Here is a 144,179-nt window from a genome sequence, read left to right on the forward strand (position 1 = left end):
ATATAAGCAATTCTGCAATGGAGTGACACATTTAAATAACTTAAAGAAAAAAAACCCGTCAGATGAGAATTCTATAACTTGCGAAAATGTCTTCCATAAACAAAGAAGAAATAAAGAGACTTTTTTTAGACCAACATAAAGTGAAACAGGTTTGAAGACTGCTGCACTAAAGATTCTCCTAATGACCAAACTCAAACTTAGCCGGACTTCTAACTAGGTTAACATCAGTCATTACACTAAGGTCTATCAGCAGGAAACTTCTAGAAATATTATGTAAAATTCTTTAGGAAGAGGAATATGACATCAGACAGAAATTTAGATCTACCAAAAGAAATGAGAAATATTGGAGAGACAATAAATTAAGGTGCTATAGATCTTAATTTTTCTTATTTTTAATTTTTTCTAAAAGATCACTGTTTTCTAAAATAATGGAAATTTATTGCTAATTTATAGCATATGTAAAAAATAAAAATGGGATAACAGTAGCAGAAAGGCAAGGAGAGAGGAATTAGGTAAATATATTTATAAGTATCTTAAAATACACATGAACTGGTAAAATGATGTTTGGAAGCAGAATATGTTTAATTTAAGATATATATTGAAAAACTTGGGCAACCCACCAAAACATTTTTAAAAAGCAGCATAAATAAGAAGTTGATAGTGGGTTTAAAGATAGGATAATAAAAACATTAGTTAACCAAAGAAAACACAAAGAGGAAAAAATAACAACAAACAAATGTTAAAAATGGAAAATAAATATCAAAACAGCAAATTTTAGTCCAGCATAGATAGGTTGAAAGTAAAGGATGGAAAAAAAATGTATCACATTAAAATTAAACAAAAGAAGATATAATAGCTACGTGAATGAAAGACAAGGTTGACAACAGAGCCAGGAATATTATCAGGGACAAAGAGAGTGTCACATGGTGAAGAGGGATCAGTAGTCCAAAAAGACCCAGCCCTGTGTTCACCTCTAATAACAGAACTTCAAGATACACAAGGGATACAAATGGATAGAAATGCAAAGAAAAATAGATAAACCTATCCTTATAGTTGGAGGCTGGAACATTTCTCTCACGATCAATAAACAGACAGGAAGTCAGCAAAGATACAAATTTTAACTACATCTTCAAGAAACGTGACACACCAACATTCATAGAGCACTCTGCCCCAAAGCACGCGTACATTGTTTTCCAGCACACACAGACCATTCACCAAGACAGAACATACATTGGCCCATGAAACCCACCATCAAAAGAACAGAAACTAGGATTCAATAACATAAATCTATCTAGAAGTTCCCCTAATGTTTAGAAATTTAACTTCCAAGTAACCCACAAGCAAAGAGTAAGTCCCAAGGAAGTTTGAAAAAATGCATTAATCTGAATGAAAATAAGAATACAAATAACCCCAAATTTGTGGAATGTAACTTTCACAGTGCATACAGGGAAATAGGTAGGACTTCAGCATTCAGTGCTTACAGCAGAAGGGAGGAAAGTGCTTAAATCAGTCAACTAGGCTTCGAGCTTAAGAACATGGAGAAGAAAGGCAAACTAGACCCTAAACAGCAAAAGGAAGAAAATTGTAAAAATATGAGCAGAAGCCAATAATATTAAAGGACAAAAGCAATGATAAAAAAGGCAATGAAAGCAAAAGTTACTTCTTAAAAAGATCAATAAAATTGGTAAACATCTAGCCAGGCTGACCCAGGCATAAAGAAGGAAAGTACAAATGACCTCCATTAGGAACAAAAGAGGGGCCGTCACTATGAAACCCAAAGACACTAAGAGAATAAGGGAAGCTTTTGAATTTGATAGCATCCTACTTACCGATTCTCGGTTTTACTTGTTTTGCTTTAGGGGTCTTGTTAAGGAAGTCAGTGCTGGTGTCTATATGTTGGAGGGTAGACCCTACGTTTTCTTCTAGCAGTTGCAGTTTCTGGTCTAATTCCTAGGTCTTTCATACATTTTGAGTTGACTTTGCCCAGAGTGATTGATAGGGATTTAGTGCCATTCTTCTACAAATAGATACTCAGTTTTCCCAGCATCTGTTAAGACAGCTGTCTCTAATCCACCTTACGTTTTTGGCACCCTTGTCAAAGATGAGATGACCGTATCTGTGTGGGTTTATTTCTGTTTCTTCTGTTCTATTCCACTGGTCTTCATGTCTGTTTGGGGACAGTACCCTGCTGTTTTTGTTACTGTAGCTCTGTAGTATAATTTGAGCTCAGATATTGTGATGCCTTCAGACATTTTCTTCTTACTCAAGATACCTTTGGCTATTCTGGGTCTTTTATTCTTCTGTATGAATTTTAAGACTGTTTCATCTAGTTCTGTGAAGAATGTCATTGGAATTTTGACGGGGATTTCATTAAATCTCTACATCGTTTTTGGAAATATGACTGTTTTGGCGATATTAAGTCTGCCTATCCAAGAACATGGGAGGTCTTTCCATCTTTTGATGTCTTCTTCAATTTCTTTCTTCGGTGTTCTACAATTTTCATTGTAGAGGTCTTTAACCTCCTTGCTTAGATTTATTCTCAGGGTTTTCTGTTTGTGTGTTTGAGGCTGTTGTGAATGCATAGCAAATAATTAAGAGAGAAAAATCTCCACCAGTTACTCTTTGTACAGAAGGTTAATAACCAGAATATATAAAGAACTCAAAAACATTGAACACAGAAACTAAATAATCCAACCAGTAAAGGGTCAAATGAACTATACAGACGTGTCTTGAAATGTGAATGGCCAACAACTACATGAAAAAAAATGTTCAATGTCATTAGCAATCAGGGAAATGCAAATCAAAACTACGGTGAGATTTTTATCTCACCCCAGGTAGAATGGCAACCATCAAGAATACAAATAATAAGAAATGGAGATGAGGATGTAGGGAGAAAGGAACACTTACACATTGTTGGTGGGACTGCAAACTATCACAACCACTGTGGGAATAAGTACAGAGAGTTCTCAAAACAAAACCACCATGTGATTCAGTCATTCCACTCCTCAAAATAACTAAAATAAGCACACTATAGTGAAACATACATTCCAATGTCCCTCAGTACGATTCACATAAGTTAAATTATGAAACCATCCTAGGCATCTGTCAACAGATGGACGAATGGATAAAGACAATGTGGTATGTGTACACAATGGAGTTCTACTCAACCACGAAGAAGACTTTTTCCCCAGGGACATAAAACTGTTTCTGCACTTTAAAACCAACCAATGAATACCACATTAATAAACAGAGGGAAAAAAAACACACATGACCTTCTCAAGATTCAGAAAAGTCATTCGACAGCATTCAGCACTGATTCATGATTATTAAAAAAGAAAAACCTAAGCAAAACTCTGATCCAATCAGGATTAGAAGGACATCTCTATTTTGCCTGATAAAAGACATCCTCAAAACACTCATAGCTAACATCAGCTGTAATCTGGATAAGTGTCTCCCAAAGACCTAAGTGCTGAGATGACCCGCCTGTGGTACTGTGGGGAGTTGTCAGGACTTTGGTGGAGGCACTAATGGAAGGAAGTTAGGTCACTGAGAGAGTGCCCTTGAAGGGGATATAGGGAGCCCAAGAATGTTCTTTCTCTCTTTTGCCTCCTTGCTTCCAGCTTTGCTCTACAATGTCCCTGCCATGATATGCTGCCTCACCACAGGCTAAAAGCAGCAGCAGCAACTGACCATGGACTGAAACTTCTGAAACCATGATCCAAAATAAACATTTCATCTTTCTAAGTTGATTGTCTCAATGCATTTTGTTATAGTTACAGAAAGCTGACTGACATCATACCTAATGTTGAAAGAGTACATAGTTTTTCTCAAAGTTGAGGAACAAGGCAAGAGTGTTTTTTCTCATCACTCCAATTCAAAGTTATACTTGAGGTGTTTGCCAGCACAAGTATACAAGACAGCAAAACTTGGAGTAGAGAGATTGCAAAGGTAGAAATAAAACTATCTCTATCCATAGATAACATGATTTTATACATAGAAAATCCCAAGAAATTTACAGAAATACTTCTAGGCTAACAAGTAAGATTAGTTAGATCACAGGGTAAAATATCAAAAGAAGTCAATCTTATTTCTTTCTATACACTATACAGTCAATCTTATTTCTTTTCTATACACTAACAGTGAACTACTAGAATTCAAAATCCAAAAAATTGTACCATTCTCCATAGCAATTTGATAATGAAATACTCCAATATAAAATGTGTGCAGTATCTATGTGTTAAAAGTTATAAATTGTTGACGAAAGAAATCAAAGACCAAAATAAAGAGATATTCAGGATTCATGGATTAGAAGACTCAATATTACATGAATTACCTCCTAATTTGGTCTATGGATTCAACATAAAATCAATTTTTAAAAACTCAACAGTTTTTTATATATATATCAGCAAGCTAATTATAAAATTTGTATAAAAAAGAAAACAAACTAGGATGGCAAAAATAATTTTGAAAAAGAACAAGGAGGACTTACTACCTGATTTTAAGACTTCCATAGCTGCAAAATCCAGACAGCGTGGTGTTAGTGAAGGAGAGAAACATAGATCAATGGCAGAGTTAAAATTTAACCCACATCAATACAGTGAACTGATTTTTGACAAAGATGCAAAAACAACTGAATTCAATGGAGAAAGGACAGTCTTTTAAACAAATGTTGCTGCAACAAATAGACATTCCCATGCAAAACAATAAAATAAGTTGAACCTCAAATCACATCTCACTCATATACTTAACTATAAAATCTAAACCTGTGAATTTCTGGAAAACAGAAAAGAAAATCTATGTGACTTTGGCTTTGATTTGTACATTATAAAAGACACTGTTAAGATAATGAAGGTAGAAGGCACAGATGAAGAAAAAATAATTGCAAATCATACTTTTGTCAAAAAACTTATAACCAGAATATTAATTTTAACATAACTCCCCATAATCAAAAATAAGAACCCTAAAAAGTTGGGCACCATGGCACACACCTCCAATACTAGCTCCTCAGGAGGAACAGGCAGGAGGATTGCAAGTTCAAGGCTAATCTAGGCAACTTAGTGAGAACTCGTCCCAAAATAAAATAAATTTTAAAAGCCTGTATAAAAATTCATTAACATCATTTTCATTAGGGAAATGCAAATTAAACTACAATCACACACCTATTAGACTAGCAACAAGCACACACACAGAAAAAGAAAATCAAATTCAACTATACCAATTGCTGATGTAGACGGGAAGCAACTGTAACAATCCATCATATGTGCTAAAAATGCACAAAATGATACAACCTTGAATGGCCAGTTTCTTACATAATTAAACATACATATGACATGGAAATCCCACTCCCAGATAGGTGCCCAAGAGAAAGGGAACTTTTTTGTATTAATCTGTTTTCTGTTACTATAATAAAATACCCAAGACAGGAAAATTATAAAGAAAAGAAAATATATTATTTAGCTCACAATTGGGGCAGTAGAAAGTTCAAACAGCGTAGCTCCAACTCTGGTGAGAGGACCCTGGCTGTATCGCCTGATGGTAGATGTCATCATTATAGGAGCACTTGCCGATAGAAGAGATCCAAGATATGAAGCCAGAGCACAGAGCAGGGTCGGGGTTGAAACCTCCCAATGAGCCCCACCTCTCAGAATCCCACTACCTCTCAACATCACAGTACTAATGACCAAGTTCCCAGCACCGAACCTTTGGGCCACATACTCTGTGTTTGTTAGCTTTCCAACACTGTGACAAAAATACCTGAGATCCAGCAAAAACTGTGAATTTTATTTTATTTTACATGACTAGGGTAATGATGTTCATCTCATTCCACCGTCTTTCCTACCCCCAAGCTCCGTCCCCTCCCCTCCGTCCCCTCCCCTCCCCCCCCTTTGCCCTATTCCTCCCATGCTCCTGCTCCCAACCCTACTTTGAATCAGTCTCCTTATATCAGAGAAAACATTCAGCATTTGGTTTTTGGGGGATTGGCTAACTTCACTTAGAATTATCTTCTCCAGCTCCATCCATTTACCTGCAAATGCCATGATGTTATTCTCTTTTATTGCTGAGTAACATTCTACTGTGTGTATGTACCCACATTTTCTTTATCCATTCATCTACTGAAGGGCATCTAGGTTGGTTCCACAGTTTAGCTATTGTGAATTGCAGCAGCTCCTCTTAAAAAGGGAAGGCACTCCCAAATTGGCCACAGTTCTCACTGTTCTCTCCTGGCCCACTTCCCTCACTCAGGCTCTTCATGCTATTTTTATTTAAAATAGGAAATACATATTTTGGTCTTTGTCCAATTTCCTGGCCCACAGCTCCTGAAAATCCCTGAAGTGACAATTGTCATTTGGTATGCTAATGGGATGACTGATGGGGAGAGGGAGGCTTCTGGACAGTCTGAGGATAGGGGCTGGTGCCAGGGGAACCATCGCGTGAGAGAGGATGGGGACCTCCAGCCTTACCCCCAAGGCAGGGAGAAGGACTGACGGGGGGTTGATCACTAATGGCCCATGACATAATAATGGATCATACCTGCGTAATGAAGTCTCCATTAAAAACCCAAAGGACCAGGTTTGGACTACACATGGAGGTGCCCAGGAGTGGTTTTCTAGAGAGTGCGGAAGCCCTCTTCCCATGCATCTTGCACATGTCCTTCTCCATCTGGCTCTTTGTCCTGTGATATCTTCATAATAAGCTGTCAATGGAAGTGTCCCCCTGCATGCTAGAGGTGTTCTGGCAAATAGCAAAACCTCAGAGAGGGTTGTGAGAACCTCCCATCTGTATCCAAGTTGGACAGAACTTGCAGATGACCTGGGGACCTATGGCTTCCGATGGCATTAGTTGGGGCAGCTTTGTGGGAATACGTCCTCAACCTGGTGGGTCCAAGCTACCTCCAGTTAGTGTCAACACTGAATCAAACTGTGGGGCATCTGGTCTTGGACAATTGCTCAGTATGGGGGGAAAATCCCCACATACCCAGCCAAAGCAGTGTTCCATGTTGAATGAGGACGGTGGCGAGACCATCAGGGACAATGGGCAGATGCATTCCTCAGGCCTTAACACAGCATTCACCCCAATACGGCACCCATTCTTCCATTGACCCTCACCCAAACCTCAGAAACCATCATTAAAACTAGGATGCCGGGGCTGGGGCTGTGGTAGAGCACTTGCCTAGCACGTGGGAGGCACTGAGTTCAATACTCAGCACCACATAAAAAAATAAATAAATAAAATGAAGGTATTGTGTCCATCTACAACTAAAAGAAAGTTAACAACAATGACAACAAACAAACAAACAAACTAGGATGCCTTTGCCATAATGGCTCTGAGGACAAACTAGATCAAAGAAACCATCGGGGGACCACCACAGAGGGCTGCTGGCCAACTCCCAGGGCCCTCACCTGTTACTCACAGGGATGTGTTTTCTCCCACCCCCATCTATGCATTCTCCCACCAGCTGCAGGGATTCATAAGAATGGGCCCCCTTTCTTGGCTGGGGGGGGGGCACTGACACATTCTGTGTCTCCCCTTTCACTTAAGCGGATGCCCCAAGAAGGCCTTGCCTGTGTTTGAATTCCTCTGGGTCTAGTCTCATTTCCGCCACTTCTGGACCCAAGAACCTGGATCTGCTAGCCGTTGCACAGAAGGAAAAACAACTCGTCCCTCCTGCTGTGTACCTCTGTAGGCATTTAAGTTTGAGACTTGCTTTTGCAAACAGTAACTGCAGCGCCTGTGCCTTCAAAAAAGATCTAGGTCTTGCCTTGTTCAGAAAACCTTTTCTGCATTATTAAGAACTTCACTGATCACAAGCGGCAGAAGTCCAGCTCAGTCCAGCTGGAATCAGTGCAGAAATGAATTGCACAAGCCTGGGGTGCAGATGGCTCAGGAGCAGACACCCCAATCTCAGCAGCTTTCGCTCTCCTTCATTCATTCATTCTCTCTCATGTCTCCATTTTCTGGAGTTGTTTGTCCTTAAAAGGTTGGAAGAAAGACTACAGGTAGCTCTGAAGGTGTCCTTTTACAGCCTTATTAACAGCAGACAAGACTGCTCAGCCCACACCCCCCTGAGGACCATCCTAGGCAGAGGGTAGCATCCTTAGTGAGGTACCAGTCCAGGGAGGGCACGGTAATCTCCAATCACCCTCAGCACCATATGGCTGTGGATGAGGAAAGAGGGTAGCCCCAAGCAGGCACACTGCTCTGAACTAATTAAAGAATACATTTTTATTACATTTGTTTGTCGGTTTGAGCCATGAACTCCTATATCTTTAAGAATAGTTATTGTGTCCTTTATCTTTGTATCTGGCCCAATATGACATCTGGAAGAAAAGATCTTTTAAAATATATATTCTAAAAGAGATGTTAGATAAAGCTTAAGTTGTCATAGTCATGCACTCCAGAGTTCTTAATAATGCAATAATAATTTCAATAAAATCTGAAGAGAGCAGTCACAGAGCCACGCGCAGGGTGCTATGAGATTTCTGTGGAGGTTTGCCTAACCCTGTCGGAAGGGTCAGAAAAGGTTTTCTGAAAAAGACAAGCTCCAGATCTTTTTTGAAGGCACAGGCGCTGCAGTTACTATTTGCGAAAGCAAGTCTCAAACTTAAATGCCAACAGAGGTGCATAGCAGGAGGGACGAGTTGTTTTTCCTTCTGTATAATGGCTAGCATTTCCTAGGATATGAATGCAGTCTTTCTTTTTCTTTCTTTCCTTCCTTCCTCCCTCCCAAGCAGGAGGCTTCCTTACATTCCAAACCATATTTGGTCTTTGGTCATACATTCCTGTGTCGGTTCGGTTTCTGCAAGCTTGGCCAGCCGTGTTGGTCACATTTTGCCTGGCTTCCACATCCCTTTAACATCCTTCTCTAATCTGTTGGGTGCCACCCAAATCTACCTGACTCTTTGGACTCCGTCCCTCTCTGGACTTTGCTGTGAAGCTTCCAGTGGACTTGATCCCTCCAGCGGACTTGGCAGGAGATGAGACTGCATCAGAGGGAAGGTGAAGAAAGGCTGAGGTCTTTCTTTCCAGACTCTCCTGTCTCGTGTGTCCAGTAGTGGCTCAGTCCCTCCCAGGGGACAGCAGCTCCTCCGTAGCTCTGGATCTCCCTTGGCTCCAATCCATTCAGACCCCAGGAAAGTAACTGCTTCCTTCTTGTCACCAGTCTCTGGGAGCTTCGCCCTTATTTATATTCTCAGCAGGTGATCCCTTCACTTAATCCCAAATCTGGAACAAATGGGGTGATTGTGTTGTTGCCAAGAACTGACCTGAACTACCCACCTGACCTTAGCAGGTGCGGACTCCCCACTGGGACACTCCTCTAATTCAATGCCTCTTCCTGTCCGCTGGGCACTGGGGTCCCCTGGGGACCTATAGCATCCACGGCTGCCTGGGCTCCACTGCCAGGATTTCTGATGTAATTGGTCCATGGAGAGGCCACAATCTCTCCAGGTCGTTCTATTGTGCAACCAAAGTGAGAAGCCTTGCTTCTGGCTCACATCTCTCCCATACGGAGAGGGGATTCTAATACATAGTGGGAACGCAACTGCATATAACCCCGTTTTATTTTATATAGCTACAAATTATTGCAATCTCTGGTTTACAGTGACATTGTTTTCAAATTTTCCATTCATGAAAGCATTTTTTTAAACAAAATAGAACAAGTTCAAACACATTTACCTAAGTTTTCTCAAGAGGTTTCTAGAAAACACAGAGTCTCTCTCTCTCTCTCTCTCTCTCTCTCTCTCTCTCTCTCTCTTTATATATATATACACACACACACACACATATATATATGTGTGTGTATAATACATTAGTGTGTATATATGTATATATATTTTAAATAAAATACATATAAATGTATTTTATAGGGTGAGTTGAGGGGTTAAGTTTTGCAGGAGGGTAAAAAGAAAATTAAGGAGCCATGGGAGGATATCATAAGAGAAAATATTTCTGAATCACTGTGTCAAAAACTATTCTCTTTGAAATATAATCATAGAGGTATTAGTAGTAGGCAATGAGTTCACATGAGCTGCATGGCTGATCCAATCTTTCCAATCTTCTCTGAGAAGGAACCCCTTTAAAGCAATCATTCACAACTTCTGGCACATTAAAATAAGCATCAGCCACTGGCCTCAGGAGAACTTTTGAGATGTCCACTGTTTAAAATGCCTTCCCCATGTAGCAGGTTTTTCAACAGCACCACACCCTCCTACTTTGAAACAAGTTTTTAAACACTCGTTTGTTAGCGGTGATTAGACTTATTTAATATTTTTAGAGAACTTATACAACCAAGGCTTCCTTCTCATTTTGAGTGTTCCAGGAATATCTCATCTAAACAAATATTGCATTGGTCAGCTGGTGCTCCATTAACTTCTATGGCATGAAACCAAAAGCATTTATTTCCCATTGTCTGTGGGTCCAGCCTGGGGTGGCTTTCCTCCACTTGTCTCATCCTCCTCCTGGGACCTGCTGGCAGCCCAGGTATGTGTGCTAACAACCATTGGCCAAAGAAAGTCATGTGGCCAGGATCACAACTGAAGGCTGGAGAAATACACTGTATCTTTATGAGGAAGGAATACAAGGTTACAGAGCCAGGGGTAGGGATACAGAGAGATGAATTGAATAGGGACAGTAATTCAATTTACCACAATACCTCAAGCAAAAATATGTCAGTGTGCACCCCAATCCTGTATGTATGGTAAAGAGAATTTCTGGCTCTAGATTGGCCAGTTGCTGTTGAGTTCTAGAACCCCACATATAGGATGGCTTTCTAAATCCCAATGATGGCAATCCTCACCCACTGGCGGGGAGCCTCAGGACAAAGGGGCTGCTGGCTTTTCTCAGCTCTCCTCCCTGAAAGCACCAAAACCATCTTCCAAGGAGTAATATTTCGAGAGGAGGAGAGAATGAGAATGGTGGAGCCCAGGATTTTTAGGGCAGTGAAGTTATCCCACGTCGTGCTACAGTTGTAGATATCATGGCACCGTGACTTTGTGAAGACTCATAGAACTTTATAGCACAAATAGTGAACATCAATGTATGAGAATTAAAAACAAATCCTCTAGGTGATCAGGGATCACTTGGATGTGGAGGTTGGTGGTCAGCTGAAGATGCATGCACAGACATGTGTCCCCAACGGCTAATTTGGAATTCCTCTCAAAGCTTTGTCCCCAGAGATGGAAAGAGGGTTAGTGCAAAACCAAGTCATGTTCACGGGTGATCCACAACTTGACTCAACAGAAATCTAGTAAACATTCTAGAATACAGCAAGTAGAATACAAGGCCCATGACCTCAGGAATATGAAGGCACCCAGGCCCCGACTGAACTCCTGTCTTCTTGACCTTCTTTTGTATAACAGTCCCTCTGTCTCTTGTTCCTGACCGACTCACTAGACTTCAGCCACTCTGCCTTCTGCAGGTTTCTAGGACATTTCAAGGTCTTTCCTATTTCAATGCACTTCCTTGTTGCTCCCCAAGCCTTGAAAGCTGTTGCCTCATCTCCACCTAGCTAACTCTTCCTCCCCATGAAGCCTCGGCTTATAGGATTTCTTCTCAGTAGGAGCCTCCCAAGAGGCTGCTACTTGAAGATAAGCTCTGTGCATTTTCCCATCACCTAAAACATTTACTGGCACACAGTAGGTATTAAATAAATATTCATGTAATGTTTAAGATTCTGATGGAATATGTGGACCTCTGATTTAACGTGGATGCTATGAAGACAGTTGGGAAGTCCTACACCACACATACTAAGAGAGAATCCATGCAAAGTTCTTGGGTGGCTACTGCTACAGTCCTAACCCTAAGAAAGACATAAAAGCAGCTTTATGCTCAGGTGCTGGAAATTCTATCTCCCAATTCATATTTTGACAATATTTGGAGGAGGGGCCTTCAGGAGGTAATCAGGGTTAAATGAAGTTATGAGGGTGGAGGTCCCATGATGGCTTTAGTGCCTACATAAGAAGAGATATAAGGACCCAAGCTAGTATATTCCTCTGGTTTCTCCATGTGATGCCCTCTGCCATGATATGACACAATAAGAAAGCCTTCACTATATGCACCTTGGACTTCCCAGCCTCCAGGTTGTGAGAAATAAATCTCTCTCCTTTATACATTCCCCATCTTGGTTATGTTGGCGTAGCAGCAGAACACAGTTTAGGACACAGGGACTGGGCGTATCTGAAGCTGCAAATTCTCCAGAGATTTGGAGTGGGTGAAGGCTTTCCTTCAACCCTGGTGCTGTGCTGCAGCCATCAGTTCCAAGCCATGCAAGAGAGGTGTCTGCTGGATCCCAGGCAGTGATCTCAGATTAGCAAATTCTGGCAGGCCTCACGTGGGCAGATATGGGACGACCCCTTCTACAGGGTCACAGCTACCCACTTGCTGCTGGAGGATCTGTCCAAGGCTGGTGACCCTAGAAAACCTGGTGGAGGATGAAATCATGAGATAAACTTCTCCCACTCTGTGCAGCTTAGAGAGCTGTTCATCCGCTACTTGGAAGAAGCAGAATGGAACTCTTACCTGCATGTCAGCAAGTTAAGGGAACTCTTCTCTCTAAGCCCGGCTCTTTTGCAGCTCACTCACTAAGCCAAAGCCAGCCATTCTTCCCCAGAGGCTAATTTTCTCTGACCAGAGAGACCACAATAGACCGACCTTCCGTGAGAGCAAGGACAAGCCACGCTACCATTTCTGGGTACTCCATAAGTTGATGGAGAAGACAAGAGCCACTGTCAGAAACATGGCTGCAATTAGGGAAGAGTCAATGGAGAAGGCAAAGAATAAAGTCATTTCAACAAACTATAATAACTCAAAAGGGATTCAAGTACAGAGAAAAAGAAGACTTTCTGAAATTCAAGCTCCATAAAACACGATACCCTGGATCAGCTGCTGCTGAGAATCAAATTGATGCTTTGAGTGAACAAAAGGAAGAAATGTCATACAAAAAAAAAAAAAAACACTTAAAAAATGGAATCTGTAAACAAAAAGAAAATCTGAGAGCCTCTGATGTGATTGTTGATTCAGGAAAGAAACATGGAAAGAGACAGAGGGAAGAAAATTAATAATAAAAACAGGTGAGATAAAATTTCCCAAAGCTAGAGAAAGATCTCAGATAAACATGAACATCAAAAAACGATGGACATATTATCCAAAGTACATGTACAAAGACATGAATTGGCGTGAACATACTTTATATACAACCAGAGATATGAAAATTGTCCTCTGTATGTGTAACAAGAATTGTAATGCATTCTGCTATCATGTATTTAAAAACTAAAATCAATTTTTAAAAAAACACTGAAATGCTACAATGGAAAGAGAAAAATCATAAACTTTTTGGGAAAAAGAAAACAGGCCACTTATAGCAGTAATACAATAAAACTTACAAATCATATTTTCAACCAGAAGAAAATTAACACAGTGACTGAGAACACTGAGAAAATAAGAAAAAGTCCTGCTCATTCTATAGCTAACCAAGACATCATGTAGAGAAAAAGAACATGTTTGACAAGTAGGTTTAAGAGTATTGCCCACCTTGTAACCCATCAGAGGAGGTACATAGAAAACATTCTAACCAAGGAGAGTGAATCAGAATATGGAGCTCGACACAGAAAAACTGGGGAAGCAGAAAACCATGACAGTAACGAATAACTAGACAACATGGGTAATGTGGCTAAAATCTATCATAGGTTTTAAGCAGAAAAATAACTCTTTAATAAAACAAAATTCCACACTCTCTCAGCGTGCAAAACTATGTATGCCTGTGCACGGGTGTGCATGTGTGTTTGTGCACATGCGCACGTGTGCGTGTGTGAGCATTTACATGCAGACGATGGAGTGGGAGGACAAAATTAAATGGGAAAACAAAACTTCTCTTCTCGGTAAGCAAGGGTGGGAGGAGCGGGGAAGTAAAAGGCACTGGTAACATAGGGATTATGTGATTTTTATATATTGGTGGAAGAATCCAAATTTAATAATGACTATATGTGTTAAAGACTATAAGTATAAAGAAAAATAATATATTTTAAAAATTCACACTAGAGGGGGAAAAATGAAATTAGGAAAAATAAAACATGAGAACAAAGAATAAGGAACAAAAAATAGTATAAAAAACATAAAACCCAGTACGTAAAACATCACAATCACTGTGTACTAACTTCGTCAAAAGAATGATTTTCATATCAATTATGATACAAAACTTAGGCTTAAAATATTGCTATAAATACACTGAAGCAAAGTTACAAAGAAAGACTGGAAAGTAAAGGGGGTTCAAGAGGTACTAAGCAAATGCAAAGGTTAAAAAAAAACAGTATGAATGGCAACATTTTAATATCAGGTAAAATGCAATTCAAACCCAAAAACATTAACCAGGTTAAAGAAGACAGGGAAAAACTTAATCAGCAAAGAAGCCCTGTGTAAGACATAAACCTCAATAGAATAAACAATGTAGCTGTAATACATATAAAATAAAAATCCCAGAAATACAAGGAGAAATTGACAAAATTATTTATTGTGGAAAGTTTCTAATATTAATATTTTTCTTTCAAAATTTGACAGTTCAAGTATACAATTAAGGCAAAGATATAAAATATTTGAAAGGTACAACAAATTAAGATTTTCCCTTATATTCATGTAACACAAAAATTAATCATATATTGGATGAATGGCATTGAAGAAAACTTTGATAAACTTCCCAAAGCAGAAGCATTTATTTTACTCCATTCAAAAAATAAATCAACAATCAGAATATTTTTTTAAATCTTCTAGTTATTGGGAAGTTAATAAATCTGTTCCACACAAATCGTGGTTCAAAGAGGAAATCAAAATTGAAAACAAAAAATTAAGATCCAAAGGGAAAAGACAAGACATTATATCAAAATCTATCAGATACAGCTAAAGCTATGTGCAGAGGGAAATTTGAAGCCTTAAATGACTTTATTATTAAAAAACAAAACAAATCCACAGGCTCAGAACCATCACAATGCATTTGGAGTCATATGTATCCATTTTTTGCTGATTTTTCTAGGTAGGCCCCATCGCTTCCACTGATTTTCTGGTGTTCTTCACTGAGCAATTTCCCTCTTTCATTTCTTTCTTGATGCCACAGTGAGAATGGATAAAGTGATCAAGAATTTCTCTGTCTGAAAAATCACAAAGAAGAAAATCCGGATGAAAATTTCATGCAAGTATTTAAATGCTAAATAGAAAAATTCTAGGAAGGAGGCGAATATCTGATAATAGTAGTAGATTTGCAAATTTGATGGCAAATCAAAAGAATCAAAGGATAATTATTGTTTAATACCTAAAGAAGTACAGATGCATAATCGTTAAGAAGAGTAAATTTAATATTCAAGGTATTGGGAGGTTTATTGGGAAGATTTTAGAACGGAACAGAGGTAAGTCTCAGTGCTGTGCTGGCCAGTGTTAACAAGCCACTAACCTCTCCCCTTCTCCATTCCCTCATCTTGGAACACAGCCCACAGCACGTACCTTACCCTCCCGTAGGGATGGATTAAGGATGTGTGTGAGGCACCTAGATGATGCCTGGCCCATCAAAGACATCTAAGAGCCCTACCCTTTATCCTGGCTGGACGGTAATAAACAATGGTGATAAACAATTGAGACTTACACCTAGACTTTCACAGGAGCTAGCCTGTTTCTCTATCCACCAAAGCTGGTGTGTTTTGTTATTCTTGAGAGATGACTGTTGAACCCTGGGAATGTCCTTCAGCTCCCTGACTCCCACTTCCTCATCTATGAAATGGAGGAGAGTCTTGTATGGTTCTGAACATCTGTGATTCCCTAATTTTAATTTCATGTCTTGTCAGCAATACAGAGTGGAGCTGTGAAATTTGGTTCACTTCTAGAAATTGTCATGTGTGCAGCCAAAGCCAAAAAGAAGAAGAGTGCAAGTGATAACGTGTGAAGCTCAATGTTTACATCATCCTGCTCAAGGTCACAAAAGCCAGCGGGAGTCCCTAGATCCCTAAGGACTAGGGACTGTGTGTGTGTGTGTGTGTGTGTGTGTGTGTGTGCGTGCGTGCATGCAGGTGCACGCACACATATGCATGTGTTTTCTCTCCAACAATATTTGCATTTATTTCTCTTTGCAGTCTCATGTTTAATTTTGAACAGCTTCTACCCTTCCCCATACTTTTTTGATGCCAGGACTTTTCCATTGAGGTTCCCTTTCTATAAAAAGTAATGCACTGATCTTCCATGTACAGTTGGATCAACTGATACTTACACACTTATATGCCACACCCACATGAAAATGTCAACTATCCCACCATCCCAGAAGATCCTCTCTGTTTCTTCCCAGTCAACAGCTTACACCTCAAGACTGCTGCTGTTCTGATTTCTTTTAATCAAGACAAGATTTGCCTGTTGTAGACCTTCCTTTCCATCAGTGAAATCACATAGGTGGTGTTTTGTGTCTGGCTTCTTTCATTCGGCATGTTTTTATGGCTCATACATTTTGTTGTATACATCAGTAATTTGTTCCTTTTTATTCTCACTATGTTAATATGTCATAATTGATCTATCAATTTTCCTGCTGATGGGGATTTGAGTCTAGTATCCAGTTTGGGGGTACTGAGAATAAAGGGGTTATAAACATTTTCATATGAGTCTTTTTTGTGGACTTGCGCTTTCTTTTCTCTAAGGTAAATATACAGAAGAGGAATTTTTGAGTCATGAAAGAGTCATATGTTCAACACTGCCTGATCTGTTTCCAAAGTGATTATACTATTTGATATTCCCCCAAAGTCTGGGAGTTCTGATTGCTCCATGATTGCTCCATGTCATCCACAACTGCTATCATCAATTCTTTTCAGTTTAAGCACTGTCTCTAGTTTTAAACTTTATAGTAAAGATTTTATTTTAAAATAAGCAAAAGAAAAATTCCCTCTTTCCAATACCAAAGATATGCACACAAGATGAATCAAGTATGGCATGCATTAGTGAAAAGGATGAGATTGTGTAAAATACAATGTCAACTTAAGTTGACAACTACCCCCAAAGACTGCCAATTGTAACTCAAGGGCTACTCATGTTTATTATGTACAGATGCGGGTTTGTGTCTTCATGGTTTTATCAATGCTGTTCCCTTTGCTAGGAAGGGCCTTGCCCCTTCTCATTGTGCATCTAGATTCATCTCTTCTGAGTAGCTTTTCCTCATTCCCTGAACCCCTGTGTGCACTCTCAGGGTTAAGAGTACCCCACATGGGCTTCCCATATAACCAAAGGCAGCCTACAGCCTACAATACTAAAACTACACATCTGTCTCTCACACCAGACAACAAGCTTCCCAATAAGAGGGTTTATTTTTCACTCATCATTTATCTTTATATCAAATGAACATTATAGGTTTTCAATTAATAAAGTTTGTTGAGAGATTAAATAAATGCATTTTGGTAGCACTGGAGTTTAAAGCCAGGGCCTCACACCTGCTCTACCACTGAGCTACATCCTCAGCCCAATAAGTTCTTAATTACTGGAAGTCATCCATGACCCATGCATAAACTGAGTGATGTTGAAACCATTAGGCAGGGAAGCCTGGTATTGGGAACTCCCAGTCAGAATCCACTGGCTTGAGAACGCCCAATCCATGTGGTACCCTGTTCTAGCTCATCATTAAAGTTCTACTTAGCTATGGAGATGGGACTGACCCGTTAGAGCCACACAGACTCCCAGAGATGGAGAGATGGGAATGGCTTGCCAAAATGCCATTCAACCTGTTTACTGAAGGACTCCCACCGTACCAAGAAGCAAGCACGGAACCAAGACTCTTCCCGCTGAAACTTTATCCCTGCCTTCGATGTACTCCCCACTTAAACAAAGAATTGGGGCCTTTTTCATTTATTCAGTCCTAGCTCCCATCAGGACTGGAAGACCCATCAGAGGCTCCCCTTTTTATATCTAATTTCTGGCTTTGTTTTTATTTCTTACTGATTATTTCAGACTTTTTATTTTCCCAGGCAGCTCATACCTCCTGGGTAAGAACCTACCCTGCTGGGGTTGCTGGTCACCTTGTTATAATTAATACTACCAAGAAATACCTTCTTGACAGCCCTAGTCACAGGAGTTTGTGTTGGAAAAAAAGATGGGGAAGGAGTAGTAGCTTAAAAATTTCATAGAAAACCAGACTTCAGAGAAATTTATCTTTAAAAAAAATTTTTTTGGTGGTGCTGGGGATTGAACCCAGGGCCTTGTGCATGTGGGGCAAGCACCAAGTACTCTACCAACTGAGCTATGTCTCCAGCCCCAGATATTTTTTCTTTTAAGTGGGAAAAAATAGGTAGATTACAGAATCTTTACCAATGGATAACAGACACCCAAAGAGAGTAATAAGCTTTTGGGTGGTCTGAATCAGACCTAGGGATTAAAACAATTTGGAAAACAGACTGGTCACTAAACAGATCTAATCCAATCTCTTCAAGTCACAAATGAACTGTGGAGGATTCCTTATCAAAAATGCTTAAGACCAGATGTGTTTCATAATTCTGATTTTAAAAAAATTTAGAATGTATTTGTATAAATACAATGAAATATCTTGGGGATGGGACCCAAGTATAAACATGATATTCACCTGTGCTTCCTATACACCTTATCCACATAGCCCACAGGTAATTTTATACAATATTTTTGGTGCACCTGGGCTTTAAGTGCAGCCCATCCCATGAAGCCAGGTGTGGAGTTTTCCACCTGTGGCATCCACCTCCGTGCTCACAAAGCTTTGGATTTCAGATTTTTGGATGAAGGATGCTCAACTTGTACCAAATGTGGCCACAGAGTTAATGGGAATAGAAGGTTCATTTCCCTTAGCCGCTTTCTCCTCCTCTCTCCTTCCCCAGTATCTTTCATCTTCCTGGAGTCTTCCCTATCTGTCCTCACGTTTCCTTCTCTCCAGACCATTCTCCACCCTGTCTCAGGCCTTTACTGAAGGTGAAGGCTGGTCTTTCCACCCTTTGTCTCTCTCTCAAAATATTCCTGTTCTGGGTTCCTATTCCATCAGGCCTACGACCCATGAAGGGTAATCCAGTAAAATGATTCAAACTGAGCTGATAATAACTGAGCCTGCCACATCTGCCAGGTGTTTTATTCTCTGATTATTCACTCAGTACCATCAAAACAAGAAAAAAAAAAAGCACCTCTGAGATTTTCACCAGCTGAAAAGCATCCATGTCACCCCTGACATTAGAAAATGACAAGAGGTTTGGGGCACGATGCAAAGGAAGCCTCCTACTTGCTAGTGAGTGTCTAACACAACCAGCACGGATGAGTGAGCCATTCTAAAGTGAAGAGAGATGCGAAACCCACAGGAAGCAGCTCCTCCGTCAGCCCACATCAGCGCAAAATAGCTGAAGGCTGGGCCATGAGCTTTCAGGTACCTGGCCCCGGTGCTGCCTAAGGCAACCCAGGCACCTTGAAGGATGAAGATGCAGGCTGAGCAGAGGTTCCACCCTTAGGGGACATCACCAAAGCTCAGGCTGCAGACGACACAGAGAGGAGACCAAGGTGCCCAGCAGCCACTATGGCTCCCCAGGGGCAGAAGTGGTGGTTGTGATTCTATGGTCAGTCCCTGGGCAGAAGGAAGCATCTGCTTAGGGAAAGACAGAAACAGTGCTGCTGTAGGTTCCCACAGATGTGCCTCCTGGGAGTGGAATGAGCTCTTTGTAAAGTACAGAGGATGGTTTTACATGTCTGCCACAAAGCTGAGCAAAGAGTGAGAAAGCAGCTTGGCCTTGCGCTGAGCTTCCTCTCTGCTTTCAGGATGAGACCAGAAGACCTCCAGGAATCTCCTGTTTTCCTTCTGATGTGACAAACTGGCCCAGAGACATCTGTTAAGAGGCATCAGGATCCCACCTGAAAATATCCACTTCTGCCTCAGTATGAGGCAAAACATCTGCTTTTCGGGTTTCCCTGAAACCTACCATTCAAGCACTTTTAAGGGTAGAAAAATACTTGCTTTTTCTCTCCAACCTAGACACACGCATGTGCGCACACACACATGCATGCACACATGCACATACCCCTCCCTTTCAATCTTGTTTGGAGCAGGAAAATCCAGAAACAAAGGGTGGGTTTCAATGAAAATTTCAGAAGAATCATGTGTCTGTCTGGGGACAACTGGGAACCCAAGAGAAGCAGGTGGACGACAGAGCAGCTGGAGGGCTGCAGAGGAGCTGGGGGAAGTCCTGACCTTAGGCCTTGTCACGGGGCACGAAGGAGCTGATGACCCCACATGCCCTTGAGCACAAATGTGGGTGCAGGAGATGATCCTTTGGGTGCAGGGGAAAACAGCAGAACCTCTATTTATATTTGTTTTTGACTTCCTCAACACTAAGTTTTCTAATGGACCTGACACACTAGTTCATGTAATATATATATATATATATGTCCGTCTTGGGGCATGTATTTAAATGGGGCCTGTGACCCCTCGAAGAGGGAGCTATGGGAAGAGCTCTGCTTCCTCACACTCCTTCAGTCCCCAAGTTCATATTTTATACACACTCACTCGGACAACCAGTTACCCCTGCGATGTTCCCAAATCCATCCCCCCGCACCCCCCGCTCAGCCCGGGGATGGGTAAGTGTTATGAAGAGGAGGAACGACGCCATCCTGAAAATGGAACGGCTGTCTTTGGCAAGTGTGAAAAATGGAGGTTCTCAGGTACTGTCAACAGCTGTCACAAAAATGTGCCACCAAATAGGAAATAGTGGGGGGGATAAACAAAACATGAGATAATACAGTCATCCACTAGAGAAATCAATTAGCTGGAAGAAAAAGAGAAGCCATCCTGGAATAATTCAACTGCAGGCAAAATGCGTAAAGCTCTACCCTCCTTTTTAATAAGTGGGAATGAAGTGGGCCTCTCTTAGGGAAAAAGTTTTCAATGAGGTTCACGCAACACTTGGGGATTTTTTTAAAGCAATTTTTTTTGTGGCTAGAAATGGGGACAATTGCTATTTTAGTATAAAGCAATGTGCTACGATCTGTAAATGAAATGGGAAACTTTAGACTCCATCTTACCTTTGTGAGAAACAGTTTTAAGGTAATTACTGATTTGGCAGGGCGTGATGGAGTTTAAGATCATTAAGAAGTCCAGGTGGTCCTTCCCGTAGTCGCTTTGGTAAGTGGTCTGCTTCTTTGTACGTTCTTGGGTCCTCATGTAGCTGTGTAGCACCGAAGGGACTACAGAAACACAAGGGAAGGACCGACACAGCGGCTGTCACCCAAGCAGAGAACTCTTGTCCCGCTTGTTAGAACCTGCCCCTGTCAACCCTGACCGCAGTTGGAGGTCACTGTGCATACTTCATGACGCTGGAAACTAAGGCACTGTGTGAGTCTGATTCCTCCAATAACTGGGAACTGCACAAAGCTGCTGAGACTTCCAGACTGTTGCCATTAGAAGAGGGAGGGATGGGGCACAAGAAGTTGTTCTGACGTGAGTTCATATGCAGGTCAGTGTGTTGGGATGGCAGTGGGCACCATCAGGTTAATAAACAACCACCTTCCTAGAAACACCTTTGTCTTTCAGGACATGTCCTGTGCAAACTTGGGTTGGTGCACTAAGAGACCTCCTTCCGGTGGCCTGGGAATCAGTCTTGGGATGAGCAGTTTGGAAGAACATTGATATTTACAGCCAGCCCTCACTGTCCTGTACATTCAGACTAAGAGAGGTAATGTTAGACCACGACGCAAGAAAAGACCACTGACTCCAATTAAAATCAAATTAAAGCAAGCTTATTATTTCGACCGGCCGGGCTGCCTTGCCCATCAAAATTGTGGGAGCCAAAGACAGCGGCGAGGCTTCTTTGCAGCCCAGTTTTATAGCCCAAAAAGTTATACAAAGGGGGGTTACAGATAACAAAACTCTGAGGAGCATAACACAAGTTTACATTTTTGCTAGCCCCAACATCAGAATTTATGGAGGTCTTAGAGACTCAGAGAGGGTCGTTGTCTGGCCAGGGAAGGCCAATATTTATGAGGTGTCACTAAAGTTTCAGAGAGGGCTGCTCTCTGGTCAGAGAGCCAGGCATGGGTGAGTTCAAGGCACGGACAGGCATTCCAAGCAGGTTCAGAATTTGCAGTAATTTATAGTAAAGCCAAAATTATCTTTTCATGGCTTTGTGGCGAGATTGCTCCCAATTTTAAGAAAAGATCAGGTTGGGTCTATCAGTAAGAGGTGCGGGCAACCCCAAGGCACTTACATTTGATAATGAATATTGTTATTCTAAGGTGCATTCTGATATTTATGGAGCTAACATGTTTTTAAAATGAAGACGTGACACAAAAATCCAATTTCTACAACTTTCTCAAGTTTTTGGTAAACCTTGGAAACACTTTCAATACTGTTTCCAGTCTATTAAAGGGGCCATTGGCCAAATGGAAGGACCAAACTATTGAGGGTTGATGCTCCTCTCTGAGATGAGTGTCTGTAGGGTCTGGAAATGCTTTAACCGGAAAAGAAGAAGACTAAGAAGTTCTACGATGACCTTTTTATAGAATAATAAATTTCTGCTACTAGTTAACTTCCAAGAAAAGAAGCAGAATCAATGACTAGAAGTTTAGCGGGAATATTCCAGCCATAGGAAGAGTGCAAGGCTTGGAACATGGAGCACTACCCTGAAAGGGGGGGGAGGGGCGCATCAACCCTCAGCAAGGATGGGGTGCCCTGAGGCTCTGGACGAGGTGACTTCTGTACTACCCTTTAGCCCCAGGATGCTAGGCTTCCATTCTGCAATTCTTCTGTCTCAGGGACTATCTGGTCCCAATTCTTCTTCAGAAGACACCAAGTTTTCTTCTTAACCAATACCTCGGAGGGGACTTGGTCATGGAACTTTTAAACACTTTCGGGATTGCCCAAGAACACTCAAGCAGATGAGTGCCAAATCTGAAGACGCTGGAGGGAGGGAGGGTGCCCTCTGAACCCAGCAAGGTTCGGACTGCCCGCCAGGATCACAGCCATTCCCTGTGACCATTATCAAATTTGACTGCAGAGGCTGCTACATCAAGGAGTCTTGGAACAAAGGGATAGTGAAACTGGGCTACAAAAACGGCAACTGCCCATTTCTAAAAATCGTTGTGCATGCTGTTTCTCAGGATGCAGGCGCAGACCTCGAGAGCCAAGAGGAACCCAAAGTCTGCTACCAGTGAAACCTGAAGAAAGAGAACCCAGCCTCATCGACGGCAATTAGAACCCAGGGGCTCCGACGGCAGGTGCAGGATGGATCAGAATAAAGGAGAGACAGGAAGCGGCCCAATCACAAAACATCCACAAGTTACACCTGGCCTGGTGTGCAGGGTGCAGACTGCTCCACAAAGACTCGTTGGCGTTACACCCAGGCAGCCCTCTTACTCCTCACCCTGGGTCACTTCAATTCCTTTGCCAAGGGCCATCAGGGAGACAGATCTGAGTAGGCCTCCTCCCACCCCCTTGTTGACTGATCTACAATAAATTTCTCTCTTTGTGCAAAAACCTGTGCCATGGTACCGGCTTCCGTGTGTGCCAGGGAGCAAGCCCTTTCGTGGTATCTACAGAATCTCTGGAGTCATTTTTAAAACCAAAGGTGTACTTACCTAGACCTTTGGAAGCAGCTGACAGGTTTGAGTAGCATCCATATCGGAAGCTAAAATCCTGCGACTCAGGAATTTTAGCTGGAATTTGGTAATTCCGTCGAAATTCAGTGTCTGGGGGCCGGGGAAGGTACTTTTTCCAGTCCAAACACACCGGAGAACTGTTCTTAATCTCCTGAGCTGGGGTGGAATGGAAACGGAAGGAATAAAATTAAAAAAAAAAAAATAACACTCCTAGTAACCTGTTTCTGAGTAGCATTTCTTTCCATTTTGCTTCTGGCAATAGCTTCCAATTTGCCAGACAGACCCCTCCCCCCCCCCCCCCCACACACACACACACACACGCCTCTTGTATTTAGAAAAATGGTCAGTGTGCTTTTTATGAAAACTTAAAATTATTTTCTGCTTTCTCAAAAGGTAGGGTATGCTCCCTAATGAATATATCTGTCTGCCCCCCCCTTAGGCGTTGATTATCCCCCTGCCAGTCTCTGTAGCAGGGGTGAGGGGCAGAGAGGGAGAAGGGACAAAGATTTTGGATATGACTCATGTTGCCATTTGAAACACAGGATGCCCAGTTTAATTTGAATTTCAGACAAAAAAATGAAGACTTTTTTCATATAAGTATGTGTAATTACTCATACTTATATGAAAAAAGTATTCATTATTCATAATCAACTGGGCAGCTTATATTTTTATTTGCTTAACCTAACAACCCCAGATGGGGTGGTATGTGTCATCCTCATCACCTGGAAAAGAACCATTGAAAGCTTATCTGGTATAGGGCTAGGGGACATCATTGTTATTAGTGATAATAACATTATTTGTTTGAAATAATAATCTACTAAAAACATTCATTAAATATACCATCATTAAATGAAGCACTGATTAAACATGAGTTTCACAAACATGACAGAGGAGCCACAAGCCAACTCATAACTAAATGTTCACCCTTCATTTTTGCTGGCAAAGCCTTAGTTTGGGGGCATATTATAAAGCATCATCTTTATTCAGAAAGATAAAGATGTTAAAAAGATGGGTTTCATGAGCAATGTCTAAACAGTGGAAATGCTTGACACTAAACTTAATTCTCTTGAAAACTAATTTTCAATAGGTCTTTTCCAAATAAAATTCTAATGAACACTGCATGTCAAAGGATTCATACAATGGCATCTACTGGTCTACACTGTGTATCAAAGGATACATTATTGCATCTACCCGCACATGACAACATTTAAAATACTGATTTTTTTTTTAAAAAAAGCTCTCTGTCTAGACCAGCAAAGGTGAAGTTCATTGCACCAAGCTGCCTCTAACTTTGGATGACCCAGGAGAAAAAAGATGCAGGTGCTCAATGGCCTCAAAATGACCTCAGAAACTGCCCATGGAGATACTTTGGAAAACCATCTGGTATTCTTCCCAGTAACTTGCATCTCTAACTTGTTTTTTGCCATTTACTAATAGCTTTATAGGAGAAAAACACATTTATGTTGAAATACATCATGCCTGTCTCTCTCCCTGTCCCCCAGAGCAACCATTCAATAGCAAATGTTTTCATTCCCCAGATGTGTTGTGTGCCAAGGTGATTAATAATGAAGTCATTGTTCTACCTTCAGACAACTCCAAACCAGTGTGATTAAAGAGATATCTTCAGGACAAACAGATATGGGACTCGATAAGTCTTGCAACCACAACAGGAGGAACTGTGGAGATGTCGGAATCTCCTGGGAAGGGTCTCTAGAACAGATCTCTGCGGATCCTCATCTCAGACACTGAGCAGCTCCAGAGTGGGAGTGCCAGGCTCTTCACTGTGAACAGACTTCCCGTGTTTTTAGGAATCACGGAGTCAGAGCTCTGCACAGGGTGCCGCGGAAGCCCAGAGAAGAGTGAAAGAGGAGGAAGACGAATGGCAGACCCTGGGACGGGCCCTGATAAAGGATCAACATGGGGGCAAAACACACAGTGGCCCCTGGTGTGTGGCTGGCGGAGTGCAGGGCTCCCTGGGCAGGAGGAGGAGTTGAGGGTGACATGGAGAAGTGACTTGGGAGCTGGCTGGGGAGAGTCTTGGAGGTCTTTTTGCATGGACCAGGATGGACCAACACAGAAGTGGGCTCAGTGGAGATGAGGACCTAGAAAAGGCACAACTCGGGACCTACACGTACTTTAAGTTCCTTTGAAGGCAGAGATTAAGTTTTATTCTTCATTTATTCTCTGTACTTATCCCATTAATAGACCTCATTAAATATTTACTAAATTTATGAATGAATGACAAAAACCAACCGGAAACATAATTGCCATGGATTAGCACTTAATGTCTTTTGAACCACACTCTGGCAACTGCCTCTGTGATATATGTGTAAGGTAACTCCCAGTCGACTGTGTAATCTTCCTCCGTAGCCTGGGCTTGGTGTTTCTCAGCTAATACTTTTGTTGTCTTTATAAAAATTTCTTGTTAATGAGCTCCTTCAGGCATTACTAAGAAGGGAGGTTCTTCATACAAAGGGACCAAATGAATGACTGAAGCCCCCCATCCTGGTGCTGAAGTAGAGACAGATGCGGTAACCATGATCCAGAGCTAAGCTGGATGAAGGCCCCTTCCAAGGGGTCATCTGTGCTCCTCAGAGGCTCAGTTCCCTTTGGTTTCTTTCCACTTGATACTGTACCAGTAAATTTCCCCTAAAAAGGAAACTGGCCCATTTAGATCAGGCAGGGCTCTGCAGAAAGGCTCAAGCCAAAAGTAATGTAGAGCAAGGAACATTCAAAACAATTAGGACCACTGGCAGCAATACTCTAAAGCCAAGAGGGATATGGTTCTAGTGTCTATACCAACTGTTCTAACTCCTCAAAGCCAATTCTCCAAGTGTGAATGTGAAAACAAGCATCTTGCTGGGTATGGTGGCATGTGCCTATAATCCCGGTAACTTGGGAGGCTGAGGCAGGCGGATTACAAATTTGAGACCAGCCTGAGAAACTCAGTGAGACCCTGTTTCAATTTTTTTTAAAAAAAATGAAAACAACAGAGATTGTAGCTCAACAGTAAAGCATCCTTGGGTGCAATCCCCAGTACCACCAAACAACAAACAAAAAAAGCACCTTTTGGTATTTCTCATTCATTTGCCTTAATTCAATATTCAATAATGAGGATACCAAGCTAAGACACAGTCCCCGTGCTTCAGAAGCTTAAAGTCTTAGAGAAAATAAGCACACAGAACAGAACTGCAATCCTATGTGATAAGTCCTCCCAAAGAGGTTAGAAAACAACCAGGTGGGACAGCCACTGAGACAAAACTGGAGATGAGAGAAAGCTTCCAGGACAGAAATGATACCTGCCTGCGTGTAGACTCCAGTGGTGGGAGACATGCTGACAGGAGGAAGCGGGACACACTGCACAGGAAGCAACAACGCGTGCAGGCAGGAGGAGGCTGCGCAGAGTGTGGGCAGCAGTGCAGTCTCAAGAGGGTTGTGGGGACAGGCCGGGGGAGGCTGGGGGGGAGGCTGGACAGGGGCAAGGGTATCCATTATTCAGATTAAGGCATTTAGCTGCTGTCTGGAGGGCTATGGGGGAGTTTCTAAAGGGACAAAAAGCCTAGGTGACCTTGGTTTTCAGCTCCAGAAGTTCACTGTGACTGTAGTATGCACAGTGGGTTGGGGGAAGGAACTAGAAAAGGGAATTGGATCAGAGGTCATCCAAGATAGACACCGGTAACTAAGGCAGGACTGTGAGCAGCAAGAGAAACAGATGGATTTGAGAAATTTAGGAGGGAGTCTTGACAGGTCCTGAATATTTACCAGCACTTGGGGGGAATGGTGATTCGCTGAATGGACAACTTTGATGAAAACCCAAAGACATCTTGAAGAATTTTGGCATTTCCAGTGTTTTTCCTGGATCCTTTTAGTTTATCTGCAGGTACACTGGTCTTTTGACCCCATGCCCATCTATAATCTCAAGAAGGGCATTTCCCATATATTCTCTCTGACATTCAACAAATACGTCCTGGGCTTCTTCCATCCACCAGGCCCTGCGCTGAGCCCCGAGTGGGCAACTTACTGCATCAGAGATGAAGGAGTGAAACAAACACAACACAAGACAAGAATCAGGAACAAATGACTTCAAAGTGCAACAGGCCAGATGAAATGAGACGAAGGCCCCTTCAGATAAAGTAAAAGGTGGCCTCATGGGGGAGGTGGTGCTGAAGCTGGGATGGAAAAGCAAAGCCTCAGGAAGAGCTGGGGAAGCCGCACTGGCCAAAGGGGAAGGAAGCTGGCATCTTTCAGAACCTAAAAAAGCCCATGGGGTGGATCCCCAGGAATGGTGGGGATGAAACAAAGGTAAGGAACTAAGCAAGGCCTAACAGGAACCCACGGAAGGAACCGAAACTTGGATTTTATTCAAACTGTGATAGAAAGTCAAGTGAAAAGAAGCAATAGAATAACGGGATCCAGTCTAGATGTTTAAAGATCATCCATCTGCCTTGTGGTGGAGGGACTGGAGGGTCCAACAGGTAACGTAAGATCAGGTGCCAGGGAAAGGAGGCCATGTGTTGGGACCCTCATAGACTTCTCCAAATATAGAGGTGTGGGGGAGAGACCCAAGTGTGGCAGTCCAGGATAGCTGCTATTTAAGGAATCGGGATCTCTAGCAGATACCAAATGGAAAAATGACCAGAAAGTAAGAGACAGGAAATAGGGATGCAGGGAGAAGGTGACAACACAGAAGTTCAAAGAGAAGGTGTTCCAAGAGCGAGCGAGTGGCCAGCAATACTGACTGCTGCTGTCAGGCTGGGAAAGATGCAAATGGGAAGATCCTAATGAAAGGCCATCGAGCACCTTGACAAGAGTAGTTTCAATAACTGGATGGGGACAAAACCCAACCTGCAGGGGGTTGAAAATTCAAAGGGTTAGCAGTATCTCACATTGAACCCAGTGGATTGTCTCCATTGTATTCCTGTATTTAGGACCCTTTCATGCCCAAACGTCATCAGAGTGACTGTCCGGGAGAAATGTTGACACTTGGCCAGATGCTGAAGAACAAACAAGATACAGCAACTGAATGAGCAAAGCAGAGGAAGCGGAAACCCAGGAACTGCAGAAGGAAATAACAGATAAGTGAGCTAACCCACTCTATGGAACTCCAGCAGGCTCAGACTGGGATATGACAGCTGCCGTGGAAGACAGAGTGAGAGGCTCAGGACTGGAAACAGAGGCCTGGCTGGAAGCTTGGATGCAGAGTGGTTCCTTGCTTCACCTTCTTAGCCCATGCAGTCATATGACGATGGCCCCTTCCTACTGTGGTTTGAAAGTCCCCTCTGAACTCACATTGAAATGTAATTGCAACAGTGACAGTATTGAGAGATGGAACCTTTAAGAGGTGATTGGATCACAAAGGCAGAATGGATTAATACGATTATGGGGGATTGGGTTAGTTATTGCAGGAGTGGACTCTTGATAAATTTGGAAGCCACCCTTCCTCTCTTGCTTTCATGTGCTCTTTCATCATGCAATGCCTTCTGCCATGTTATGATGCGTCATCCAGGCCCTCAACAGATGCAGCCCCTAATCTTGGACTTCACAGCCTTCAGAACCACTAGCCCCAAATCTTCTTTGTTTATAATTTACCCAGTCTTGGGTACTCTGTTACAGCAGCAGAAAATGAGTTAAGACATGGTATGGTTTGGATGTGAGGTGTCCCCCAAAAGCTCACATGTGAGACAATGCAAGAAGGTTCAGAGGAGAAATGATTGGGTTTAAGAGTCTTAACGTGATCAGTGAATTAATCTCCTGATAAGAATTAACTGAATGGTAATCAAAGTGGTAGGGTGTGGCTGGAGGAGATGGGAATTGGGGTGTGGTTTTGGGGGTACATATTTGTATCTGGCAGTAGAGACTCTCGCTCTCTGCTCTCTCATCGTCATGTGAGCTGCTTCCTTCTGCCACACACTTCTACCATGATGTTCTGCCTCACCTCGTCCCTGGGGAATGGAGCCGACCTTCTATGGACTCAGACCTCTGAAACCGTGAGCCCTCAAATAAACTTTTCCTCCTCCACAGTTGTTATGATTTGGTCCTATAATCACAGCAGTGAAAAGTGACTAAGACAAGACACTTCTTGTTTTAGTCAGCTTTTGCATGGCTGTGACCAAAATGCCCCAAAAGAACAACTTAGAAGAGAAAATGTTTATTTGTGGCTCACAGTTGCAGAGGTCTCAGTCCACAGATGGCTAACTCCATTGCTCTCAGCCCAAGAGGAGGCAAGGCATCATGGGGGAAGAGCCCAGTGGAGGAAAGCTGCACAGTTCAGGGTGGGGTAGAAAACAGAGAGGAGAAAAGGGGACACAGGGAAGATGCACCTTTGCAGGGCACACCCCCAGTGACCCACCTCCTCCACTCATGCCCCACCTGCCTGCAGGTATCAGCCAGTCCATTCAAACTAGGAGGAACTGATGAGTTACAACTCTCAGGATTCAATCATTTCACTTCAAACATTCCTGTGTTCCCACAGGAGCCTTCGGGTGACACCTCATATCCAAGCCACTTGGATACTTGGACACTTCCTAACTAGAAATTTATCTTCTGAAAAACTGAGCCAAAGAAGCTCTGAGCTTTTTTTTTTTAAAGTTTCCAAGAGAAAAACACAAAAGGATCAGAAATTAAGATAGCATCAGTCTTCTTTATCCTAGATGCTGGAACATATTTGGAAGAATGTGTTCTGAGGGAAAATAATCATCAACCCAGAATTCTATATCCAGCCAAACTATCAAACAGATAGCAAAGTAAAAAAGACTTTCCCAGATTGGCAAAAACATTTCTCCCTTGTACCTGTTCGTAGGAAGTTACTGGAAGACGTGCTTCAGCAAAATAAAAGGAGGAAAGAAAGGGAAAGATGTGGACTCAGGAAACAGGGGATCCATTGCAGGGAAGATACAAAAGAAAATTTCCCGAATGATGGAAAGAAGGTCCTGGGGCCCAGTAGGGTGGCAAACCTATGGAATGACCAGTTGAGTCCAGGAGCTAGGGGCCAACCTGGGCAATACAGCAAGACCCCATGTTAAAAAAAAAAAAAAAAAAAAAACTAAGCAAACAAAAACAAAAACATCTATATCTTTCACATTAAATTCCTTTAAGGGTCAAATTACATATGCTATTTTCAATCCTTGTTGATCACTATTTTTAAGAATTAAAAGTTACTTTTATTAAATAAATGTAGGCATATATTTTAATGGTTAGACTAACTAATCTAGACTCAGCTAGCCTAGATTAGAGGACAATGATGGTGGAGAGAGGGGTGGGGGGCAGATCAGAGGATCTCCAGGAGAACTACTAGAACGGATAGAACATACTGTTTGGAAAAAATCTTGGCAAGTGTATGACAAAGTATTTGGGAAAAAAGTAGTGACAGGCACATAGAAAATAAGGTATGTGGAAACAAAGTCAAATATTAAATGGTAAAAACAAATAAAAAAATAATAATCATGTAATACACACTGGCTCAGTGATAAATGTTACATAATCATATCATATTATGTGATCATGATATGTCCTGTCATTATAATCGTAATTCAAGCAGTAATGATATAATGTAACCAAAAATTCGGAATATAATTCTACTGAAAGGCTGAATGGAGGAGGAGTGAGAAATAGTTATAGTACCAGATCCTCCACTACCTACAGTAGGATCAGTAATAATGCCTAAAATTGGTGACTTAAAAATAGCAGCAGTATTTAAAATTATGGGGAATCACATAAGAAGAAACTGTTACGAGGATTAAAATTGATCACTAATGGCAGGTAAGGGTGTCGGTGGAGAGTGGCAGGTCAGGAACCATTGTGATTTCTTTATATGTCTGAGTAACCACTTAAATATATGCATGTATTTGTTTAATAAAAATAACTTTTAATTCTTAAAAATAGTGATCAACAAGTTAAGAATTGGAAATAGCATATATAATTTAACTCTGAAAGACGCAGATGTTTCTGTTTTTGTTTGCTTTGTTGTTTTAGATGGGGTCTTGCTATATTGCCCAGGCTGGCCCCAAGCTCCTAGACTCAAGCAATCCTGCCACCTCAGCCTCCCGAGTAGGTAGGACAATAGACATGCACCAGTGTGCCCAGCTAGGGATGTGGTTTTGACAAGGGGAGCCAGACTACCAGGGTTCATATCCTAGACTGCACCTGTCACTAGCTGGGTGATCATGGGCAGGTTGCTTCACCCCTCTGAGTCAGACTTCTCATCTTTGATTGGGGGTGATAACTTCAGAGCTTGTTATGAAGATTCAATGTGTTAAATTATGAAAAACGAAGGGGTCAGTGAACATTAGCCGTTTTTGTGAAGAGAATCAGAGAAATGCACAGTTGCCAAACAGAGACGTGAGTCAGGAGAAGCTCTTGTTCTTGTTTGGTATTTTAAACACTGCACTAGAGCCAAGTGAACGCTGGCGGGGAGGACAAGGATGCCACTGAGACGGAAAGGTGGTTTAGGAGGAAAAGCCAGATAACTGGAGCAGAGGAGCTCCTGTTCAGGGAGAGGGGAGGAGCATCCTGAGTTCTCCAGGGCGGACTGAGCTGTTGAGACGGAGCGGGCAGGAATGAAGGTGGAGGCAGAGGACATAGGCATTGTGATCCTCCCTTGACTTCCAGAGTCTCAGGGAGATGGGGGTCCTCCGTGCTCCCCAGTTTATGTTTAAAATCCACATGGCTGCCAAGCTTCCTCAGAGCCATGGGTTCTTACCAAAGAGGCGGGAGAGCGCCAGGCTCCAACCGCCATTTTGTCACAAGGCCTGGAGCAGCCGACCAGAGAGCACTGCATTCTCCACTCCAGGGAAGAGTTTTAAAATACCTATGATCAATTTTCATGAAGTCTCATGAAGCAAATTTCTTGCCTATATAAAAGACCAAAATTGCCCTGTATGGGTATATATTCATTTCTGGAAAATGGGTCTGACTCCACCAAGTTGACTTGAGGCCCCTGAGAAATGGAGCAGTCATGGCATCATCTCCATTTACCCTACAGAAAACCAAGGCAAATGTTATTCCAGCTACAGAATCCTAAGGGCAGAGCCAAGTGGATCATGGGAGAATCTAGATTCTTGCAGGGGAAGATTTGTATAGCAAAAGTCCAATTCCAGAAAGAGGCATGTGTTTTTCTAGGAGGCAGCATGAAGAGAGTGCTAGACTCTACCTCTTACCTACAGAGAAAATGAAATGGGCGTTGCTTGACCCTCTACTGTTTTTATACCTATCTACAAAAGATACCACACCATCCCATCCCATCCTCAGTCAGACAGCTGGCTCCTTTGACTTCCTTATCCCTGTCATCTATCAGTCACTCAACCCTATGGTTCATTCGTTTGTTCTACCAATATTTCTTTTCATGCTTATGATGAATCAGACACTGGAGTGGACACTGGTGGTACACTGCATTAACAGGTAAACCATCCTCCACCATGCTGATGTGGACTGAAGTGTCCATATTATTATCCTGCTGGTGCCACACCTCCATCCCCACTGCACAGCCCTGCTTCAGGCACCACTCTCCCCCGGGGACTGTTTTGACAACCTCTTGGTGGCCTCCTTCCTCTCAGTAGGACCATTTCCTTCATGCTAGAGTCTACATCTGAACTATATCGCCACTCTAATATGAACCTTTTGATCGCTCCTGGGATAAACTCCTGTACATCGCCCTTTCAAACGGAATTCTCTCTGCCTGTGCTGATTTCTTCTCTCATTCCTCCCACTTGCCCTTGATTTCATCTCTACACATGAAGTCCTTTTAGTTCCTCAAATGTTCCTCAATGCCTTCACAGGACAAAAGTGACACTCTCCCCCCGCCCCTTCATCTTTACCTGGCTCATTTCTCTTCATCCTTCAGGTTCAGAAGGGAAGCCTTTCCTGACCTCCACTTCCACCTCCCACGTCACCACCTCATGATGTTTTATGTTGTGCCCATGGCAACCTGCATTTCTTAAAACATGCACCTGTTTGTGCTTGACTGCTTTTGCACATGACATTTCCTGTTTCATGTCTAGACTGTGAGTTCCTCAAGGGAAGGGACCACAACCATGCGGCTAACTACTGCAACTGGTTGACCAGAACATGATCAGGCTCCAGAGGAAAACAAACACGTTTACCTTTGTCTAGATCCACAAAATCTCTCTTGGTGTGGGAAACAAACTGATTTGCTATTGCCTTCTTAATTTCCTCCACAGAAGCAGGAATTTTCCAAGGAACGCAGCCCCTTCTTGTCTCACTTAGTTGCTCTGGAGGTAGAGTCCATTCGATGTAGCCCTATCAATGCAAATACAATTTTCAACAAAACTGATACAGATTCACCTAATGGAATCAAGAATACAAGCATTGGTGTGGACATAGTCTCTGGAATCCTTTATATCCAGTTAGAACTCTCTGGTTGCCTGAGTGCAGGGAGCCTGTTAATGGGATCCATTGGTTTACCTAGCTGTAGCACAGATACTTGTGCATTTCTTTGACTTTTCACACTGATGAAAAAAAAAATGTGATTGCAAGCACCAAAAAAAATTGTGCTTCTAAAGAGAATTCTCCCACAGATAAGACCAAAAAAGGAGAAAACCCATACTATTCTAGTTCTGGCTACCTGTTCCCAAAAGAGCAGAGACAAGTGGCTGCTTTCCCCTTGGTAGTCCCAGAGAGAAACATCCCATAGAGAAACCCTGACTCACTGGCAGAGGCCTAAGCAACACTGTGGGGGTCAGGAGAGGAAAGGCACTGTCTCCTCTTTACCTCCAAAGCAATTCTAGGATTATAAAACTTGAAACCTGCACTCTTTCATGACCTCACTCCCTAGCTCCCTAGGAAAATGGAAGCCGTCAGGAGAGAAGCTCTGCACACCAGCTCCCATCCACCACACCTGCCCTGGCATCTCTGATGAGAGTAGCTGCAGTGCTGCCAACAGGACCCAACCCACCTGGGCAGCTAGATCCAGTTCCCTGTAGTGTACTCCAGCCCAGCACTCCAGGGACCCTCACTTCTAGAAACTTCCGTGTCTTCCTCTCTGCTGGGTGGCTGCCTTTATTTCTTCTACCTTGTAAAGAAACCCTTCTCTTTGCCCAAGTTCCTGGGAATAGTTATATATTCATACTGTTCCAAATTATCTTTTAAATCTCCTTTAATCTTCAGGTTCCCTCTCAATCCCCTTCTTTCTCTTATCATTTATCTACTGAAGAAACCAATTGTAAATATGCCAACATCTATTGAAGCAGCTATTTGATGCATAGAGGTTCCAAGTCTGGATTTTGTTGATTACATACCCACAGTGCCATTTAAAAAGTCTTTAGGATTCAGATTCAGGGTGGATCTCTTGGACCATTCTCTAAGTGGTGTTCAGCAAGATCATGGGAAATGATATTGAAATTATATTGCTATTTCTCTTTAGTAACAGTTGTTGAGGCTCAGTGACCAGATCAGTAGGGTCAACCAATCTGACTTGCCAAAACTCATTGGCTCAAAGTACAAAGGACCATCTATAACACTAGCTCTCATTGGCTGAGAGCACAAAGGACTGTCAGCCACACCAACTCACACCAGCTCTCATTGGCTGAGAGAACACAGAGAGGCAGCCATGCTAGCTCTCAGGGCGAGAGCCTTGGATAGCACTTAGATAAATGAAAATCATATGCCTATTTGTGTGTATATGCATACAAATACAGCATAATGTTGTAATTAACTCTTGTATATTTATTTTAGGATTTTAAGGAAAATACTTAAGACACATATAGATGTGTTAGAGTCTGTAAACAAGTCTGGATGGCGCCTGGCAAAATGCCAGAGGGAGTGGTTTGTAAAGTAACAAAAGCGAGCCATTAAGTGTGGAGATTCCTGATTGGTTGACTGCTGTATCTAGTTTATGCTAATTAAGATAAGCTGTGCAAAATGTATAAATACCTCTGTTATCCTACAATAAAGGGCTTCCATTCCTGCTGCATCAACGTAAACAAGTTATTCGTCACCTCCCACTTATTCTGCTGCAGCCGTACGGGGAACCCTGGGACACTTGGGGGTAAGTGACGAAAAAAGCTGCCCGTCCATCGATAGGACGGGAGCAATCTGCTCGTCCCTAGGCAGATAGGACGAGAGGAAAAATGGCCATTTCGAGAAAATGGAGAAGATTGATGCAGTATGTTTGTGTCTTGTTTTGTCTTGAAATGTTGTATTGTCTTTGTGATGAAAATATGGAAGGGGTGAGAAGAAAATTGATAAGGGAAAAAGGCACCCCAGTGGAACCAAGAATAGTTAGGGCATGTGTTGATAAAAGCCCAGAAACTCTAGTCATAAAGAAAAAGAAAGTTCAGAAGAAGAAGGATTATCAAGAAAAAAGTTGCAGCAAAAGGCTATTACTGAATACTTTTCGATACCGGAGGGTGCGTGAAACGACAAGGCGGCTACCACCTGCCCAAGCCAATCTGGGCGCAGCAAGAATTTTCCAAGCGGCAGTTTCGGGCTCTTCCCCGCCCCGCTGCCCGGGGGAGCGGATCGCCACTGTGAGCCCAAATCTAGACCTGACCTGGAGGCACAGTCTTGCAGGCTTTTGCTCCCTGTGCCCTGAAGCAGTTTGAGTCTGGGACTCTCCCCAGGGCCATCTAGGGCTGCCCGGGATGCTACAGCTGGCAGAAGATGCTACTGGCGTCCCTGAAGTTTGATCATTTCCAATGTCAGTAACTACAATGGTTCTCCCACACCTGGAAGCTAATGAGTAATGAGCACTATTAAGGCTTATTTCAAATGTAAAAAAAACCTTGAAATAATGTATTAAATTGTTCAGAAGGTTGTTTTCTTAGTGAAATGCTACAGGATTTTCTTTAGCCATCCGGAGTTCCTGCCTTCGTCCCTGTGCGGTAAAAACAAAGGTGAAAGAATTTACAGTGTTGCTGAGAACCGGAGGAAACTTCGGCTGAGAACCCGACGAGACTTCGGAGCTGTTGCTGTTTCTGCTGCTACAACTTAAGCTAGCTGCCTGCAGAACTTACCTGGACTGTGATTTACCTGGACTGTGAGTTAATCTATTGAGACACTGCTTTATCTGGACTGAGACAACAAACTATAATCTACAACAAATTGTAACTCAGTATCTTTGCTAACGGTGTCATTGCTGGTATAATTTTTCCAAGGGCTTCTTGCATGGAGCCATCAATTAGCTTGGAATTGTAACATTTTGTATCCTCCCTTTCTGTTTCTAGCAGGTTATTTATGGTGTTTGTGTAAAAACCACTATGGTTGTTATTTAAATTAAACAAAAGGGGGATATGTTAGAGTCTGTAAACAAGTCTGGATGGCGCCTGGCAAAATGCCAGAGGGAGTGGTTTGTAAAGTAACAAAAGTGAGCCATTAAGTGTGGAGATTCCTGATTGGTTGACTGCTGTATCTAGTTTATGCTAATTAAGATAAGCTGTGCAAAATGTATAAATACCTCTGTTATCCTACAATAAAGGGCTTCCATTCCTGCTGCATCAACATAAACAAGTTATTCGTCACCTCCCGCTTATTCTGCTGCAGCCGGACTGCTGCATAGATGGTAATGAAAGTATGCCATGAGGAACCAAGTTAGATGGGGTATGCGTGTATGTTCTAAGGATTCCCAAGTTTACCTCTCCAGCTTCTCACTCACAGGAGCTCCAGACCTGTATGTGCAGCTGCCTGTCTGCTGAACAGATCTTCACCAGAACTCCCATTTCCCCAACAAACCTGGTCTTCCACCATGTTCCAGCTCAGAAAACAGTGTCAGCACACACCCAGCCTCTGAGAGAGAAATATGAACATCCTCCTTCCCTCGCTCTTCTTCATCTTTCACATCCCTTTAGTCATCAAATACTGTCCATTCTACCACTTTGTCATCTCTTTAATGCATGCAAGGGCCTCATCCTAGGTGCCAGGTAAATGAAACCTTTTATTATGACTGAGAATTGTCTTATATGATGGAAGAAGGGTGTACAGTGCCAAGAAAACTGCGGAAGAATTGGTTATTTTTCTTCCGGCAGAGGATGGGAGATGGCTCTTTTTAAAATGAGCCTTGGAGAAATATAGGGAAGTGCTCCTTAGTAGAGAGGAAAAGGCTTTTATAGAGGAAGGCAAGAGTGATAAAAGTCAGGGAGGTCTGAGAGAGCACAAAACACCTTGGGTATACCTATTCATAGCAGCACTATTCACCATAGCCACAAGGTGGAATCAACCCAAACATCCAACAGGGTGGTATGGACAAATAAATTGTGGCCTATTCATACAATAGTATTCAATCACAGAAAGTACTGGTACTTGCCACACCATAGGTGAACTTCAAAAATATTATACTAAGTGAAAGAAGTCAGGCACAAAAGGTTACCTGTTGTATGATTCCACATGTAAACTATCCAGAATAGGTAATTCATAGAAATAGAAAGCAAATAGGTGGTTTCTAAGGAGAAGGTGACAGGGATTTTTTTGGGGGGAGGGGGTAACTCTTTAATGGGCATGAGTTGTTTTGTTTTGTTTTTTATCTGGGATGATAAAAATGTTCCGCAACAAAACAGAGAAATAAATAGAGATAGAGAAAACATGGTTAGAAATAAAGATGAGAAGGTAGGAAGGAAATCATCCCAGAAGGACCATATAGCAAGGAGAAAGTGAAGAGTGTTTGTGACATATTCAAACTCTTATTCTCATGGATTGTTGACACAGTATTAAATTTGACACATACAGAGCTATTATCTTACTTGATTGGCTTACTTTTTTGTGTCTCCTTAATCCTCTTGAAGACCCATTTTTTATGGTATTTTCCTTAGAATATGATTTCCAAACGTACTCATCACTGTATTGTGTATTCAGAATGGGATCACTAAGTGCATATGCATATCCTAATCTTCTGATACTTTTTTGACTACAAAAAAAAAAGTAGAAAATAGAGCAAGGGATTAAATGCCAAATCTCACAACAGTGCACATGTCAAACCATTTGATTAATGATATATTTTTTAAAGATGGGTTAACTTAAGACTTGATGCCAGATATAATTTAATTTGAGGGTTCCCCTGATAAGAAACAATTCTGTGACAATCTTAGGATGGCTTTAGCAAATGTACAGGGATCTAAAATGAAATTAAGAATAGTCACCTAAGTTTATTATATTTTTTAAAGATACTCTCAGAGACAAAAAGTACCTCAATCTAACCACATAGTTGGTAAGGAAAAGATTAATTCCAGAGACAAAAAGAAGCAAATTAGGATGTTCATTTTGGGCTTGCAAGTCCTCAATGAAATGATGCATCTAGGCAATGATCAGCCATGTCACCAAGAACTCAAAAGGAGGGGTTCACCGGGTATTATGTGCTTCTGGTTGAATATACTCACCTCCACCTATTAAATGTTTTTGCCAAAATATGGAATCTGAATCAAATGAAGACTGCAGAATATTGAATTACAAGAAATGGAAGAGAAGAGAAATATTTTAAAACACATGATGGGGATGGAATCAGAAAAATTCCAAACAATGATTCTGTTTCTTCAGGAAAAAAAAATGGTCAGGGAGGAAAAAAAAATACAGAGGTAGATTAAATGAGAAAGGAGACGTACTAACCAAAAGTAACGTGTGGACTTTGGATTCTACTTCAAACCTTCTTAAAATTTTGAGACAAATTTTTGGAATAAATCTGATTGCTGACTGGTTATTCGATACTAAGGGACTGATTTTTTTTGAGGATGAAATTATATTTTTAAAGCATCCGATTTTGGGATTCTATTTTGACACATAGAAAATATTCAGAATTAAAATGATATGCCTTGAATTTATCTTGAAAAAATCCAGTATGTTTATTGTCATAGATGGTGATTGTGTTTATTCCTTTGTGTGTGTTTAAAATAGTTCACATTGACTTTTAAAAAAAAAAATTTAAGAGTCTGAGCAGATTCATGTGTTCGAAAGAAACAAACATCTGGGAAGTTGGGCACATCTGGATGATTGATGATTTTCCTGTCATTCAGATATAAACTGGAGATTCTCCAAAAGGACACAGCAGAAATAGCTTTAAAGGAATTAGTTTTCAGATCTCAATTTCTCAATATTTTTTTTCCTAAATTATGTCTGCCTGATAGGTGGCGGGAGGGGGGGGGCTGACTATGTAAGCAAGTCCTTTCCTTCTTTACCACGCCCCTTTCCCAGGGCTCTCTTTCCTACATTATCAGTAGGATCATTGCCTCCAGAGAGGCAAAGGGGTATACCCAAGGGGCAGCTTGGCCAGAGCCATTTCAGAGACGCCTCCTGGTCATCGGAGCTCCACACCCTTGTCCAGGGCTTGTCTTATCTAGGAGTTTCTGCAGAGTGAGGGATCGTGCTGTAACCGGGGTATCGCCACCTGTGTGGGGTGCTATAGATTTTGGTAGGCGTGCTTCAAAGTCCTGCCCAGTTTTCTGTCTCCTACTAGTTGCCATCTACTCATCCATCTTCAGGGAGGGGCTCTAAGAACATGTAGAATGCTCCAAATGGCTTTTTTCCTCATGTACTTAAAGATAAGCATTTTTTCAGCTTAAGAAAAAAAAAAATCCCTGGGAAATGTCATTAGCTGGAGAGAAAAGCAGTCGAGTGGGGAAGCAGTACAAGTTGGTGATGATGATCGCCTTAAATATAACTAGAATCTTTTCTGGGACATCACACTTTTTAAAGATTACTGGGTAAAACTGGTAGATTAAAATCTTGTGGTTTTTTTTTTTTTTTTTTCCAGATCTTGTATTCATCACTTAGTAAGGTATTTAAATCTTATTTTTTGAAATATTTACCCCAGTGTAGCCAATCCTTATTTCCTTTTATGCTGTAAAAAATTATTTAAAAATAAAATACTTAACAGTAAGTAAAAACATATGCTGGCTTGTCAGACCAATTAATTTTCACACTGTATAACTTTTTCCTTCATTAAATGCATAGGAAATGCCTGATGTCTAATGAAATCAATGAAACTCTTCCTGACTTTCACATGTGACTATAATTTAATGATTATTGAAAGTCAAGCACCAGAGTTCTGCCGACATGAGAACACATTTAACTTTAAAAAAAAAAAAGTATATATTTATCAGACCCCTTGCTTCACAGGTAACTTGCACATTTTATGCATTATTTTTGTTACTTAGATATAATTAATTTATCAGACTTGAATCTCTTGGTGCTTCCCCTATTTTTAAAACCTTCCCTATAAAAGATATATCCAATTATTTATTTTTCAGTTATTTTCACAACATTCCTCAAAACATATATTAACATTTATATGAACTGAAAGAGTAGGTAGGTTTTGACAGGGAGTGGACCAAATTTCGCTCATTGGTTTGACAAATAGGACTGACTTAACCAACTAGTTATAGGTGATATAAACTGTATGAGCTAAATCTTCAGCTCCAAGATTTTGACAAGAATATATTTAAAGTAAGTGATGATAAAAGTCTTTTATATAAAGAATATTGTGTTGGAAAACATTTATTGAAATTAATGTTTCTGTGTTCAAATCCCTATAATATTAAGCAAGCTAGCTACCTTCGAGGGAGAGGGTAACGGTGTAACTTAATGGTCATTTGTTCAAGCCATACCTTCTGGGATATTTCTCAGAAACTGAAATAGGGAATAAATCAATAAGTGGATGACAAATCATCTCATTACTTGCTTTCAATAAAATCAGAGGAGTACTCCACCAAGTAGGAGGAGAATCGGTCATTAAAATCACCTTGTGATTTCTGACTCAGCAAAAACCAACAAAGAGTTCAGAGTGCTGAGCCTGGTTCAGTAGCACACAACTGCAATCCCAGTTACCCAGGAGGCTAAGGCAGTAAGATCACAAGTACAAGGTCATCCTAAGCAAGCTAGGAAGAACCTGTTGCAAAATAGCAAATTAAAAAATAATAATAAAAAAAGACTGGTCATGTGGTTCAATGGTAAAATGCCCCTGGGTTGAACACCTACCTAGTACTACAGAAAAGAAAAAGAGTTCAGAGCACTGGATGACACTGCTATGCTGAAACAACTTTCATATATATGAACAAACTTTCTCAAGTCTAACACCTATAAAATGGAAAAAAGAAAAGAAACAGAAAAACTGATGCTACATATGGGTCATTCTAAAAATAATAACACTCACAATTGGATGCATGAACTAACTGAAAGCAAAACAACCCATTTATCTTTTTAGGATGCAGTTCTAAGCTAGGCATAATGGTGCACACCTAGACTCCCTGTTACTAGGGAGCCTGAGGCAGGAGGATTGAGTCCAGGAGGTTGAGGCCAGCCTAGGCAACACAAGGAGACCTCATCTAAAAAAAAAATAAAAGGAAAGAAAAAATATATACATAAATAGATATATAGTGGTGGGGAGGGTGTAGTTTCAAAAATTACTTTTTGGGGGCTGGGGATGTGGCTCAAGCGATAGCGCGCTCGCCTGGCGTGCGTGCGGCCCAGGTTCAATCCTCAGCACCACATACAGAAAAAGCAAAGATGTTGTGTCCACCGAAAACTAAAAAATAAATATTAAAAAATTATCTCTCTCTCTCTTAAAAAATACTTTTTGTATTTAGTATTATTATTATTAACATTGCAATTTATTGCTCTGAGCAGTTGGGTACTAAAAATAATGATGATGATATTTAAAGTCACATAGCATGTTTAAAAATTCACTTCAACTAAAATATTGAAACAGTTGCAGATAGCTATGAGTGGACAATAAGTTGCTTTCAAGCATAAAATATATTATTGCAGGGGAAAATTCTATTGAGGAAGTGGAGTGGAAGAAGGAAAAGGAATGAAATGAGTTTTCAAAAAAAAAAAAGAGCTTGTTTGAGTATTTTAAGGAGCTTGATATCAAAGCAGAGACCCTGCACCTGATAGAAGAAAAAGTTGGCTCCGATCTACATATTGTGGGGTCAGGCTCCAAATTCCTTAATAGGACGCCCATAGCCCAAGAGTTAATAACAAGAATCAACAAATGGGACTTACTTAAACTAAAAAGTTTTTTCTCAGCAAGAGAAACAATAAGAGAAGTAAATAGGGAGCCTACATCCTGGGAACAAATCTTTACTCCTCACACTTCAGATAGAGCCCTAATTTCCAGAATATACAAAGAACTCAAAAAATTAAACAATAAGATAACAAATAACCCAATCAACAAATGGGCCAAGGGCCTGAACAGACACTTCTCAGAAGAGGACATACAATCAATTAATAAGTACATGAAAAAAATGCTCACCATCTCTAGCAGTCAGAGAAATGCAAATCAAAACCACCCTAAGATACCATCTCACTCCAGTAAGATTGGCAGCCATTAGGAAGTCAAACAACAATAAGTGCTGGCGAGGATGTGGGGAAAAGGGTACACTTGTACATTGCTGGTGGGACTGCAAATTGGTGTGGCCAATATGGAAAGCAGTATGGAGATTTCTGGGAAAGCTGGGAATGGAACCACCATTTGACCCAGCTATCGCCCTCCTCGGACTATTCCCTGAGGACCTTAAAAGAGCATACTATAGGGATACTGCCACATCAATGATCATAGCAGCACAATTCACAATAGCTAGACTGTGGAACCAACCTAGATGCCCTTCAATAGATGAATGGATAAAAAAAAATGTGGCATCTATACACAATGGAGTATTATGCAGCACTAAAAAATGACAAAATCATGGAATTTGCAGGGAAATGGATGGCATTAGAGCAGATTATGCTAAGTGAAGCTAGCCAATCCTTAAAAAACAAATGCCAAATGTCTTCTTTGATTTAAGGAGAGCAACTAAGAACTGAACAGGGGGAAAGAGCATGAGGAAAAGATTAACATTAAACTGAGATGAGTGATGGGAGGGAAAGGGAGAGAGAAGGGAAATTGCATGGAAATGGAAGGAAACCCTCATCGTTATACGAAATCACATATATGAGGTTGTGAGGGGAAAGGGGGGGAAGGGAGAGAACGGAACAACAACAGATGAGGTAGAGAGGGAAGATGGGAGGGGAGGGGAGGGGGAATAGTAGGGGATAGGAAAGGCAGCAGAACACAACAGTCACTAATATGGCATTATGTAAACATTGTGAATGTGTAACTGATGTGATTCTCCAATTTGTATTTGGGGTAAAAATGGAAATGTATAACTCACTTGAATCAAATGTATGAAAGATGAAAAAAAAAAGAATCCTAATGAGTATTAATTTGCTAGGGCATTTGGACTATGCATTGGTTGCATTTAAAATTTTTATTTTAAAATGTCAATATTTAGGATGGATTGGAAGTTTTATTTTCTGCAGCTTTTTAAATGTATGAGAACTTTAAAAAAAAATGTGAGTTTGAAAATCACTGACTTAGATTCTCCAAGTACATCTTTATTTTTGGCTTTTAACCCAAATGCTTCTTCTTTAGAATACTGTTACTGCCTGTGAACCTGGCAAATTTATTTCAATCGAATGATAAATGTCCCAATTAGGGAGTTAGCTGTGGTCCCGTGGCATAACCAGTAACTCAGAAATCGGGAGTCTGGGAGGTTGGCACTTTTGAGAGCCTATCATATTTTACTAGGGGAAATGAAAGAAAATTACTGAGTAACCCCCTTGTGTTAGTCCTTCACCTGTGTCCTCCTCCTCAAAACACTCCCTTAGGGATCATCAGTCCCCTTCCACCAATAAAACTGAGCCCTGGATGATTTGTTACTCGCCTGAGGGTGAGGGTGGGGCAGAGCTACCCAGGGTCAGCCTTGGCTTGGACGTGCTTGTAATCCATCTGACTTCTCACTAACTTGAACTTGCAAGGAGAAAAGATCCTCCTTATGGGAAACAATTCACAGAGTCCACACAAGCAAGGAAGGCTCTCTACGCTGATGTCACACCTACCTAACAGGGACATCCTGGCACTCCCCTCCTGCTGAGCTCAGAAAGGCAGCTGGTGGCTAGAAATTCCCACAGCCCTCAGCTTGGGTGGGAATGGAGAAGTTGCAAGCCAACACTGCTGTAGCTGGAGGAGTGCAGGTAAGGAGAGGGGGATTGTGCCCTTCCTTCAGCTTCCAGAGATGAGTGTTGGTAGGGACAACAAACATTCATTCATCCACTCAGCCATTCATTCAGCCATGGAGGCCTGCTTCTGTAACAGGGAGTGGCTTTGTTTTGTGCGTGGTGCTCAGGTGGCACAGCCCTCAATGAACCTAAATGCTGGGTCAGTGGTAAACACAATGTGCAGTAACATCATAAAGAACTGGTGGGGCCGTTTTCTCAGTGGTCCCGGGGGAGGTCTGGCTGCTGTTTGAGAGGAGGAACTTTCAAGACGCTTGGAGGGGAGCCGTGGGCACAATGGCCCTACTCCACTGCATTTTTTATATGCCTTCTCCAGTTACTCTATTTGTGTTGGATTCTGAATCGGAAAAGACAAGTGAACAAAGCCGCGAGTGTCTGAGTGTCTTTCGGGCTGACTGAAGGGGGATCTACCGGATCAAAGCGGGCACTGCTCCTGTCTTGTGGGTGAAATCCGTCTTCATCCTGGTGGCATAGGAATCCCAGTCGGTACCACCTACTGAAAGGACAATAAAGCCGTTTTCAGTGGGGCAAACCCGAATATCTCACTTGAATGTTGCACAATTAAAATAATTTCTCAAAAGAAAGGAACCTTCTGGATAGTGATTTTATGTTAGAGTCTAAAGAGCCATAAAGGCCAAGTGGTGGCCTGGAATAGGAGAGAAGGGAAATACAACTTAAGTATCTGAGTTTATTTCAAAATAAGAATGGCCTATTGTTTTCCCCAAGCATTCGCACCCGCTGTTTTAAAGAATTCAAGCCAAACATAAAAATCTGTAAAGAAGGAAGTAGTTCATGGAAATTCTATCTTTTCTCATTATTGCTTTCTAGTGACCCGTTTCCATTACATCAGGTATGTCTGTGCACACACGGAATGATTGTATACGCAGGAGTTCATATTAGACATGCCAGCTCTTACCCCGGGCACCTCTTTGCTTTTCCTCTCCACCCTTCATTATCCTTTTCTGGGCTAGGCCGTGTTAACAATCCTGTCTGCTTCTCTCCATACTTGTATACATGTAATCCTCATATGCAATCACATGAGGATTTATGTGTACGTATATAAATACAGAGACAAATTGTGATTTAGTTCTCACCATTTTGTTTTACAAAAACGGGCTCATATTATACCAAGTGTCCCAACTAACAGTGTCTTGGGGGAAAAACACTCCTGGTGCAATGCTAATTCACCCTTTGTAATAATGATTGTAAAATTCAATGGTGTAAAAGTGATTGACAACTATGTGCGTGGGTAAGAGCATTGAGGGGCAGAGTGGAGTCGGAAGAGAAGTCCAGGGCTGAAGCCCAGGCACTCGAAGGTCAAGAAGAACAACAGCCAGAGAAAAATACAATCAGTTGGGCATGAAGAAAAACCATGAGCATGTGGTGTCCTGAAAGCTCAAAGAAGAAAGTGCTTCCAAAGAGGGAGGAATCATCCATGGCAAATACTGTCGATGGCTCCAGAAAGATACCAGCTGAGAATTTAGCAGCATCCAAGTTGATCTACCCCAACTCCCTATTTTTAACAAAGTATCACCAAATTACTTGAGAAGACAGTTGTCCCTCCTTATCTGTAGTTTCACTTTTCATGGTTTCAGATACCTGTGATCAACACCAGTGGTCCAAAAAGATGAAATGAAGAATTCCAGAAATTAACAATTCATAAGTTTTAAATTGTGCACCATTCTGAGCACCATGATGAAATCTCATGCCATCCAGCTCCATCCTGCTGGGAATGTGAATTACCCCTTTTTGTCGCATGTCCACACTGTATGCACTACCTGCTCATTAAGTCATGTAGCTGCAGTATCACAGTGCTCTTGTACAGAGTCAGCACTACCCAGGACTATGCATTGGGAGTGCATAAGGAGGGACTACTATATATATTTTAACTTTACTCATTCTCTCATTTTTTTATATCTGGGCAGTGACCTGTTGCTTTTTACATTTCATAAGCAACTGGGTTGGAATGTCTCTAATTTTTGAATAGTAGGTACTGTCTAGGATCTCATCATCTCATCCCAAAAATACTGGAGCTATTCCCATTGCCTGAATTTGTTTCCAAGCCTGTATCCTATTAAAATGACAGTAAAGTATCCTTTTATCTTTCAATTCCCCAATATTCTTAAAAGCTATCTGCCTCCTGCCTAGCATAGAGAGCCCTGGCTAAACATTAACAGTTTCTGTCATCTGTGGACTTCTTAGTATTCATCTCCCCATCTCTCCCAGCCAGGTCGTTTTTAATTTAACAGGCCCTGGCCCCAGGCAGGGAATGGGATCTGCTCATCTGTGACTATTCCCTGCTGCCTTCACACTGGTTTAAGCTTCGTGTCCACCCAGAAGCATCCCTGAGGGAGAACTTTTGCCTTGGCATTATCCTTGGAGACTCCTGCTTTGGTGGGAATCACTTTAGGCTTGAAAGCATTTTATTCCAATAGTGGATTTAAATGATCTTTGTGAAAAGAATTGCAAATGTGGAGAAGGGAGAAAAAAATCCTGAGTAGCTTTTCTTAAAGAAGCCTCCCTTAATTTGATTGGAACCTCTGCCTTGGACTTTTAGGAGGACCAGGAAGGATCTCTGCAGAGACCACACTTCCCTCTACCCTTCTCACTCGTCTTGCTGATAGTTTCCTTCCTCTCTCATTTCCTGTGCCTTCCCATGGACCAGGTCCTGTGCTCAGCACTGGCTTTGGAGAACTTAACAGCTAGTGGAGGAGCTATGTATCCTGTAAACATCAGATTAAGATTGTGTGTCACAGGAACCAGGAGGAGCATGTGATTCTTCCTCAAAGGAGAAGAGGGGACAGCAAGGACAGGTCAAGGAGAGATTTCACCACATAGACAGCTTTCTGAACTTGGATTTTATCTGGTAGAAGTTTGACAGGGAAACATGGGAGATAAAGATGTTCTTGGCTGATTTAACAGGCAGAATGAGAATCCGAGACAGCAGATTTCAAACGCAAATTTGAAATTTGAAATAAAGAGGAAATGACTAAGGATAATTCAGTGGGGCCCCCTGTGCCTAAGCCTACTCTGCTCAACTTAGGACCCAACAAAGGTGTTCACAGTTATGAAAATAAATTTATAAAGCTTTGAAAATATTATAAAACTAATATAGTTAATATGTATATTGTATTATACTTTACAAAGTATTTCCATATATATTATGTTGTTTTATTCTGATGGACAAGGCAGGTATTGATGACATCTAATAATCCTAACCTTACCTTATTTTGAGGATTAAAGGCATTGGTAAGTTTACATGCTTGTAGTGTGCTGAATGATGGCCCCCAAAAGATATGTGCATATCCTAAATCCCAGAACCTGTGAATCTGACCTTATTTGGAAAAGAGATTTTTGCACATGCAATTAAGGATTGCAAAATAAAGCAGTCATCATGGATCATACTCATGGATCTGAAATGCAATTATAAATGTCCTTAGAAGAGGAAGGCAATGTGACCTCCACATTGATGTATCCACAAGTCAAGAATATTGACAGCCAGCAGAAGCAGGAGGTAGGAAAGATTCTGCCCTGAAGCTCCAGAGGGGTTGCAGCCCTGTGCACACCTTGATTTTGGATGTCAGGCCTTCAAAGCCAAGAGGGAATGAGTTTTTGTCATTTTGAGCCACTAGTTTGTGGTTCTGTCTAGCAGCTATGAGAAACTAATAAACTGCACCTGAGTGTCCAATCTACAGCGACTGCTCATCAGCAGTTAACCATCATTGTCAACCACTTTATCCTGTTTTTAGACCAAAGTTGAGCAGTGCCACATCAAGCCCACCTTTTAGAAGGTGAATGTCCTAGCAGTGGAAGATGGAGTAGCACACAGAGGCTCTCAGAGACCCCGCACTGGAGGGGAAGAGTCAGACCTACCCATAGAAAGGAAAACTTGATGGCCGAATCAAAGAAATCTGGTGATCCCATTGAGATATCAAAGCAGCTGCCTCCCCTTCTGATTTCAGCAGCTGGGACCCTCCTCCTAACTGGTCTCTCAAAGCCTGGAAGGTTTGAGAAGGAAAGGAGTATAATTTTGCACATGTTGAGTTAGAGGCCTTTCTGTGACATCCGAATGGAACAGTCTAGCAGAAAGCTGGATAGTTTGGTCTGGAAATTGGAAGAAAGATCTAAGTTAGAGACAGAGTAGAGAGTCACAGGCACCTTTATGAAGCACTTAAAGCTTTATGGCAGCATGTGGCCACTCATGGAGGATGCAAATTCACAAGGAAAGTCTTGGAAGACTCTGGCATTTCCCAGCCAAGGACAGGGAGAGGACACAATGAAAGAAACCAAGACGGAGTAGCTAGAAAAGGAGGAGGAAATTAAAAGGAGACCCCTCAGGAATCCTGGGAAAGCATTTCTCTCTCCTCTCTGCTTACCTTGACATTATATGGAAACTGAGTATATTTGATATTTTTGTGCTAATTAAGTATTTCCTCTTTCTATTCTCCATTTACAAAGAATGAATTGAAATGAAAGTACACATTTCACTCACTCTCACGGGAGCACAATTCTAGGGAATTTGCAGTTGAACAATTCCTCCCTGCTCTGGAGCCAGCGTGCAGCCACAATTACCCAGCTAGACAGCAGCCACGGGCCATTATTGCCAAGGGAAAGGCCACGGTGTAGCTGACTACACAGTAATCATGCCACTAGCTTCACAGCTAGAGCGGCTCTCCCCCTGGCAGACACGAAAAGCTGAGCTGGTAACCTGCTGCATCTGGGAGCAAAAACGAGGATGCAGAGCTCCCCATCTTTACAGACAGGGTCTCTTTGCAAGAGAAATGGTCCTACTCAGAAGCTGCAGCTGAAGACCTTAGCTCCATCTGAAACCACCTAGCTCCCCCAAACCACAAACCCTATTTCTTGGCTGTTTCCCAGACCCTCCAGGGGGGCGGAGCTCAAGCCGATCTTGTTCTCTTCTGAGCGTCCAGGTCTCTCTGCTCCTTCTTTGCTTTTGACCCTGTTCTCCTTGGAAAGGGCCCAGCCCTTCGTTTCCTGGGTCCCTTCCTAGGCAGGCATGTCCTGGAGTGTTTTAGAAAGAAGTACCGGCGGGTCTAAGAGGAGGTTTAGCAGCAAGTATGAAGGGCTGGAGAGGGACAAGGTCATGAACCTCGTCATTCTCCCTGACTCCCCAGCCGTCCCTAGTCCCTCAGTGGGGCCCATCCCTAAGAGGGAGACAGCATCCTTAAAGATGGAAGGCCCTTGGCTGGATGCTACCCCTTCCCCAGGAAAGACCCCAACCCTGTCTGCAGACAAGCAGGGTACACATTCTTACTTGGCTGGAGCTTGTGGTCGTTTAAAGAGGGGCACGAAGCTGTGAACTCGGGCTGGGCCATCCTGCCCAGGAAGCAGTGGAGCCTGGCTGAGGCTCCAGCCCTACTTGGCTCTGCAGGCGGCGCGCGGCTGCATTGTGACGCGTCGTCATGGAGACGCGGGTCTGGTACTGGGCAACTGAGTCCAGTCCCAGATGGCTAGACTAGGCCCGCGCAAAGTTGCGATGCAGAAAGCTAATCCTCGTCTCTCCTCCCGTGGATACCTTACTTTCGTCTATTTGTATAGTTCTTGCAATGAGCTCTCCCGACTCTTGTGTTGTATATTTGGGGACAGAAACAAAAAAGGGGGAAGAAATTAAACAGAAAGCAATGTCAGACTTTTTTTTGGGGGGGGGAGGGAGGGGGCACTTGACAACTGAGCCACATTCCCCAGCCCTATTTCATATTTTATTTAGAGATAGTGTCTCACTGACTTGCTCAGCACCTCCCTTTTGCTGAGGCCGGCTTTGAATTTGCCATCCTCCTGCCTCAGCCTCTCCAAATGCTGGAATGTCAGTCTTTCAACTGAGAATTTTCATCGGTTCATAGATTTCAGTTTAAGCAAATGGGGGGAAAGTTGTCATGGATGTGACAAAATCACCAGTGGGGCATGAGAAGCATCAATTCTGTGATGTTCCATGCTATTCAAGGGGTCATCCTGTGTATCGGTCAGTTTCAGGTTACTACAAGGAAACGCCTGACTAAGGCTGCCTATGAAGAGAGGTATATTTTGGCTCATGGTTTTGGAGGTTTCAAAGGCCTAGAACAGGCTTGGCAAGGGTGCCCCTTTACTGCATCTCCTTATTGCTGGGAAAGCCAATGGCAGGAGTGGATGTCAGAACCAGCGATCCTGTGTCCAGCCAGGAAACAGAGGAAGAGACAGGGTCCTGCAGTGCCTCTGGGGAACAGAGCACCCAATGACCTAAGGACCTCCCACTAGGTCCCACCTCCTAAAAGTCCCAAGAGCACCACCATGGAGACCAAGCTTTTAACCCAGGAACCTGGGGATGGGGGACACTATTCAGAGCCAAACCATAGCATCCCAGCTCACAAATCAGGGGAGAAAGCAGCAAGTGAAAAATGTGCTTAGAGACCAAGGAGAGGGTATCTATGTGTCACAGATCTCCTTAGCAGGCCATGATCCCGGCACCCATCATAGTGCTTCGTGACTATCATCAATTTAGTTGTTCTTCCTCCCCATCCCCCATTGACTGAGCTGTGCCTTCTTCCATGTGTGTTAGGGATGCTTAACTGGATGAGGAAATTCCTTTATTTTCATATTCTTGGCAACTCCCTGGTAATCTGACACGTAGTCGGTGCTTAAGAATTATTGAAAAGCTCCAGGTTAGCACAGAGCCACCAGTCACTCCTGTGAGGAGAAGAAGGAAACACACTGGGACCGCTGGCAACAGTTTAGAAAGGAACCGACAACAGCCCCATATCCTAAGAGGGGTTATCCTAGGCCTTAGTAAAGAGGGAGATGTAACAAGGGAGTTTATTAAAGGAGACAGAATAGACATCCAACCAAAGACCCCAAACATATATGCAAGGAACATCACTGAAGTGAAGAGCTAAACTAGAATTTTCTGAGGGTAGAGTCCCATCCACACGGCCAATGAATATAATAAATCTTAGACTCTCGGAGCAATGAATGGTGAAACTCAGTAGAAGGCAGACTTCTGTCGATGTTATTTAAAGGAACATGTCTAAATTAGGATTTAGTAGTGGCATCTAAATTAAAGAAAGTCACACCCAATAACAGATTAACTGTCTGGAAATGGTAGAGCTAATTAGCATAGCATAATTTAAGAGAAATGTGTTTTTAAAATAGAGCAGTTAGTATATAGAATTTTAAAAGTGAATTCTTATTAATATCTTACATTTGTTTCTTCTTGGGCTAGCTGAAATGGTGGGGTATGCACTGAACCGAGGGAGATGCAAAAGAACTGCCATATTCCCTCTGGGACCCCTTAGGGTAAGGCAGGTACCTCTGTGAGCCTCAGTTTTCCTTATTGTACAATGAATGTACTAGCACCACCGTGCTGAGCTGTCAGGATACCGATCCTTACCGTAATCTGTCAATAGGAGACCATGCAAATCGAAGGTGTTGTTCTTTTGTCTGATTACTATTCTGGTCCTTTTTTTTTCTTTTTATAGTCTCCCATTTCTGCTTCAAAATGTGGTTTCAGTGAGGGTCTGCATTATTGTGAATGGTATGGCACTGTTTCCGCCTTTGAATTTGATCACCGAGGCAATCCCTTTTCATGATTGAGTGCAGGGTTTTGGGTTTTTTTTTTTCCTTTTTATTTCTTCTTTCCTTTAACTAATGCTGACTGTGCACTGAAAATGAGCTGTCTGGGGACATTAAGGGCAATGTCCTGGATATGATACGAGCCTGGAGACAACTTCCTGCAAGAAAAGATGCTTGAGCTGAGTCCTCGAAGATGTGTAGGGTGGACCAGGTGAAGAGGGAGAGGTGATATGGGTAGAGCCAGTAATAGCCTGCAGAACCCAAAGCCCTGAAGTTTGATGTTCCCATGTTGAGAAGATCCAGGGGGAAACTGAGAACAGGCTGGAGGGGAAGAAGGCCCTGCAGGTCACACTGAGAAGCTGGGACTTCACCTGAGCAGGTGGAGGATTCATTGAGTGGGTCAAGCTGCAGAGTGAACAGGCCTGGTGGCAAGTCTGAATAAATTCTGACATTTTTCCCAGGGCAAGGAGCAGCAAAGTTCCATATCATCCTGCCAAAATAAGTTAATCAACCAGAAATCAAAACATCTAGGTTACTAATATGCCTTGTACAAGCTTCTCATTGATCCAAAACAATTGAGAATAGTTTTATTGAATGGGTAAAAAGCTAATGGTTGTTTCCAACCGAAATTATAACAATAAATTTAGTTCTGCGCGCGCGCGCACACACACACACACACACACACACAACATGATGTGAACTGCTAAAGACAAGGATGGGGGGGCAAGGGTGAGGAGATAGCAAGCATAGAATACTCAAATTCTGGCTGTCGAGGAGAAGAAAGCCTCCAACAGGTGGAGAGAAAAAGAATTATGTAGGAAGCAGTGTTACCTAAAACAGAAAGAAGTGAACAAGTTCACAGACCAAGAGTAAGGAGCAGGGAAAGAGAACTTGAAGCTTCAGGAACGACTAGAGGGGCCCAGGTATACTCTAGAGCTACCTCCTGCACCTGACCACCTCACACCTGGGCATCTGTGAGAACATGGACTCTGTCCAGTGGGGCCTGAGCTTCTGCATTTCTACCAAAACTCTTAGGTGACTCACAAAGTTAGAGAGAGGCAGACTTAGAGCCAAGTAGAACCATAACAGCAAGTTAAAGCCTTGCGAGGGCAGCCTCAGCCTCACCTGGGAGTCTTTTTATAAATGCAGAAGCTCAGGCCCCACCTAGAGGGGTTGAATCCAGATCTGCACTGTCACACGACCTGCAGAAGATTCCTTGGCACAGTTTGAGAAGCATTGCTCTAGATAATACAGGAGGCTGGCTAGGTCATCTCCTGAATAAACGGGAGACTAGAAAACAGTTGAAGGGAGAATTAGGAGAACAAGCCAATGAAGGATGTGTAAACAAAAATCAGCAGGTGCCTATTTCCAAAAGCCCAGAAGGTGATGTCCAGCTATCTTGTGTACAAAGAAACTCAGTGAAGTTTCTCTGCCTCAATTTTTATATTTGGGCAAAAGAACTTTCTCTCTCTCTCTCTCTCTCTCTCTCTCTCTCTCTCTCTCTCTCTCTGTATCAGAGGTTGAATTCAGAGGTGCTTAACCATTGAGCCACATCCCCAGTCCTTTTCATTTTTTTATTTTAAGAGAGGGTCCCACTAAGATGCTGAGGATGGCTTTGAATTTAGGATTCTCTTGCCTCAGCCTCCCAAGCTGCTGGGATTTCAGGTATGTACCACCATGCCAGGCTATGCAAAAGACTTTCTACCACTAGGTAATATGCAATGTTTCCTTCAAGTGTCCTCATGTAAAAAAAAAAAAGGAATATTGCTTGTTCTCTCTCTCTCTCTCTCTCTCTCTCTCTCTCTCTCTCTCTCTCATTGATGAACTCAAAACATTCTTAATTTCATTGAGGGACTATGTTAGGATTCTCCATAAAAACAGAACCAATATGGAGTATCTACCAACCTATTGAGAGATTTGTTTTAAGGAGTTAGATCACACAATTGTGGCGGTTGACAAGTCCAAAATCCGTAGGGTAGACCAGCAGGCTGGAGACACCTGGAAGACCTAAAGTTGCATCTCAAAATCCAAAGGCAGAATTCCCTTTTGCCTAGGCGAAGGGCAGATTTTTGTTCTGTTCCAGCCTTCAGCTGATTGGATGTGGCCTCCCACAGTAGAGAGGGAAGAGTGCTTTACTCAAAACCCACCAGTTTAAATATTAATCAATCTCATCCAAAAACACCTCCATAGAAATATCCAGAATAATGATTGACCAAATATCTGGGCACCATAGCCGAGCCAAGTTAACATAAAAAATTAACCATCACCGATTCAGATGTTCTTGGTGTCATCCAGATCATAGCTGCCACCAAGAGTGGTTGTGGATAAGTAGTCCCAGGATAATTACTATGATCTTATTGAGAAATCCAGAAAATTCTATGATATCCTCTATTTTATTAATGCAGTCTAGTGTAATGGGGATACATTCTAAAATCTGCTTGTAACTTGCAATTCACCAAATTTATTTCTGTTTCATCCAAATAAAACCATAATATCAAGTTAAGACTATTAAATCTAACAAAATCTTATTAGTCCCCTTTAAATGTGACCTCCTTCCTGGTCCATGTGGTCCCCCTGGTTCTTGTGGTTTTCTCTTCTCTGAACTCTTAAGGAGGAAGCTGGCTGGGCCAGCCATTGGGTTATTATCAATGGCTTCTATTGTTAGTTCTCCTTTCAGGTCTATGCTAGTAGTGAACATCAGCCTACGCAAGTGCTGACACTTGTTTTAAATCTGTTCTACCAATGAATGTATATATTCGTTCATGCACATGAATGTTCTCTTCTTCAAAGCAATTTATTTTAATGACGCTTCCATTGCTTGAAGCATTTTTAAGATTCTTTAGAAACTCTCTTTAGAATCTGACACACATATTCTTTAGAATTCTTCATTAGGGTCATAACTTTGCTCTCCAAGTACAGATTGGATATTTAAAACAGTAAGCATACATTCAAGTTGACAATTAAGGCAGGTGACCAAGTTGGGCAATGTTATCCCTTAGCCAGAAATCAAATTATTTCCATCAGGTAATGAGAAAAAAACAGCTCCTTCATTCTGTAAATCATTTCTGAACTTGCATTCTTATTGGAATAAATCAATAGCCTCCAAGGACACTGACAGCTTGTATAAATCAATCACTTGGGTAAATCAATCCATGTTTGTTTTAAACTAAATTTTGCAGTTATACTTCATTAATTTTATTGCCCAGACTGGATCACAGGTATCTTGGGCATTTTCCCTTTGGAACTTCTCTTGTAGCACATATTTTATTGTTCTTGTAAGCTTGTACCCCGGTGTGTTTGCTTGTTTGTTTTGGTGTTGGGGATTGAAAACAAGGCCTTGTGCATGCTAAGTATGTGCTCTACCACTAAGCTACACCCTTGCTCTGTCTTCTTCTTTTTTATTTGTTCTAATTAGTTGTACATGACAGCAGAATACATTTCAGTTCATTGTACATAAATGGGGCACAACTTTTCATTTCTTTGGTTGTACATGATATAGCATTGTAATATATGAGCAGTCATACATGTACCTAGGGTAATGATGCTCACCTCATTCCACCATCTTTCCTGCCCCCATTCTCTCTTCCCTCTTCTCCTTCTTCTTTGCCCAAAGTTCCTCCATTCTCCCCACGCTCCCCCCCCCCCCCCGCATTATGGATCAGCATTCACTTATCAGAGAGAACATTCGGCCTTTGGTTTTGGGGGATTGGCTTACGTCACTCAGCATGATATTCTCCAATTCCATCCATTTTCCTGCAAAGGCCATAATTTTATTCTCTTTTAAGGCTGAGTAATATTCCATTGTGTATATATATATACCACAGTTTCTTTATCCATTCATCTCTTGAAGGGCATCTAGGTTGCTTCCACAGTTTAGCTATTGTGGATGAAGCTGCTATGAACATTGATGTGGCTACATCACTATAGTATGATGATATTAAGTCCTTTGGGTATAAACTGAGAAGTGGGATAGCTGGATCAAATGGTGGTTCTCTGACTTCTTTTAATAAAATTTTAAGCTCCATTATACACCAGGATCACCTCGGTGCAAGGCACAGATCATGACAGACACTCAATTATTTGTATTGAATGAATGAACTGAACAAATGGACAAATTGCTTAGGTCTTCATCTATATAGTTCATCTATACAGTTGTCTGTTGCTGTAATAGACTACCTGAGGCTAGAAAATTTCTAAAAGGAAGGAGGTTGATGTTGGTTCTGAAGTCCAAGAGCATGGTGCCAGCATCTTCTAGAGTTCTGGTGAGGACCTCCTGCAGGTGGGGGCTCTATAGGTACTGAGGTGCCCATCATCATTATCAGGAGAGAAAGAGCAAGTTTGCTTGGGTTTCTTTGGGATGTACAAACCCACTAATACAATCATGAGGGCTCCTTCACCATGACCTCATCTAATCCTAATTGCCGCCCCCAAAGGCCCACCTCTAAATTCCACTGACATTTGACTTTGGGGGTTAAGTTTCAACATGAGTTTTGATGAGGACAAACCCTATCCAGCCATAAGCATTGTCCTACAGATTTCTATTGATCTTAAACTGGTAAAACACACACATTGGGCCACATGTATATGAGATTGAGGCCTTTTTTGTCCAGGTAGATCTTTCCTGGACTTTTTATCAATTTTACAGATGTCTCAACGTCACTTCTTTGTAATATTTGCTAATAAAATACAGTAGGTAGCATAGTGCATATTTCCTTATAGGCAGTTGATAAAACTTGGCTAAGTGGAAATTGAATGCATTTGGTTCAGAGTCAAATAAAATGATTTTAATGACGAAAGAAACCTTCCAGATCTTTAGTTCATTCCTGAGGTAATTACTAATCATTTTTTTCAGTTCAGCTACTTAAAAAAAAAAAATCCTTTGTCAATTTTGTAAAGAGTTTCTATTTCCTTTGGGAAGCATTTAATACTCGATATCCACCTAAGGTTTGTTTGCACTGGTATTAAACTTATTTTATTATTAATATTCTGCATTTTTTTACTGAAATTAATGCTCATCTTCTCCTGCTACTAAGAAGCATTTCTTCCTATTTTTCTGAAAGATCAGTATCAGATCTTCCTTTCTCCAAATACTTTATAGCCCCGTTCTTCAAAGACTCTTCTTGAGAAAGTGACTGTTAAAAACAATTCTTATTGTCATTTAGTAAGTTATCAGGCAAACACACCACACAAAGACACCACCTGCAAACCACAAGGGAATGATGACACACACACAAGGGAATTGGTGACCTCGAGGTTGAATACCAGGAAAAGTTTTAATTGTGCAAATGTACCTCATAACATTTCAAATATAAATGTCAAGATCATCAGTAGTGTTATCAAACATATAATACAGGAAAACTTTTAAAAAAAGACAGAAAAAATGATATTCAGAACCTATAAGTCTCCCTCATTATGAGCAAATGTAGTGATCCATTCATGCAAGTTCTTATATGTAGGATATGTTTTTTTTTTCTTTTTGAAGAATTCCATCATAGCTATAAGATGAAAAATATATTGATAGAAAATGTAGTATGGTAATTGTATAGATTTCTTCTATTTTTCTTTTCATGTTAGGATTGCAAAAAGCTTATTTTAAATGCCCAACTGACATAATGCGCTTTCAGTAAGGAGGATAGTGCCATGTACCTTATCCTTCCCCTGTCATAAGTTGGTACTACACCACCTGGCCTCATTCTCCATGTGCCACTTGGAGAAGAGAAAGGCCAAGGGAGCTCCCATTTCAGGCTGTGGGTGGCAGGATTACTGTCCTACCTGCCTGGCCAGTCATTCAGCAAACCTTACCTTGAATGTTTCTTATAAGGTTTCACACAGGCAGGATGAAAAACAAACTTGCCTCCCGGATGGGAGATGGCACAGGATTTTTAACCCACTAGGTTTGCAAAAGAAGAGCACTGTGGACCCCATGCTTTCTGGGTTGGGGGATAAACAAGGATATCTCAAGCAGAGAGCAAACCCTGAATGATGAAGCGTCACAGGTTGACAACCAAGTCAGAGGACTCCCAGAGAGGTTTCCAGGAAAGTTCCCAGGGTGCCAGGGTACTGAGCAAAGTGCAGGGTGGCAGGACCCTGTGGCTTCCTCTGCCTCTTTGCAGAAATGTTCAAAGCATGCCACAAGCCAAAGCCCTTCCATACGGGTAACCGTAGCCCTGAAGGAAGCCAGCTACATTGGGCCTGCCACAGCATCACACCCAGGGAAATGGGAGAAAGGAGCCCCCCACAGAAGCCATGGGGGAGCCAGGAGTTGGCAAAGGGGTGGAAGTGCCCACCTCCCACCTCCTCTCGTCCCCTCAACCTGCAGTCTGGCACAGGCTTGCAACATAAAAGTGACAGCTAGAATGTTCAGTCCAATTAGATAAATTGGTTTGGTGTCTCTTCAGATTCCAGAACACTTGGAAATGGTAATTCTGCCAAAAGAGGCTCTGTCAGAGATGATCTGGGTGACAGACTGCAGTTAAAAACATCATCTATTGAGCCTAAAAAAAAAAAAAAAAAAAAAAAAAAACACAGTAAATAAGGCAACCGTTATTACCAGCACTGCAAAAAAATCATACAACATAACCATTTCAATAATTAATAGAGAATCCTGGCTTCCACGGAAAAACTCAAAAGGCTAAACAGAAATGTGTTGCTTTTTTGTTTATCAGCGGGACATGATTGTCACTTGCTTTCCTGCAGGCTGGAGATTTGCAATGGGCTTCATACACTCTCTCACTTAACAGAAAAGTCTCTTTGAAAAATAGATGCTTAGGCCAGAGGTCAGTTTGTGAACAGGATGAAGCTGTATTAGCAGCATCAGGGGTTTGGTGCTCTGCCCAGGGGCTGGGAGCCAAGTTGGGTCTGCCTGCCAGGCCAGCAGGTATATTTCAGCTATGCCATCTGCAGTGCATGTGACAGCTCTCAGGAAGCTCTGGTCAGGAGTTGAAGTGGACTCAGGGATGGTTCAGGGTAAACTTTCAAAGAACTGCTGCCAACTTCACATGCACTTTGGTGTCCCCAAGATGACAGTGGACACCAGAGGTAGGTTACATGCCAGAGTACAGCCACAGTGAAACAGGAAAGTTATCCAGGCTGCTGTGGCCAGTGGGTGAGACTGAGGGTACCAGAGAAGGACTGGACAAGGGTGATGCTGTCACAGAAGGGTCAGTTAATCTTGTCCCGTAAGGGATCGTCTCCACGTGGCTGCAATGCAGCAGAGCGCAAAGCTTATTGGTGACAAAGTCCCAGACAGAGGAATATGGAAATTGGGATTAGAACAATATGGAAAGCATGAGAGACAGAGGACTGCGGAGGAACAGAGACAGAGAGGGAGCGGGTGGGGAGGAGAGAGAGACAGAGAGAGAGAAAGAGAGAAGTTCAGAGAAACACAGAGAACAGAGATGAAGAGACAGGCGTTAACAGAGTGGGATGGAGAGAAGGAGAAATGAAGGAATTAAGAGAAGGATCACTTCTAGAATAAGAAACAGCTGAGAGTAAGAGTTTTTGCTATAAACATTGGAAGAAAACAACTGTCATTAAACACAATTAATGAAAAATCTCTATTTCCCATCTTCACTTTGAGGACACTGCAAGTTTACAGAGACTGTTGGTTTCCTGCAATTAGCAACAAGAATCCCGATTCAAGGAAGCTGCTCCCCAGCCCAGACTAGCATGAGGCAGAGAGAACGGGCTAACGCAAAAGACAGGCTCAGACAAGACATGATCCGTGCCATCTGCATGAGCCGCGTGGATACCAAAATCAAGAATCCACCATATGCCATTGCTAGTTGATTAAATGAAACCTGCTCAAGAGTTATTCTTTTTTCTTTTGTGGTCTTACAAAATCTGGAGAACCCTTTCACAAATTGTTAAAGATAGATACCACGACCATCTAGACTTCCCCGACTGGCAGCTTAAGTGAACATTCTGTGGTCCAAACTATGCACACAGGGAAGGAAGCATGATTCTATAATGTTAAGAAGCCAATAATATTTAAGTGGGCATTAATATTCATTTGAATTAATGATAATCTTTAAGATTATTTTTGGGGTAGGCTGCACAATGCAATTATTATGTCAGAAGACTAAAAGGAAAAGTCCTTTTATCTCTCTTTTCTCTCTCTCTCTCTCTCTCTCTCTGAATCAGGTGACATTATGTTTCTGTTTTATTAATAAGTCTTGCCTCTTGCTCCCTCCCATTGCCTCTCTCACCCTTTGACTGGTCAGCATTCTCCTGTCCTTGAGGATTTTTAACATACCTCTGGAAGTTACACTGAATTTTCGGTCAGAGAAACTGCTCCTTCGGATTAAAGGTTCACTCATTTTTTCCAAAAATAACTTAATTGTCTCCTTCTTTTCTGGACTTGTACTCGACAAATTCAGAACTTTACCATTCACTTTCACAGTGGAATTGCTGAGCCCAAACCAATAGAAGAAATCAAATAAGGCGTCGGCTTTGAATTCATACGCAAAACTCAAATTTTCTCCATTAATCACCTCAGTTCCTGGAGGGAAAAAATTCTTCACTACATCCTGGAAATCAAACTGAAAGACAGAGAAACATTTAATTGACTTTGTGGATATAATTACCATGTAGACATTTTAGAATCAATAAAAACTACCCAAATCTCCAAAATGTGACATTCTCTCTTTCATTCTGACAGATACCTTTTAACAGTTGTTTTTATTTAAAAAAAAAAAAAAAACAGACCTTTGCTTTTGTATCATAAGATTTTGAACTGCTTGGCCAAAATTACATGTATTAATATTCTGTTTCTAATAAGTTGATAGAAACTAAGTTTGTTTGGGGGCTGGGGCTGTAGCTCAGTGGCAGAGTGCTTGTCTAGCACATGTAAGGCACTGGATTCAATCCTTAGCACTACATAAACAAATGAACCAATAAAATAAAAGCATGCCATCCATCTACAGCTACAAAAAAAATTTAAAGAAAAGAGAAACTAAGCTCACTTTATTGGTAGCAATAATGACATAGTAAAGAACAAAATGTGGTTTTGCTTTCTGCAGTTGCAGTTACCTAGGGTCTGAAAATAGTAAATGGAAAATTCCAGAAAGATAATTTATGGTTTAAATAACTTTATTATTATTATTTACTACTATTCTTTTATTATTATTATTGGAATTGATGGATTTTATTATTAGTTGTTGTTAATCTTTTTCTGAACCTAATTTCAAGCTAAAACTCCATCTTAGGTATGTATAGAACAGAACATAGTTATATAACGTCTGGTTTCTATGAAGTTCCAGGCATCCGTGTGATCTTGGCAGCTTACTGTAGTTCCAGAGAAGGACCTAAAGACACAGTTCCAGCAGGGAGTTCTTGGGCCTCTTCCGTGTGGCTGGTAGCCCTGGATTCACAGGCTAAATCTTACCTGAAGTCGGTAACTTTCTCCGATCACTGAGGAGATGACCATGTCCATCCCCTGTTCTATCTGTCTTCTTATCTTGGGGTGCCTTGTGTTCACAAGAAATGCATATGTCCTTTCTAGAAATCAGCAAGCAGAATTCAAAAGTATATACTTGTGTTATAAATATGCTTCTCGGGATTTGCTAACGCAGGGGTCTCCACCTTCTCTGGAGATTTTATCTATTGATAACCTTCCCTCTCTGCCCCCTGAGACCCTTACCACAACACCTAGTCAGATTTCCAGAAACAGTTCCAGAGAGTTCTGCAGATTTGAAGGGAGCTCTGGGCTACTGTAGAAGCAGGTTGCAGCTTGCACTATGTCTCAGAAATCAAAAGTCCCACTCTATAATTATTGCAAATGAGAACTGTGCCCCCACAGCACGTATCCAGCATGGGAAAAGAAAATGGTTTTTATGACCCAGCTTTGCTGCACATTTAAATCACAACTTGGCTCTCACCAACACTTTCTCATTTCCAAGCAGAAAATCAGCTAAGTCCAGGGAAGAAAAGTACTCTGTGCCTTCCACCCGCAGCGTTCTTCCTGCCAATGGCTAGGCTAAGGTTCTGAGCATCAGAGCAACTCACGATTGGTTCTCCTTCCTGCTCCTGATCCAACATCATCTCAAGTGAGAAAACGTATCTTTCTCAGTGTTTAAATAGCACCACATCTCTGTCCTGGAAGACACTTCTTCCCCCTGTTATTATTGTTTTATTTTTATCTTGTTTTGTATTATTAACCCTCTTAAGTCTGATTCGATCCAATTTTGCATAATATAAGCAAAGGGGAGGTTGTTTACTCATTAGGAAATTTGGGACCTCTTACTCTTCCATTCACCAAAATCAAGCTCCATGACTTTAATTACTCAAGCACATATCTGAGGGAGAAACTGAAAAACCCACTTCACACTCTGTTTAAAGGCATGGACCAGCCATTTACAAAATCTCCTAGTGATTTCGAGAACTGAGCATGTGGTACTGGCTTTGAGATAGCTCAGAGGCAATAACAAACGAGTGCCAATAACACGTGTTTGCATTCTCAAAGAATCTTCTTATTTTTCCTACTTGTTTGCCTTCCTCCAAATTATTTTTTGGGTATTTCAGATGTAAATAATCATATCTTTTGGGAGACAAGAGATAAATAAAAGCCCAGTGGCTCTGGAGGCTGAAGCATGAGGATTGTGAGTTCAAAGCCAGTCTCAGCAACTTAATGAGGCCCTAAGCAACTTAGAGAGACCCTGTCTCTAAGTAAAATATTAAAAAGGGCTGGGGATGTGGCTCAGTGGTTAAGAACCTCTTCAATTCCTGGTACCAAAAAAAATAAATAAATAAATAAAGCAAAAGCAAATCATTTGTAATGTGTTGTATTTTATACAAATAAACCACAATCTTTAGACTCTAAAGACCCAGGATTACCATGTTCCCCAGTTGGGCTGGGTGGGCAGGTTATGCACTACACAACTGCAGAGGAGGCCCTTCACATTTTCAGACAGGTCTGTTTGTGTATTTATTATGCCGGAATTCTGGAAATCATTAGTAATTGTCTTAATGAAATGGTGGTTTTTAAAATTTGCATTTAAGTGCAGTTTAAAACAGTGGCAGGGCGAACAAGTTACCTTAGTTGCAATTTTCACAAGTTTCTAAATGTTATCACTTTAAGTTTCTATCCTATAAAAATATCTTCATTTTATAACTTTTCTCAAAATTAACCAGATTCTGTACTTCCTTCCACAACAATCGCCCTACAGCTGTGTACTTTCTGTAGGACTCCCCACAAGGACCTTTTTGTACCATCCCGTACTTTCAAAATGTTAAAATGGAGAGGGCACTCATTCTTTCCTCCTGAGAGATCAATGCAGGAAGTGTACTTGACACAGCTGTGAATCATACTCCAAGAGAACTACTGGCTCTCTGGTCATCACCAAGCCAAAGGACACGCAGGGCTCAGATACTCAAACAGGCGCTGTTTGTTATGTGCATTCTGTTCTGGCCTCTCCTGCAGAGAGAGAGTGTCCTGACTGTGAATTATGATATGAGCAGAGAGAACTTCCCCGGTCTGATGAGAGTGAATGCTTGAGAAAGTCTATCTGAAATTTGTAGATCATTTCTTGTTACCTTGGACTCATTTTAAGAATGACATTTAGAAGCAGGTTGAAGAAATTCTGCCCTTACCACAGAACATTATTCCCATGAGTTTACCCAAGTGTCGCTCTGAGCAGGAAGAAAATGGGAAAATGGAGACATGCTCATATTGGAATTTGAGTTATAGAGTCGTTACCAGTTAATCTGCTTTCTTGGAAGAAACAATGATGAGATGTGTCTACACATGAAATTCTGTGTCTAAAATACAGAAACATGAAACTTGAAGCATCTACAACTGCAACTTATTTTAGTTTCCTCATCTATAAGATAGGGATAGTATATGTACTTCATAGGTAGGATAACCATGTACCCTACTTTTCTGAGTCATCTCAGTTTATGCCTTTGACCCAAATTACTAACTATGAAGACTTCCATGCTCAAAATATCCCCATTTGGATCATAAGACCTATAGACCTACAGTGCCAATAATGACATTAGAGTGTGCCTCGGACATATTGTTGGATGACCCTCATGGCGCCAGGCTTAGAAACCCTTGATGGCTCAGAATGTCAGACTACTTCCTGTCTGGACAGGAAACAGGAAAAAAGCTCAGAACCGGGTGGCTTCTGTTCTAGGATCATTTGGGGTTTGTTCCAAAAGCTTGAGCAGGGTTTTAGACACCAGGCTCCTTGCTGCTGATTTTGTCCTGAGCTGACATCTATCCTGCTTTCTCCATGCCCCACTCCTCCCTCATCAGCCTGCAACAGCCCAGCAAGACAGAACCAAACCAAAATTATGTATGTTCCTACCTTTCGAGGTGTCTTTTTTGGTCTGCACATTAATGAAGAACAGCATTGGTTTGCTCAATATAGTTTCCCTGTAGTCTTTATAATCACAGTAGTTGGTCAGTTCCACATACCTATGAGAAAGCAGAGATAACTAGGGCTGTAATATGCTCTCCCACCTCAGTTAAAATGAGAATATATTGGATATATGCCTGCCACAGCCACGGACCTTTTGTGGGAGGTCCCATAAAATGTATCCTTTCAGAGGTCACCATATTTTTGGACAGTATAAATAAATCTCCTGGTCATAGCTGATTGGCTGAGGGTCCAGTGTACAACTCAAAGGTAGCCACGGTCCTTAGGGTGGTTTAATATCAATGCTTGGCTCTCAGGGGAGTCTTTACCAGGTGATGACCATTTCTACTTATCATCTGGGGCCAGAAACTGGTAACAGCTTCATTTGAAGCTGTAAGAGTTCTCAGTCCCTCTGGATTGAGAACTAAACTCAGTGAGTGGAACTGGATAGGTCTTCTCCAGTGGATTCATACTGTTTAACTGTTAGGTTTGGGATTTTCCTTTTCTTCTCTTTCCTACTTCCCCCCTCTAATCCCAAAATAGACCCAGCCCCCTCTACAGATGACACCATCAACCAATATTCATATGAACCATTCCTAATTCACATGTCCTCAACTCTCAGACAATGTACAATTAAAAACATAAAACTACTGTTGGATTTTTTCCCCCCATATCCTCATTAAATTTAGCCTCTTTGGTTTTAGTTCATTATTCCGGCCTAGAAAGATCTTTCTGAGTCTCGATTCTGTCAGCTAACATGTTAGCTTTGTCTCTCTGCCCTACAAATTTTCCAAGCAGCCTTTCCATGTCTCTACCTCCGTTGCTTTAAAAAAAAAAAAAAAAAGATCCAAGTGCAAATTAGCTTCCTCCAGGAGATGGCTAATTTTCTAACTACAAGCTCCTGATGCTGTGTGAATGCAGACAGGCTGAATGGCAGCCAGCGGCTGGAGGACGCCTTTGCCACGTCCCTCTGAAACACGGAGCTGGCTCCCCATTGACACAGCTGTGAGCATCTGCTGGAGTGAATCGGCTGGCCGAGCTGACAGCTCGCTGCACCGTGGTTGCTCCTTCTATCTGGTGGCCTGGTGGCGAGCAGACAGCTCCAGGCGTTTCTTTCCGAGGGGTTGTCCTTCCCGCGCCTTGACATGAAAATCACAGCCTTAGAAAGCCAAGGGTGGCCGCAGGGAGCTGTGGCCACACAGCCGTCTTGGCCTTCCTCCCCCGTGCCCACTTCCCACAACCCCACCGAGAGGCCGGCTTACAAGACAGCCACCAGGTGCGGGTCAAGAGCCCGCTGGACAATATCCACCCCGAGGCAGAAAAACACAGCTTCTGCTTGGCTGTCTCCCAGCTTGATTTCTTAGAAATCTGTGCCATTATCTTTCTGCTGGATTGTCAGACCTGATTTTTGAGAGCTTGTAGACTGTAGCTCCTGATGGAGCCTCTGAAATGTTTCCTGCCTTCTATTTCACCAGGCTCTGTGCCTCTCAAACCCTTCTGCACTGGTGGTCGCTGGAGGGCTGGTCCTGGGGTTGGTGGGGTACAAACAACTGGAGTGTTCCAGAGCAGGAAAAGGGGGCACAGGTCTGTGATGGAGGAAGGAAGAGGCTGGGAATGGAGAAGGAGCACGGAGCAGGGCCTGGGACATACCAAGGGAATGGGTGGGGTTAAAAATGTGGACCAGGGTGTTGCTTAGTTCTTTATTTGCCCCTTCCCCATCCTCACCCTCATCTGGGCAGAACATGAAAAGGGGGTGCGGAGAGGGCTCCTCAAAAGACTGAGGGGGTGGCAGCTGTGTTTCCTGTCATTGGGAGAGAATCCTCCCATCCTCGTTTGTCCCAATGGACCAACCAACTTCAAAAGGTCCTGGAGAAAAGCAGCAAAGCAGAAGGAAGGAAAAAGAAAACCAGCACCTTCTGGGTTCATCTCACTCATCCATTCGCTCTACAATTCATCAAGCCCCATGGTGTGCCGGGCGCCAGGAGGCACAGGTGCCTCTTTACGGCTGAGCAGCTCAGAGCCCAGGAAGCGCACAGGGAAGAGAGCCTCCTGGACTCGCCCTCGTCCTCATTCAGCTGTCCGTGGTTGGGCACAGGGCAGCCCAGAGTGGCCTGGGAAGAGGGTGAGGAGAGGCAGCTGAGGTCTGCGGTACAAAGGGAGGCAAAGGACAAAAGAGGGAAAGAAAGCCTTGTAGTGACAGAGGGAAAAGGGACAAGTCCCACAGGCAGTGTCAATATCAAAAAGATAGGTGTGAGTGACCGGTGTGAGCGACAGACACCACCTGTGACCCATTCAAGGCAGGCCGCACATCCTCCCACTACCCATTTATCATAGGGTTGACAGTCACGTGAGCACCTTTCCTCAAGGTGATTCCTCTAAACATCAACATCCACGATCCCCTGGTCCTTTGGTAGAGCTAGTGCGTAGTGCCTGCACAATGCACTCAGAAAATCTGTAGTTTCAACTGCTTTTCAGATGACCAGATGACGGTGCAATATTTCCCTCTGCCTATAAAATCAATTGATATCTTATTGGAGACATTGATGAATTTGACCTCACTGGATTTTCTTCCAATGAACCCATAGCTTAAAGGAAAAATATAGCAATCTCAACCTAGAAATGATCATTGTTAGTTGGGTGTGATGGTTCATGCCTGTAATCCCAAAGGCTTGGGAGGCTGAGGCAGGAGGATCATGGAGTTCAAAGCCAGCCCCAGAAACTTAGCAAGGCCCTTTAACTTATTTAGATCCTGTCTCTTGAAAAAATATATACATATATATTTAAATAAGAGCTGGGGATGTGGCTTAGTGGTTAAGTGCCCTGAGTTTAATCAATCCCTAGTACCAAATAAAGATAAAATAAAGCAAAAGCAAGGTTCAATCCCTGGTACCAAAAAATAAAAAAAGAAAAGAAAGAAATGATCAATGTTGTAAGAATAATCAGTTTCCACCAGAATTCTGCAAAATATGTGTTTTTTTTTAATGCTGTAAGACTCAACATGTGATTATTTGGATGATCACAGAAGGGGGCCCTCTGGAGAGTCACATATTGAGTTTAATGTATAACCTTTATAGGAATTATTCATTTTGGAGTCTGAATTTAATAAAGTGCCAGAATAATAAAAGTATGTGTGACATAATTTAATATTCCTTTGATGATTTGGAGGTACTTGAAGAACATTAATGGGCTGTAAACCTCATCATAGAATATGTCAGTTATTTCTGTATCACACGTGTGTGAAAATCTGCTTATCCCAGAGCTTTAATGCCAGAATTTACAGACAAGAGATTGTGGCAAGATCCTTACCTAATAAATTCCTTATCTCTAACCAGACTGCAAATAAGAACTAGAGTAGGCCCTCCTTATCCTCCAGAGATAAGTTCCAAGACCCCCAGTGAATACCTGAAACTGCTGATAGTACCAAATCCTACCCACAAGTACTGAGTGACTAACAGGTGGGTAGTATATACAGCATGGATACACAGGACAAAGGGATGATTCATGTGCTAGGCACTGGAAGGAACGGATAGTAAGAGATCTCATCATGCTACTCAGAATGGGTGTCCAATTTAACTTACGAGTTATGTTTTTGTTGAGCTTTCCATTTAATACTCTCTGACCACAGACAACTAAAATCAAAGAAAGCTAAACCACAAATAAGGGGGAAACTACTACTGTATTTCATTAATTCCCCCATTCCAGCCTGCCAGTTATGGTCCAATTGTTAAATACCTTAACATTCCAGTGAAATAATTCAATGTGAGCATTCCTTTGAAATTCACTGTTACAAAGTTTGGATACCTAAGTCACTAAAATATGAAAAGATCAGAGGATCTAGTTGTTAAGTCCTGTAGATATTCAAGTATCTGACATTTAATCACTGGTTTAAGATGAACCTTACGAGAGTACATTAGGGATTGGTTATTTGATCTTTAATCATGAATATTTCTGAATTAGTAATGCAAATATCACCTCTGTGTATTGAATATTTATTATATTTGCTGAAGTTACCATTAGGGATGAAAATCAAACAGTTTAAGATAGACAGTTCCTTTAAACTCTCATTTCTTCATTGCTTTTACCCCAGCACCAAAATGCTTCTAGGTTAAAACTTTCTAAGTCTGACTTGAGTACAAAGATTGGAAGGCAGGACAATGTCAGGCGAAGCAGAGTGATTCTAAATAAGACCTAATTCATGTCCTAACTCGCTGACTGTGTGAACTCCGTCCCAGGGCCGTCCCAAGCTCACTGTAACCTTGAGTGAGTTACCTGTCTGAACCTGCTCCTTCATCAGTCAAAGGGGCAAAATAGTACTTCCTTGAGCCTTATGTTTAAATGCATGTTGGGGAACATGGACTCATGTCCTTGGGCCCATAATAGATCCTCAGTAAACTCTATGAGTATTTTTCATCCTGACCAACTTTGCTGGCTTACAAGGTGAAGTTCTGTAAGTTTCTGACTCCTAACTGGGCTATGTTCACTTGAGCTACCAGGAAGTGAGGACAAAATGAATATCTGAAAGGTAAATGAGCAAGAATTTCCACTTCCTTGCTCCGACTTCTTTCCTCATCTTTTCCATTTGGAAGACTAGAGAGAACAGCTTAAAGAGGCAACCTCTAAGGGCAAAAATCAAAAAAAGGGCACTGTGTTTTGCTTCCATCGAAATTAGAAAGTGTCTGAAAGATCCACTGTCCTCTAAAATACCCACCTTCAGTCTCCTTCAAATTTCACATCATCACTAGCATGGTCTAGAAAGTTGCCCCAAGTGTCTTTTGACTCCAACAATTTATTGCTCAAAGACAAATAGGAATCCAAACCCATGACCTCCACCCAAGGGGGTGGGCATGTGTGTGTATATTTTAAAACAGATAAACATATAATAAAACATCACATTTTAACCCCACATATAATATAAATATATATGTATATTGATTATATATAATTACTTATCAATTAAATAAAAACTTTGCCCCCCCCAAAAAAAAGTAAATATAGAGACCAGGTATTTGAACATCCATGTTCATAGCAGCATTATGTATAATAGCTAAAAGATAGAAGCAACACAAATGTCTACCAACAGATGAATGGATAAACAAAATGTGGTTTATACCTCCAGTGAAATATTATTTCGCCTTAGGAAAGAAATGCTGACATATGCTACATCAATGAACCTTGAAGAAATTACACTAAGTAAAATATGCCAGTCACAAAAGACAGATATTGCATAATTCCATTCCATTAGATACCTGGAGTATTCAAACTCATAGAGGCAGAAAGTAGAATACTGGTGGTTGCCAGGGGCTGGGGGACTGAGAATGGGGAGCTGTAGTTTTATGGGTGTTGAGTTTCAGTGTGGGAAGATCATGTTCTGGAGGTGGATCTTTAATCAGGGTTGCCCAATGGTGTGACAATACTTCACGCCACTGAACTGCACACCTAAAAATGTTTAAAATAGGAAACTTTATGCAGTGTACATTTTACCACAATTACAGTGAAGGTAAGACAAAGGCAAAAATGTATGAAAAGTGGAGCAAAGGAAAAAGGAGCACACACAGCAAATGCTTTTGTGAAGGAGCCCCACAGATTGATTGTGGTGTTCATAATCCTTTGCAGGGACACTGAGTGAAAGTTTGCAGGGATAGTCTACTTTGGGGGGCAAGCTTCTATTTCCAGTTATTTTGTTTGTTTGTTTGATCTCCTTCTGCACAGCCTCACCCCCCCAGGCTCTCCAACAATTCCTTACCTTTCACTTATTTCCCTCCTCCTTCTGCCCCAATGGTATTGAAACTAAGCAAAATTTTCAGACTTATGACTAAACAACATCTGTGGCTTGAATCCAGGATACACCTGCTCATTCTCTCACTGACTAAGCAGTTTATGGATACAGAGTGTATATGAAACACTGCACTGGGGCAGAACGTGATCCATTCATGCATGCCATCAGTGTTTACTAAGCACCTACTATGTGTAGGGCTCTGAGGATATGAAGATGAGCAAAGAAACAGTTTTATGTCCAAGAGCCATATATTCTATTGGAGAGACAGATAAAATATACCATTTCAGTATAAAATGATGGATGTATAAAACCTTGTTGCTCATAGTGTGATCCTTGAACCAAAAACACCAGCGTCACTGGGAGCCTGTTGAAATGCAGAATCTGGGTACCTTCTAAGTTTTATTCAATCAGAATTTATGTTTATCCAGATCCCCAGGAGACTTGCATGCTTATTTAAACTTTGGGAAACATGGGTGTATGACACAATTCCTGCCACTCAGAGACTTACAAACTGGTAAATCCTTCAAATGTGCAAATGCCAAAAAAATATATATATAGTTCCTTGTATTCTGTGTCCAAGCTCCAGTGGGTTGGGTCCTGGTTACTTAAATGCAAGGGAGCAAGGGAGAGAGGCCTGGAGTGGGAGCCATTTATTAAGGTGAGACAGATGCTCGAAGAGAGAGTGTTCTGTTAGTCCAAACACACCACCAAGGTCTGGGCAAGAGGGAGGAAAGAACCCCAGGAGGAGTCACAGCTTAGCCAAGCCTTGGGGACTTGGCTGCATCCAAGAAGACAAGCAGGCATCAGACAATGACAAGGTGAGCTAAGAGGAAGGAAGTAGGAAGTAGACCAGGCTGTGGCAGGAAGTCAGAGCGAGGCTCCAGAGGAAGGAAGCCAGGAGAGGTGGCATGGCTCATGGCTTCAGAATCTTCAGACCTGAGCTTCATTCCAAGACCCGCACCTCTCCCCACCCCCGAAGTGTTTAGCCTGACGGAGATCCATTTTCTCCACCTATAAAAATGAGCTAACAAAAGATACTCCATGAGGAGGCTAGCAGATTAAATAACATGGACAAAACACTTGGCTTATGGAGTTACTTAATAATAAAATAAAAACTAACATCTGTCAGCATGTGCCAGTTCTATATGTTTTTTCCAGCACATTTGAATTACACAAACAACCTGGTAAAGTTGGGGGGATTATTATTCCCATTTAAAATCTGGGAAAACTGAGTCACACAGAGATTCAGAGTGATTAACTCTGTCCCCAGGCTCACTCAGCTGGAACAGTGCAGAACCCAACACTCATACTCATCCCCACTTCCTGTGGACGCTTGTTAAAAATCACAGCTCAATACACAGATGGGTATTATTTCATCAGTGTCATGAAGTGTCCTGCAAAGGGGCTGCTGCTGCCCTGGGCAGTTTTCCACATCTGAGACTCCAGGGGAAGGAGAGATTACAGGACAGCGCACCCACCCTCAAGCCCCACCCAGAGCTGTGACAACAGGGCCTGGGCCAGCACACGGAGCCAGGCACTTCCCTCTGTGAGGCAGGGGTGAGGTTTCACCCAGCTCCCATCTGAGCATGTTCTAGCCCTACTTTACAGCACAAGCCCAATTCCAGCTCTGTACTCTGCCCAGGCAGCTTGCCCCAGGGTTGGGGGGCCTTGTGATTGTCATCCATCTCCCTGACAGCCACGGCTGAGGGCAGCAACAGGTTACATCTGGGCTCTTAAGAGTCATCCTTAAAACCTGAGCACTTACACCCTCTTTTAGGCTGATTATACAAAATGGAATCCCAGGTATCAATTTGTGGGCTCCAGAAGTGTGAGAAGCTGCTGTGGGCTACCAGAAAGCAGAATTATTTCAAGGTAGTGGCAATTTGCTGAAAGCATCGGCTTTGCAGTCATACAGGGTTACTTAGAAGGCCTGGGTCTATGGCCCCCAGCATCTTACTTAGGTAAATTGCCCAACCTTTCTGAGTTCTAATGTTCCTGTCGATAAAAAATAGCAACCAAAATAGTGCTGACTTTGTAAACTTTTGTGGGATAATATCTGTGAAATATACTTTACACCTTTCCTGGTACTCAAGTAAATACTAGCCGCCACCATTATGATTCTTGCACTTATTTTGATTACTTAAGCCACCTCTTTCATGCCAAGGCACCATCCGAAAGAAGGAATTAGAGGTCCTCTCTGCCAGATGTGGCCGTTACATGTCACTTAGAGGCTGCATTACAGGAAAAAGGATGGGAATGTGCTTGTGGATGCATGCACACATGTGCACGTGTGTGCTCGCAAGATAGTTAATGGTGAATTGGACTTTGAATGAATAGCTTATTGGATAAGAATTACACACATCAGGTATTCTGAGCAGGTTTTTGTGATAACATGGATGGAAGTCCAGAGCTTGAAAGAGAAAGAAATAACTATAAAGATCTTGCCACAAATGCTGCAAAGGAAGACAACTATGTTTAAAGCAGGCTCTCAAGGGAGCTTTATAGCTCTTGGTGGCCATTACTAAATCATCCCATCACCCTAGGGCGCCATGGTTTATTTAGCAGGTATGTATTTAGAAAGAATGAGTAAGTATTAGAAAACAAATCTAAGTAGGACCAAAATCATCCTCTTGTTCTCTGAGCAAGAAAATCATGTGACTGTCAAAGCCTTTTGGGGGAAAGGTACAGCACATAGTTTGGAGGTCCTGGATTATACCAGGGGCTTATTCTACACCAAGAATACGTGTTAAATAGGGAGAATCCTAATTAATCCTCATTAATAGAGCTAGGATTCTGAACCTGAACCCAGGATCTCATGAACTACCCAAATACACATTGGGAATTCATCTGAATTTCTGGGGAGAAAGTCTGCATACAATTTTCAAAAACTATATGACCCAAAATGTCTAAGAACCAGCGCTTTGCCATTCTCTATCCGTGATAGCCTAGGAAGCCACTGTTGGCTGGAGGCCATCCCACACTTGAGGCAGGAATGGGGTGGCCACAAAGAAGCTTCTTTGTGGAGTCCATGGACTCCAGGCTCATTAAGACAAGTGGAAGTACACGTTGGGGGACAAGCAGACTCTGAAGGTACCAGAACAGGCAAAGCCAGACTGATCATCTTTGCCAGTTACCCAGCCTCGAGAAATTGCAGAGTGCTATGCCCTGGACGCAGGTGCCTCCCACACCACGGAGGGAAGGAGATGGAACTGCGCCCAGCATGTGGAGAATAGTATGGAGGATGTACCCAGGCTGACACTGACCCAGATGGTTCTGAGCTTTTTGAAGTACACCTGAACAGACTGGTGAAAAGTGATCCTGCAGGTATTTTCATTAATAAAACTTGCCAGAGCTGGAGAAGAAGAAAAAAAAAAAAAAAAGGAAGAGAGAGGAAAGTAGGGAGGAAAGGAAATGGGGGCAGAGAGAAAGATGGAGATGTGTGTGTGTGTGTGTGTGTGTGTGTGTGTGTGTGGTGTGTGTGGTGTGTGTGTGAGGGAATAAGTTTATGCAACCCCAAAGACAACTGGGACCTTTTGCAGATCAGAGGGATAGTAACTTCAGATATCTTAATTTAGTACGTTCCCCACCTCCAGTTTCACAAGGACAAAACATCTCTCTCACTCTGCACATAACCTAGTCCTCCCTCTCTTTCTAGAAGTTTCTCTCCATTTAGGCCAAATCCCCTCCCAGTCATCCTTAGGGCTGCACAACAATTATAAAATCTCTCTCCCCTGCCATAGTGTGTCCCCCAGGGGAAGAAGCCTCCTTGCTATTTCCCAGGGTGTAAAAGCCCTCACACAACTGACCAACCAGCTTATCCGATGCAGAACAATTGGGTGGAGTGTTTGTATCCCAGTCTGTGTCACCTGGTCATTGTGGCCTAGGTGTTGATTCTAAACGCTAAACTGCCCAGAGACCACTGCTGTTTAGTTTTCTTTTCTGTAGGAGGAATTCAAAGCAGACTTCAAAATTGTTTCTAAATTTTGTAGCACTGTTTGCTAAGATTGGGGCAGTTGGTTCTTCAAAAGCCTTACCCTATGGCTTCAATTAATTCTGCCTATTAAAAATATTCATACCCTTTTCTCCAAAAAAAAATGATTGTTTTCTTTTTAAATTTTTGTAAATCTGATTTCTGACTCAGTTCCTCCCACTATCCCTTGCTCATGGACTGGAATTTTCATTTCACTAAAAATGAAAAAATTCTTGCTGCCGAATACTTTTTTCAGGCATTCAAAGCCCTCACTATCTTTGTTTGGAAAAAGCAAGGTTGATTCCCCCAACCAAGCAGTTTTAAAGAACAAACTCAAAATATCTCATTTTCTGTGTTTGCCCCTCATTGCTCCATCCCAAACACAGTGTGCCCAGTGCTCTTTCCCAGAGCGGCATTATATCTAAGAGCTGGCTGGCTCACTCATCTCTCAAACTGCAGACCACCTGGCTCTTTGGAGCACTGGGCCCTACAGCATGAATAGAAGAGGGCTTTGCAATCTCTTTCCACAGGATGACCCTTGAAGGCCTGAGATGACATAGAATTACGTTTGAATTGTCCTCACACCACCCATAACACCGCCACACAAAGCCCGCTTCAGCTAGATGGAGCACATCCCCTACCAACTTGGGGTCTGCCCAAGTGCTTCAGTCACTTTGGTCACAAGAGCTCAGCATTCTGGCCACATCTACTCAATTAAGACTGCAGATCTGGCCCAAACTCTGCACCAGACTCCAGGAAGCTAACTTATTTCCTCATAATTTATCTGCCCACTCAACAGCCCTGGGCAGGACTTCCCCAGGCTTGGTTTCCTTCCACACCATGGTTGGGTGGTTGGGTGGTGGGGTGGTTGGTTGGTTGATGAAACCCTAACCTTGAACTTCTGCGGGCTTCCCCACTGGGTCTTCTCACTGGATAAAGCTAGCAGTGCTTGGAACTGTGCATCTCCCCACCCCACACTCACACCCCCAGACTGACGCCAGGGTGTGAGTTTTTGCACGGCAAACATCCCCTTCAGGGTGTGACCTCAATCTGAGCTCATCTGACCTTGTTAAGGAGCCAAAATGGAAAAAGCAATGGCCAGTTATGTGCTTTGGGTGGGGACCCAGAGAATCTGCAGCACCCTCACCCTGCACGTCCCCACGCGCTGGGCCTGGTGCTCTTCTGCTTCAAGTTACAGCTGCAAAATATCTGTTCAAAGGGCAGAAAAGCCAAGGTGGGGAGAGATTACAGGTTCTAGGTGATGTTGGCAATGAGAACATATAAAGAAGCACAAAACGGGAAGGGTCCAGGCGGGGTTGGGGGCAGACTGGATAGCTAGGGCTCCCAGGAACCAAGATAGAGCAGAGAAGTACTCGGGAATCAGGCGGCTGGCCAGGACGCGCGGCAAGGTCACCCACCTCTTGATGTAGTTGCTGAGGCGGTAGAGCTGCCCGTCGAGCCTCACTATGCCGTCGCCAAAGACATTGAAGCCCCCGCGCGCGACCGCGGGCTCCTCCGGCCCTGGCACCACAAGCTGGTCACTGCGCAGCTGGAAGGCGCTGGGCTGCAAGCGCAGCAGCTGCTCCAGAGGTAACAGGGCCAGCTCGCAGTCGCATGTCCACAGGCTGCGCAGCTCCCCCGACGAGATGGAGGTCAGACTCGGCCTGGCCATCGGCTCGCACGCCGCCGCCGCCATGCGGGGTCAATCGGAGCTGCCCCCACCTGTGGCGTCGCGGCCCCGCCCAGCCCAGCCCAGCCCGCACCTGACTGTCCCCCGAGAGGGCCCCGCGTCCTGCCGGCGTCTGCTGGAACAGGGATCGCTCTGTCTGCCTGCCCGCGTCTGGGCGCAGTGGCCGTCCAGGTAGCCTCTGTCCGCCGGGACGGCTGACTGTCCCCAGCTGCCGCCCGCCCGCAAGGAGCGCTGCCAGCAGAAAGCGGTCCCCGCGCCGCGCGGCCCCTTTTATGGGCCCTCCAGGCATCGGCCGCGCCCCTCCCGGTCCCGGCACGACCCCAGACACTGGGGGCCGAGTTTCATAACTTGGCACGCTCCAGCCCCGTCTTGCCTGCTCGCAGCCAAGACTTAGTCATCCCTCCGGGGTCAGCTACTCAACCCCGCGCTGGGCCCCGCCCTGCCTGCAGGACACTGCGGGGGACAGGGGTGGGGAGAGCTCCCCGCTTGCCCTGGCCTGGCCCCGAGTGGGCGGCGCGCAGCACCCACCCTTTCCTAAGGCGCCACCCCTCTGGTACCAACTGGAGGGCGGCTCACAGTCCCCGGCCCACCCTCTCTCTGGGACCCAGGGGCTGACCCAGAGCAGGACTGAAGCTTCATCCCCAGCCCAGACCCACTGTTAGCTGGAGTTGTCCTCCCTCCTTGCTCTTTCGGCCTCAGTTGTCTGCCCTCCCGGCTCCAGATCATGCTTTCCATTTTCTTCCTCTCAGACTTTCCTGACTCTGGTTCCTGTACCCAGATTTCCTCCCACTAAGAAATTCCACTGATCATCTTTTCGCTCTTCGATAAGGTCCGAGCGAATGCGCCATGAACTTCACCACTTGCCTCTCGTTTCCCTCCTGATGGACCCGAGACCAATGTGTGCCGCAGACTGGAGCTGGAAGGGCCCTAGATGTCTTGCTCCTCCCCTGCCCCCCAGTAGTCTATGAACTCCTTGAGTCCCGGAATACTTGCATTTGTTCAATCAGTCTATAAATATTTCAGGGCTAGCTAGGTGCTCATTATCCTCCTGAGTTATGAAAGGAGGAATATGTCACTCAATTTAATTAAACAACTATTTCCAGAGCATCTAATAGTGGATAGAGAGTAAGCTAAATTCTGAGGAGACTAGAATGAGCAGACACAATCCCTGCCATCCCCTAAGGTACAGTCTAATAGAGAGGCAGCTAGTGTTCCAACAACTGAAGAAAGCACTAACTGAAAAGTCTGTGCCTCAAATAAACATAAACAATATAGGAAGAGAATCTAGCCCAGTTTTGAGGCTTCCCAAATTACTGTGATTTAGATCTCTAAGGTAGAACCCAAAAGTTAAGTGAAATTTAGAAAATATCTTTGTCTTTGGGTGCCTCCAGCATGGTCCCTTATTTAGGTTTAATTAAATTGAATGAAAGTCCAGCCATATCTCAAATACTTAAGTGATCTCCATTCTCTTCACCTGTTCTAGAGAATGGTTGATTTTGCCAGGGGGGGCCCAGTGCAGATACTCAGGGGAGATGAGGCAGGGGCTGGACTTTGAATGGTTTTGGAGAGCTTCCAGGTGAAGGAGCACCCTCAATAAGAAGTTGGGAAAGATTCTGGACCAGTTCTACACAAAAGAGAAGGTATGTTCTGTTTGGAGAAGAGTGGGAAATTTTGAGTGGCTAAAGTGGAACACATGTCCATTCGGAGTGAGAGAGGTGAGTTGTATAACATGTGAGACTAGAAAGGGCAGTTGAGGCCAGATTATGACAGGCACTTGGAATTGTCTAGGAATTTTGTTCTTAAGGCAATGGGGAGATTTCAATGTTTCTAAGGAAGAAAATAATATAATTATGCCCAAGTTAAGACAGATACATTTGGTTATGGCCATCTGGCTGTTTTGAAACAAACAAAAAGATTGAAGGAAGAAGAGAGACTTAGAGATGGATGTAATAATCTAGCAAGAATGATGAAGGTCTGAAGTAACAGAAGGCATGGGAATGAAGATGACAAATTTGGGACGTTTTTGAGCTACAGTCAGCAGGGTTTCATAAGCAAATAAATGGAAGGGAGGAAAGAATGACATTTAGTGTCTTCCTCTTGGGTACATAGACAGATGGTGCTACCATTAATGAAGGTAGTGTTCTGAGAAAAGGAGCAGGTTTGTGAAGAGAAGACAATGAGTTCAGGTGGGGACATTGTAATTTTGAGTTACTTATGATATGTCCAAGTGGAAGAATCCAGGAGGCACCTAGCTAGTTAGCTAGGGCTGGACTTTTGGAGAGATGGCACGGTTAGTGATTGAGATTTGAAAGTCATTAGCTCACAGATGGGGTCATTAGCTTCCAGAGAAGTGGAAAGGTATGTATTAGTTAACCTTCTGTTGCTGTAACAAATAGCTGAGTTAAATAACTTATAAGAAGGAAAGACTTATTTTGACTCATGGTTTCAGTTCATGATCGGTTGACATGTTGGTGCTTTTGGACCTGTGCAAGACAGAACATCATGGCAGAGAGTGCACAGTAGAGCAAAGCTACTCAGCTCATGGCATCAAGAAAGTGAAGGGAAAGACCAGAAGGGACTTGGAAGAGGGTCTTAACATCTCTTTCAAGACTATGGAAAACAGGTTGTGCCCTGCTTTGAGTTAGTCCACAATGTACAGAGCAATAGTTCTCGGATTATGCCTAAACTGTGCTACTCTATTCTATAAAGCAATAGTTTGCCATCAGCGACTCCATTTTGAGTTTAGGTGTAGAGATTGAATGACTCCACACTTCGTTTGTACAAGTAAGAAACGACCATCTGCCTGGCACAACCATAAACACAAACTGATAAACCAATCATGCTAATAAAAATGGCCACCTGTGAACTTTTTGAATTAATCAGAAGTACATGAATGAATGCATGGGTGTATCAAACTCAGACCGGAAAAACCAGGCCCAAGACCTTATTGAACATACCACAACCCCTCATTCAAGACCCATAAAAGGAGGAGCACCTGAACCCCTGGACATGGCAGCACCCTGACCCAATCTCCTAGTCACTTCCTGTCATGAGCCTTGCCCAAGAAAATTGCCACAGCAATGAATTTCCAAACCTCTGTTTTGGGGCTTCAACAGAGCATGGTTTCTCCTACCTATGACAACTATGCAGGACCCACTCCACGCTGACATCTCAAGCTGATGATCTGCAACTGCCATCCTTCTGGACCTTGACCTAGACTCATTTCCTGTGCTTTAACAGCTCTTTACCTGAAAAGCTAGCTGGTTCATAAACTTACCCGACCACCAACAGTGACTCTCTGTATTTATATCTGTCTTTACTCTCACCTTAGCCTCCTGAATCTTTATAGTGGCCTTAATCCTTTCTTAACCTTTCTGTAACATATATATACACACTCTTGAGTATTATAGATATTACAAATTAAGATTGGAATAAAAGAACTTATAATTGCCCAGCTTGTGACACTTAGGTGACCCACAAAGTATTTGGTGAACTGCCACCAATGGAAATGGAATAACCTGTGAATTTATTGCTATTCAACAAATTCTGACATTGCGGAAAGGCGCAAACATGTTTGGTCCATGTTGATGGCATAGCTGGCTCATGATAACAGGCACATCCCCAGTGACCTAACTTCCTTCCCCTAGGTCCCACCACTCTAAAGTTCTAACACCTCCCAACAGCACCATAGACTGGGAAGCAAGCCTTTAGCATATGGGTTTTTGAGAGAAATTTAATATACAAACTAGCTAATAAGTGATAGGATAGGAATTTGAACCCACTTTAGTTTATTTCAGCAGATGGTAATTGAGCATCTGCTGTGTTCCAGGGAAAGTGCTTTATTGAATCTATGGAAGTGACTAGAGGATTTGCCCTCATCTTCAATGACAGAGGGAATGCCCAGATCAGCATAAGCTTATCTTCTGGCTCCATACCCAAACACGATGCTAAAATCTATTTTGCTTACAACACATCTGTGATCAATTGGTAGAGTATACCCTCAGCAACAACATGATGGCTACAAAACTTACTTTCCCAATTAGTAAGGTCAAGGAAGTCAAGTCTACTACAGAGCCCTGCCCAGTCCCAGCCGAGATGGACTTCAACAGCTATTGGCTGTGCTTTAGCGTCATCCCTGACTCACAGGCTCAGCATCTCAGCTTTGAAAGGCTCAAAGTTGGTCAAAGTCAGAGACCCTGACTGAAGTCTACTGAACACACAGCTTGGAAACCAACTCCATGCCACAGTAACTTCATTCTTCTGTTCTCTCTCAGCACACAAATACCTATAGGTCTTTCTCATCTTTATATAGTTTTACATGCCACGTTCCTTTTTATAGCTATTTTTCCATGTCTTTTCTTCTCTCTGTGGTCAAACTCCCTGAAAGAATTGTCTACATTCCTTGTCAGCCGTTCATTCCCCAAAACTTTACACCCTGACCCCTCCCCCATGGCACCACTGGACCCACCTTATGTAGTGCTAGTAGCCTCCGTGTTGTCAAATCTTACGTGTGCTTTCTGTTTTAACACACTTGTCCCTGCAATTCTCTCCTCCCTTAGCTTGGGAAGAAGTTGCACCAAGTTATTAAAAAAGCTCAAAGCTTTTAAAGTTGGAAACCGACTCTGATATTTGCTAGCCACAGCCATCTTGCACAAATTTCTCAAGCTCTCTGATCCTGGTTTTACTCAATTCTAAAATTCGTGCAATACACACAGAATAGCAGAATAGCAACACAGTGAAAAGCTCAGGCTTTGGGTTCAAGTTCCACGTTAGCTCTCTGACCTTGAACACATCACTCACGTGGGCTTCCATTTCCTCTTGTGTAGACAGCAGGCTTTGTGAAGATGTAATGAGCTACTGCAAAGCATTCAGAGCAGCGTCTGGCACATAGTGTCATGTTCACTGTGTGCCTGATGCCTATGTCAAGGGACTTCTGTAAGAGTTCAGTGAGGCGACCGCCCACGCCTAGCATCTAGCACAGTGCCTGACACATAGCACACCCTCACTTCATAGTGTCAGCTCCCTGTCTTTTGATCTTTCTCCTGAGTTCCAGGATTCCATCCTCCTGCCAGCTTCCCTTTCCCTAGGTGACTCTGTTTAAGCCTTTGACTCCAGTGACCCATAAAACCCACGATTCCCCAGGCTCCGGACCAGACATTTTGTCAGATCCTCAGACCGATCTACCCAGCTCCCTGCCCAGTCTCTCCGTGCTTTTCCAAGGGCACCTCCAAGGGGACATCTTCCTGCCACTGAAGTTCTTTTTCTCCTGGGTTCCTCTTCCAGGGAGGCATCTCCATGCCTCCACCCAGAACTTTGAAGGCATCCTAGAGTGAACCCTCTCCCTTCCACCCCCTCCCTCCCCTATCGTCCTCCTAACACTCCACCCCAGTCCTGCGGCCAACTGGCAGCCTCCACCTGCTGGCTCTGGCTTCCAAAAATTTCAGGCATCTCCTGCTGCCTTCCCACTCCTTCATGTTGATTTTGTTGAGTCTTCTGTCTCTTTTGCCTGGACTATTTCAGCAGCTACCTTATCAGCCTTCACTGCTCTCCATCCCCCTCCCCATGTGTCATGCCCAAACGGGGTCCCCCTGCCTCCAAACTCGTGTACTGAAGCTCTGACCACCCCCAGGGCTACAAAATAGGACTGTATTTGTAGATGGTTTAGGGAAGTAATGAAGGTTAAATGTGGTCAAAAGCGTGGACCTAATCTCATAGGACTGGTGTCCTGATAAGAAGAGAAAGACTCCAGAGGGGTTGGGCACAAAGAAGAAAGACCACGTGTGATACGGTGTGAAGCAGCCATAGGCCAGCCAGAAACAGAATTTGCACCTTGATCCTGGACCTTCAGCTTCCAGGACTTTGTTTGATTTTTGTTTTTTTCTGCCCAGTCTCTGGTACTTCATGATGGCAGCCCAAGCTGACAAGACTCCCCCTCACCCTCAGATACACACCCTGGGCTTGAGGCTTGTGGAACGTGACCTGCCTACCGTCCTCTGGAAGGTAAACTGGCTTTCCCTCAATGCTGGGCCCAGGTTGTTCCTGCGTTGTGGCCCCTTTTCCCTCATTTTACAAACCCTCGCTCATCTTTTAAGACCGTTTAAACATCATCTATTAGAGATTAAATTAGATGTCCCCCTTCCTTGTTTCACACTGTCCCCCTTCCTTGACCCACACTGTGCCTGCTGCTATCACTCCGTCTACTACAAATGTTGTTATTGATTGGCTTGCTCTTCTCTCCCGCTAAACCCAAGAGAGGAAAACAACACCACCAATAACTACATCTAGTGCCTTTTTGGTCCCGGCACAATGTGGATTCACAGAAGTTATCCAATTTATTCTTCTTAAATGGATGAATAAATGTATGATAAGCAGCATCGCATCATGGTTACATATTAAGTTCCTAGAACAGTTGCCTGGCATAAATATGTACTGTTGCGTGTTTGTTAAATAAATGAACAAAATCTACTGAACATGCTTTGGATCATTTTTTTTTTCCTGTGATTGTAACTGTTGAAGTTTTGTGAAAACCTAAGTAGGAACATATGGGGAAATAAAGGCCCAGATTTGCAAAGAGATCTATTCATGCAAATAAGTTCAAATCCGTAATCGTTGCACTGATTCCTGACGACTTTAGTCATGGCTGAACTAGAATAGAAAATTCTCCTTCTTTCCCTCTGTGCTGACCTCACTGGGCTCTGGCTGTCATTCTCTGAGTTCACTGCTTTCTCTCATCCCAAGTAAACACTCCTCCAGCGTTCATCAGGAAGCCTTCCCAGGCCAGGAGGTTGACCCCTATTTACGTATGTTCTTTGGCACCCTCGTTACGTTTTTTAATTGCTGGTGGGTTGGACACTGAAGCCAATGTAGGTTAGGATGCGGGTACAGCCATGAGTGTCTCATGGAGAAAGTCCAAAGGAAATGCAAATGAGAAGACCGGGTCGGTCAGTGAGGGACAAGTGTGCGTACAGGGTACCATTTGGTCCTACAAGCACTGGCTGAATGCCTGCATAGGCAAGGAGGTGGGGACTCAAAGGTGACTAAGGTCTGTCTCCTGTGTCATGGAGCTGGGGGCCTTCCGAGAAACTGAGGCAGTGTGAAGACTCCCTCTTTAAACCCCGATTCCTGTGATCAGGTCTGAAAGATTTCAGACATGTTGCTCAGAGTAACAGGAATGAGTTTACTGAAGGGATAGGAAGGGAAAGGGGACACTCTCAAAGAAGAAAGTGGGTCCCCTCAGAGAAGAGAGGGACCGACGCCTCTCCTGCACTCCAGTTTTAGAGAAGAAACCAGAGTGTCCCAGCCAGATCCACCTCTTGACTTTTGGCTGACAGCATGGTGACATCAGACTTCTAAGTCCCCGCTCTCATGACAACTCTAGGTCCCCTTGGTCCATGCTGGCCCATCCTAATTGGATTTCTAACCATACATTCTTACAGATTTTAGGGTTAGGAGGAACTGTCCTTACCTCCCAGAGTTCCAAGATCGGGTCACAAAAGTCTCCTCCTTCAGCATAACTTGGGTTCCTCTTACCAACATTATTTGGGGGCCTACATTTCTCCTGCAGTGAAGGGTAGTTTTCTGAGGAATGTGACATATCCTGTCCACTCAGGCCAGGAAGGGCTACGGGTAAATTGCTTCTTGGCAAAGAAAGCACGTGGGCCCGTTTTATAGAATTATTCTCTTGACCTCATGTTCTCACCATGCTCATCTGTCTCCAGGGACTTCAAAGTCAAGCCAGCTACAAGTGGTCAATAACTTCTAGAGGAAGTGATAAAGGACACAAGGACAACCAGATATGTAGGAGAATGCCAGGGTGGAAGGCAGTAAAGTCCAAGGTACAGAAGTGTTGGTTCGGTATGGGAAGCAACCAAGGGTGAGTCCAGGGATCTTAATGAGGTTAGATGCAGTTGAAATTTCATTTAAGAGGGTATATTGTAAATATTTTCAATTTTTTTTTTTGGACTCAGCCTTTGTCTCGGGATCGTATCTTTGATATGAAAACTCACCAGTGCAGAGCTGAACTCCTCTAGTTACCCCACATACCCTAGATGGCAATCTTCCTCTGCCTTACTCATTCCAAGGCCAGATGCCAGGCAACTAGAAACCAGTCTAGTGAGCCCAAAGTCTGCCAGAATTATCCTAACCCATCCTAAACTGTTTATCCTGCCCTGCCTTGCTTTTCTGGAGAAGAAGCCAATAAAGGCCATGACCAAAGCTTCCTCTCACTGTTGTCTGCTGTCTGCTGACCATCCTGGTGTCTTTCCCATGTGACTGTACCTGGCTGGCTGTATGTGGCCTGCTGTGGCCCCATCTCTAGGACCTGTGAGTATAATAAAGTCTGTTATTTTCTGAACTTCTCCTTGTGTCTCCTCTTGTAGCAGTACCTGACTAGCATCTTATTTTAAAAAATGCAAAACAAAAGCTTGGCTCTTTGTAATGACAGCTGCAGATAAAATTCCCTCCTTGGATGGTGGGGGGTACACCAGAAGGCGCTGAGATCCCTTCCAAACTCTAAGAGTTTCTTACTCTAAAACGAGCAATTTGGGAAGGACAAGAGATGGACCCAGGGGACTCCGACTATGCCCTCAACATCATTGCTATACCTGGAAGAAACAAATGGGCCAAGCTGGTGTAGGGGTTTGACATCTTTCTGCATCCATGTTAAAGCACCAACCACAAGAGTAATAATGGTAATGGCTAATATAATAGCTAATGTTTAGTGAGAGTTCTCTGTGCCATTCTATGTGTTTTCAATGGATGATCTTATTTAATCTAGTCCCTTTCAGGCTAGGGACTATTCTTACCCCCATTTTCTGGAAGAGCAAACAGATACATAGAGGGCTTCCAAAGTCACACAAATGGGACAATGGAGTACTTTTCATAAAAGTTTGCCATTCCAAGGGTGTGAGTTATTTTCATGAAACACCTTAGACATGGGTAACATTATAAAAACCAGGAACATTTTCAACTTGTGGAAGCTGGGAAATCAAGGGTCAAGGAACCAGCAGACCTGGTCTGGCAAAGGCTGATGTCTGCTTCACAGATGGAGCCTTCTAGCTGTGTCCTCGCATGCCCTCCAGCCTCCTTTATAACGGTGCTGAATCCATCATAAGGGCTCCATCCTCATGACCCGGTTACCTCCTAAGTGCCCCAACTCCTCATGCCATCGCTTTGGTAATTAACTTCAACATATGAATTTTGAGGGCACACAAATATTTATCCACAGCAGCAGCTGAGCCAACATAAAAGAAAAGAAAGACAGGTCCCTCTTCCTGTGTGCCTGGCCTCTAGAGCAGCAGTGGGCAAATTACAGTCCCCAGGCAAGCCCAGCTTGCTGCTTGCATTTATATGACCATGGTGAAGAATTTCTTTTTTTTTTTTTTTTTACATTTTTAAATAGCAAAAATTAAAAAAAAAAAAAAGTGTAGCTCAGTGGCAGAGCGTATGCACATTTGCCTAGCATGAGTAGGACCTGGGATTGATCCCCAGCACCCCTACAAAAAATCTAAAGAAGAGTCATATTTTATGACATAAAATTTATTTGATGTTCACATTTCAATGGCCATAAATAAAGTTTAATTGAAGTACAGCGGCACATGTTCATTTGCATATGGCTGCTTTCATATTACAGAGGCAGAACTGCAGAGTAGCAATAAAGAATTCCTAGCTGCCAAGGCCTAAAACACTTACTGCCTGACCCCTTCCAGAAAACGGTTGCTATTCCCTGCTCTAGAGTCCAGACTGGGATCTAGGATGAGTTGTTCCTTCTCTACACCACTCGTAGCCTTCTCTCTCCAGAACTTCAAGGACCTTCCTGTTTAAGAGACTTCAGACCAAAAGAGAATCAGAGCCACCACCAATACCCAGACCTCCTACTCCGCTGTTTAAGAGAAATATCTTTTCTAAATTAAAAAAGAGTAACTTTACATACTGGTCTTCTTATTTATTGATTTTATTATTTTTTTAAATGCACAACAACAGTGGAATGCATTACAATCCTTATTACACATATAGAGCACAATTTTTTCTATCTCTGTATATAAAGTATGTTCACGTCTTTTTTTTTTTTTTTAATTGTCCACAGTCTTTGACATTTTTTGGTGGTGGCCCTGTTCATGCATGAATTGATTGATTGATTGATTCATTCGTTCATTCATTCATTCCACACGCAACACAGATCACACCTCTGACGCTGGTGCTTCCTCGGGTGGGTAGAGGAGTGGAAGTGGCACTCGCTCTCCACATCATCAGTAGTTACTTCTGGTCTCTCAATGGTCAGGCAGAGACTGAACTTGGGCAGACTGGACAGACCTGAGTTATAGGTCTTCCATTTCTGAGTTCTGTGACTATGGTCCAGCCACTGGACCATCAGGCCCTGCAAAAAGTAGGAATGCCCTTACCTCTCGCCTGTGCCTGCTAAGAGCAGTCATTAAACTAGTGTGTGCAAAGCACTTTGCATGAGGTAGGGCCCAGGACCGGTCTCCAGAGAGTTATAGCAGCCATCACCATCATTATTATGCTGAAGAATCTAATTAGGTCCACCTCCTTCCAAAGGAGAACAAGGAGTTGTTAAAGCTGATGCCAATTTCAGAAAAAAAATAACTCCTATGGTCCTCTCTTTTTAAAAATTTATATATTTTAATACCAGGAAACACTGTACTATTTCTAGTCCCTCTTGGTATTTGTTACAATCTCAAGAGGCACAATTGTGTTGAATTAGGGGGAAAAAAACACAAGAATTTTCCTCACACCAGTGTCCTCTGGGATTTGAGAAAACACCGAGCGTAAATAACAAGGATCTTAAGCAACGCCAGGCTGACAGTGGTGGGAAGATGGGCCTCACACCATGCGCCTGAACTCAGGGTCTGGGCGTCAGGTCTCTGGAATGCTGGGCCTTGTGGAATAATTGCTTTAGAGAAAAAACTGACAGGCACAGAATGTTCAGGAAGATATGAAATGAAATGGAAAAAGCAAAAATCCCTCCCACACATATTGTGTTTTTTGTGAGGCTTACAATCAAGGACTTAGCTTAGTTGTGTTTAAGGGAAGCTGAGCCAGGCCTCCTTAGTTTGACTGTGACCTTTAAATTACCAAAGGAATGGAACAGGATGGCAGGGAAGAATAAATATTTCCTCAACTTTTCAACTTAAAAAAAAAAAAAAAAAAACTTGTAATGTTTTACCACTAAGTAACTTGTGTTAAGTGCAGAAAAATTAGAAAATATTGATTTCGTTTTTTTAATTAATAGAAAAACCCCTCCAATCATCCCTACCCAAGGTCAGTACCGATGTTTGGCCAGTGTGTCTCCCAAGCCTGTACCCGTGTCAAGCAGAGCACAGAGAGGATGTTATCTCACCTGGGATAGCAGGGTTAGTCCACGGCCAGGACTCAAGAGCACAGGACCTAGATTTGAATCCTGTCTCTGTCACTTGCCAGCTATCTGGCTTCAGGCAAGTGCTTTCCTCTTTCTGCCTCAGTGTCTTCTTTGGTGAAATGGACTTTATTATAGCCCCTACTATAATAAAGCAGTGAGGATTAAATGCATTGCTATGTAAAAAGCATTAAGAACAGTGACATACTCTCTTACTCTCTCCACACACCCCCTGGTATGTGTGTGTGCATGTATTCACTAGTGTATATGCATTTTTCTTAAATAAAATTTTATTAAATTTTTCATAGCATTGGTAATGTTTTTATGAGTTGATTATGATATATATGACCCTATATTGTCAATATTTTAAGCTGTTTCTTATTTTTCACTATTATAAACAAAAACATTGTGATTTAGAAAAATTGTTGTGCTTGGATCTTTGACAACTCGTTCAATTACTTGCTGGGAATTCATCCCTAGGCTGAGTCAGATATTATGCCGTTTTAAAAGCAGTTTGATACATAATGCCAAATTGCTCTCCAGAAGGTTGTATTAATTTAAATTCTCAATGCCATCATATGAAGGTGCTTATTTTCCATATATCCTTGCCAACAACACTGGGTATTTTCATTCTATTTTATTTTTTCCTATTAGGTTGGAGAATTTTATTGTTTTAAATTTTAAATTTTTGGTCCCAGGAAGAGTAAACATTTTGTTTATGTTCATTAGCCATTTTTTTTCCATTGTGAATTTGCTGTTTGTGTGTTGTTAACATATGGATCCATCTATTTTTTTGTAAGAGCTCTTTACAAAGATGTTTACCTTTTTTGTTTGTTTGTTTATCATTTACTTTTTTGTTTTAAAAAATGCCAAAATATACCAAATCATACCTTCATCATTCAATTTATGTGTGAGGTGTATGTGTGTGTGTGTGTGTGTGCGTGCATGCACACAAGTGTGGTATGTATGTGATATAAGTTCTCAGAATTCAACTCTACCAATATTTTCCATCATGATTTTTGTTCTGGGAGTCCCAATTATAAAGTCCTTCTTTACCTTCCCTCCAAATTATAGCAACATTATATTTTACTTTCTTCTGATACATTTATAATTTCATTTTTATACTGAAAGATTAAATTTACCTCAATTGTTTTGCAACTTGAATCCAATACATGTAGTTTCTCCTCTAGACTCAGTGATTTTACAAACTCATCACCATTATCCAAACCACTAATGAATATATGAAACAAAATCTGTCAATTGCCTTGAACATTGATGTTCTCCTCTAAAACAGGAAAATTTTAAAAAATTCTTCTGCTTGTTACATTGTGAATAAACATGTCTTGCGACTGACTGCAGGATATGAAAAGAGTGATACACAAAAGTGAAAAGTTGGGGAATTTCTCCCAAGACCCAGGGAAGTGAGAATCTTCAGCTGACAGTTTCCCTGATTCTGAAGGACTGATAAGCTCACTAAGGTTCCTAAATAAGGCACAGGGATGTTTAAGATAAACACGAGGTTTAAACATACCAATGTCACTTTAGGTATTTAAAGTATCACAGAGTTGACTTTTTATATACTAAAAAAAAGTTAGGTTTTTATGAATTAAAAAATAAGATGTGGCTAATTATCAGGTACTTCAGCTGAAGACAATTTACATTGCCTAAGTTGTTTTCATTGCCTGTAAACCTCATGCCAACTTTTTTAGTATTATGCAAGACTGCTACTTCTATTGCACAACATTTGCAAACATTCGCCCTGGTGTTTTAATAAAAAAAAAAAAAAATGCAGATAAGGAACAGGTCCAAGTGTCAGGCCAGGCCCAGGCTCCACCCTGATGTCCTGGGCTCTGCCCAGAGCAGCCTCAACTCATCCCAATCAAGCTCTAGGACTCGCATGCTGTCCGCCATTCACTCCAGTGTGGGGTGTGACAGTGGCCAGTGGGAGCGCTGTGAGCAAAGAGCAAGTCATTCCATTGACATGTGACAGGACATTTCAAAGACAAGAAAAATTACCCAAGAGAAAACAACCAAGTTTATGAGAGAAGAGTCAAAAAAAAAAAAAAAAAAAAAAAGACCTCTTCTTAAAGATTCTGAAAGATAGAAACTGATGAATGAATAATCCACAGTCATCCATCTCTTTTATTGCTAGCTTGTTCAAGGCCCCAAAGAACATTATCAGAAACATGAGACATTTGGGTTGGCATTCAAGGATATGAACTAAAGCCTCCCTTGTTTTCTCAGATGAAAGCTAGTAAATCTAGCAATAAGAGATACAAGAGGGCAGGGTTCCATTCTTATTATGCAATTATGATTAAATTTGAGTAAGAAATCTCGAGTCTCTGAAAAGTACCATGTGTTCCTCATTTTCGTTTTTCTTTCTGAACCATTAACACTCTAGGAGACATCCTTTTTTCTTTTGAGAAAGGCAGGAAATAAGTGTGACAACACTTTTTCTAATGAGCCCCAATTTTTCCTACTTTTATAAAAGGTACAAAATAACAGCCTCCATTTTCTACATCCCTGACCCTACTAAAGTAAATAATATCCGTTTTTCAGATGAGGAAAATGGATCTCAGAGAGACTAAATAACTTGCCTAAATTGCCAGAGCCAGGATTTGAACCCTGGTTGGTCTCACTCCAAAGCTCTTCCTCTTCGCATTTCTCAGGGCTGACTTTGCCAAACTTGACCTTCAAAACACACTGAACATGCATTTCACTCTTCTGTTTCCCGAGCAGGGCAGGGCAAGAAGAAATTGAACCGTGCTGAGTTTTTAAATCTTGAAACAATGTTTATTAATCAATTCCATGAACTTAATCTTTCAAAGTTTCCATTTAATATAAGAAGCTAAATTACTTGGTCCTGTCTTCTTTCTGGTCTACATCCCATCCCTGGGGAGCTACAAGTCAGGCCACTCTCCTGATTAGTTAGCCCCTCATTTCTGCAGACTGATCTTCCTTCTACTCTCTTGTTACTCTACAGCCTGACAGTCTCAAATCTATATATTGCCTTCACCTAAGAAGTATAGATTTTTTTTTTTTTTGCCTACTATGATGCATACTGAAATAGTAAATTCAACTCTTAATGGCTCGCCATAAATTTGAAGAACTAGACAACCTAACATACTTCCAGAGACTTAGATTGAGAAAAATATAATTCAACATTTCTGAGAAGGTCAGACTGTACTAAGCACTTATAATATAAAACAATTGGCATGGCTTTCCACCCGAGAAGTGCCCATTCTCAAGGTAAACAAGGTGAAACTCCATAGAGCCTATACAAAATGGATTTTAACAAAGGAATCTCCTTAGCAAGTCAGTTCAAGACTTTAAATATAAAAATTTGTTTGAAACTTTAAAAAAGGCAATAGAACATCAAAGGTATCAACAGTTCTGTGGTTTGTTTTTTTCTTTTGCGCTTGGGATGCTTTCACAAAGAGTACTGAATTTGAGCACTTAAGCTCATACTTAGCACATACAGGCACTTGGTAAATATTTTCTGGAGAAGTGAGTGAATCGTTGCTTAAGTCCATTTTCTGCCGCTAATAACACAGTACCACAGACTTACACAAGGTAGGTTTTAAAGAAAAGAGATTTATTTTGGTTCATGGTTCTGTTCCAGAGTTAAAGGGCCATATTTAGTGACAGCCTTCTTCATGGCAGAGTCCCAAAGTAGTGCAGGGCATCATATAGCAAGAAAAAGGAAGGGTGAGAGACCCAGGCAAGCTGGCTTTAGTGTGCACCCACTCTCCAGATAACCCACACCCGTTCACTCATTAACCACATGAACGCCACAATCCATTAACAAGGGCAGAGCCCTAAGTCACCTTTTAAAGGTTCCACCTAATCCCACCTCTTAAAACCTCATAATGGGGATTAAATCTCAACACAAGTTTCAGAAAGGACAAATGATATTCAAACTGTAGCAATAATGAAAAACAAACCCATTATCTTTTTATGATTCCAACTCCATTCTTTGATTTGTTCATTCATTCAATGAACATGCACTTTATCTAGGTGACAAGTACCACAAATGATGCTGAGAATACAACTTTTAAATATATACACACTTCCCCTTCGCATTTAACTTGCTGTTTCTACTTAACCATCTGTTTAACCGGGGGCAATGCCTTCCTGGTCCCTTTTCTTCATGTAAAACGAGGGGAAGAGCAGCTTTTCAGAATAATCCTATGGAGATGTTGTGAAAATAAAGTAGACTAATATGATTTGTAAACTGTCGAGTTGTACACTAATGTGTCATCAATAAAGTATGTCTGTTAGCTACCAGGTATTCTTTGTTTCCATTCTTTGGACACATTTAACAAAAAAACAGGGGGTCCAGGAGGGACGTTAAGTTGGCCTGGAAGGCAGGATGAGTTGCTGATTGTGGATCCGAGTCTTTGAGCACAAGGACAGGCCCTAAGAGCAGTAAAGCCACCTCCTTAGTCTCAAGTAGGAGGTAGCAGAGTGTTGGTGAGGAACCCTCTGCCTATCCTGCAGAATCCTTGGCTCCGTCCGGTGTGAGGGTCTCATCGTGATTCTAACAGGCTCCCCAGTGACTGGCCCTGTTGCTGCTGGAAGTTCCCAGAACTTCTGATGGGCAATCTGAGCATCAACAGTGGTGGCACGGAATTATTCCTCAAGGCAGTGGTGGGGGTCACACTCCACCTTCTCCGAGGCTGTCAGTGTATCAAAGCCCCAGGCAACCCGCCCAGAGACGGTGTTGTCCACTTTCTGAGACTTCCATGGTGGCTTCGAGAATCTCATGTGCTTTGAACTCCTAGTCGAGCCCCTGCAGGATTTCTCAGGTATCCACATTTGTGTTTTTCAAATAATAATAATAAGGGTCTTGTTTTGGCCTTTTCTTATCAGAGTCTGTAATTTTCATGATCATTGTTTTTAACAAAAGAAATTGGAGACATGGAACTTGTCCAAACTGGTGAGGTCCCGGGAGGGTGATGATGTCCTGCTGGTAGAAGAACACATTAGTCCACCTGTCTCTGAAGTTCTTGACCTTGACACTTAGCTGCTCCAGGGCCTCATCGGTGTAGATGTTGCTGGTTGTCCTGAAGGCCCCGTGACAATGGGCGGTTGGAAATGAGCATGCTGAACAGCAAGAGGCAGAATTTTCCTATTTCCCTTCTTTATTCTTTGCAAAATTTGGCTTGATAGGGACGTTTCTTCTAGTTTTATTTTCCATTGCTGATAACTGGTCCCATACCTAAGATATAGAATGATGGTCAGCAAGTCAAAGATGTATATCCTTTTTTTTTTTTTTGCATCTTCAGGGTGCAGACCAGGTAGACAAAGGGCTGCAAAGAGGGACTGCAGTAGCCAAATGTCAACCAAGAAAGAGTGTGCCATACTTGGCTTCTTCCACCAAAGCAACGAGTGCATTTAGCCCAGGTAACACGCAGCTTGCTTGCTTTATTTATTTATTATTTTGTGTACTGTGGCATCCCCATGGCAACAGTGACAAGAGGAACCAAGTAACATGGAAAAGAGACAGCAGACACCCCAGGCCCCAGAGCCTCTGCCGTCTTCAGATGACTTCTGGGTTTTGTGACTCTGCCCGGAGTGGAAGTGGGGACTTGGCAGCTGAGAACTCTGGTCACAAAAGCAGGACAACTTCACGGTAGCAGAAAGTCAAGTAGACCCTTGCCAGACCCCTTCTCAGGGAAGCAAGGCTGTGTCCCACCACCCTCAGCATCCTTTCCCCAGTTCCCCAGGGAAAACATGGATCTGTCCACACTAAAACTAGTAAAAGAATGTTTGTTTTTCATAATGGCCTAAAAGTGAAAACAAATGAAATGTCCATCAACTTGTGAATGGATTAAAAAAAAGTAGCGTAAATAAACAGTGGATATTATTAGGCTATAAAAGGACCAAAGTACTTACTGATTCATGCTACAATGAGGATGGATATTGAAAACATTATGCTAAGTTGAAGAAGCCAAACACAAAAATGGCACATACTTATATGCATGAGCCTATAAGGTGGATATTTTACATCATTTTTAAATATTTAAATTTCTAAATCACAAAAAAAAAAAATTCTTGGGCTGGGGATGTAGCTCAGCTGGTAGAATGCTTGCTTCCCATGCACAAAGCCCTGGGTTCAACCCCCAGCACCACAAAAAAAAAAAAAAAAAAAAAAAAAAAAAAAAAGAAAGAAAGAGAAAAAAGAAAGAAATCTTAAATCCAAATGGCACATTTGAACAAATATATTTGCAAGTTATATCCTCAAAAGCTAATCTTCCTAATTAATAAAGATATTAAATATAAGAAAAATAGCAATCTCCAAAAGAAAACGTGGCAGATGTTCAGTGGAAAGGCCACTGGGCAATGTCACATCTGTTCTCTGTGACAGTGGTGGAGCTGTAGCTGGGAAGCAGGAGCCATCTGCCCCAGCCCTCTCATCCCTCGTGGACTTGGGTTAGACTGGACTCCGAGGCTAAGGGGAAAGGGATGTGTTGTACTTTTCCGGGAGGACCTGATTTTTCCCAGACTTCCAGCTAAATGGAGATGAGACAGTGCTCAGGAATCAGGGCCCATAATGTGGGTGGAGCAGAACCCCTCTGGTATGTGCTGCTATCTGGGCATGAAGGGCCTCAGAAGTCACATCTTCCTCATTCAGCAATTAGTCCATCCCTGAAGGACCTTCCCCTGGAGAACAGGCTCCACAGTCAGAGGCCAAGCTCACTGACTTCAACCCTAACCTCAACTCCTTAGCCCTAATCTCAAACCCTAGCCCTTAACCCTAACGTGAAGGGTGAATGACACTACGGCATGTCAGTTAGAATACATTCAAAATGGCTCAAATGATGAAAAGAAGTGATGGGTTCCAGTCCCTGAAGATGTGGGTGGATCCAGTAGCTCAGCACTAACCTGTTTTCTCCCCAGCTCTTCCCTTTGACCTTTTTGAGGTCAATTCTAAGGGTTACATCCCTTAGGACTTCCTCTGCTTCCAGCAACTCTTAGGGTTGTGTACTTCCCTACTCTAGTCCAGAAGGGAAGAGAACATTCCTGCACAACCTCTCCAAGGCAAATCTGAAGCTTCTTCCTTATGGTCTCCTGAGGGTCACATTTTTATGGTTTGGATCTTAAATGTCCTCCAAATGCTCGTGTGTTGATAGCTTGGTCCCTCTCCCCCTGCAACCAATTCTGTGTTCCGAAGCAGCGAAGGCTCTGAGTGGCTTAGCTCAGACCAAAAACCCCACCCAGGAGAGGAAGTGAAATTCCTGGAACCTCCCAGTGGGAAGCAGTTGGCTGCTGAGAAAAGAACAGGATTGGAGAAGGGATGATGAACAAACTTCCTGATTAACTGGATTTGAAGCAAGAGTCAGGCAACAATCCCCCCAGAAGTCCATTTGATGATCAGCAACAACTTAAAAACTCAATATTCAGAAAAAAAAAAAAAAACAGTCATGATTAGATTTTCTATGACAGGGAAGATTACATACATAAATAGGACACCTAAAAATAAGATAATGAACAGACTTATTGATAAAATCCATTATTCAACTCTAAATAATGGCCATCTCGTTTAAGCAAATTTTTGATATATTAAAAATTTGCCAATCTAATGATAGACACTTTTGAGGATTTAAATTTTTTTTTCCCTGTTTGGAGCCCTTACTGGAATCATTAGTTAGATATGATGAGTGATTTTTCTAGGTAATTAAAATGTCTTTTAACTCTGAATAAGTTATCTGGATATGGTTGTGTTTCCCCAAGACCAAAATAAGGTTGGGATAGAAGCCAAAATAGAAGAAAGGCTAAATCCTTCAAAGTTTTAAAGTGCTATAACTCTCCGGTGAAGTTGTCTCAAAGGCCCCAGGGAAGGCTCTACCTACAGCAGCACACAGAGGAGCTTCAACGGGTTTTGTGTTCAACCATTTTCCATGACATGAGCATGAGACAACAGTGACCCTCACCCGTGCTTCTGGCATCTGGGTCATATTCAGGCCAGAAGAGTTCCATATAAAATAATCACAAAGCACCTCTTCCACAGGAAGAACCCAGGCATGGTCCTCTCTGCATGTTTTAAATACTGTGGTTTGGAGGGATGGGAATCCACCTTACTAAGTCTTTAGATAGAACCTGGGGGAAAGATGATCTGAGTAAACACAGCCAGCTATAGCATGAGGATTTATTGAGCTCAGAGAATGTCCGTTCTATTAAAAGAAAGGCTTCAGACAAAATTAATATAACTGAGCTTACTTGAACCAAGAATAATTCATGAATCGGGCAGCACTCAGAAGCAGAAGAAATTCAGAGAGCTCCATGTCAGCAGCATGAGCTGCAGAATTTTATCAAAGTGCAAACATAACTTGATTGGTTGCAGGGAGGGCATTTGTCTTATTTGGATCTGGTCTGATCTGTTGGCTGTTGGAGCCTGGCTCAGCTGCATGTGGTTGGCCGAGTCTGGCTATGGGTTACAAAAAGTTAGGTTTCCGTTTGTTGATTTACCAGGTTAGATGACAGTTCCTTACATAAGAAGTCACAGTAGAGACGCAGCCTCAGGCCAATGGTTTTCTGCTTAATTGGACAGTTCTCTGCAAATAAACTGACAGACTAAAAATCTAAAGGTTTTCCTTGCAACCTCCTCACAGGCCACTGTGAAGGAGAAGGCCTCTGGAGTCTCTGCCCCTGCCTCAACCACTAGGCCTCACTTTCTCTCTTTTAGACCTTGAATTCCAGGCTTTATCTGAAGCTTTCTTTTTCTCAAAATGACTGAAACACACCACAGCCATCTTGCCAGCACTAGGGTTTCAGACATAGTAGAAAATACACATTACAATACTCAGAAAACTAGAAAAAAGAGGGGCTTGGGAAACTAAAAACTGGAAGTCTGTAAAAACACTAAAAGATTTACATGGAAGAGGAGAAAACACAGCTCAGGATGTGTGCAAAGGGTTGTCCCGCAGAAGGTAGAAACAGCCTCCAATATGTGAGCCATCTGGTGGGTGGGATCCAGCAGCAGGATGGCTTAGGCCCAAAGAGGCAGGGTATTTATTTGGGAGAGAAAGAACAGAGCCACCCTGGTGGCTTCCCATCGTCACTGTGAATAGAACAGAGCACAGAATGAGGCAACCGTGACCACCCCTCGGCCATCAGTCTGTGAAAATGGTGTCAGTATGTAGCATCGTGGATACGGGGAACTCAATATCCCAAGAACACAGGCCAGGGAGGGGGGGTGGGGGGACTCGCCCAGAAAACAGCACCCAGCGGTAAAGACATGGGAAGTTAGAACAAAAAGTAAGAACTATGGACTCAGGAGGTCAGAAAGTCCTCTTTCAAGAATTCCAGAAGGAACGATTTAAGAAAAGAGGGCAGAACTAAACTTTAAAGAAACGACAGAGAAGAATTTCCTAAAACAGAAGCCCTCAAATTGAAAGCACCCTGGAAAGACACAACGGGATACACTTAAAAACAAAAACAAAACGGATCCATCCCTAACGACATTGGAGTAAGATGTCAAAATATCAAGAATAAAGAAAGAGTTCTCTCTTCATGGGGGGGGGGGGGGACAAGTCACCACCACAGAATGTGAATCAGTCTCATGTCACACTTCATCACCAACACTCAGCGCAGGAAGACAGTGGAGTAGTCAGTCCCTGAAATGCTGAGAAAAAGTGACTTTGTCCTAGGATTCTATGCCTTGTCACATAGAATGATATATTCAGGTGTGAAAAAAAAATAAGGTTTTATTTTTGGAGGGGGATATATCTGATCTGAGAAATCATCTCCTCTACGATGAGAAGACATAGTCCATCCTGAAGAAAACTTCATCAAAAGGGAATAACAGTAGAAGCAGCAATATGGCCGGCAAAGAAATTAGCAAAAGTTACAGTTGAGGCTAGTAAGTATGGAGTGGAAAACTGCATACAGTCCTGGGTCATTTGTGAGGAGGAGACATTCTGAGAACTGCTGCATTGGGCGATTCTGTAGTTGTGGGAGCATCGTGGAGTGTGCATACAGGAGCTCCAGGGGTACAGCACCCACACACCTAGGCTACTTGGCATATAGTATTGCCTAGTGCTCCCCAAGACCATGATGAAGGAAACGTGATTATAAAGAAGCATAAGAGAAAATGATGTGACACAGAGACCAGTAAACAGGTACATGAGGCGGCTGCTGTGTAACACAGAACATGTGTCACAGGAGTACACTGCAAAATAACAATGCAAATAAGTAGAAGTAAATAAACAAACCAACAACTTAGTTATTTATCACTATGACCAGGTATTGTATGTAATCATATGAGTTACACTTTTATGTGGCTACAGCACAGTAGGTTTTTTACACATCACCACCATGAGCACATGAGAAATGCATTGAGTCCTGCATGTGATGCTACAATGGCCACCACAGCACTAGACAATAGGAGTTTTCCGGTTCCATTATAATCTTATGGAGTCAGCATCATATGTGAAGTCCATCATTGACCAAATGTCATTATGCAACCTATGACTGAGTATGTGTGAGGATTTGGAAGCAATTGTTATGTTGTTGTTGGTGGTGGGTTTTTGTTTTTGTTTTTTTTAAGTTCAAAAAGTCCTAGAAGGAAAAAAGAAAGAAAGAAAGAAAGAAAGAAAGAAAGAAGGAAAGCTTCTTTCATTTGACAGCTCTGTGGTCGTGTTCATCAGTATTTTATCACTATAATAAAATACCCGAGGTAGTTGATTTATAAAGAGAAAAGGTTTATTTTGGCAGGTGGTTTGGAGTTTCCAGTTCAAGACTTGCAGACTCATTGCTTTGGGGCTGCTGATGGTACTGCTAGATAGTAATGGTGGGGAGCACATGGTGGAGAAAACTGCTCTCTTGATGACCAAGAAACAAAGGAGAAAAAGGAGCAGTTGAGGACCTCCAATCCCCTTCAGAGATACATTCCCAAGGACCTAAAGACCTCCCAACAGGCCCCATATTCTAAAGATTCCACCACTCTCCAATAGCACGAGACTGAAGACCAAAACATTAGCACACGAGTCTCTGTGGAGACTACCCAAACCGGAGCAGCGAACTCTCTGTTCACAGGTTGTTATCTTCCCTTATCCTCTGGAGGGAGGATGTGAATTGGGAAGTTGCTCCTGCAATCCCTAATGGGCATGGTCTGTCCTCTCTGCCGTCTCAGTGGGTCAGGAGAGATGACCCATCTGAGGCATGAGCATGGCCAGACCCATCCTCCTTGTCTCCCAGACCAAGCACCCTCTGGAAAGGGGTCCTGAACGGATCTTCTGTCACAGAGCTCGGAACAGGAGTGGGTTCCTCTTCCAAGGGGCAAGTCGGCCTCCGCCTCGACGGAGCAGCACCCAGAGAGCATCCTCCCTAGAGAAGACTTCAGAGCCTCTCGGAATTCCTCTCTCTCTCTCTCTCTCTCTCTCTCTCTCTCTCTCTCTCCAGAGTTGACTTAAATTGTGATTAAAAATACATTTTTAATGTTCATTTCTTACCATCTTAACCATTTTAGGTTCAGTAGCAATAGCCACATTTCCAACTGTTGGCCACTGTCACCACCAAAACATCTCAGAACTTTTTCATCATTCCAAACTGAAGCTCTGTCCTCATTAAACATTCCCTCCACTCCCTCTTTTCCCCCAGACCCTGTCAACCACCATCCTAATTTCTGTCCCTATGAATTTGATGGCTCTAGGTACCTCCTAGAAGAGGAGTCACACACGATGCTTTCTTTTGTGTGCATCCATACAGTGAACAGTCAGTAATACAGAGGAATGTATGACTGATACTGTTTGAGAACATGAATGGTTCTCAGACGCATTTTGTTGAGTGAAATGAATTAGAAAAAAAAAAAACTACATAGTGTTTACTTTCAGTTAGATACAATTTCCCAACTGAAATGCTGTCTCAGTCAACAAGTCCCTATTTTGTTTATTCATTCATCATCAGTGGACATTTGGTTCATTTCCACCTTTTGCTATTATGCATAATGCTACTATGAACATAAGTGTGCAAATATTTGTTCGAGTCCTTGTTTTTAATTCTGCCATAAATACACACAGAAACTGCTGAGTGATAGGGAATACTATGGCTCACTTTTTGGACGTATAACTTATATATGTTTTTTTTCCCAGCAGTTGCATCATTTTACATTCCTACTAACAATGCACAAGGGCTCCAGTTTCTCTAGCTCTACAATATTTTCTAATATTATTTTTATAATAGCCATCCTAATGGGTATGAGGTGAGAGCTCATTGTAGTCACAATTTGTGTTCCCCTAGTATTAGAGATGTGTTTATTTACCGGGGTGGGCTCCATCCTGACAAGTGGTGGAGGGTGGGAGGTGGTGGGAGCTTTCTTCTTTGGAGAAATGTCTATTTAAACTCTTTGCTGATTTTTTTTTATCGTTGGTGGTTCTCGTGTTAAACTGCAGGAGCTCCTCATATTTTGAATACGAATCCATCATCAGATACATGATTTGCAAATATCATCTCTTATTCATAAGGGTCCCCTTTCCATTCTGCTGATTGTGTCCTTCTATGCCCTTGAAAGCCTCTTTAAGTCTTCACCTCCAGTGAGGAAGCCCCTTCTCCCAGGGTAAGCCTCATCCCCTGCAGGGTTCTCTGGTCTTGGGGGTGTTGAGTCAAAGTAAATGTGGGCTTTAGGAGCCTCCTTAGAGTCCTACATCATGAACTGCCACCTGAGTGAGCACATGGAAAAACTGAAAACCTATCTTAGAAATTTGCTTTTGTAACAAATAGCTAAGTCTCAGCCAATAGCGAAAGCCTGGGGACCAACGAGCAGTCTCCGTACCCCACTTCCATTCTCTGTACTGTGCCTCACTTCCCTTTTTCTGTTCATAAATGTTGTTCTACCATTTGGCAGCAGATGACTTGCTGCGAACCCCTTCTGGTCCTAAGGGCTGCCTGATTCTCCAATCATTCTTTGCTCAAACTCTGTTTAATTTAATTTGCCTGAATTTTTTCTTTTAAAAGAAAATCCTGTACCTTGTGTCCTGCTGCCTCCTGGGGTGGGCTCCACCCTGACCAGTGGTGGGAGGGTGGGAAGTGGTGGGAGTTTCAGTGGCTATGATTTCTGCAGCCACCAGGGGTGCTGTCCCAGGTTGTCTCCCAACCATCAGGAACCTGAATGGAATATCCCACCAAGAGAGGTGGGTTTTAGCACCTTTTTAAAAATATGGTAACACATTGTGAGTTCATTTCAGAGACAATATATTTTTTTCTTTAAGTAAAAGATAGATAGATGGATGGATAGATAGACAGACAGACAGACAGACAGATGAAATTTTCACCTGCTCAGGAAAGCAACAACTCCTCTGTCCCAGTCTGACAAAAATAAATCTGTGGGAGACTCATGGGCAGCAACTGAACTAGATGAAAAAGTGAAGTCACTAGTTTGAAGGGAGACAGCAGGTTCAGCGTGATGTAAACCAGGTCAGGAAATGCCCCAAGGACAGGGCTTCAGGCCCCACCCTCTGGGAAGCTTCTGGTGAGGACCCAGACCATCCGCTGGGGAAGGCTCTTACAGAATTGTTTGGTCTGAAAGTTTCTTCCTGCCTAATCCAGTGCAGCCTAACGGATGTGTGAACAGCAGGCAGGCTCCTCACGGAAGAAGTAGCCCATCTCAGCCAATCACCAGTGGCCCTCCTTTGAAAGCACCAATCAGGCCGCCTCTACCGCACTTCAGTTTTCTGCATCTCATTTCCTTTTCTCTCACTGTAAATACCACCTGCCCATGTGGTGAGCATTCTGAAACATTTTTAGTCCAAACTGTTGCGGGATTCTAGAATGGCAAAGAAAGCCAATTAAACCTGCAAAACAAGATTTGCTGTAATTTTCTCTTTTAACACCCTCTGTCAGGGGCATCCTCTGCAGAGGAGGAGCCCATCCAGGGTTCAAAAAGACTCCAGCCAGGGTGAACCTCCCTACTGTAACTTGGGGCTGTGACTTTCCCTCACCGGGCCTCAGTTTCCTACATGGAAAATCAAGTTGATAATTGTCCTAAAAATCTTGCTTTTTTTTTTTTTTTTTTTTTTTGTTCTGTGATACAATTTACACAGCACTTTCCTGTACATTCTCCAGTTTAACAAAATAATGTGGTGCGAAGCACTTGGGAAAGAATGAAACGCTTAACATATGTGAGGAAGTCTTTTCTTCCAAAACTGCTCGGGTGGTTTGGATATTGTTTCAGTTAAGAGAATTAGACAATTTTGAGACATGGTTCCTTATCTTGTGTAGACTGAAAGGCAATTAAACAATTATTCATGTCAGAATCTGAGGTAAGGAAAAGGCCACTTCAAAGGGACCACTTACACAGTAAAAAGCCTGTTGAGTAGAAACAGAGAGAGGTATGTCATTTCCTCCTGGCGTATCCACTCCATATGGCCTCAAGCAAGAATGTTAAACTCGTCTGTGGGGAGAAGGAGAAAGAAATAAAAACATTAACTTTTTTTTTCTTTCTTTTTTTTTTTTTTAACTGATTTCTAGCAGCCATTTTCTGAATAGCCTATGGAAACCATTCAGTTCCCCTAAACAGAAAGGAATTAAGAGACTAAAAGGATGTTTTTATCTTTGTCTGTAGGAATTGTTTAGCCATGAATCAATGTCTTTTTCCAAGAGGAAGATGTCAGCAACAAAAGGACATTGAACTCTGGTTGTCCCTGTATTGTTCCCTCCCCGTTTCCAATTGTCCACAATGGAGACAACTACAAGAATACAATAAAATGAAGTTATCCACCCCACCACGGCCAGGTAGCCAGGCAACCGAGATTCCAGGTTTCCTGGCAGGAAAAAAAAAAAAAAAAATATATATATATATATATATATATATATATATATATATATATATATAAAGTCAACAACAAACCCAGTTTGAATGTAAACCAGGGCCATCCCCATCCCACCACCTCCGCCTGTTGGGTACACCCAGTGCCCCAGCCCCACTGTCTCCTCCACCTTTCATTTTAGCTCCAGGAAGGCCACAAACCGTCCCAGGCTGCCCTGTTGAGATGAGTCAGCTCATAATCCCCTCACACGTGTGACCCTCACATAATCCCCTCACATTCGACCCCTCCTGGATCTGCTAGAAAAACACAGTCCTACCAACAAAATCACTTGGATCTTTTACCAATTTTCCTAAAACCAAAGTCGATCCATGAACCTAATCCACAGCATACCTTAAGAAAGCATCCTCTCCTATGTATTCTGAGTCCATCTCATAATTTCTCTCTTCCTCACCCTACATCCCTCTCCCTCCATTTTTTAATCACAGAATTGTCACTTGACCGAGGGTCAAAGTCCTTGTCTTTTGGAGGAGGGAGTGAAGAACGACTGTTCTTGGCGGTCACATCATGTTTTTGACAGACCAAGAGGGTAGAGACTGTGATGATCCCAGTACAAATTATTATAGGAGTCTCAAGTTTCTTTAGTTCCTGGCTGGGGAGTCCAGCTCCCTGCCTCCTCCAATCCATCAACCTAGGAGCAGTGGCAGCATCAAAAAACTGGAGTCCCACCGAGACTTCTGGGTGAAGTGGTAGCACAGAGCAAAGCTGGCTCTGACAGATTCGGGGAATGCCGGAGAAGGTTCTCTCGCTGCCTTCCCATCCCCAGTATGGATCCTTCCTCAGCTGCCAAGGAAATCTACTTTGGCCAGAGCAAAAAATGGTGATGTTGGGCAGCTTCTGCCAATGGTGAGTTTGTTCCACCCTGAAGTCATGCCTCCCGTAACATCATTCATTACTCATGGAACTTGGCCCGGATGTAACGGACACCGCCATTGTGCTCACTTCTGAAATCTTCTCATCACATCCTTGGAGAAGTAAAGGAGATGGAGCTGAAGAGGAACTGGGGCAAAGTTGGAACTTAAAAAAAAAAAAAAAAAAAAACTATATTCAACCCTGGTTCCAAGGACAGATGTCAGCATTTGAAAGTCTCCAATGAGCACTTGCTCTGCCCAGTAACCCTCGGTGCATTAGGTGGCTATTAACATTAGTCACTCCCTGCTGGGAAGGAGGTTTGAATTCCAGAAACAAGGCTATTGCAGAAAGGCTGTGTGGTTCTCCAAACCCCAGGGGAAAGGGTGGAGACACAGCTGGCGCCCTGACTGAAGGTCACAAAGCACGGTTTCTACTTTAATAGCCACAGTCCAAGGGGAAATAAACTCTGAAGGTTAAGATCTAGGTGAAAATGGACTCTCTGAAGACGCACTTGCTGTAAGAGAGAGCAACCCCGCTAGCTATCATTGCATGAACACAGCTGAACAAGGAAGAGGCAAAAATAAGGACATGGATAAAGAAAAATCACATATTATTGGCAACAAAAGGTGGGGGCGGGATTTCCCTCCTTGGAGACGTGGGAACAGCGCAGAGGTAGGAATTAGATGTAGATGCACCTGGAAGCGAACTAACTTTGTTCCCTGAGATGTAACTCAGTACTGCGTGTCCCTTAATTCTTTAGGTGACTGCAATCTGGTGGGTCATTTTAGGGATACAGGAGGCAAGAACCATGCTAATGAAAGTCCACGGGCTCTGAACCCCCATCCAGGAGGACTGTGGGTGCCTTCAGCCCCCCTCTCCCAGCAGGGTTTCAGGGAGCTCACATCCTTTCTTTGGCAATTACTAACAATTTCCCGGCTCTCTCCAGCCTGCCTGCCAGTGGCCTTAATTTGCCATCATTTCTGTTGCTAATGGTCAGTCTTGCATCAGAATTGACCTGATTACTCTCCCAGCTGTTGATGTTGGCTTTTCCACACTGCGTGTTCCCAGAGAGGGGAAAGGTAGTCTCCTTACCCAAGCGGAGGCTTTGCATTCTCAGTGTGTGGTTGAACGTCCCCTGGTGGAGCTAGCCACCAGGTTCCAGGGGTTGGGGGAAATATGAGGACACTTTCCCCAGTACACTGCACACACTGCCTTCTGCAATGGGTTCGTGTTTCAGGATAGTGGCTAGGAACCACAACTCGTAGATGGCAAGCGCTCTGCGTGCACTGGACTCTATGCCCAGTGGTTGCCATAGGTGATCTCGCTTCATCTTTACTTCAGCCCACGAGTAGGCATTATTATTGTCCCTGTTCTACAGATAAGAACACAGCAGAGTAGACAACCAGCCCCTCGACTCTCTGACCTCAAGTTGAGAGAGTGAGGAAGGTCTGGTCGGCCCTTCCTACTTAAGGGAACTCTTCATTCTGTTCCATCAAGTGTCCTCTGGGTCATCAAGGCTATAGTTCCCCAGTGGCAACCATTTGGAGTCCCTGATGAGCAGGTGGACATCTGACCTCATTATATTATACATGCAGATAACTCTTGGTTTCTTTTAGCTGCAATGTAATTCAAAAATGTGAATAAAGCCTCAACAAATATGCAGACTGAACAATAAAAATCACTAAGATATTGAGTATTTAATGTTGTTAGTCTCTGTTCCATGAGGACTAGAAAGTAGGTACTATTATTATTCCTATTTTACAGGCACAACAGAGAGGTTAATAATTTCCCTAAGGCTTTACAGCTCTTAAGTGGAAACATTTGGCATTTGAGTCCTAATAGCATGAGCCTGTTCCTGGCATGAACCAAATAGGACAAGACTTTCAATCTTCTGGTGTGCTTGTTTCTTACAGCAATTTAGAAAAAAAAAAAAAAAAAAAAAAAATGGCCAAAACACCAGAATTAAAATAAGACTCATGCAAAGTATTTAAAATGAGGGGTACTCTTTCAATGAGAACTGTGTGGTCTTGGCTTTGTGGTCAGCCCCTCCTCTTGGTTCAGTAATAAACACGATACTATACATAAAAATGTATCAAAATAGGAGGAGGTAAATTTCCTAAGAAGGATTCAAATTCATCCGTCTAGGAGCTTAAGTGACAGGGGAGGCACTGTTGAGCAAGGTCCCATGGAATCACTGGGATCTCCACCAGTAGAGATGGGGAAGACAAACCGGAGTAGTCTAAGCAAAGAAAGCACTTTGAGGTAATAAAGCATCCTCGGGTCCAGAAACAGGAAGTTACTAAGAGTTGATGGACCAGGAAGAAAAAATGTCTGAATTTATCTGAACAATGAGCAGGTAAAATTTTGCCTCATTTCCAAAACCTATGCAGTCTTCAAAAGCCCTTGGTGGTAGTGGCCAAGGGGGTCAGAGAGTTGCATATATCTAGATGTCCTGGTTCATACTGTTGCAAGAAAGTGCTGGCTTACACCTGCTGTCCATCACCCCTGTCCACTGCCAGGAAGGTCCTTGCATGGTCAATAAATGATAGGGCCATCCTGTACCTGGCAAATTGGAAGAGCCAGCTAGAAATTGTATCTGACAAATTGAAAGAGCTAACAATAAATTCTATAGCTGCCTTGTATCTGGCAAATTGAAAGGAAGGGTCCAAAACTCAGGTGTACTAAAGGTACTTAATAAATCATGTTTTTAAAAGTCTGCATCACAGCACCCGCAAAGATGTGTCAGCACTGAGGTCTCTGATTTCTGTACTTGTACACAGTTGGTTTGGGAATCTAGAGTCAGTTTTTCTTCCCTCCACCCTGTTTTGTCTGGGCCCAGTTTTATTAAAAAAAAAAAAAAAAGCTGCAAATTTCTCTCACAAAGATATGCAAGAAAAGCCAGTCTTAATAACTAAGTATTTCCTCATCTATCTGCAATTAGGAGATAGTAAAGAAAAAGCTTAATGTAGTGTTAAAACACACTGATACAACACAGGTCATAGCTCCTTTTTATACAGGACCACTTTTGCATTTCAAACAACTCAGTTTAAAAACACACAGTTGACAATGAGTTTAAAAATAAAACACACACACACAAAAGTAAAACACAAAGTACTTTGAAACAATGAGACTTACTAACTCTGTGGTTGATCAGTTGGCTAGTACTTGTTTTTTTTTGTTTGTTTGTTTGTTTGTTTTTTTTTTTGCTGATGAATTTGCTATTTGTGTAGGACCTAAAAATACATCCAGGAAAAAAAGAGAGAATTGCAAAGTCCTTGTGGAATGGAGAAATCAACAGGAGGGCAGCAGTCCCAACCATCTTTTCAACTCTGACATGGACTCTGGCTCCCTTGGGCTGAAGTGCAGGCTCTTTTCTTTTAGCAAAGTCTGATTTTGTTGATTGACGCTGTGTTGATGCTGGGTTTTATTGCTAAGGGAAGTTGAAAGTCATGATGTTAATGCATCTTCAACCTCAAGACTCTCGCAAGGCACACTCCCATTTAAACTTGGCTGGCAGGACGAGGTGTTTTGATTGGCTGAATGTGTTTTGGCCATTCCCTAATGTGTGTGGTATGCTTTGAGCTCTGCAGACAGGGAGCTCGCTTTTTCCCTGACTCTTTTTTGTGATTCTTCTGTGGCGCGTTCCTTGGAAAATGGATAAAAATGATCAAAAATGATTAATAAAGTCCTGGGCCTAGGAGACTTATATTTAAAAGAACAGGAAATAAAAACAATGAAAATCAAGCAACTTGAACTAATTTTCACTATGAATAAGGGACAAAGAATTTAGATCTTCCCTGTTTGAGGGTTCCAGATTCCAAACATTTATAAATAAAATATGACCAGCTGTGGAAATTGCAAGCTACATACCATGTGAGTTACATACACAGGGAGAGGTTGTTTTTTTTAAAAAAAAAAAAAAAAAATTCTGGCTCGCAAAGACAGATTTATTCTCATTGCCACTTCTAACCCTGTCAAATAAAACTGTTCCAGATTGTGAGGTCAGGAATACTTCATGGTACATTTTAATGTGAAAGCTTAGAATTTGTACTCTAAAGTAGGGTAAAACATGATTATATTCATTTATTCTCTATTAGAAACATCATACCAAGCGATATATTTTTAAAGAAAGATAAAGCATGTCACATCTTTGGACATGTGTCTTCTAAATGGGCACATGGAAGTCACTATTAGGTGTCAACAAATAGACACACAATCGAAATAAGGTGACCTGTATATAAACATATAATTGTACTCTTATAAATATATATTGTTGGGGCTGAGGATATGGCTCAAGCAGTAGCGCGCTCGCCTGGCGTGCGTGCAGCCCGGGTTCGATCCTCAGCACCACGTACAAAGATATTGTGTCCGCTGAAAACTAAAAAATAAATATTAAAAAAAAAAAGTTCTCTCTCTTAAAAAAAAAAGAAGTAAAAAAAAAGATTTAAAAAAATAATAAATAAATATTGTTTTGAGCTAGGTGGAACATGTCTATCATTCTAGCAACTCAGGAGGCTGAGCCGGGAGGATCACAAGTCACCCTCAGCAACTTAGTGAGACCCTGTCTCAGAATAATAATAAAAAAAAAATAATAGAAAGAGCAGGAGACATAACTCAGCAGTAAAGCACCCCTAACTTCAATCACTAGTACCACATACACACATACGCACACACAATGTATTGCTTTTCCTCATAAACATAATGAAATACATACATGAGAGCTATCTTGTAAATAAAATTCAATTTATTTTCACACACTGAGGCTCTGAGAAGAAAAAGACTTTCCAACATATTTTCTTTATGCCTATGTAATTCCTGCATACTTAAATAAAATACTCTCTAACAGAAATCCCAAAGGGAAATAAACTATTTACTCTAATTAGTCTGGCAGCTATTTTTATAGTCAAGGAATGCCAAAGACATTGAGTTTATTTCAAATACATTCCACCCTTTATTCAGACTTGGGAATGCAGCATATAGAGCACTTGGGTCCAAGTTTAAATCCAAACCATGAGAAAGAAACAAATACATGAAGGAGCGGTGAACTCTGACTCTGCGCCAGGCAGTGTCCGACATGGAGCGATATTATAGAAGGAAGCGATATTGTAGAAGGTTGGGTGGTACCCCCGACCCACGCCCCGAAAAGATATTCCACATTCTAATCCCTGGAACCTGTGAATGTAACCTTACTTAGAAAAGGGGCCCTAGGCCAGGCACGGTGGTGGTGCTCGCCTATAATCACAGGGGGGCTGAGGCAGGAGGATCACAAATCCAAGGTTTGCCTGCCTGGGCGACTTAGTGAGACCCTGTCTTAAAAATTAAAAAAGGGCTGGGAATGTAGCTCAGTGGTAGAGCACACCTGGGTTCAATCCTAGTAAAAGCAAGGAGGGGCTTTTGTATAAGAAAGTTAAAGATCTTTCAATGAAATCATCCTGGATTAGCCAAGAAAACTTAAATCCAATGACAAGTGTCCTTCCATGAGATGCACATAGAGACAGACAGGAAGAAGGAGGAACAGAGACAGGAGTGATGTCGTAGCCACAACCACGGACAGGACAGACAGACAGACTCAGCAGAGTTAGAACAGACTCAAAAGAATCCTGCTAGAATCTTGGGTGGGAATTCAGCCCTGCCACGCACTGATTTCAAAGTGTGACCTCAGAACTGTGGAGAATTTTTTGTTGTTTTAAGCCACCAAGTTTGCCTTCATTTGCTACAGCAGCCCCCGGATCTGAGTACCTGTAGCATCCCAACGTCTAGAAGATGAAGGATAACAAGCAGGACCATGGAAAGTTAGGTAGATTGATTTTAGTTCACAACAGAGAAAACAATAGGAAGAAAAATTTAATTGTATGTGTGATTAAAAAAAAAAAAACTCTAATTAGATTAAGACTCCCAGAAATCTCTTTCCCAGGGTCATTGCGTTTGGGACCCTTGAACATCAGATGCTGGAGTCCCGTGCTCTCTGGAGTTTGGAATGTGGCCTTGGTACTCAGCCTCTCGGAGTTCCACGAGAGACCTAGAAGAGCAGCCTTGAGGACAAAATCGTGTCTTTCCCATGCGCACTTGATTCCAGCTCACGGGGAATGAATATGAGATTGGAAAATAAATGTGCGCCTTGTGAGTCCCTGGGCTTGGGCCTGGGCCACTCCCACTGCGGGGTTGAGCCCTTCCTGGGTGGGTCTGGCAAGGGATGAGTCGCCCCAGGAGGGAGAATTCCTCCTGAGGCAGGATTCTCACCAGAAGGCCAGGACCCCGGGGTCTCTCTATGGAACGTAGCTCTGTGTGCACTTTTCTGAGAGAGGGTTTGGGCCTTTATCGTCTTTCCAAAGGTCTCCATGGCTCCCAGAAATGTAAGATATTATGTCCTAAGAATGCAGAGGAAGCCCCAGTGAGCTTGAACTACTAGAAAAACCTGTGGTAAGAGAGAATATTTTAGGAAAAAAAAAAAAAAGATGTTGATTTATTCCAGGAGCCCACTCCAGGGGCAAGGCAGGGAGAACATTATAAGCAAAAACGAGAAGTTTGGCCCAGGGAAACCTAAGCAGCCTTGCATAGGGCTCCCTCTCAGGGGCTCACACAGCAGAGAAAGGCATTTTATGCGTGCTCACACACACACACACACACACACACACACACACAGGGCCAGCTCACTGCAAAGCTTTGGCACACAAGAGCCTGCCAGAGTCACCCGAGGAATATGGCCACACCCTGAAAAATAAGTACACACAAGATGGCCCCAGAAACACGAGGGTAGACCAGGAAGTTTGAGTGTCCTGCTTTAACCTGGAGGGATCACGCAATCAGCAGGATTTGGGTTCAATGTTACTGTGAGCTCATCGCCACCCTGACATGGGCATACTTGGAAAACTCACCACTATAAAAGGTGACACAGGACTTGAACCTGCCCAAAATTATACAAATATATTTATGCAGATCAGTTCACCCTACATTGGTGGCAATTTTTAATATTTAGGCCCACTTGAATAATCCCCAAGAATATTTTTCAGATTAATGCTTATACCTAACATGCCCAAAATAGAGTCATTTATTTCAGTCAACGACAGGCGGCATATATGTAGGTAGTCCTGTAAGATTACAGTGGAACTAAAAAACTCCTATTGTTAAGGGACAGACAGGTGTGAATGGTGAGAACACGAGGTTAAGAGAATAATTCTATAAAATGGGCCCAGGGTGTTGACCCCCACGTGCTTTCTTTGCCAAGAAGCAATTTACCTGCATCCCTGCCTGGCCTCAATAGACAGGATATGGCACATTCCTCAGCAAACTACCCTTCACTGCAGGAGAAATGCAGGCCCCAAATAATATTGATAAGAGGAATCCAGGTTACCCTGAAGGAGGAGACTTTTGTGACCAGATCCTGAAACTCTGGGAGATAAGGATAGTTCCTCCTAACCCTAAAACCTATAAGAATGAATAGTTAAGAATCTACTTAGAACAGGCTCAAGTGACCTAGGGTTGCCAAGGCAGTGGGGTACTTGAAAGTCTGATGTCCATCAAAAGTCAAGAGGTAGACCTGAGCAGGACTCTCTGGAAACTTCTCTGGGATCCCCAGTAAAGCTGGAATGCCAGCTAGGCACCCTGTCCCTCTCCTCTGAGAGAGGACCCCCTTTCTTCCTTGGGAGTGTCCCCTTTCCCTTGTCCTACCCCTTCAATAAACTTATTCCTGTTACTCTAAGTGACACATCTGAAATCTTTCTGACTTGGTTACAAGAATTGGGGTTTTGAGGAAAGGGTTTTCAAGTTGCTTCAGTTTCTTGAAAGCCCCCAGCTCCGTGACACTATCACCCAGAGATATTGTATCCAACACAACACGTTGCACAACACATCTCCCCATGTTTGCTGTGTGCTGGTGTAAACACACCCACTGAACTAGCAGTGGTATCAAAGTACATCACATACAATTATTTTCAGTGATACTTGGTAATGATGATAAGCGACTATGTTACTGGCTTATGTATTTATTGTACTTATTATGGTTATTTTAGAGTGCACTTCTACTGACTAAAAAGTATTTACTCAACCGAATGTCATGTTCAAAGACAGTAGCTCCATACACCTTGTATTTACTGAGTCTCTGAACTGCAGCCAGAGACCATGTTGAGTGATGACGCACACCACATAGGTTTGTAAGAGCGCACTCTAGGAGGTTCACACAGTGACGAAATAGACCAACAACTGACCTCTCGAGACACGTCCTCACCATGAAGCAACACGCTACATAATCTACACATGTGGACATCACTGCAGACTGTAAGAATATATGACCACAAGTGGACATTTGCAGGCTCCAGGTCAACCTCTACAGGTACCAAGGTTGGCTATTGAGGCCTCCAAGCCCTGGGCAGAGGCTACAGGCATCTCCATTCCAGACCAGAGCAGTTCACCCAGAGCCTTTTCACTCAGGGAGACGGGAAAAGCAGATTCCCTTTTAAAACGCTTGCAAAGAAAAAAAAAAAAAAATAAACACAACAAACACATGATTTTTTTATGGTCTCAACAGAGACAGGTAAAGACTAGAATGTATATTTATATAGAACAGGGTTTTGATAAAATAGAATAAGAGCTGGGGGAGTTCCCATTTTATTATTTGTTAAAAAAAAAAAAAAAGGTAAAAAAAACCCTCAAACCTCAGCTCCAGTCCCTATTGAAAAAGAAGAAAAAAACATCAGCACAGAGGAACTTGTAGAGTGAATGCCAGTCTCCCTCAGGCCCACTCAACCCCGTCACCATGGAGACTCCTGAAGGTTCCAGGAATGACTCACAGATCCGCTGGTAAAGCCTTTGAAATGCAAGCAGCTCGGAACACAAAGGGGAACTTGGTCTGCAGCCCTTGAAGGCTATGCCTGTGACTCCAGGCTGACAGTCTAGGGAGAAGGTGGCAGGCTTCAGAGAATATGTCCTCCCCTGCTTCCAGTCCTCATTATTTGGAGGCACTCTGCTTCCCAGAGCAAAAGTTAAACAACACTTTTGCCTTGGATCAGCCTCGTCCTCCACTACAGGAGAAACACGGAGGTAAAGCCCAGAGGTGTGAGTACTTGAAAGGGGAGGCCGGGAGTCTCCGGATTAGAGGGGAGGCAGTGTTCAGAAACTCTGGACTAGAAAAAGGTCCGTAGGCACTGTGGGCCAAGGTTCTCCTCGGGCAGCTGAAGTCTTCCCCTGGCTGACCACCCTCTGGCTGCATAAAACTCACTCATCACATTAGGTTCCTTCTGAATTCTGGAGTGTAGACTCTGAAAATGGCTTTGCTTTTATCTCCACCATAGCAAGGTCCTGAAGTCAGAGAGACACAGGAAGAAAAGCAGAGCAAGGAGGGTTCTCCATTCAAGTCAGCCCAGGCCTTGTCTCAGACTCAAGGACAGCCCTGAGTCTGAGACCCAAGGGAATTTCCCAGGGTTGTCTCTATAACTGTTCCTAATTTGCTTTTTTTGTTTTGGAACTTTGGTGTTAGAATCCAGGGATGCTTTATCACTGAGCTATGGATATCCCAGATCATTTTACTTTTTATTTTGAGGCAGGGTCTTGCTAAACTGCAGAGGCCAGCCTCAAACTTGCCATCCCCCTGCCTCAGCCTCCTGAGCCACTGCAATTACAGGCCTGTGCCACACTGCACCTGACTCCATAACACAGATCTGTAAGGAGGAACACCAGAATTCTCTAGTCCAAAATGCATAGAAATTACCCCCTTTATTTCTCTAGGATAGAACCCACATGAAGACGTGTTTTCTTTACTACTCTACCCTTAATCAGTACATCCTGGTGACTGCAGACCTGCCCAAGCACGAAAACAAATCAGAAAGAAAGGAAGGGCTGAGCCAACGCTGCAGTCGGCTCCTCTAAACTATTTATTCTGATTTCTCGACAAGTGAGTTAATTGGATGAGCCCCTGTGACAGACATTCCTTACTAAAATTCATAGCTTCCTGCCAAAACAACATATTGTGTGCTGCTATATTTTCCTGGTTGGATCTCGGAGCTGCCCTGGGTCCTGAGCAGTTTCAAGCGGGAAAGAGAAAATTGAAAGCACAGAAACCAAAGTGGCATGTTTTGAGGCTCCGGGTCGCCTGGCCCCTGCCCTCTGCCCAGCACCGGTTTCTATTATTATTGTTAGGGCTTCGGAGGGCTCGAGTTCCCTGGGAGCCACGGAGAGTGAAGAAGCAGATGCCTGTTTTGAAGCATCACCAGCTGGAGCTTCCCTGCAGCCTGTGCGGCCTGGGAAGGGCTCCTGCTGTTTGGCGGCTGCCTCTAGAGCTGGGCTCTTTCCAGCAGGTAGGTTCCCGCCGGGCAGCCCTGTCCTCTGTCCCTGTCCCTGTGCTCAGGGCCCATGCGGGGCCCCTGGATGGCCCTCCTGGGGCAGTGCCACCCCAGCCTCGCTGTTTCCCTGGGGAGCGGGCTGGTCCCGCCTGCCCAGAGCCAAAGATGGACCAACTGCGGGGTGCAGGGCGCATGCTCGCCCGCCCTGGGCACCCCATCTGCAGCCTCCAGCGCTGTCTGACAGGTTCCTTCTCCTTTCAACAAAATTCAACAGCTGCCTTCCAGGACCCAGTGAGGTTCCCCTCTGAAATAGCATTCCCTTTTCACCTTCGAGGACTTTCATCTCAGCCTCCCTCCATCCATCTGCAGGGGTCCAACATCCACCACCCTCTGCTTCCCAGGCCCCTTCTCTGATGCCCTCAGAATGAAGGAGCAAGATGCCAAGGCTTTGGCTGTCCTCCCAGGACTTGGGGCTCCCCCACACGCCCTTCTCCACTCCTTGGAGCGCGTACTCTCCGCACTGAACAGGCGCAGAGCGGGTCTTTGCTGCCCATTGAGGTTCCACGCATGCGCAGAAAGCCATCAGCAAGCGGACAACAGGCCAAGGCGCACTAGGACTCCAGCCCCAAGAGCCTCTGAGTCTGCCCCACAGATGGGCCACCAGTTCACTCCAGGGTGGGCCACCGAGCCCGGTGGCTTCCCACGCCTCAAATGACACGGTTCCCTGTTCCCAATCGATTTCACCTGCGTGACCCTGCATGGCAGTTTCTCCACAACCTCCACGAGCATCTAATGACAACATCATCTTTCCAGAGGAGACTGCCAAGTACCACCGTTTGCTGATCCCAGCTTATAACTGACAGCAGCTCCCACTCAGGGCTCTGAGCTTGGATTCTGCACCCCTCCCATCCCTTCTGGCTCCCTGGGAAACACAAACCAGCCCAGATGGCTCATTTCTCCTTCTGGGACATCCTAGAGTAGGGGTTACCCAGAGGGAAGAGGTAGGGAGAAATGGTTTTCCAAATGAGAGAAGACAGCTAAGGAATGGAATCCATACGAAAGGGAGTGGCTTTTGAAACGAGAGAAATTGACTCAATAGGAGAACAAAGTCCCTATGTGGAGAAATATTATTATTATTTTTGCCCCAAGAGAGCAAAATGTCTCAACAGTTCTGCCTGAAATCATCTATCATTTCTGAACAGGGCTTGCTCCTGTCCTGTCCCGGTCCCCAGCTCACTCTGATCCAGATGCCCCTCCTTTGCCTCTGCACTGGCCCAGGTTCATTCCTTCCTGAAAACCAGCTCATACACACCTGTTCCTGGCTCCCAGCCTCCAGGGTCTTCATTTTGCTGAGCCCCTTCCCATGTCTACACGGTTTGAGGCTAATTTAATGTCCTAATTGGTATTTTGTCTTGAGAGTCCATTGGTTGTTGTGTGTGAGCTGACCAGAAGGAGGCGCACATGTCTTCCTACACTCATCCAGGACCTGCTCTCCTCGCTGAGGACCCCAGGAGGTGGAGAAAACCTATCCATCCTAGGCCCACCGAAGCTACTCTTCTCATTTGGTATAGCACAATCTACCTTGTGGGAATGGGCCTCCAGGACATTTACCAGGGCTTCCTTCTGTTAAGTGACTATTGAGTTTAAAATTTCCATATGTTAGGTATGATTATCCCAGTGATGCTGGGCAACTGTTCATTTCCATGGATTGAGAATAAATAGAAGTTTAGAGTTAGGGATATAACTCAGTGGTAGAGTGCTTGCCTAGTATTTACAAGGCCCTGAGTTCAATTTCCAGTATTGAAAAACAGTTTAAGCTGCAGCATGAAAGATCTAAGCTTATATATATATATATCTAGAGCTGGGCACAGTGGTGCATTGCCTGTAATCCCAGTGGCTCAGGAGGCTGAGGCAGGTAGATAATGAGTTCAAAGCCAGCCTCAGCAAAGGTGAGGCACTAAGCAACTCAGTGAGACCCTGTCTCTAAATAAAATTCAAAATAGGGCTGGGGGTGTTGCTCAGTGGTTGAGTAACCCTGAATTCAATCCCCGGTATCCAAAAGAAAAAACAAAATTCGGAGGGTGGGTGGGTAGTGGCTGGTAGATTTTGCACTCCCTTGCTAAGAGAGTCTTTAAATGCAAACTCCCCAAACCCCTCTTTTCAAATGTCTCAGTGTTTTGGGAGAAACTGAATGAGTTGGGAAGGATCTGACTTAGAAATAACCCTGAACAAGGTTACAAACAGGGTGGATGCTTTGGGTTTGTAGACCTATTTGGTTTGGCCTGCCTAGTGTTTCCCATGAAAATCCTAATTTCTGCTTCTTCTGAACAAAACAGTTGATATGACAACCCAGGGCTGTCTGCCCTGGTTGGCTACAATGCCTGCTGGAGTGAGGTCAGTCTGCCTTCTTGGACAGGTCCTGCCCGTTCTCTTGGCCTTGGCCCCTCGAGGCAACTCAGCTACAGATGCTACTTTCCTGGCCTATAAAGCATTTGAGTTGGTGACCTCATACAATATGCATCAGGTCAACCTTTCCAATATGCACCTTTCCATTTAAGCCAAAATCTGAGCTTTGCCAAACTTCACTAGACAGCATAAGAGTACATGGTACCAGCTGAACTGCTTTTGCATTAACGGTTCTGATTCCCACACTCTATTTTAACTCTCCATGAAAACATGGCAGATTCAAGTTCCCTTCCTGCTTCCCTTCTGGGGAAATCAGAAGTATTCACCAGGTGTGGAAATACAAACTTATTTCTTGGAGTTGCCAACTTTGCTATACAGAGGCACATGTTGATTTCTACCTAATGAAAAATCCAGAGCAAGCTGGAGTCTGACAGATACAACCCAATCCACTGTTTACTCTGGTGCTAATCACAATCATGTTTACAGGAAAATGCCCTCATCTGCTTCCAGCAGCTCCAGCCACTCAGCCATGTGAGAGCTGTCTTCAAAGTCAATTGCCTGTCATTTTGCTGATTTATGTTGAGCAACTGCAAGGACCCCTCGAGGTATTTGTAGCTAGCTTGATGATTCCCAGCTTATAAAGTGGCACTGGGCAGAGTATTTCAGTTCAAATTCCCATCAAGACAGAATTTAAATCCCTAGCCCTGCTGCTTGTGTTTGCAATGTGAGCACTTTAGATAAGCAGAAACCATCAAACCCTAAATGCTGGGGGAAATACAACCTGGATTTCTTCAAATGGAGCCTGAGCCCAAATCTTCCTTCAGACCTTGGATACGGAAGTGATTCTAACAGTCTTTAAAACAGTGATCACATATGCTTTTTCCCAAGAAGTCTGCACTATTGAGGCAGGGCAGGGACGATCAGATAGGAAGGAAGGAACCGAGAAACGCATTTTCCTGACCGCCCGCCTGGATTCTTACATTTCAAACCAGCAGAATATAATTTCTTTGGAATTGCTTGACCCTCAAACAGAAATTTTCTTTTTAAAATGAAAATATGACTGAGAAGAGTGACGTATTAAATTACTAACCCATTAGCTTCTGGTTCAGCTTCAATTTTAGTGGAGTACAACCTCCTTTTCAATGCCAGTTCCCTCTCGACCCTTCCCCCACAGGCACTGAATATGCTGGAAGCTTCCAGATCTCCAGGAGCTAGCAGGCCTTCATCTGTTGATGCTGAAAGGTTGGATGGCAGGTTCTTTCTGAGAATCACCTGCACCCAACGCCTTGTGACTTGTTCCATGCACTGTCCCAGCAAGTCCTGAACCACCAAGAGGTGAAAATGGGTGACATTTTTTTTTAGGTTCTCCCTTCGAGCAGTTGCCAGTCACACAAATGATGCGAGGATCACCCGGCTCTTGCATTTTCTGTATCTCTGCATTTTTTGCCTACTTGGTGTCTCAGATAATATATTCATACAGTGTTAGGGCTTCATTTCGAGGTCTAACTCAGCTTCTTCAGGTGAGGAAACCAAGGTGCTGTGACTTCCCTACAGTCAGAAGAGACTGAGGATCCTTAAGAACCCAGACAGGCGCAAGACTGACTCATCCAAATTAAGGCCGACTCCAAAAGGAGTTCCATTGACTCATCTTCCCATCATCTCTCTCCAGCTCTCGCTTAGAGAAAGCATGTGTTTCTTCCCTTTAGAAAAGAGACTGCTCAGATGTACCACCGCATTACATTTGTTAATTCCTCTCTTTATATGCTAGCTGTCTTTTTCCGGGTTTCTGTCACCTGCCCTATTTGGCCATCTCCAAACTGGCTCGTGTCTTTGTGCCACACAATGGGCTTTCCTGCAGCTCCACTTCCTGTTCCAGGGCCAGTTTTGCCCCCTTGCCGGTTGCTGCTGCTGCTGCTGCTGCGGCTGCTGCCTCCTCAACCTGGAAAGCTGGGTTTCCTGCTCACTCGCTGTGCTGCCAAACGCCACTGGGTGGCAGTGTTTCAGAGCATTCCTGGGCCCTGCAACGTGGCTTTTGGGTTGGGCGGCGGATTGCTCATCTTTTACAGCACAAATAGGACTGTGTGAACAGGCAGAGCACAGATTTGCTTTCGCACTTGGGAAAGGATGAGTATTAGATATTATGGTAACTAGGGACAGAGGTCTGCGTACTGTCTGTGTCCTTTTAGAGCTTGCTCTATCCACCAGGCTGACATCTGCCATCATTTTAACAAAGGAATCACAAATCTGAAGTCAGCTTGGGAGGTACCCTGGGAAAGAATGGACATAACCCTCTGCCCTCCTCGTTTTGATTTTTCAACCCACCATTGGGCTCTGATTCATCCATAAAAACAACAAGCAAAGGGGGAAAAGGCAATTCCCATGAGCATTATGTGTTTGCTGGACAGGATAGTAATGGCTAATCCTTCTAATGGCTTTGGTCACTGCAGGATATTAGCTATTAGGAGGGTCTGTTTTAAGGGGGGTGGTGGGGGAAGGTAGGCCATCTGCTGATTACAGCATGTACTAGGAATGGAAAGAACATTTAAAGAGACACAGTCCGTCGATTTGGATGCAAATAATTAGTTTGCCATTTAAAAGGTATATCCGGGGCTTGGTTTTTAGTATCTGAATTGTATGCATAGTTCAGACTCTAAATGTGATGCCTCCGATTGGAGCGGATCCCAGGAACTATTTGGTTCAGCCCTTGTGCTTTTTGTAAAGAATTTCTCAGGGGACGAAGGGAAATGCAGCCTGAAACACTTCAACATTTACAACAGGAGTTGGAGCCTGTGGAATTCAAGCCAAATGTTTTTATTATAAACAGGGCAGCCCAGGACCAAACTGTGAAGAACACGCTTAATTGCCAAGCCTCCTGCCCAGACCCAACCTCTGCACAGGAAATAGTCCCCTCCATCTCACTGGTGGCCCGCTCCCCTCTTGGGGTTCTCCATTTTTCCACTGTGCTTTACCTTCCCTTCTAGGCCTGAAAAGGAGCTAAAGAAAGAAAAACCTTCCCAAGTGTCATGGAATCATAGGAAATGAATTAGGCTCTCAGTTCAGGAAAACTAGGGATAGGCTGCCCCCCACCTCCCAGATGGGTTCAGCCTAGACTGGAAGTGAGCAGAGTCCTGGCCTCTCCACCTGGCCAGACCCTGGCTCAAAGGTAACTACTGTTGCGGCCTCTGGGGGTTTTATCCTACAACACATGAGAAGGGAGACTGTGAGGATTTATTCGGTATCAAGTGCATCCTGTCATCACGCAAAATATCAAACACTTGGCCCCTGAACTGAGAGAACATAAAGCCTTGAGGAAAGAGAGTTCCTGAATATTGAGAAGTTAATATTGAATACGGGCAGTAGATGATGCAGGTGTTCCCAGAAAGAGGCAATTGCCCATGGAGGTGAAGTCATGAAAGTCATCACAGGAGACTCTCATGATTGAAGGTGAACCTCCAGTCAGACCTCTGAGGAAGAGGGGGTTGAACCCACAGAGGGACCGGAGGAGGGCATGCCTAGGGGGAGACCCTGTGTTAACAAGGTCTAAAGCACAGAACATAGGGGAAGACACAGACAGTCCATCTGGCTGAATTTGAAGGGTCTGAGAAGCACAGTAGAAGAAAAGGTAGGAGAATCGATACAGATCTGCCATGGCATCCCTGTGGATGACCTTGGTTTTTTTGTTTTTGTTTTGTTTTTTTAAGATTGCAAGCAACAAGGACCCTTGGCTGACCTTAAGTGAAGGAGGTTGAATCTACTAAGACAATGAGGGGTACATCAGCAAGAGAACATAGCCCTGCCTCTAAAAAAAGTTGGGACAGGCACGTCACCAGGCTCTAGAGATAGGCACACACTGTGTGAGAACTGAGTGCTTTAAAGTATAGCTACTTAGAGATGTTAAGGTCTAGAAAAGCCAACAGATCAGGCAGAGACGGCCGTTGGGATTGTAGTTTATTACTCACAGTTCCCAAGAGGACAGGGGATGCTGTGCTTTGGGTACCACCTTCTCACCAGGGTGAGAGGAAGGGTGGGGAACCACAGGCAGGAGCCGAAGACCTAGGTGGGAAGGGATGCAAGTTGAGCAGGCCCAGGATCTGTAGGTCGAATACTTCCCATGGGACCCCGAGTGTAGGGGCTGCGCCTAATTTGAATCTGGCCTGGGGATGATTAGGGCAGGTCCACAGTGGTCCTGAGAGTAGTAGGGGTAGGGACTCTGGATTTGTTGGTTTGCTTCTGAAAGGCATTCTTAGGTGGGGGTGGGGAATGCAAGCCATTTGTCATCTCTAAGACTTGACTACTCTTGGGACAGGCAGTCCCTGTCAGGTCAGTGGGGCCCCAGATCTCAAAGCATCAGAATACAGAAAATGGTCATGGTCAACACTGTGGAGATCAGCTCAGGACACAGCCATCTTGTTGTTCTCCCCATGACGGCCACGGCAGTGCCCAGATTGGGTGACTCATCCTCAGCCCCTCCCTGACTCTCCTCTGCTGCTCCCATCTGGAGTGAGACTCCCAGGAGAGGATCAGATTGATTCTGAGGCTCGTCCAGCCCTGGCTGTTCTTGGGCAGCCCTTGATGTCAGGCCCCACGCTGGCTGCCTAGGAATCAGATGCCCCCTCGTGGCCTCATCAGTTTAATGGTGAGTCTCACGGCTCGGCAAGCCACGCTCAGAGCCCCTGGTGGGGGAGGTCCAGGTGGGGAGACCCTTCTGAGGATTCCGAGGAGGAGGAAACACAACCAGCCAGCACTTCACCTGGCCTTTCCCACACAAAGCTTTTGGAAACCAGGAATTGAGTCTGGATTACAACCAGAGATGTCCCCAAGGATTCTAAACAGGGTGGTGACAGAGGACGAACTTGGCAATCATTTGGGGGATGCATTGGAGAGGAAGACCCTAGAAACAGGAAGGACTCACCAGGATCTGATAAGGTCCTCGTGGTCCTGGCACCTGGAGTGAGTGGTGGCCATGGATGGGAGGAGAAGGCGTCATTCCCAGAGACAGGCCGCAGGGAGCACTGACAGGGCTTAGTAACTGACCAACCAAGGAGGAGGGTTAACACCAAGGCTGTGAGCCTGGGCATGGGAAGGAAGGGCCTCCCTGACAGAAACAGCCAATCAGGAGAAGGGCACAGACAGCAGGGTATTCAGTCTGGACGTCTAAGCCATATCAGGAGGTAGACACCGACAGTCCCCAACCCTTGCTGAGTAGGAAACACTGGCTGTGGCCAGGAGACCCACCTCTGTCCAACTGGGAGTTTAAAGGATGACAACGTGACTCTCCATCCCTCTGTTGAAGGGCACCTGGGTTGGTTCCATGGCTTGGCTGCTGTGAGTGGAGCTGCCATCAACACCGACGTGGCTGCGTCATTATAGTCTGCTGATATTAAGTCCTTTGGATAGAAACCTAGGAGTGAAAGTTACTCAGCCATAAGGAAGAATGAAATTATGGCATTTCCCAGTAAATAGATAGAAGTGGAGGATATCGCGCTAAGTGAAATAAGCCAATCTCAAAAAGCCAAAGGCCGAGTGTTCTCTTTGATATCAAAAATGGGACCCTAATTAGAGTACGTTATATTCCATGTAATGTATGATGTCAAAATACTCTTACTGTCATGTAGCGCTAAAAAGAACAAATAAAAAAGGGGGAAAAACATAACTCACATGCAAATACATACTGAGCACCTGACACAGACTTGCTTCACTGACTGACGAGGGGCCAGCAGGGTGGAAAGCCGAGCTCAGAGAGGATTGTGGAACAGGGCTTGTATGCTCCCCTGGGAAAGGCATGTGGAAGAAAGTTTGCTAAGCTAGATAGACAAAAAGATCTACTGTCCTACAGGGTTGTAAAACTATCCTTTTAAGCTATTTTTCTATTGGGCAGAAATGTTTGCATCTCTAATGGACAAAAAATCATTTGCCACTTAACAATCTTCTACAAGTTAATGTCTAACTCTGCACTGTTTGGTCCCTACTCATTAGTTAATTGTAGGCACAGTTCCCTAGAAAGCTAGGTCGTTGGAGGCTGGGGATATAGATAGGGCTTGCTTTGCATGTGCAAGGCCCTGGGTTCAAAAAAAAAAAAAAAAAACTAGGTCCTCTTGCATGGGCCTCTTAGACAATGTTCCAGAATGATACTGAAGGCCCTTCAGTTATCCTTTTGCTTTATTTCTAAGTTTTGGTTAAGTTCTAACGTCTCCATCCTGCTTTAAGAGGTTAGATTTCAATTTAAGCCAAAATAAACCTTTCCATTTTATAATTTGATTATCTCACAGATTTTGTGACAGTAACACAAAACTGACTAACATAGCACACGTGGAAGAGAGGAAGGTACAAAGTAGCTAAACACATTTTAAGAAGCTAATTTTCATAAAGAATCAGTCCAGTCTCAGGAGGAAGGCATCAGTCCTTCTTAAAGGCCGTACCTCCCACCACTGCTACATTGACAACCAAATTTCAGCACAAGTTTGGGGAATGACCAACCACATCCAAACTATAGCACCACCTTCTTTTGGCCTCCCTGAAAGATTCATTCTGTTCCTTTGCTTCCACAAAGTCAGGTTTCACCCTTGCAGCGATTATGTCAGTCAATTCTGACACCTGCTAAAATGGTCAGGAAGGCCTTATTTAGGATTATTGCAAAAGGAGTCGCGATTATCATGAGAGGGGAGAGTGGGCCCCCTCCAAAAACAAGAAGGACAAGTGGAAATTTCCAGCCAATGAGCAGGGCTAAGGGGAGAGCAGATGAAAAACGACGAGGAAGAGACCTGGAGAAGGGGAGGTTTCTTGCTAACCCAATTGAACCACAATCTCGCCTACGGCAGACAGGGGCAATCAGGGAGGGAGTGGGGATGAAGTGTTTGATCCCTTACGAGGAGGGTGATCATATATCAAGGGGCGGGGAACACCTACCAAACTAATTTAGCGGGATTATAGCAAAGAGTGGGTGGTCCAGGCCCGGTAAGGGCAGAAGAGGAGCCACCTGCGTGATCTAAGTCCCAGACCGGGCTGGGGAGAGAGCACAGAGAAGCCTAACCAAGGCTGTCAGGGCCACTGCTCTGTGATTATGTATCTGTGTGGCCGTGAAATTCTGTCTTCATTTCTGCACCGTGAGCTCCGTGATCACAGGGCCCTTCTGCCTCTGCCTGCCATGTGCTGTGATCTGGACGTGGTTTCTGTGCTGGAAGACGGGTATATTATGGGATACCAGCATAGGGTGTTAAAAGACAGTGGAGCCTTTAAGAGGTGGGGCCTAGTAGAAGGTAATTACATCATGGGGGACACCACCTCAGCAGGATTAATGCTTGTCTTGCAGGAAGGAGTTGGTTAGAGCTCCAGGAGACGGGTTGGTTACCACAAGCTGAAGAAACCCTTCAGCTCTCTCTTCTTGCTCTCTTACTTCTGCCCTGACCATGTGCCGTCTCACGCTTGCACGTGTTTCCTCCATGTGATGCTATCCTTCATGTTATGATGCATCAAGAGGTCCTCACCAGATGTGGTTGCTGGACCTTGAACTTTCAGCTTCCAAAACGATGATCTAAATCAACCTGTTTGCTTTAGAAGCTACCAGTTTCGGGGTTTTTTTTGTTACAGCAACAAAAAGATAAATTAAGACCTCATGATATCCCAGCATCTATGCTGGACTTGAGGCATCAAAAGTATTCTTCAATACTGACTATTGACTTGATGAATCACATTTATTGATTTCCTTGTGTTGAACCAACTTTGCATACCTGGGATGAATCCCACTTGATCATGGTGCATGATCTTTTTGATATGCTTTTGTATTCGATTTGCCAGAATTTTATTGAGAATTTTTGCATTTATGTTTATTAGAGAGATATTGGTCTAAAGTTTCCTTTCTTTGATGTGTCTTTGCCTGGTTCTGGAATCAGGGTGATGTTGGCCTCATAGAATGAGTTTGGAAGTGGCCCCTCTTTTTCTATTTCCTGAAATAAATTGAAGAGTATTGGTATTAGCTCTTCTTTAAAGGTCTTATACAACTCAGCTGTGTAACTGTCTGGTCCTGGGCTTTTCTTGGTTGGTAGGCAAAATGTGGCCTATATATACAATGGAATATTACTCAGTAATAAAAGAGAATAAAATCATGGCATTTGCAGGTAAATGGATGCAGTTGAAGAAGATAATGCTAAGTGAAGTTAGCCAATCCCAAAAAGACAAATGCCAAATGTTTTCTCTGATATAAGGTGACTGACTCATAGTTGGATAGGGAGAGGGAGCACGGGAGGAATAGACAAACTCTAGATAGGGCAGAGGGGTAGGAGGGGAAGGGAGGGGACAGGGGTTAGCAATGATGGAAGAATGTGATGGACATCATTATCCAAAGTCCATGTATGAAGACATGAATTGGTGTGCCATTCTTCATATACAAACAGAGATATGAAAATTGTTCTATATGTGTAATAAGAATTGTGATGCATTCCGCTGTCATGTACTTAAAAAATAAAGCCAATTAAAAAAAAATAAAAAATTAAAAAAAATAAAATAAAATAAAAAACACTTACTGAATAAATGAATGAAGGAACACCATATACACCAAGCTAAGGGAACGCCCTGGAAGACAGGAAACAACCCACACTGTAGCTGATTCCTTGCCTGCCTGTCGTTCCCCCTCTTCTTTGTTTCTATTTGCTAAATTGCACCTTTTCTCATTTGGCTGCCTGTCTGGGAATTCAGCTGGGGGAGCCGCGCAGTCAGACTGTTTGCTCCTGCAGTTCTGGCACTGACTCAGCAGCCCAAAGGCCGGCCACACAGAGCAAGGTCCCAGGAAGGGGTGTGCAGACGCCGCCGGCCTCCGCTCCCTCGGCCGAGGCTGTCTGCTGTGCAGGCCGCCCTCTGCCTGAGCTGTTCCTGTTCTCCAGCCAGAAGCTAGAGGAGACCCCGGAGGGCAGGACGGCCACCTAACGGACTCTTTATGCAGTCTGGGGGTGGGGAAGGCCTGTAGAAATCTGAGGACTCCTCTTCTTAGAAAACCACCTCTTTAAAACCCAAAGATGGAGAGAGGGCGGTTGTGCTTGATGCCTTCACTTCCCGTCCCTTGACAGCACTCCTCCCAGCCTGTCCCACCTATGGGAACTTGTGGGCCTCCTTTTCTCGCTCTTGTGTTCCTTCCTGGATTCTGCTTCCTCCGGGTCGGGGGCCTACGCTCAGGGCTCAGAGCACCTCTCTGCACACTCACTCCTTGTGATCCCCTCTATAGGTGATCTGACCCAGACAGCCCAGACCCTCCCCGGGACACCAACGTGCGTATTGCACAAGGCAGCTTCTAAGATGGGCCCCCAGCCAGGCGCAGAGGCTCACCCCTGCAACCCAGTGGCAGATTGAGGCAGGAGGACCTAGAGTTAAAAGGCAGCCTCAGCAATTTAGCGAGGCTTTAAGCAATCTGGGGAGACCCTGTCTCCAAATAGAGGGCTGCGGATGTGGCTCAGTGTCTAAGCACCCCTGGGTTCAATCCCCAATACCAAAAAAAGAAAAAGAAAAAAGAAGAAGAAGAAGAAAAAGAAAAATTAGTCCTCAGGTCCCCTGTGCCTGGTGCTCAGCTATTCATGCATCTTCTCCAGTGGGGGCTGGATTGCTTCGGGATGAGGCTTCTCTCTCTTGCTTGTTCACTCTGATGGAAGCTGGTGTTGTGAGCTGCCCCATAGAGAAGCCCACATAGCAGGGGACTGAAGACAGTCTCCAGCCAACAGCTAGTGAGGAGTTGACACAAGCCAAGAGCCCGCAGCTGCCCACAGGAGCTCAGAAACAGCTCCTTCCCAGTAGAACCTTCCGATGAGACCATGGCTCCAAAGGACAGCCTGCTGCGGGGACCCTGAGCCGGGCTGTTCAAGCTGAACCCTGAGCAGATAAGCTACGAGACAATGGTCAGGCGTGCTCTGGGGAAGGGACCTGAGGTCAGGACCCAACCAGGCTTCACCCAGACTCCTGACCTGTAGAGACTGTGGGATACCAACTGTGTGCTGTTTTAAGCCACTACATTTATGGGTAATTTATCACACGGTAATGGGTCGTTGGTGCTACCTCCGACTGTCTGCTCTACGTGGATGGCTAGGGACACCTCGCTGCTAAACCAAATCTCCATTTCCTGTCATAAGACCAGAGGGAAGAAAGAAGAGAAACACAGACAAGTGGAATCACTATGCTGCAAATAGTGAGGGGGGCTCTGCAGACCCTCCTGGTAGCAGATCTCAGGAGGAAATAGCTCGTGTTGGGAGTCAGAAAACAAAATCTGTCTGGGGTGCCAGCATGGGCACCCCAACTCTGGGGAAATCTGGGTCAAACCTCCTGCTGATTATCTGGCTACATCACGTGGACTGGTCACTACGGGTAACTGTGAGGGTCCTGCACAGATGCTGTCCACTGGGTGCACAGACAGCCTGAGCCGAGAAAAAAAGGAGGTGGCCCCCATCACCCAGAGTCACAAAAACAGCACCAGGTGCACATTTCAACCTTTAAAAAGAATAAATAAACCTAACATTCAGTCACCTGTTTAAACACTTCTTTGATTGAGAATGCGACTGAATACTCACAAGGGTAAGGAATGCTCCCTGCTTAGATGAGCGATTCTGGAATTCACTCCTGGGATCCCTCAATAAAAAATGGCAAAATTTTAGCTCATCCCCAGCACACCTCCATTGGGTCCCAAATCTGAAAACTAGGACGCAATCTCCTTCCGTCTGTTTTTTTTTTTTTTTGTTTTCCTAACACTTTATCATGAGATCATGTTTTGTAAACCAAAGTCTGTGACCTCGCTCTATTAGCTCACTTGAGCCTCCCACAACCCGTGAAAGAAAGAGAATTCAATCTGTGACTTCGCGGCCACTTTAAGTGGAAACTAAAGCTCAGCAAGGCGAGTGGCCTGCCTGAGGTCACGTGGCTAGTTTGTTCTGGAATGCACACTGGAATCAGGTTCCTGACAGCTGAGCCAGGTGTTCACTTGTTGTTTTGCAAGGGAGGCCCCGGGGGTGACCTTGAGCTGCATCCACCCCAGGTTTCCCCCAGCATGACAGAGATCAAAACCAGCCACAACCCTGTTCATCAGACCTCTCAGCCTTGAAGGGCCTCCTGAGAGGAACCTGCCCCCCGGGAGCAGAGGAAGACATACGGGTCCCCCTCGGGTGGTCAGAGGGAAGAGAACCCCCCACAGGGCCTCGTAGTGCACAGTGGACTTTTCTCCAGCGCCAGTGTTTCAGGGGCCTGAAAGATGTGCGCACACAGAGTGGAGCCCACAGGGGACGAGTGCAAGAGGCAGCGGGGAACTTCCTCTGTGGCAGAGCGGAGGTCCGGGCAGCCTCGGCACCTCAGGAGTCCCAGGGTCTCGTGCACAGCCCCGGCGCTGGGTAACGGGAGAGGGCACTGGAGGTTACAGTGTTGTGTTCACAGGCACCCCAGCCACACCTGGAGGCCGACTGTGGACCTCACATGCTCGCCATGGCCTCACCGACGAAGCATCCCATGGTCTAGGGGTCTTTGTGAGAATGGGTGAGTTCCATGGGGGGCCGGGAGGGGGAAAGACAACCAAGGATGCTGAGTTTGGAGTCCAGTTTGTTGCACAGGGAAAGGGAGTCGGCACCCACAGGAAGGCAGAGGGAGAACCAAGGAAAAATCTTCCTAGGTTTCCATAAACTCCACAAGGACTTTAGACACTCAAGCTGTAGAACTGGAGATTTGGGACGATCCTATTTCAAAATCCAAGGAGGCCCCCAAGGACTCTGATTATGCAGTGAAGTTCCAGGACGTGTCCAGGTAATCCAACTCCCACTCCAGGGTTCTCTTTATCTGTCATGATCTTCCAAGTTACTCCAGCTGTCTGGAGGTGACAGCCTGACTTTCACTTGACAGACACCCAGCTCTCCCACCCCCCTCTGCCTCAGCTGGATTTTTTCTAAATGCCAGTTTCTGCCTGTCCTGCGGATGTTTACTGAGTCTAAAGGAATCTTCATTTTCTAAAGGTTTGCTCTCGTAATACGTGAAATGACAGGTCTTTGCAAATCCATCCCTGGCTTATTGATTCTGACAGCATGCTCCAAGGGGCATGGAGTGAGCGCAGACTTCCTGTGTGGAGACCACCCAGGAGCTGCAGGGACGTTCTCTGGTTGTGCCTTCCTGGAAGGCACCGGGGACTTCACCATTAAAGGGGCAGCAGGCTACTCGTTCATTTGCTGGCAGCTAATCCAACGGCTGAGATCTGAGCTGAAGATCTATGCCGGACGGAGGTTGCAAGGTCCCTGTTCAATGTCCCCTAAGTGATGGAGAATGGAGACCAGCGCTAATCACCCTGCAAAGCAGAACCATTCACAGCTGCCATGCATGACTTCCTTCCCCACCGGTTCATGAAGGGGATCATGTGCCAAGTGCTGAGCTGTGAGCTTGGAATTCACTGGTGAGAGAGATCAGCCCATGGCCCTGCCCTCTGGACAGAAATGGGGGAAGACAGACCAATAAACACTTAGACTGCAGTGTCCAGTCAAACCTGGTCATAAACCTCAACGACACAATCCCAAATGGAATAATCCCAAATGTTGAAATCCTAAAAATCAATTCCCATTGGGGTGGGAAGCTCTGTAAAAAGGGTGGAGCACTGAATCTTGGAGGAGGGATTAGCGCACCTTCTGTCGGACACAGGATAGCTGCCTCTTGGAGTTAAACAAATACCTAGCAACCCAGAAAGCTTTATTTTGAGGGTGTTTGCAAGGGAGTTTCCAGAAGGGGGATTAGTTTGTAAATCTGAGCAGACCAGGTGGGGAAGGTCTGCCACATGGAACAGGAGTGTGAACGTGTTCTCTCAGGAGAGCCATTGAAAGAAAAAATAGTAATGCAAGGCTTCAGAATATAATTAACGTGACTGCAAAAGCCACCTCTGGCCTCCTGCAAGGACCCCCACCATGCACCTGCCCCTCATCTATCCCTGAGATACACTTTTCATATGTCAAACTTTCTTTTTTTTTTGTTTTGGGGGAGAATATTCTGTTTTGTTCCCTTTTTCTCTTTCTTTTTTTTTCCCCCTTTTCTTTTTTTTAGTTTTTTTCCCACGAATTTTTAAATTGTTAGTATCATTTTTTCACAATTCACTATGAAATATCATATATATGATATATATATGATATATGTAATCTTTAAAATATCTTTGCATCATTTCAAATACTGGCCATGTAAATTGCATAAAGACTTTTAGAGAGTTCTAGATTTTTTTTGTGCATTTTTGTAAGTGCATTGCCACAACGTCACCTTTCTAAGTAAGCAGGATGCATGTGTGTGAGAATGTTGAATCATCCTCAGTCAAGGATGTCCTTTTCACACACACACATTATGCAGATTAGATTCTGGAGGTCTTGGCTCTTTGGACAACTCCATACAGAGTGGTGACCCATCCTGGCTGGGGGCCAACCTCAGGTTGCTTAACATAGGATTTTATATGAGCACAGTTATAAAGCTGGAGACACACAATTACCACCCTAGTGATAAGTGTCTATATATTTCAGTTTGGGACCTATTTATTTGTAAATACTTTTCATCTGCCCATAGATTGTATATACCTATGGGACTATTGTTAGAATACCTGTGCTTGCAAAAATACATTATTATTGTGTAAAGTGGCCTATAAAGTGCTCTGTTGGGTTTTTATAGGCTTCTCAAATAAATACCCTCTTAAAATCTAAATAAATGTCTTTTAAAATATATTTTTTTAAATTTTTCTTTCTAGATAGTATGTATTTGGGGATTTTGATCTTTGGGGATTTCAAAATTCAGGACTATGGTGATTAGGATTGCAGATTATGGCTCAAACCAACCTAGAAAAACTCCAATGCATGTTCTCTTGGGAAACTTCATACCAAGTTAGTGCATGAGTGTGTATGTGTGTGTGAGTGTGTGGTGTGAGTATGTGTGTGTGTGTGTAAAAGAGAGAGAAAAAGTGTGTGTGTGTGTGTGTGTGTGTGTGCACTTCAAATGAGACATGAATTCAAGAGGAAGAGGAAGCTGATTATCCAAAGTGAGACGATCAAAAATAAAGAGGCTCATGATGCGGCTAGGGAGGCCACATCATTAGCTAGAAATATTCAGAACTGGCAGTTAAGGATGCTCAGAGGCAACACTCTACAGCAAGACGATAGAAAGAGGCTGGGCACTAACTTGTGCCTTTGAGAGGGAGACTGGGGACTGTCTTCCCTGAGGAGGTCGAAGGGTGCCCTGATGACGGATCCCCACTCAGGGCCAGGATCTGGAGAAACCAGACAGGTCCAAGGGCCTCCTGCACACCCAGGGACTCAGGCTCAGCCTGGGGAGTGAGCCCAAAGGTGGAACCAAGGAGAGGATGAGAGCACGCTGGGTGTGCAAGAGCCGGCCCTGAGCCTACGCCCCAGCTGTGCTGGTCATTTGCACCCCACACCAGTCTGTGCTCCAGATGGCCACGTTCTGCTTCAGGACAGCTCCGGGACCTGAACCCCTGCCATAGACACCTGCCAAAGACCAGTTCGCAGCCCCCACGGCCACCCTTATTCCCAGTTTACAAAGAAATTGCTGAATCTCTTGTGAGCTATCTAGCCACAGGATTTTTTGTTGTTGTTTTGAGATGCTTTTTGGATTTTTTTTTTTACTGACCTTAACCAAGCACTTTCTCAACAACAAGAACAAAATTCAAATGCTAATGTATTTGATGAATATTTATTAAGTGCCGTGATGTACCAGACACTCTTCTAGGAGCAGACAATACAGCGGTGAACAAAAAAGATCATGTGACCTCTTAAAGTTTACTTTCTAGCTGGGAAAGATTGGCCTAAAATAAAAAAGTTGTAAGATGTATGATGTTTGACAGCTGTATGTTCTACTGATAAAATAAAACAGTTAATGGAGATGGAGAGTGTCACTAGGGGGTGGTGGAGTATAATTTTATGAACAGAAGACAGGTGACCCTTTGCTGAGAGGGTGACACTGGAGCCACTACCTAGGGAAAGTGAGCCAATTGAGTATCTGGAGAAGGAATGTCCCAGAGAGAGAGAAACAGGAAGTGCAAAGGCCCTGAGGTAGAGCTTACCTGATGTCTTGAGGTATAAGAAGGGCAGTGAAGGTGAGTGGGTTTAGCAAGGGCAAAGAGACAAGGGGGGAGGTGGGTGTGCAGACCACATGAGTTCTGGATGGTCCATGCCAGTCTTGGACTGGCAACATCAGGATCCTTTGAGAGCTTGGTTGAAATGCAGAATCTTAGGTTCTACCCCAGAGGCACCAAGGCAGAGCTGCATCTTCCCAAGATCTTGGAAAGATCTTGGCTAATGGGCAGTTGGAAGTTCACAAAGCACTGACGGAGGGCCTGAGAGGCCCATGGTGAGGCCTCTGCTATTGGCTTGGAGCAGCGAGTGAGGTGGGATACCAATGGAGACCTCGAGCACTGGAGGATCATGACCTGAGGATCCCCACAGCTGGTGTGAAGAGAATAAGCTGAAAGAGAAAAAGAGCAGACACTGGGAGCCAGTGAGAAGTCTGTCATTGGTGAAAGAGGGCAACCTAGATGTAGAGGAGGTGGTAAGAAGCGATGAAGTTTGGATGTTTGAAGGTAAGATTGGCAGGACCTGCCGATGGATTGGGGTGTGTATGTGTGAGATGGAGAGAAGACTTGGGGGTGACCCAGGGTCTCAGGCCAAGCACTCACTGTGCGCCAGCCACCATGCTTTTACTTCCATTGCTGCTTCTAATCCTTGCAAAGACCCTCTGAGATCCACTATTGAGACTCCCAAGGCCAAGTTACAAGCCCAGGTGTGCTGCCTCCAATGACCAAGTTCCTCCCCCAGCTCACATCCTCCACAGCCACCCCAACCAGGCCCCGAGATGGAGGTCTGAAGGCTTACAGCTGGACGGGCTTCACGGTATGGCACCTGTGTGACCTTGGGCGAGTTACTTATCTTCTGGGAGCTCAGGGTCTCATCCATAAAATGGGTCTATTAATACTTTATAGGATGGCCACGTGAGCAAGGTACCAAATCTCAAATAATGGGCCAAGGCTGTTCATCTGTCTCCAAGCCCCTCTGGGGCTTTGGGCCGACTGTACTGGATTTCTCAAAAGTCTTACGCCTCGCACAGATATACACACAGCTGTGTGCAAAGAACGCAAGGAAGAGGACGAGACGGCGACGGGACAGAAACAGAGCTGCACAAATTGAAAACGTGACCAAGAAGAAGAGAAGGTGGCCCCTGAGCAAGAGAGCAAAGAGGAGACCCAGGACATGGAGACACAGCCAGCCAGGAAGACAGGAGTGGAATGACACAGCCAGAGGGGCAGGCACCTCCCAGCAAAAGGTGCTAGTGGCTTCAGGCTTAGCAAGGCCCACAGCTATTGGCTGTGGCTTTTGTGGACTCCCGGGAGTTCCCATGGGACCTCAATCCTTGCCCTCTTTGCATTTTGCAACTCTGATTCTCCCAGCAACCGGGTAAAGATGGGCTACTGTGCAGCTTCACAAGGTGTCACAGCTGTCCTGGGGCTCTGTGTGGACTGTGGCGCCTGGCCCCCAGATGAGGGGATCGGTCTGGCTGTGTGAACTCCCTGAAGCACCCCCTGAGGGATTGACCGCAGGATGCAGGTGCACCTCCCCCTCAGGCTCTGCCTAAGATCCCACCCAGCACCTGAGATGGGTGTGACCTGCAAAGACGTCCATCAATCTGCTGACCACAAGACATCAGGATGCAAGACTCTGCCCTGGAAACCTTATCCCTGGCTTTGATGTCCCCATTTTAAAATAAACTCATGCTCCCTCTTTCCAGCATGAAAGTTTGACCCTTAAGGTCAAAGAGCCGTCCTGCTCCACTTTCTGGATATACTACTTTCTGGGTTGTGCGATTTTTCACCACCGCCTTCTTAGCTTGATGTCGCAACCAGCCCATTTAAACCCAGTTTGTCTGGTCTGCATGGGTTGTGGTTGAAAACAAGGCTTTGGGGTTTTGTTTGGTTTTTGGAGTTGTTTGGGGGTTTTTATTATTTGACTCCCAACCAAGATACTTTAAATGACTGTCTGCACAAATATTCAGTTGCTTACTTTAGCACATCCAGACCCATTCACTGGCAGGTTGGAGACTGAGATTCTCGAGGGAAAGGGTGAATCATCCCTTCGCCTGGGGGTCTCCCTCTCGCAGCCATGAATTTCCCACAGAAATGCAAGGACAGATGTTGAAGCTAAAATTGAACACAGGTGCATTGGAGCTGTGCTGAGAAGACAAGGAAATGAGGAGTGTGACGTTCTCCACTCTCCAGAGTGAACGGCGAGCCGACTGCATTCCCTGCTGATGGAAAGACAGTGTCACTGTCACCATTGAAGGACAGAAATGTCAGGCCGGAAGGGTGCAGGGAAGAACTCAGCTCTAGGCTACCCCATTCCCCCACCCCATTACCACTGGTCCCTCTAAAACCTGCCCAAGTGAATGGGGACAGACATGCTCTGGGGTGGAGGCTGGCGTTAGGGTACTGGTCACCCTGGCTTCAAAATGAATTCACTGAGAAAACGGCCACTAATGCAGAGTAGGGTTTCCTCTCAGGAAAATCACTCCACACATCTTTGCTAATTTTAGGTTTTTCCCTTTCCAGTAACCACTTCTTGCCCTAGGGGTTTTTATTTTTCAAGCAGATCAACATTAATTTCCCAAGGAACACTGTAATCATAAGAAATGATTAAAAAGTGGAGTGTTCTGATGACATCTTGCTTCATTCCTTCTCCTGAACATCGTCTTATGAAAATGTCCAACAGCCAAGAACCAAATTGAATAGAAGCTGGTCTCCTTTGTTACAACATGGGTGTCCATTACCAAGTACCTTTCTCCCCTAGGCATGAGGCCCCCGTGTCAGACAGATGGCTGCTTTGTAAACTATAACATTTATATTAGAACGTAATCGTTGAGTTCGTATGTCAAGACCTACAGGGGGTCTGAGATTTCCCCCATCTTTGAGCTACCAGGTTTCACGTTGCTGGCAGAAGACACGAGACTCCTGGATCTGAGATGAAAGACTTCTACACAACACCCTCATATCACAGAGTGTCAGCACATTTGTGCCAGTGTCTGGCCACAAATCCCACAGCATGACAGGACATGAGAGACCTTGATGGGTACTGCCCATGCAGACACAGATGGGGGCGCACAATAGCTGAGGGACTCAGGGTCAAGGGCCAGCACTTTGGAGTGAACAGCAAACACGGTAGGAAGCAGCAAACAAACTGTTCTGCCCCCTGCCCCAGAGGGGTCACACTGTGGGCACCTTGACCTACTCAGACGTCCATGTGACCAGCTCGGACGCTGCTCAGCATCAGATGGGTGAATCCTGCAGTCCAGCACCCGCAGCCAGAGTGTGCAGGGACGCTCAGTGTCCACACACTTGCCCTGCCGTCCATCCCTGTGTTCTCTTCTCTAATCATGCCATCGTAAGCGACCTTTTCTTATAATGTCCAAGTTACTTCACAGGCAACTAAAAATCTGGCCTGATAACCGTATCCCCCAGGCAACACATCTCTCTTATTAAAAAAAAAAAAAATACTTCTCGGAAGAACAAATTCAATTAAATATAAAATCAAGGCTTTTCCAGCATTCTCATGTGTTTGGTTTCAGCTGACTTCAGTTACAGAGTCACTGAGGCCAAGAAAGGTGCCTGTTTGGGGGAGGGATCTCTACGCTCTGTTGTTCTATGTGGCTCTTGAAGCTGATGACTAACAAATGCGTTGGGTGGTGTGTTGGGGTAGCTCTCAACAACAAATGCTTCTAAAAATGTCATTGAACATTCTTCCTTTAAGCACTGGTGGATCTTGGGCCACTTGGGGGTACACGGTATAGGTGTCTGTGATACAGGGTGGCAGTTCCCTACGGAACTTTTATTTTCTGTTGATGCTTTGGCATCTGGGGACTTGCGGACCGTAGACGTAACTCCCTTCCCAGAGGTAGCCAAGTCCTAAAGAGAGCAACAAAAACTCTTCCAGGAACTTTTTTTTTTTTTTTTTCAAATGAAACCTAATTCTAGGCCCTCACCCCAACTGCCTGCTCTATTGGGTTTTCACTTTCAGGGCTACTATCTACCTGTCCTAATTAACCCAGGACACGATATTAGAAAACCAGAGACAGTCCCTGTGCTCCAGGGCCCACCGTGTTCACACAGGCCAATCCTAAGCCCACCTGCCTTGCCTGGCCTGGTCCTCCCTTGGAAACCACGATGAAAACTCTTGCTCACAGCTCCTCCGTTTCCCTCTGCCTCTCAATGATCCAATGCGACGACCTCGGGGCTGCTCCTGGGGGTCCACAATGCATAGCTTGCCCCTTCCTGTTGGGAACCGTGAACAGCAACTGTCTTCTCAATAGCAGTCATTCCTGATCTGTTGGCCTTTTCTCTTTTCTTTCCATTTTCCCATTAAACAGGCAATAGCAGGTCTACTGAGGAGAGGTCTTTGGGTGAGAGGAGAGAGAATCCAGGTTTGTCGTATAGGATCTGCTCTGTCAGTGCGACAGTGTGGTTTTTTTGCTCATTTAATATTGATACTGAGATTCAAACACTGTACCAGCTGCCCACCTGACATCCCTGCTGGGACATCTCATAGGTATCTCTAATTGCCCTGTCCCTAACTGAACCCCAGAGCTCTCCTCCTCAGCAGACACGCACTCACACATGCGCGCACGCACACACACACACCCCACAAGCTATTTCTCCCCACCTCCAAACCCAGCTTCTTCATCCATTAAATTGCTCATTCCAGAAAAATTGCTGTCTTCCTTGATATCTCTCTTCCCTTTCAATCCATCACCCACCCATTGAGACATCTCTCCATGCTACCATTTCTCTGCGCCTCCACTCACCTCGTTCTAAGCCAGGGCCATTGCTAGCCTGGACTATTTCAAGAGCCTCCTCATCGGTTTCTCCAGATGATAACCCAAAACACCTTTTTAAACACTATAAATCACACACCCTGCCTCCCTTGCTTCAGCTGTACTTGGAACAGAATCCATAACCCTTTCTGTGGGAGATCTGATCCCTTCACCTCTTCCATCAACCCTCACCCCTTTACCCTTGGCTCAGTACCCTCCAGCCACCCCGTGTTTCTGAGCTCCCTTCCTGCCCAGCATGCCTTTCTCCACCCACTTGGCCCATGTGGTAGACATTACTAGAACTCACCCAGACCCCTGATTCTTTTTTATTCCAGGTTCACGTCCCCCTTGGAACTAGGCCTGGTGTGAGGTGTGCGTTGGTTGGAGAAATGTCAGTGGAAGGGACACGTGTCACCTCCCAGCCGGGGCATCTAAGAGCCGCCTGCATTTCTCCACACTCTGTTCCCTGCTGTCGTGCTGCTGGAAGACAAGTTAACATGGACGTGCTGCGAGATCAAAGCCTCCTGGAATGCTGAGCCGCATATGGAGGGCAGCTGCCGGGAGGAATTTCCCAGACCCTCAGCCCACTAATGTGCACGAGAAGTAAAAGATGTTTTTTTTTTTTTTTTTTGCTTTTTTCATGTTGAGCCACTGAGACTTGGGGGTCGGCTGTTACTATCTGTTGTGACTAACCCAGCCTGGCTGACAGATTCTCATTCTTCCAGAAAAGTACCCATCCCTTTCTCAGCCTTGCAGGGCCACAGACACACACCGTGACATGCACATCCACAAACCCACTTACACACGACCAAACCACAGACGCGTCTCTGAATTCAGCCTCCTTGTTATTCTTTAGTGTTCTTTGTCCTATCCTTCATAGCCCTTCTATACTGCGATTTATAATTATATGTTTATTTGATATGTATTTGTTCATTATGTGCCTTGCCCAGTAGGCTGTAAGTGCCACCTGAATAGGGACCATGTCTGACTTATATGCCAGAGAGCCCCACTAAGCCCAGGCACCGAGCTGGTTGCATCACAGCAACTTAAACAGTACTCCTTGAAAGAAAGAAAGAAAGAATGAATGAATGAATGAATGAATGAATGAACAGACACTGGGAGTCAAGGGGTGCTACCTTTGGTGGCCAAAGCAGGGACACGGGGTGAGGCTGGGACTGAGCTGGGGGAAAGGCCACGAGAGAGTTGAAGTGCAGAAAGCCTGGTGTTCCTCCGTCCACCGTGTGAGGTAGCCCCATCTGACGTCCACTTTCTGCCTTTTCTTCTCAGTTCCAGTAGCAATTCCTCGTGTGTTGGATAAAGGGCCTGGGGGCGGGGCGCACTGCAGGGAGACACGAGTGATGGGTCTGTCCCCCGCTCTAGTTGACCCCGGCAGAGACCTAGGCACATCTGCAGATGCCAAGAGGAAAATGTGACTTCAAAAGAGCGAGGGGGAGATGGGGATGTGTAACAGGGGCAGGGCCATCCTCAGGGCCTTTCCCTGGCTCTTTCCTTGTCTCCAGAATTGTTCCCTGTGGAGGAAAAGGGAGCAGGGGAAAGAAAAGAGCCTCAGGGAAAGAGCTTATTGTTCACTTCTTCACCACGCGTCCCCCAGCCGGCCTGGCCGCATGCCCTCCACTGTGCGAGTGCTGGGGAGACCATGGACACCAAAAGCACCCCCTGTCTTTGCCCCAGGGAGGTCTTGTGGCTGTGAGTTGTCTGTGTGGTGTGGGGCAGGGCTTCCTGAGGCACCTCCCCGGGCCTCTGTGTGGAGGGGATCCTGGCTGCCCTGCAGGAGGAAACTTGGAATAAAGACTCTGGTTCCTCCAGGGCTGATTCCCCAAGGTGACATGACATTGCATTGCTTTTTATCTTTTCCAATTGTACAGGACATGTAAAGTGCAGGAGTGGAGTTAGTACATGAGTGGAAAATCCGAGTTAAGTCCCCTTCCTTTCCCATTTGGTCTTTGCAGGGCTTTGTCTTCTGTGTGTCGGGTACATGGATGCTGCTGCTCAGCAACATTCACACGGGCCCATGAGCCTAGCGTGTTGGGAGCTGCTGGCTCCATTTTTGGCCCAATTTTTGGATTTAAATGCAGGTACCATCTTCAAGGACCTTCCAGAAGAAGATTAAAAAGAAAATACATCAGAAAACACCAAGAACATCCCCCGTGGCAGCTCTGGCGATCATGCTCTTACTCAGAGATACACGTTGTTTTGGAGATGGGAAAAGGCTGAGCTGGAAAGAAACTGGGCTCATAGTAGAATTCACTGTCCACATAAATGTTTATGAAAGTTTACTTCTGCAAGCCAAGCCTGAAGCATATCGTCTACTATTAACAATCGTAGTCTAAAGTTTCGTAAGATTTTGAAAATTGGGTTTTTTTCTGCCTTCCCCACAACAACCCAGCACCAAGAGGAGAACATGGCTACCAGGGGGATTGGGTGGGGAGGGAAGCTGGCTTCTGCAACTGGAGAATGAATGAAAACAGCTTGGAGGAGGAGCCCAGACTCACAAGGGAGAGTGAGATAAACATCCACCAGTGTCTTGGCAGCGAGGAGTACAGGACATCTGCTCCGGGGATGTTGACACTTCTCTAAGGGCTGGGCAGGCCAGCGAAGTCCAACCTGCAGGAACCTAACTGGCTCTCAACCTGGGCTTTTGAGGTCAAAAGCATGGCTCATGCCACATTAAAGACACTACCATGTTTAGCCCAGAAGCTCCTGCTGTAGTACTGTGGCCATCAATAGCTTTGTTCCCAGAACTCTTTGGCAGAGTTGGCATCCTTCACCGAGGGGCTGAAAGCTCAGGCAAGCCCCCTGCATGTGACCCTCTAAAGAATGTTCACTTTCTGAGACAGCTTACCTCCCACCAATTAGGATGCAAGGATTTATAGCATACCTTCCCAGAGAGGTTCGGAAACCTTGGAGACACTGACTCGGTTTCTAGCACAGTCTGCTGGGTGATGTTGGAGAACAACCTACAAAAGAAGGTAGGCTTTTCTCTCCAGCTGCCAGGACCATGGGCAATGCAAAATGTAAAATGCTGGATTCTGCTAACTTTTGGAAGGGAGCAAGGAAAAAATGGACACATATCTAATCCTTTGTACTTGCCTTTCCCTCTACCCTACTCCAGAGGGGAAAAGCCTTCTGCCACATTAAAATCAACTCCTTCATTGAGTTAATACCTGCACTAAGGGGGCGGGGGGGCTAGATTGGGTGCTAGGCGAAATACAAAGTTGCATTGGCTATGGGTACAACCTCAAGAAGCCAAAGTCAAATGGGCCAGACAGACTGGGGCATAATCATTACCAGGTAGAAATGATAGTTAAAACACTAACTAAGGTAGTTTAGAGGAAAGAAAGGTTTATAGATAAGACAACAGTTAAATATGAATCTCAGATAACACTGCATAACTTTTTAGTATGTCACAAATATTGCTTGAGATACCAGTCCCAAGGGGGGATTAGTTCCAGGACTCCCCAAGGATACCAAATCTGTGGATGCTCAAATCCTTTGTATAAAATGATGTAGCATCTGCATAGATCCTACACTCATCTTTCCATATACTTCAGATGATCTCTGGATTACTTATACTACTAGAATATAAATGCAATGCAAATAGTTACTCTACTGTATTGTGTAGGGAATAATGACAAGAAAAAAAATCTATACATGTTCAATACAGAGACAACCGTCACCAACCCAGCCACATTCTCCATTTGTAGTTAGGTGACTCCTAGGATACAGAATGCATGGTTGCCGTGAGCCAACTGTCTTTATACTAAAAAGTCTACATTGTTTATGTGATATTCAAATATAACAGGGTGTCCTGGGTTTGTAATGTGCTAAGTTGGCTCACCCTATCTCTAGAGGGCTTTATGGTATAAATAATATTTCATCTGTTTTAAAAAGACAAGTGAGACAGAGGCAGAAAAATCATGGCTGCCACACACTCAGGATGCTCCTCGGATCTGTTGCAGAGACCTGCCTCTGTATGCTCACAAAGAAAAGCCTTTGCAGATTTACAAAGGGACCAGAAATTTGATTTCTTCATGGCCTTCAAGGAGCTGGGAGGTGGGTCCGGGCAGCAGTAGGGATGTGCTGGGTTATGCTGGGGTAACAAGCCATCCCCAGGGTCGGCAGTTCACCGTCCTCACTCCAGGATCCGACTGATGAAAAGACAAAAGGGACATGAAGAGGAGGCCACTAGCTAGGATATTTCCAGTGACCATGGCAAACGAAAAGAATGCTGCCAATCAAGGCACAGGTTTTTCAAGTGCACACTCAGAAGTGACACCAAAACATGCCCAAGTTCAACAAAACCACAAAATGCAATCCTGCCCCATGCCTGGGAGCACAAAAACACACCAATCTTTGGTGACAACAGGAAAGCCTACTTCATTCAGCTCTCACTTCCGTTGTACCAACAACCTGGCTTCAAAACACCAGGGATCTCCCAGCACCAGGGATTCCCCAATGTCAGGAGCTTGCAAGGCTAAGGGCTCCCCAATGCCAGGGGTCTTCAGTGAGAGGGATCCCCAGTACCAGCCCCACCCCAGCCAGAGATCCCTAGATGCTAGGGGATCCTCAGTGCCGGGATCCCTCCATAAAAGGGACCCCAAGTGCCAGTTTCCCAATGCCAAGAGTTTCTCCGTGTCAGGACCGCAATGCTATACCCCCAGTGTCGGGTCCCCAGTGCAAAGGACACCTTCTCCCAAATCCAGTGTGCTCTGGGTGCTCTGGAAGAGGCCTCTAGTTCAAGACCATTTCATCCAGGCTCAGGGAACAACTGGGTCTACTCCTGTGCCTTTCCCCACAACACCCATCCTCCTGGGAGGATAAGAAAATCAGTAGTGATGAGAACGCATGGGTGGAGGCGCCTGGGGATTTGGGCGCCATAGGCAGCCCTCAGCCCCAGCAGCTCACACTGGGGGCCACTCAGTGTCCAGCTCTGCTGAGGACAGTGCTGCCAGTCTCCTCCAGCCAGAGCCTCAGGGGGCAGGCCCAAGACCGACCCAGAGGGTCTCCGGCACCAAAAAGCAGGCAGCGTTGAAAAACCAGCATGGGAAGGAAATGAACACACACACACACACACACACACCCTGGGCCTCCCAGAGCCTCCCAGGGCCACCCAGACCCTTGCAGCTTGGTGAGGCCCGTTTCTGGAAGAGGCATGACTAATGTTATTGCAAAGTGCCCTGGCTGCGCGCCAGCCGCGCTGTCACCCCTTGGCTGGGCTGCCTGCCATCAGGTGTGGGCGGGAGACAAAGCGGCCTTCTGTGAGCCTGGGGACAGGGATGCGGGCAGCGGGACAATGGTGTCGGGGAGTCTGGGGGTGGGGGTGGGGGACCAGCGGATGAAAAGGGAACTTGGATCGGAGCTCCGGCTGCCGAGGATCACTGGCACCTAGCAACAGGAGAGGCAGAACCATGAGCGACCAGGCTAGGTGGAACAAAGGACCAAGGTGTCAGGCAGCCCTCCAGCAAACCCTCCACCCACCAGGGAATCGGCTTACTAGCAAAGGCTCCAGGTGTGATGCGGTCACCCAGAGTCACAGTCACCCCAGAGGCCCAGTGGGAAGCGCTCCCTGGGTGCTAGGCCCTGCAGCCCCCACTGCATCTACGTCCTACTCAGGAACGTCACCCTCACTGCGACCCCCCCAGGCAGGAAGTGATCTCCAGTGAATGAAACAGGCTCCGAGAGGTGAGTGATCTCCAGAGGTCACACAGCTGAGGCTGAGGTTCACCTCCAAGTCTGTCGCAGCCCTAAACAAAATCTGCCCCCATAACCAATAGCTGTGCCCAATAGCACTAAAATAAATGCCATTTCCCTTCCGCTAGAGAAGGACCAGGATTGCCATGAACTCCTTTTTAGTGCAAAATTCAAAGAAGAGCCAGAAAACAGATACATGATGTTCAGATGTAAATCAAAATCCATGCAAAACACCCTGGATGAGGAAACTATCAAAATTGTAAATCAAGGACCCAGCCCTGTATCTGGAGAACCCAGGGGTGAGTCCTCCTTCAACTCACCCCACCCAGATGGGCCCTGCCCTAGAAGGCACCTCTCCTAAGCTGCTTGGTGCACTCTGGCCTGGCCCCTTCACAGCCGCAAAACATCTTCATTCCATCAGAGCAGCAGCACCTGACCCAGCCTACCGCCAGAGTACAGCAAATCCTGAGGCAGGCTCACACAGCTCCACCCCAGTGCCGCTGTACTTGAGGGAATCAGGGCTTTGGCCTCCCCGTTTCCCCCTCCATGCTACTCTCTTCCTCCAGTTCGTTAATAGCTTCTCACCAGTTTGCTCATAGCTGCTTCTCAAAAAGTCAAGCGATGAAGATTTCAGGTTTGGTTCTCATGGTTCCTGGCCCCATCTGTGCCCAGGGATCTCAACAGGCAGCAGCCTGGATCACATCCGTTAAACAGAATCTTTGGGGGTGAACCCAGGTAGCAGTGTCCTTGAAGGCTCTCCTGGTGATTCCCAAGAGCAGCCAAGGTGGAAAGCCAGAGATGGAAGAAATTACAATAGCCCCCTTTATCCTGGGGAGACACGTTCTAAGACCCTCATTGGAGGCCTGAAACCACAGATAGTACCAAACACTGTATAAATGATTTTTTTTCCTACACAGACATGTACTAAAGATTAATTTATCAACTAGGTAGAGTAGAATATTAACAATCACACAATAAAATGGATCAATTTTAACAATGTACTGTGATAAAAATTACATGACTGTGCACTCTAGCTCCTCTCTCTCTCCCACTGCCTTCTCAAAATATATAATTTCCCATTTAGATTGTGGTTGACCGTGGAAACCACAAGAACCTAAACCAAGGATTCGGACTCCTGGACCCATTCATGCGAGGGGGAGTGAGTGTCTTCTCATAGAAGGTTCTCAAAAGTGAAAAACCCTTTAAGACCCAGTTCTGAACTCAAATCATGGGCTTCAGGCTTCTGAGGATCGGTGGACCCTTCCCGACATCGCTCATCTTCACAGGCAGGCAGGATTTTCCTCAGAATAGCAACTGTAGTTTATATGTCAATTATCTGTCATCAATAGGAGGCCGTGACATTGAAGGGGATAGAATGGCAGCAGCTCCCAAACCTTATTTCATTCAGTGGTTTTAATTCCTCAGACAAGGACCAAAGTTAGCACTTGTAACTAACTGTACGCTGACTCCAGAAAACTATTTGCTGAGTAGATGAAGGAAGGATGAATAGTTGCTTATCTTCTTTATTCAACCCTGTGTGTGACCTTGAACTGTACCTCACTTACAGGATGGGGAGGGGTACTGGCTATTGGTCCTCCACCCCAGGGCTGCTCAGCACCTGCTCTCTGCCCTGAGAAGCTTGCCTGTTTGGACCATGTCAAGGGCTTCTGCCCCTCTGGCCTCTGGTGGTGTGTGGCCCTTGGGAGCCCTGGCAGATCCAAGAGTGAGCTCAGCCTGCTTCTCCCCAGGTTCCCTCCCTGGGTTGTTGCCTCAGCCTGTGTCCTGTATCCAGAGATCAGTGTTCTTCCGGATGGTCTCCTCTGTTTGACTCTGTCCTCCCTCCCTGTCCTTGACCTAGGGATGAGAAGAGTTTAGCTGCTACTGACCCAGGACACTGCACTTGCTACCTCGTGCTGTTCCTGCAGCCTTCCTGCAGCTTTGTGAACAAGTGCTCGGTGGATTTTGCTAGTGTAAGTGTCCATTTGTCGGGATCGTGATTGGCAGGTGGGGGGTGGGTCCCAAACAAGATGATCAGCTATTAAAATAAAAAGACTCAAGGCAATTCCCACTCCCCCTTCAATGAAGTTACTTGTTAGAAAATAAGACATCTCTGAGTGTGAGCAGTTTGGAGCTCTGGTTGAGGAGGTGCTAAGGAAACCGCGCTGAGCTTGCCAGCCGAGCCCAGTGGAGGGGCTTCCAACAACTCCATGTCCCAGACTGAGAAAATGACTGATAGGATCTGACTGTGTAAATGTCTCCAAGGACCCTGGGGCTGGGGACCGACACCCCTAGAGTGTGTGGCAGCTATGCAGACGCGTGCATCCTTTGATTCCCTCTTCAATAGCACCTATTGCAGGGAACATGGTTGACCAACAGCTTCCAGCTGCCACACCTTGGAGCCTCCTGGCCTTTGTGCGGCACCACCCCCAGAGCTGGGCCACCCATCTAGCCTGGTCACCATTTATTCAGAACTGTGCTGCAGGCTGAGTCCCTACCCAATCCTTCCTGTCCGCTCTCCTCTCTCTGGAGTCACGCTACCCGTGCTGTCTGCAGGCTCCTCCTGCCTGATCCTCCTCTCCCTCTTTAACCTTCATAAGCCTCTCCCCCAATACATGTCATTGGTCTCACCTCATTTGCCTTTGGCTTCTCAAAGAATGCAAACTGGCCCGGGTGGCCCCAGGTGGTACCAGGGAAAGAGATACTAAGATATTGGACATGGGCTCACTTACTACCAAGTCGAACCCCAACTGGAGTGGTGTATATAGGGCTAGAGAGACCTGATTCAAAATGACAGCCCAACTGCAGAAGGCTACAACCAGTAAAAATGTCCTGGACAAAGAGGGACACCCTTGCCTTTGCTGGGCTTTGAAACATACGTAGGGGGTACTGCCTCCAAGGGCAGAGAAGTTGACTGAGTGTTACTAATTTGTTCTGACACCCTGCAGAGGGATGATGAGAC

At 43.9% G+C, this 144,179-nt stretch overlaps 2 protein-coding genes across 5 annotated transcripts; both read right to left on the reverse strand.

Annotated features, from left to right (window-relative positions):
- Window positions 1-15,015: 15,015 nt before the first annotated feature.
- Window positions 15,016-49,922, reverse strand: Tex26 (testis expressed 26). The gene is made up of 7 exons (XM_076872256.1): window positions 49,862-49,922; window positions 44,998-45,082; window positions 38,299-38,449; window positions 33,696-33,852; window positions 23,578-23,754; window positions 21,028-21,189; window positions 15,016-15,134 (listed from the first exon to the last, which is right to left on the reverse strand). Exons 1-7 carry the CDS (start codon window positions 49,920-49,922, stop codon window positions 15,016-15,018), a joined length of 912 nt encoding a protein of 303 aa, XP_076728371.1.
- A 7,466-nt stretch (window positions 49,923-57,388) lies between these two features.
- Medag (mesenteric estrogen dependent adipogenesis) lies at window positions 57,389-103,170 on the reverse strand. Of its 4 annotated transcripts, none has more exons than XM_076872188.1 (6): window positions 103,083-103,170; window positions 101,611-101,707; window positions 64,458-64,567; window positions 61,535-61,647; window positions 60,404-60,689; window positions 57,389-58,643 (listed from the first exon to the last, which is right to left on the reverse strand). In XM_076872188.1, exons 2-6 carry the CDS (start codon window positions 101,676-101,678, stop codon window positions 58,519-58,521), a joined length of 702 nt encoding a protein of 233 aa, XP_076728303.1. In that variant the 5' UTR covers window positions 101,679-101,707; window positions 103,083-103,170; the 3' UTR covers window positions 57,389-58,518. The 4 variants fall into 4 exon arrangements, with proteins under 4 accessions (XP_076728303.1, XP_076728302.1, XP_076728301.1 ...); XM_076872187.1 differs by lacking the exon at window positions 103,083-103,170 and adding an exon at window positions 102,474-103,026; XM_076872186.1 differs by lacking the exons at window positions 101,611-101,707; window positions 103,083-103,170 and adding an exon at window positions 75,673-76,279.
- Window positions 103,171-144,179: the final 41,009 nt, after the last annotated feature.

This window comes from Callospermophilus lateralis, chromosome 12 (genome assembly GCF_048772815.1).
Source record: "Callospermophilus lateralis isolate mCalLat2 chromosome 12, mCalLat2.hap1, whole genome shotgun sequence".
In the NCBI taxonomy this organism is placed as follows: Eukaryota; Metazoa; Chordata; class Mammalia; order Rodentia; family Sciuridae; genus Callospermophilus; species Callospermophilus lateralis.

Coding starts and splice junctions, on each gene's coding strand:
- Tex26 (XM_076872256.1), bottom strand. CDS start 49,922: ATGGCCCAGCCCGAGTTCACAGCTTCGTGCCCCTCTTTAAACGACCAC. Junction 38,450..44,997: donor GCAGTGCCCGCTTTGATCCG/GTAGATCCCCCT, acceptor TTTTTTTTGTAG/TCAAAAAAGTATCAGAAGAT. Junction 33,853..38,298: donor GATTAAGGAGACACAAAAAA/GTAAGCCAATCA, acceptor TTGCATTGATAG/GGCTACATCGAATGGACTCT.
- Medag (XM_076872186.1), bottom strand. CDS start 75,950: ATGGCGGCGGCGGCGTGCGAGCCGATGGCCAGGCCGAGTCTGACCTCC. Junction 64,568..75,672: donor CTCAGCAACTACATCAAGAG/GTGGGTGACCTT, acceptor GCTTTCTCATAG/GTATGTGGAACTGACCAACT. Junction 58,644..60,403: donor ATTCAGTGTAACTTCCAGAG/GTATGTTAAAAA, acceptor TTTTTTTTTTAG/GCTCAATAGATGATGTTTTT.